General features: G+C 38.2%; 2 protein-coding genes and 1 long non-coding RNA gene across 6 annotated transcripts; 2 read left to right on the plus strand and 1 right to left on the minus strand.

Moving 5' to 3' along the window:
* The first annotated feature begins 5,437 nt into the window (after positions 1–5,437).
* On the plus strand, positions 5,438–26,146 carry ANKRD7 (ankyrin repeat domain 7). Of its 4 annotated transcripts, none has more exons than XM_032305788.1 (7): positions 5,438–5,904; positions 8,420–8,534; positions 8,692–8,865; positions 9,719–9,825; positions 10,632–10,769; positions 12,654–12,763; positions 25,986–26,145. In XM_032305788.1, exons 1-7 carry the CDS (start codon positions 5,669–5,671, stop codon positions 26,054–26,056), a joined length of 951 nt encoding a protein of 316 aa, XP_032161679.1. In that variant the 5' UTR covers positions 5,438–5,668; the 3' UTR covers positions 26,057–26,145. The 4 variants fall into 4 exon arrangements, with proteins under 4 accessions (XP_032161679.1, XP_032161682.1, XP_032161680.1 ...); XM_032305789.1 differs by lacking the exon at positions 25,986–26,145 and adding an exon at positions 14,769–15,134 and having other exon boundaries at positions 5,439–5,904; XM_032305790.1 differs by lacking the exon at positions 25,986–26,145 and adding an exon at positions 14,152–14,533 and having other exon boundaries at positions 5,439–5,904.
* A 6,766-nt stretch (positions 26,147–32,912) lies between these two features.
* On the minus strand, positions 32,913–40,229 carry LSM8 (LSM8 homolog, U6 small nuclear RNA associated). Its single transcript, XM_032305374.1, has 4 exons — positions 40,076–40,229; positions 38,850–38,890; positions 36,182–36,309; positions 32,913–33,655 (listed from the first exon to the last, which is right to left on the minus strand). Exons 1-4 carry the CDS (start codon positions 40,212–40,214, stop codon positions 33,565–33,567), a joined length of 399 nt encoding a protein of 132 aa, XP_032161265.1. The 5' UTR covers positions 40,215–40,229; the 3' UTR covers positions 32,913–33,564.
* A 26-nt stretch (positions 40,230–40,255) lies between these two features.
* Positions 40,256–82,349, plus strand: LOC116569248. The gene is made up of 4 exons (XR_004276931.1): positions 40,256–40,399; positions 42,660–42,740; positions 66,280–66,373; positions 82,211–82,349. It is a non-coding gene; the product is annotated as an uncharacterized LOC116569248 (long non-coding RNA).
* Positions 82,350–144,179: the final 61,830 nt, after the last annotated feature.

Genomic DNA, 144,179 nt, shown 5'->3' on the forward strand with positions numbered 1-144,179 from the left:
CTGGCTAGTGCCAGAAGAAGCTACAGTTTTAGAGAGATAACCAAGGAAATAAATTCAGAAGAATTTATATTGGAACTGAAACACGGGCACTACTGGCTCATTAAGAGTACCTTTGAAAGTTAGAAAAATGTGTCCTTTCTTCCTTTGTCACAGACCTGTGTCAAAGTACGTGGTTTGGCCAATCCCACTTGCTCCCTCTAAGAGGGCAGCCTAAATCTCCACACCTTATGCTGTCATCCTAGTTTGTTTGGGGGAAGAAGGGGGAGATGGAGGTTAAGGACTTCAGTTATAAAGAAGGGTATTCCTCCAAGCTGTCCACATGAGTGAGAAGAGTAGTCTATTTATATGGCTGTCTGGTGGAGGTTTAAATAATCACCTAAAGCTGGATATGTATTAGTTGGTTTTGTTGTTAAACTTTTTTAAAGAAAGATTTCATTCATTCATTCATTCATTCATTCATTCATTTTTATTTGAGAGAGAGCAAGCAGGGGGAGGAAGGGGAGGGGGAGAGAGAATCTTAAGCAGACTCCTTGTTGAGCTCAGAGACCAATGTGGAGCTCCATCTCAACACCCTGAGATCATGACCTGAGCTAAAACCAAGAGTTGGATGCTTAACCTACTGCGCCACCCAGGCACCCTTTTTGCTAAACTTCTCAAAGAAAGAATAAATGTGCTCTATTTTAGATAGTCCCTGGCACACTAAAAAGTAATTCACATTTGGCAACATCCTAAAAGTTTAGATACTGAGGAGGAGAATTTACAACAATAAGTAACAATTACACTCAAATGTCATTGCACTATACCTACAACATACTGTTTTAGAGTATGCATTTCCTCCAGATGGGTAATTAACAAAAAATTAGTTACAAAGTATACAAAGTTCTTTCTCTATTCTATCTATTTTTTAAATTAGATATACCATATCAAAATTCCACCTAACCTTCAGGACCCGATTCAAATCCCAGACTAACCTTGGTTAAGGTTCCACAAACGATATTGGGTGATCCTCTAATTCTCGGGTATTTTGCATATACTTCTATTATGAATATATTTTTATGATAATGGGTAAATTTTTATTGGCATGCTCAGGAAAACTCTACTTATCCTTCAAGCCCAGCCCAAAAGCTCTTTTTTATTTGAAATCACACTCCGTAACCTAATCTAGGTAGATTGATATTCCCTCCCTTTACGCTAATATTAAAGGTAGAGTACACACAGTCTGACCCTCACTAACTTAAATAGTTTAGAAAGATTTGGAGGAGGTGGGGTGGGGGGTGGAGGTTAACTAAACATTTCTGAGTTCATTGAAGGCAGAAGTCATAAGATAACTTTTTCATCTTTGCTACCCTGAAATAATATAGAACTTAGATCAGAGTTTTTAAGCCTGGGAACTATTGACATTTGGGGGCAGGTGAGTACTTTTTGTAGAAGGCTGTCCTGTCCATTGTGGGATATTTAGCAGTATTCTCTTCAGGCTTAACAATCAAAAATCTCTCCAAATTTGGCCAAATATTCCCTGGGGGTAAGATTGCCTCTTGTTGAGAACCACTGATCTAAATCATGTCGTGTGTGAACTTGATGTCAGGAATTGTCAAGTGTTTTCCTGCACCTTCCATCTTTCACACCATGTAGCTCTAGAAAGGAATTCAACAAATGTATTTGAGTAAGTGATTTAAATAAGTTGCAAATAATACTAAAATCTTTCCTCTGAGCCATTAAAAATAGGGTTTACAAGGATGATATCTATTCATGAGAGAGATGATGTGGTATATTGGCTAATGAGGAAAATTTTGGAGTCAAACTGGGTAGATTCAAATCTGTGGTACATGTGTTTATAGCCCACCTCTCAGCTTCCTAGTTCAGTAACCTTGATCAAGTCATTAAACTTTGCTGTACCTCACTGTCTTCATTATAAAATGATGATACAAATAGTACTTACCTCCACAAGACTAAGTGAAGATTACATGATTTAAAACACCTGGAGCAATACATGACAAGTGTTGGGTATTATTACATATGTTTATGTGTACATGTGTCAGTATACTAATATGTCATCTCTATTGTAGAACATGTAAACAGATATAATCATTTTCAAGGCAACATAGGATAATAGGTATAAAGAGGTTCTGATATTTTCTTGCCCCACCCTGTGGATTATTTTGTTTGTATGTCTTGAGTGCTGTGTTTTGCTCTTTGACAATTTCTGCTTTTAGAAGCAGCCTGAAGATAGATTAGGGCTTGGCATTCCTCATGGCCAGGAAGCTGCCTAATGAAGGTTCCTGTGGAGATGGACTAGGGTCTGTGAATTTAGCAAACCCAGTTAGATCTTTTGGGCCAGTTTCACATTAAGTTCTGTGTTTAAACATTAAGTTTCTGTTTAAACATTACATCCTGGTTTTTACCTCTGCTCCATGGAATTAAGGAAGAGTTCTACATCCAAAATTGCACTAACAAGTTTAAAATGTAGAGAGAAACAGAGGTTATTATTCAACTGTTTATCCATTCATTTGACAGACATTTAATGAGCACTTAATGTACCAAACCTTGTTATGGAAGTTAAGAATTAGCCTGGAACAAAGCGTAAAAAAATAACTGCCTTCTCACGACTTATATTATGGTGGCTGGAAGAGCACTTTAGGAGAGGAGAGCAACAGGGTTAGAGGCCATTAGGCAGGAACATGCTTAGTGTGTTGGTGAATGAAAGAAACCACAGTGGTTGGAGCAACGCAAGCTTGAGCAAGAGGAAGTACTTGAGGCCAGAGGATTAAAGGGTGGGATGTGGGGGTGCAGGGTCACAGACTGTATGGGGCCATGGGTCATTTTAAGAAATTTAGCTTTTATTACAAGAGATTTAGGAAATAATTGAAGTATTTTTAGCAGACAATTGATATCATCTGAAGTCACTTTAACTGAATCATTCAGGCTGCTGTGTTCCAGATAAACTGGGACAAGGATGCTGTGCAAGGGCAGAAACATGAAGACCAGTCAGGATTCTCCTATAAGATATTAAAGGAAAATAGTGCAATGAGAAAAATGATGTTGGCCTATGCTACATGGATAGCAGTGGTCAAATTCTGTATGTATTGAAAGTAATGCATTTCAGTTTTGCTAACTAATTAGCTAACTGATACGGCCATTGAAAAAGGGGGAAGTCGGGGATGACACCAAGACTTTTGAACTGAGCAAACTTTCAACCTGACTTTTGAAGAATGGAGTTATCTGTTCTTAATTAAGAAAGACAGGGACAGAGTGGAATGTGAGGAGGTCAATTTAGACATGTTAAGTGTGAGATGCCACTAGAATCTGTAGGCGACTGGATATAGTAGTTTGGAATTCCAGAGAGAGGACCAGATTAGAACTCTCAACTTTGGAGTTTTGAGAGTATATAGATGGCTTAAGGCCATGGACTAAATGATATCACCCAGAGGGGAATATAGATATAGGGTTAAATCAAATGAATTCTGGATGTATTTTGCAGTTAGAGTTAACAGGATTTGCTGGCAATATAAATGTAGATGTGAAAGGTAAGATTCAAGGGTGACTCCAAAGGTTTTGGAGAAAAAAAATGAAGCTATTGATGGACTGATCCTGGGGCTCTCCAATATTGGAGATAAAGAGGAATCAGCAAACCGAGAAGGAATGGTTAGAAAGGAAATAATCAAACCAGGGAAGTGTGATATCTTAGAAGCCAAGTGTAGACAGTGTTTCAAGGAGCAAGCAATGGTCCTTGAAACATGTGTCAGATGCTACTGGATTAATATGAAAACTGAGAAATGACAATGGGACTTCACATGATAGAGGTCATGGGCAATCATACTGAGAGCAGTGTCAATTGAGAGAGATGGGAACAAAATAATGATTGCTAAGACAGTATATCTTAAAAGTTCTTATCACAAGAAAAATGTTTTTGTAACTTTTGTAACAGATGGTAAGTAGACTTAGTGTGGTTATCATTTTGCTGTATATTCGATTATCGAATCACAATGTTGTATATCTGACATTGATATCATGTTATATGTCAATTATTCTTCAATAAAAAATAGGTAATGATAGGAATTGCTTTGAGAACAGAGGAAGAAAAATGATAGAGAGGAGAGAAATGAGACAATGGATGGTTAGAGAGAGATATGATCAGTTTGTTGGTTTGTAGGTTAGACAAATTATAGTGTATGTTTATGTTAATAAGAATTAGTTAACAGAGAGACAAACTTTATAGACACATGAGAAAGCAAAAGATTGCTGAAACAATGTTCATGGATAGGCTATAGCAGATGGGGTCTAGTCCACAAAAGAAGCATTGACCTTCGCTAAAAACATGGATATATCAATATATATTGATATGTCAATAGGAAAAGAAGAGAAGGTAAAATATTTCTGTGGAAAGGATAGGCTAGTGGATAGATGTCCGGGGAGCCTACATAATTTCTTTTCCAACTAATTCTCTTTTCTCAGTGGATCAAGAAACCAAGTCATTAGCCAAGAATGTGTTTGGAGAGAAGATATGAAATGGTCAAGGAAAGTGTGAATGTGGGTGGATCAGGGAACTATCTGAGGATTGCTGGAAAGCATACCAATCTACTTAAGGTGAATTTTCATGAACTAAAAGTGAGGACAGCATGGCTTTGTTCTTTCCTTTAGTCACAGTGGCCCAGGACAGACCATTTTAGATGGGAGTTTTAGATTTAACTAGGACTGAGGTTTAGGCAGAAAGTAAGAAAAAGATTGAGCTCAGACACTGAAGGTATGTGAAAGGGAGTGATGATGATGAACAACCATGGAATTTAATCTAGTTAAGCAGAGAAATTTGGACACAGAGTTGGGTGGTCAAGGTCATTGAAAGCTGGTAGAATTAATGGACTGTAGGTGCAATGAATTGGAAGGCTTTTGGGAATTTTCTGACATGAGAAAGCAAGCTGGAATGTGAGAGGTAGCATTCAAAACTAAATTTGTAATTGAGATTATAGAGGGATCTCAGTTATTGTTAAAGATGTGTTACATCTTGTGAACCATGCTGGGGGGTGAGTGATTACCTATACTGGAGGGCATGATCCCTGGAGAAGATCCACCCCTACCACAAGGAAGGTAATCTTGTTTTCAAGAGTTCAAGTCATTAGGTGTATCCTTGAAGGAGAAGGGGTTATTTGTAAGAAAGTAGGTAGGTTTCTACCAAAAGGCTCTTGATCTACCAGTAAGATTGTATAGCAGTCAGTCAAAGATCTTAACTGAGAATCTGGGTCTGGACGCTTCAGTACTGAGTCCACCCCCCACCCCCACCCCCACACCCACACCCACCCCCACCCCCACCCCCACACCCACACCCACCCCCACCCCCACCCCCACCCCCGTGCGGGGGCTGGGTGCTGCTGCTCTAGGCTCTGGGCGTTGCCAGGCAACTGAGGTGGTGTGTTGCCTCAGGCAAGTGGTTCAATCTGGTTCTTGTCTTTGATCACTTCCTGTCACTGACTCACTTCCGGTCTCTGACTAGCTTGGAATCTGGGGTGAAGACCTGTCCAGAGACGGCTTCAAGCCTGGTTGGAGGTTGGGTGGGGGAAGTGAGAGGGTGAGGGGGTGGGGAGGTAGGGAAGGGCCAGGCCCAAGGGGCAGGTGGGACCTTTGGGAGCTGCAGGGACATCCTGATCCAACAGAAGAACTTGCCTCCTGTGCCGCCATGAAGAAGTTTTTCACTTTCTGGAGACGGAAGGATGAGCCGGTGAGCCCCTCCTCAGACCTGCCCGTAGGCCGGGCCAGGACCGGTACTCGTCACCTCACCCAGCCAGGCTACAACCTTCGAGATAAGGACTTAAAGAAACTTCACAAAGCTGCCTCCGTTGGGGATTTGGAGAAGGTGAAGAAGTACCTTCAGCTGAAGAAACATGATGTGAATATACGGGACAGAGAATACAGGTGACCAGACTGACGTAGGGCAGTGTGGAGAGGAAGCCGGCTCCCCTGGGTCATGGAATCAGGAGCAGGACTTGTCTGGCCTACTTCATCGGTTGTCTCTCCAGGTTTCCCATAGTGGAGACGTCTGACAACCATTGCCAGAAGGTCGCACTCCCAAATGCCAGCTTATTATTTCTTTCTCTTCCCCCTCCCCCCAGTTTGTTATTTCTTAAAGTGCTTACCTGGATATTTGAGGTTATTTTTGTCATCCTTGATTCCCTCCACTCCTCCCATTGCATTAATCTCCACCTGGTACTTCACCCTTTACCCAAACTACTGTTTTTTAATTTGATGTATGTATGGTTGTAAGATTTTGAGACACAGAGACAACAAAACAATGACTTTTTAAATGTGGTTCTTCTATGGTTTATTTATTTATTTTTTCCAAATGCAGAGTATCTTCAAAAATCCCATCACAACCACTTACTGCAAAAATAAAATTAATTTTATATATTAAAAAAAAGAAGTTACACGTTTGGCATTAATAATAGAAAATATGTACTGACTATGGCTATCTTAAAATTTGGGGGGGCAGTTTTCAAGTCATACGGTATGAAAAACATCATTTTTCCTCATAATTGGATAACTGGAAGCTGTCATTATAAAGAAGGTTTATGTCAGTTTGCCAATAGTTTTATGTCCTTCCCTCTGACAAAAACAGAGTTATCTAAATTTATCCAATTTTTATCCTACACCACTCCATTGAATTATATTACAGGGTCATGGGTAACCTTGACATGACTTCATTTAGTGGTTAATTCTCAGTCTTACCTGGCTGGCATCTCAGCGAAATATCTTACTTGCCCTGTCAGTAGTATTTGAAATAGTGTCTTGTCTTTCAGGGCGCTTGGTTTACCTGGCACTTCTACTTCTGTGGGTACTTCCTTCCAGATTCCTTTGCTGATTTCTTTTCCTCTTCCTGTCTGATAAATATATGAGGGCTCAGAACTTGAAATGATTCTGTGTCTTAACCTTCACTTGCCTGATGAAGAGAGATTATCTTTAAATGTTTATATTCTAGTGCCTTCCAATATTTTATCTCTGGCCAGAACGCTCTCCTAAACTCTAGACTCGTTATATAAATACCTACACTTCAACGTGGCTATCTGATAGACTGTGGTCTGCTGGTAAATGTTAATAGCAGGCTCTTAGTTGAGTGTGGGAGTGAAGCAAAGGGAGGAGAAGCCCCAATTTTAAGCTACCAATGTGATGTTATTTGGCTTGAATATTTTCTGAAATTTTAACAATTGGCTCGTGAGAGCCACTTGCTTTATAATCACATCCCTCTGTAGACATCTCAAACATCCCCAAACTCTGCTCCCATTTTTCCTCTTCAGACTTCCATCTCTCTTTCTAGAAATACCAAATTCTTTCAGTTGTTAGAAACCCTAGCGTCATTCTGGACTCCTCTCTTTCTTTCGTATTACCCATCTGACCTTGTTAGCTCCACCTTCAGAACATCGCTAAAATCCAACTATTTCTTGCCATCTTCACAGTTACCGTTCTAGTCAAAATTGCTATCATACCTTAACCAAAATTGCTGCAGTGGCCTCCTAACTAGTTTTCTGTCTTTAAACCTTTTCAGTTTATCCTCAATACAGTAGCCAGAAAGATCCTGTAAAATGTATGTGAAAAGAGTCATTCCTTGCCTTAACAACTTCCACTGGCTTTCCATCGTTTTAAGGGTTAAGGCCAAGATCCTTTCAATGGCTCATTCAGACTTACATGACACGTACCCCTACTCTGTTATCTCGCTGATCTTCTGTTCTACAACCCTCCCTTTCATTCATCTCCAGCTTCCCTGGCCGCCTTAGTGTTCCACAGAAATGCCGGAAATGTACTTAGGGCCTTTGGACCTGCTGTTTCCTTTGCCTGAAGTGCTTTTCCCCCAAATATCCACATGGCTTCCTCTCTCACTCCCTTCCGGGCTTATTTAATTATCACCTTATCAGCGAAGGCTTCCTTGTCTCCCCTTCATACAACAGCAGTTCTTTGTTTGCTGACATTTCCTATCTTCCCTGCCTAATTTTCCTGTTAGCACTTAATACTGTCTGGCATGCTTTCTATTTTATGTTTTTTGTTTACTTCTTCCACTAGCATGTGTGATCCATAAGAGCAGGTATTTCTGTCCCATTTTGTTTGCGGCCCCATCCCCATCATCTAGAACCCTGCCTGGCCATAGTAAATGCTTCCTAGGTATTTGTTGATGACTGCAATGCACACATACATATGTACATATTTTTAACTCATTGTAAACTGTCCTTAACGTGAAACCAGTTAAATATTTGATCTTAAAGGCATTTGCATGGCCTTTTTAATTCAGTAGAAAGCAATTATAATTAATGTGACTTGTATATAAAGATCAATAAGTACATGAAGGAACTATCAACAATATATGATCTGACAAGTTCTTGAGTATCATAACTTCCCAAATTAAGACTTACCTCTAACTCTGTGTTTTGTTATATTGATATAGAACACCTTTGCACCTGGCCTGTGCTAATGGACATTCAAATATTGTATCTCTCTTAATTGAGAAACAGTGCAAAATAAATGTCTGCGATAGGGAAAACCGGTCTCCATTGACTAAGGTGTGTTCATTTTTCCTTTTCAATTGGAATGCATCTGAGTTCTTCTAGTTCACTTTTGTTGGGTTTCATAGTTTAAATCATAGTAGTAAATGTTAATTTAATGTAACACATCCTGAGTAGTAAGTTGGTTACTTGTCTGTTCTTGTTGTATTGACAGGCAGTACAGTGTGCCAAGGAGGATTGTACTACTATTCTTCTAGGCCATGGTGCAGATCCAAATCTGGTGGATTTAGATGGCAATACTGCTCTCCATTATGCTGTCTGTGGCCAAAGTATCTCATTAGTTGAAAAATTGCTTGAATACAAAGCTAATCTTGAAGATCAAAATAAGGTAGTCTATCAAAAATTACTTTATGTTATAGAAAGCAATGGAAGAAGGTATGTATTGGCAGATCATTCATATGTTGAAACCCATGTTATATGAAGTGTGAATTTTCCAAAATGAAACTGGGGGAAAGGAGAAGAAAAATGAGATTATCAAACACTGATAAGGTTTTCCTTTTTAAAAAATCTTGGTTCATTTTGCTTCAAACTATAACACTGACCTCTAAAACAATACTATATTTAACAATGATAACTCTTCAGAGGTGTATATCAAATGAGAAATACCTGATTTCCCTGTAAGTTTATACTGGTTAAAAATCATAAGCCTATTTTTGCCTGTCTTATTTATATACTAATGGATAATGATAATAAGGTTAAATTAGAAAAATCACTTACTGTACTAAAAGTAATCCATCTCTCCTATCGAGATGATGGGTTTCTTGGGTTTTGTTTTTGGTTTTTTTAAGCTTCTTCACACTCAAGTTCACTGATTTTGTCTCTATGACAGCCCCAAATAAGTGTCAGCCTTGGAGGCCTATAGAATCTCAATAACAACAACATTCTGAAATGTGAATTGACAGTTTGTGATACTTACATTAAATGCTAGATGCTCTTCACTTAAATCCCCCAGGCTGCTCTTCCCCACAATTTGGATTAGGCCTAAAGTAAAAACTTGAATTTTATATTTGAATGACGGATTTCCAATTTATTTTCTTAGTCTCTGAAATCATATTTTTTTTAAATCGAAGAGTATATTCAGAGGTTTCTTATTAACGCATTTTCTCTTAAATTGAACTTAAATCTAAAAGGCATATAATGCTTGTATATTTTAAATAATCATTTTGAAATAATTTTTTCAGGATGGGTATACTCCACTATTACTTGCCATTACTGAAAATAATGCAAAAATGGTAGAATATCTTCTGAAGAGAGGGGCAGATGTGAATGCTTCAGATAAGAATCAAAGGTATAATGAATACTAAATAAGACCATACAACTATAGCTACCTAACAAGACAATATATATATGTATGTATGTGTTTATGTATGCGTGTGTATACATTTTGTGATACTTTAAAAGATCTGGCCATATAATTTGGACAAATTACCTAGAGTCCCAGGGTCTGTTTTTCTGTAAAATCAAACTTTTGGGCTAGATCGATAGGTTATTATTATTATTATTATCATTTGTAATTAAGAATCTTACATAGAAACCCAGTCTCTAAATCCTAGATGCTGTAGTTAATTGGGGGTAGATACCCAGAGCTCCAGACATGCCTCTCCCTAGTATTTTGAAACATCTCGAAAACACTAGGATTCCAGGGAGAAAGGATTAAAAAAACCATTGAGCTAGAGCACCTGGGTGGCTCAGTTGGTTAAGTGTCTGCCTTCAGCTCAGGGCATGATCCCAGGTCCTGGGATTAAGCCCCACATCAGGCTCCCTGCTCTCTCTCTCTCTCCCCCTCTGCCTGCCACTCCCCCTGCTTGTGCTTTCTCTCTATATATTACTCTCTGTCAAATGAATACATAAAATCTTAAAAACAACGACAAAAACCTTTGAGCTAGTTGCTTCCCAGAGACTCTTAATTTTAGACTCTGATATAATGTGATTGGTATATCATTTTGAGCAGATCTGCCCCCTTTTTGCGTTCTTGCCCTCTTTCCCTGATAGTCTACTTTTGAACAGTAAATTTGGAAGACTTAACTTTTCAAAAAAAGCACAAGACATGTCTAAGATCCATAAATAACATGTTTATGTATCTCTCTTCTCCAGAACAGCCCTTATGATTGCTCTAAGCGATGAACCAACAGATTTAGTCAGTCTTCTTCTGCAGCAAGAAGTGGACCTGTTTTGCCAAGATATTTATGGATTCACAGCTGAGGAATATGCTTCTTTTAATGGTTTTACTGTGTAAGTGATACTGTATATCTTTTAACAATTGAATGGGATTTGCTCATAAAGAAAGAACCATGAGCCCCCAAAGGGAAAAGCTGGTAAGATACAAAGCGCTGCATAGGGGTAACCATATTATGAATTCTTGCCACAGGGATCCAGGGATCCTTGATTTCATCTGTTTGTAGGGTCCAGTCAGTCTAAGAACTGCGGACAGCCTAAGTCTGTGGATTAACCCCCAGTGGCATGCAAATTTGAAGTATGTCAGCATGGTAATTTCAGGAAATAGTGGTATAGCCAATAATAAAACCTCTGAGTAGTAACATTGGGCAAAAGATGATTCATCTATGAAGCCTTTTTGATTGTTTTTATACATGAGTAACATAAAAATTCAACCTTTGAATATTATTATTCAAAATAATTTTATTTTTTGTTAGCTAACTTTAGTTTGATAAGTTTTCAGAATTCTTAAGCATATTCTCATTAACCCAAAAGTCAAAACTTTTCATGTATAAATACGCATTTCTAACTGTAATAGTCAATGAGAAAGTGAGATGAAATGAACAGAAATTTGTATATATCTAATGAAGTTAAAGGTATTTTCCTTATAAGTTCATTTTAGGGTAAAATTTAAATTATACATAGGTATTTTTCCTAGTTTATTGTTTTCTTGTTCTTCCATCTACTTTATTTACATTTTAGTAATATCTTTTAATCATGAAGTCCATGTGAACATCACAGGAGTGGGAGGAGAGAAAAAAAGAGCAAGAGGAGAGAAGTAATTTTTATATATACATTCAGATGTTTATTTTTAATGTCTAAACTGAACTTTATAAACTCAGGGATTCATAACCCACTAAATTTATAAACCATAATGGAATACAGTATTTTCTTTGCAATACTGGACATATGTACCTTGATTTACCTTAGTTTAAGCAAACCATGTTATAAAAATTTAAAGAGATAAATTACTGATACTATCTATGTTATGAAGGGCTTCTTCATTTTATAAAAAGAATCTGTTTCTTTTAATTAGGGAATTTTCCTTATCATTTAAAAAGTTTGGATATGGGGGCACCAGGGTGATTCAGTTGATTAACCAGCTGACTCTTGATTTCAGCTCAGATCATGATCCTCAGGGTCCTGGAATCAAGTCCCTGTCAGGCTCCACCCTCAGAGGAGAGTCTGCTTGAGATTCTCTCACTCTCCTTCTGCCCCTCCCCCTGCACATTAAGCCCAAGTGTTATGAATTGTGTCCCGTTCTTCCCTCTTCAAAATCACGTGTTAACTCCCCAGCACTTCAGAATTTAGATGATGGTATTTGGAGAGAGGGCTTTGAAAGTGATGTTAAGGTAAAATGACTGTGCAGTAGAGTGGGTCCTAATTGAGTTTGACTGGTATTTTTGTAAGAAAAGGAGATTAGGACATAGAGACACCAATAGTCCTTGTTGCCTAGAGGGGCAACTTTAAGGTGAAGAGTCAGCAAAGCACAGTCATCTGCTAGCCAAGGAGAGAGGCCGGGAACAGATCCTCCCTTTACAGCCCTCAGAGGAAATCAGCCCTTCTGGCACTTTGATCTTGGATTTCCAGCTTCCAGAACTGTGAGAAAATGTCTGTTGTTTGAGCCCCCCCGGTCTGTGGTATTTTATGATGGCAACCCTAGCAACCTAGTATACCAACAATAACCTAAAGCTATTTTTTCTACCTTGCTAATAGTTTATTTGTGATAGCAGGGAAAAAGTACTAGAGAATGGGAGAATGTGAAGTAAAAATGGTATCTGTTAATGGAATTGGCTTGAAAGGAGGCTTGAGGTCAATAAGAAAGGCTTTAGTTAACATCTAAGGTTTTGATCTAATGATTATTATGAATTGATTATTTACAAATCCTTAATTTATGGATAGATATCATCAATTAATTGCCAATTATGGAAGGGAGAATAAAGTTGAACAGATGTCTAATTCTGAAGATACAGCCTTGGGTAATGAATCTGATACAGAAGAACTGAAGGAAGGTAAGAAGATACAAACTAAACAAATAGTTTTAATGGTTTGCTTTTAGTAAGAGACTCAGTTTTCTCAAATAGTATTTAAATTTGAAATAGAAATTTTCTCTAATTTTGAAATGCTAAATATTTTTAAGAACTGTCCTTTGTAATTAAAACATATTGACATTGTGTTGACTGAACATGTAAAGAGATACTGAATGTTTAAGATAATTTTTATCCATAGTCTATTTATAAAAAACAAAATATGACTAGTTATAATAATTACTAGTTATAAAAAACAAAATTTTTAATAAATATAAAGCTATTAGTAAATTTTAATTTTATTCTGAAAATACTTCAGATAAGTACATTTGATCGTTGTTAATATAATATATACTTAATCATTACATAAAACTTAAAATTAGGTAGTAATATCTGTGAATTAAAAATACTGTGCATCTATTATAATAAATTCTGGTGCTTATTTTCAAAAAAACCAAACAGTTATTTAGGTCTTTAAAACAGCATTTTGTTTATTTGTTTTTTGGTGTGTATATGTTACATTGACTTTTTTTAGTTGGATGACACAAAAATTTTTACAGTTATAGTCTGTGAATACACCAGCAAATACACACTCCTCCACTACCCTTCAACTATAATGAAAAAAGAAAAAAAAAAAAAAAAAGACAGGGAGCCTGATGGCAATAGGAGATCATATGACTGTCACAACTATTCACTCTTCCTTCATTCCCTCAAATCTATCATTATCATACTTAGAATAGTGTTTGGTCCTATTGCTTCAAGGTGAGTGAATTTAAGAGAGAATTTACCTGAATTTTCCTTTGTAACTTAATCTTACACACTCAAGAAATTTTGTTGTTTGGACTCTTGTTCTTCATCCTTATATGTTCCTCTCCTACCATCTCTCTCACCATCTCTCTCTCTCTCTCTCTCTAATAATGTTCATGCAACTATAAGAAGTAAAGAACTTCTGTGATTTATACTTCAGTTCTTTAGGGAAATAAAGCAGTAGAAAATTAAAAATATCACTCATATATTTTGCGTATTTCCTGAGGTTAAACAATTAAAACACCTCCATTCCTTTTACCCGTGGCAATATATGTTGCTGTTTTTAATGAAAGGTTAAGCTTTGTGTGTTTTGAACCATATTAGAAATATCAGGTCAAGAAAATTATCCAAACACATTGCAAAAGATGGTGAACATCAAAGGTTGCTTTTCTGTCAGATTCCAAGGGGATAATTTAATTATTCATTTTTTAAAATGACCATTAAGATATAGATATATTGATGCTAAATTCTAATGGTTTTGTAGCTCAGGTATAGAATTTAAGAAATAGACCTGGAGTGAAAATATTTGAACACAAATGAAGACATTACAAATATTTGTTTTCTAGACATATAACCTCATTTCTACAAGTCCTTTGCTGCTGCCTTGCATTAGAAAAGTCTGTTTTGAAAGAGCAATTAAATGAAATGTCACAGCATTTCACTGACTACTCGTTTGAAGAAAAGTTTGTTAATGGAGAGCAATTTTCACCTTAGAAGATGTGAAGAGATTTCAAAAGACAAACATCTATATCATGAGCTATCAGTTGGAAGGATACAGTTTGTGTTCAGTTTATAGTCAGCAGAAGTCTTTTTAGTCAGAATTTTGAATGGGGTATTCGTAAGTGTAAACTTTGAAACATAGTGTGCTAGGCATACATTAGAGCATTTAAATAAAGTAAAAATATTAACATGTCAGCTATAAATAGAGAAAAACATTATAAGTAACCCCATGTAAATGGAAATTCTCTTTTATTTGCAAGTACTTTCATTGACAAAACCATTTTTCTTTTGGAGAAGTACTATAGTAATACAGTTTAAGAAAATTTGGGTATTACAGAAAAGAAAAAAGGAAAGAAGGTATCACTCATAGTCTCATAACCCAAACAAAACATCTGTTAAATTTCTGGCCTGTTTTTGTAACCTTTTAAAATCTGCTTAACTTTTTTTTTTTTTTTCCTCAAAGGGAATTTGCAATTTTGCATTTAAAAACAAAATACAGAGCACATAGTTTTCACTATGCTCTTTGCTATATCTTGAGCACATCCAGGACGATCTAGCTTAAAGATGATTCCCTGGAAGACACTTCCTCTCATTGTATCCTGGAACACTTCCTCCCTTCATAAGGCACATCAGTGAAGACTTGTCTGGCTGCCCTTCCATTCTGTCGCTTACAGTGCTTTGTTATCTACTCCTCCCCCCATTGCCTTTTGAATTGCAAGATGCATAAGAGCTTGAGCTTTTGTTCGTAGTTAAATCCTCATCACTTGCAAAATATCTGGTGATAGTAAATATTCATTTGCCAAATACAGTCATACCTCATTTCATTGCACTTTGGAGATTTCTTTTTTTTTTTTTTCCCACAAGTCGAAGGTTTGTGGTAACTGCATCAGGCAAGTCTGTTAGCACCATTTTTCTCACTGCATTTGCTCACTTCATGTCTCTATGTCACTTTTTGATAATTCTCACAATATTTTTTTTTAAGATTTTATTTATTTATTTGACAGAGAGAAATCACAAGTACACTGAGAGGCAGGCAGAGAGAGAGAGAGAAGGAAGCAGACTCCCTGCTGAGCAGAGAGCCCGATGCGGGACTCGATCCCAGGACCCTGAGATCATGACCCGAGCCGAAGGCAGCGGCTTAACCCACTGAGCCACCCAGGCGCCCCCTCTCACAATATTTTAAACTTTTTCGTTATTATTATATATTATGGTGATGGGATCAGTGATCTTTGATGTTACTATTATAATTGTCTTTTGATGCCATGAACCACACCCATATCAGACAGCAAACTTGATTGATCACTGTTTGTGTTCTGACTACTCCCAATTTGCTGTTCCTTCTCTCTCCCCGTCTCCTCGGGCCTCCTTATTCTCCGAGACCAAAAGTATTGATGTTAAGACAATTAATAACTGTATAACAGACTCTGAAGTAATCAAGTGAAAGGAAGAGTTTCAAGTCTTTCACTTTAAATCAAAAGCTAGAAATGATTATGCTTTGTGAGGAAGGCATGTTAAAAGCTGAGGTAGGCTGCAAGTTAGGCCTCTTATGCCAAATAGTTGGCCAAGTAGTGAATGAAAACGACGAGTTCTTGAAGAAAATTAAAAGTGCTTCTCCAGTGAACATATGAATGATAAGAAGCAAAACAACCTTATTGCTGATGTGGAGACAGTTTTGGTAGTCTGGATAGAAGGTCATCAGGTACAGCATTCCTTTAAATCAAAGCCTAATCCAGAACAAGGCTTTAACTCTCAGATCTAGCTAATGATAATTAATAATAATTAAGATAATTAATGAAGTGGCTACACTAAACAACAGATTTTCAATGTATACAGAACAGCTTTATATTGGAAGAAGATGCCATCTAGTATTTTCATAGCTAAAGAGAAGTCAACGCCTGGCTTCAAAACTTTGAAAGATAGGCTGACTCTCTTATTAAAGGCTAATGCTGGCGACTTTAAAAAGAAACCATTGCTCATTTACTATTCCAAATATTGTAGGGTCTCTAAGAATAATGCAGTATCTACTCTGGCTGTGCATTATACATGGAACAAGGAGGACTAAATGACAGCACATCTTTTTACAGCATGGTTTGCTGAAAAATTTTAAGCCCACTACAGACAAAAAGATTCCTTTCAAGATGTGACTGCTCATTGACAATGCACCTGGTTACCCAAGAGCACCGATGGAAATGTGCAAGGATATCAATGCCTATTTTCGTGCTTATACAACATCCATTCTGCAGCTCATGGCTCAGGGAGTAACTTTGACTTTCAAGTCTTATTATTTAATAAATACATTTTTGTACCATTTTGTAAGGACAGAGCTGTCATAGATAGTGATTTGTCTAATGGATCTGAGCAAAGTAAATTGAAAACCTTCTGGAAAAGATTCACCATTTCAGATGTCATTAAGAACATCTGTGATTCATGGGAAGAGGTCAAAAAATCAACATTAACAGAAGTTTGGAAGAGTTGATTCCAATCCTCGTGGATGGCTTGGAGGAGAAGGGTTAAAGACTTCATTGAAGGAAGTAACTGCAGATGTGGTAGAAATAGAGAACTTGAATAAGAAGTGGGGGCTGAAGATATAACTGAACTGCTAGAATCTCATGAAGTACTTTAATGGGTGAGTAGTTGCTTCTTATGGTTGAGCAAAGAAAATGGACCTTTGAGATGAAATTTACTGCTGGTGAAGATGTTATGAAGATTATTGAGATGATGAAAAAGGATTTAGAATATGATGCAAACTTAGTTGATAAAGCAACAGCAGGTTTTGAGAGGACTGATTATAATTTTGAAAGAAGTTCTACAGTGGGTAAAGTGCTATGAGACAGCATCATGTGCTACAGAGAAATCATTTGCAAAGGGGTCCATTGATGCGGCAAACTTCATTGTTGTCTTCTTTTAAGAAATTGCCATAGCCACCCTGCCCGTCAGCAACCACCACCCTAGTCAGTCAGGAGCCATCAGCATTGAGGCAAGACCCTCTACCAGCAAAAAGATTGTGACTCAATGAAAGCCCAGATGATGGTTAGCATCTTTTTAGCCAGAAGTGTTTAGAATATTTTCTTTATATTACAGTGAAGGAACTGAGGTTATATAGTTAAGAAGCTTGAACATTCTTCCACTTTTAAGTGGCTAGGTAGGACTTTGAGTCTACTGTATCTTTTCCACTCTGTTACCTTTAATTAAGGTATGTACATTATATTTTTTATACAATGCTAATGCACACTTAATAGACTACAGTACAGTGCAAACATAACTTTTATATGCACTGGGAAACCAAAAAGTTCATCTTATTTTATTACCAAGATGAGAGTAAGTAGCCCAGGAACTCAATAGGCAGAGAGCAGCGTTCAGACCGTGAGGATTTTCTGTGTTAACAAGGACACAATAAGCCACTAAAAGCAAGGCAGAAGAGTCTCCACAGGACCTGTGCCTAGTTAAGGTTGGGATCTGCAGAGATAGGTGTTGTAAATCATATGCTGGTGATGTAAATCTTGCTGGATGGTCTGAGAAAACTGGAAATAAAGATAACCCAAATGAGAATAAATAGAAGCTATTCAGAGTTTGCAGCAAGGAGTCAACCATCATCACTTACATATGACAGAGCCTCAAAGGAAAGCAGGAAAGTGGGAAACCTCTATTATTGAAAAAAATGGAAGACTTCATGCTCGAAGTCTGATTGGGGTTGGTTGGCATGAAGAAGCTGGAGATTGGCTAATTAGAAGTGTTGCATCTTATGTGATTGATGTGAAGAGCATATTTGGCTTTCTCTGGTTGGTGTTGAATTGGAAGCAAAAAGAGGGAGGAGTGAAATAGTGGGAAATTGGCAGTGTTCTGAGTTTTAAGCCTTGACAAAATGTAAGTGCTTAATCAAAGAGAGTTTTTATTATGATTGTAAGAAAGACATTTGCCAATTTCTGTATTTCATGTATATATTTACTATTTCCATTGATGCTTTAGTAACAGAGTGGAAAAGATAGATAGTAGACTCAAAGTCCTACCTAATCACTTAAAAGTGGAAGAATGTTCAAGTTTCTTAACTCAAGCTTCTTAACTCTAGTAACAGAGTGGAAAAGATAGATAGTAGACTCAAAGTCCTACCTAATCACTTAAAAGTGGAAGAATGTTCAAGCTTCTTAACTCTAACCTCAGTTCCTTCACTGTAATATAAAGAAGACATACTAATCACTTCCCAAGATTGTTCTCATGAGGCAGATCTTTTCTCCTTTATACTACATTTATACTACTTCAGCATCCTTGGACTCATGTATCTTTGATATAAATTGTATTGATTAGCTACATGATACTCCTTAATTCACTATGTTACTCACACAATCCCTTATTGTAAGGTATTACATTCCCCCCCCCCATTTTTTTCCATCATTAAAGACTGAAAATCTCACCTTGCTATCAGTATTTTCTTCTTTAGAATTATGTCCATTGGAGATAGTTCTACAACTGACATTACTAGTTTACAAAGTATGAAAGTATTTATGTTTCGTAAAATACACTACCAATATTTTTCCAAAGTCTTTCAGTGTTTTAAGATCCATTTGAATCAAAACTTGACTGAAAAAAAGATATGACTATTGAAAAAAGTGGAAGACCAGAAACTATATGTGACCAAAGCCTCTTTCTTATTTGACTATCTCATTACATTTTATAAGAGGAGAAACCCATTAAATAGATTTATATGAAAGATTTATTTTGAATAATAAATTTTAAAATGAATGTCCTTAAGGGGAAACCATTTTGCATGTAATTAAGCTAGGTACAGAAGTAGAGGGTTGATGATGTTAACAGTTCTTTAAAGTTGTATGAGGAGAAATTTCTTTAAATCTTGTCAGTATCACTCTATGATTGAATTCATGGAACTCATTTGGCATTGGGGATAAAGTTTAAAGCTTTCATTGAGTGAGACAGAGCCAGAAGAGTAGAGGAGGAGAGAATGTGAAATGCTTTTTTTTCTTTTCATCTGCACAGAGTAATTCCCTTTCTGCTCATAATTTCCCCTTGGGGACACAAGTTGTCACACTCTGAAACCATGGCAGGGACAGGGGTTGCTGCATGGGCTCCCAGATTAAAATCCCCACCACCTTCCAGATGTGGGAGTAGAGTAAGCTGCAGGAGTGAAGCTTCTGCTACTAGAATAAGTAAGAGACCTATTAAAAAATAAAGTTACAGGGGGCCTAGGGAGTTTTCTGGGTGACAAGGCTTTCCCGGTGTTGCAGCCCCAGGTCGCCAGGGCCCTGGTATTGTGCAAGCCAGCTTGGCCTTAGGCCCTAGTGCCCATCTGGATGCCCTACCCCCCACCCCTAACCACTGAGCTAACTACCACCACATCTGGGGGGAGGACACAGCAGCTCAGGGAATTTCCCTAGACGGGAGAAGGGGGCTGGACCAGCGCCTGCGCACTGCATCTCTGAGGCTAGACCGTGAGCGCCCATCCAGAGCCGCTGCCTTGTTGTTAGACTTAGTTTCAAAGGGTTTTGTTAGTTTCTCTGCCTTCCTTGAAAGTGCCAGGTTATAAGCAATGGAAATTTGATGCCAGGGGTCACCACTGCAAAAACTGCTTCTGTGACCTCGCTCTCCTGGATGGGATCAGGTGGCGAGAAACAGGAAACTTGGATTCGTTCTGGCGATCCTCTACCCACACCCCAGAACGATGAAATAGGTTTTGTTCTTTCTTGGAAAGGAAGGGCAAGTGGCAGTCCAGGTCCTCTTCCAGCCAGAGCAGAGACTGCAGGGATCTGGGTGTGTGTAGCAATGGGCCTGAGTCCCACTAACAAAGCTCAGGAAATCCACAGGGGTGATGCGTGGGGAACATGAGGTAAGTGCCCTATAGTCTTCAGATGGGGAGCCATAGCCTCACGTAAGAGTCATTAAAAAACACAATAGGGACAGTGTGAGGCCTATTGGAGGCCTATGGGGTGCGGTGGGGAAGAGGTAGACACACATTCTGGGAAGGCCTGTGCACTTTTCCTGACTCCCCCTACATGTGCAGCTGGACATTGTCTGCCTTCCCAGTGAGGCATTTTTTTCCCTTTCTAATGCTCCTCAGCAGGTGGGGTATTATAGTGCTTAAAATAATAACTTCAAATAGGATCCAAGACAGTGTGTTTGTCAGTCATTCATAAATCAAAATTTTAACATTGACAGCAACAACAATCTTTTAGCTGGATCTTGATCCTTTCATTGTAGGACATATTACTGACAATTTTAAAGAGGCTTAACTAAGTGTAAATAGTAATAAAAAGTACATAAACAATCATTTCCTTTTTCAGTATACACATTTTAAATGATCAAATATTAGCATATTATAGAAAAGTTTGTAATGAGAGAAAAGAACTCCCATATTGTAGAAATTTCTGAAGTAAAAATACTTTTGATAAGATCAGATTTTTTAAAATATATTTTATATTTTAGAGCACTTTTGTGTTCACAACAAAATCAAGCAGAAGGTACAGAAATTTCCTGTATACCTCTGGCCCAAAACATACATTGCCTCCCACACGGTCAATATAACTCAACAAAACTGTACAATGGTTGCCAAGGATGAACCTACACTGACACCTAATAATCACCCCAAATCTGTAGTTTACATTTACTCTTGGTCTTGTATGTACCATAGCTTTGGACAACTGGATAATGATACTCATCCACATCACACTACCCTACAAAATAGGTCCGTTTCCCTGAAAACCGTCTGTGTTCTCCCATTCATTCCATCCTCCCTCCAATCCTTGAAAACCTCTTTTTACTGACTCCACAATTTTGCCTTTTCCAGAATGACCTCTAGCTGGAATCATATAATATGTAGCCTTTTCACATTGGCTTCTTTCACTTAGCAATGTACATTTACGTTTCCTCCATGTCTTTTCATGGCTTGATAGTGCATTTTTTTAGCACTAAACAATATTTTATTGTCTGGATATACCACAGTATCCATTCACCCACTGAAGGACATCTTGGTTGCTCCCAAGTTTTGGTAATTATGGATAAAGCTGCTCTAAGTGTTCATGCACAGAATTTTTTGTGGACATAAGTTTTCAACTCCTTTACGTAAATACCAAGGAGTGTGATTACCAGATGACATGGTAAGAGTATGTTTAGTTTTGTAAGAAGCTGACAAAATGTCTTCCAAAGTCACTGCACCATTTTGCCTTTCCACTGGCAATGAATGAAGGTTTCTGTTTCTCCACAGCCTTACCAGCATTTGATGAGGTCAGTGTTCTGAGTTTTGGCTATTTTAGTAGGTGTGTAGATCTCTTTGTTGTTTTAATCAACATCCTTTAGGTAGGCAGGTAGGTATAAACTATATGCTTTACTAAGTATTTAAGAAAAACCTTGGAGGGCACCTGGGTGGCTCAGTGGGTTAAGCCGCTGCCTTCGGCTCAGGTTATGATCTCAGGGTCCTGGGATCAAGTCCCGCATTGGGCTCTCTGCTCAGCAGGGAGCCTGCTTCCTCCTCTCTTTCTCTCTGCCTGCCTCTCTGCCTACTTGTAATCTCTCTCTGTCAAATAAATAAATAAAATCTTTAAAAAAAAAAAAAAAAAGCAAGAAAAACCTTGGAGTGGAAAGGTGCTCCACGTTCTTGAACAAAAAGATTCATTTACCTAAAATATGTAAACTTTTATTATTTTAGCAGTTTCCTATAAACCAAATCAAAATATCAAGATTTTAAAAATTAGAATTAATTGTGATGCTATTCTGGTATACTTTTATGATGATATTAAGAAAAGGTTTGAAAAAAGACATTTATAAATTTCCACTAATTATTGTCTTACTGACAGCAGAATAGACAGACAAATGACTGGGCTAGAACAGAAATTTTAGAAACACATCCAAAAATCAATGATAAGCAGTATTTGATCATTATGAAAATTCAAATTAGTAGGACAAAGCTGAATTATTCTTAAGTGCTGGCTCAGATCTCTAGTAGTGAGCCATAGCCGGGCTAGAGCACAGCTCTGTTAGCGCACACTGAAGTGCTCAGGTATTGTTTCCAAAGCATTCCCTCATTTCAGTCAGAACTTTATGTGGAGCCCAGGTCATCATCCAGACCTTCATGCTCGATTCCCTTTTGAGACCTTTGCTGCTCTTGCTAAGAAATCAGGGCTGCGGCAAGTGGGACACTTAGGGTAGAAATTCGAGAATTAGTAATAGGGGCCAGCTAAAGCAATTAGATTCAAATAGTATTCCAAAAAGGTTATCAGTCTCTCTCTCTCTCCATTTTTTTTTTTTTTTTTTTTTTTTTTTGCTCCTAGATGGTCTCTTGAGACCTAAGTCCTTTGTAGCCGCCAGTGTCAGACTATGAAAATTCCTGTCATCCTCCTCTAGAGCAGTGAGGGACTACTTACCTTAGATTCCCACTACTCAAGTCCTAAGTTTGATATAGTAATGAAAACCACCTCCCATGTGACTTCTGTCTGTGCCTCACTTTTATGAGAGGCTGTCATAATTTTCAAGGTTCAATAGGATCCTCTCAATCTAAAGGACTAAGTCTCTTGGAGAAGTTTCCTTCAAACCCATCCATGTATCACAATCTAAGTATAAAAAGTAGTTTCCATCCTCCAAGACAATTGGGGATCAACATGGAGATTGAGCATTATTCGTGAAGATCTGCTGGTTTGGAAAGTGAGTGGATAAAATGGGGATAGTTTACCACATCAGTCTTGACTTGATCTGTTAGCTATCTTCCATTAGCATGATTGGCCGCTATTAACAGAGACCCTAAAGTTTCTTATATGCAACCACAACTTTGTTATCTGATTATTTATAAGATATGTAACTTTAGTTACAAGTGACATAGTAGCTGATTGCAAGTTGTAAAATTACAAACCACAAGCAATAAACCACCTAATAAGTAATATAAGGATTTAAAACATTTTGTGAAAACTGCAGAATTTGGGGACCTTAGCACCTATATAAAACCCCAGACAGTCGGTTTTATTAAGTATCCAGAATAGGACAGTAATAAAGTTAGTGAGCACATTCTTTTGTTGCTGGACTGTCTCACAAAATATTTCTATATGTTATGTCATTAAGTCCCCACAAAACCACTTGGGACTTAGGAAGGTCAGACAAGAGACACATCTTACAGGTGCTGAAGAGAAAGTACTTGACCGACAAAAAATAGCCATGTGTCTAAACTGGGAGGACTAATCTTTAGGACTTCAGGATCTTATCATGTGACCTCTGGTTAATTTAATGAGTTCTACTGCTGTCAATTCAGGACCACTCAGTGATAATTTTTCACTTAAATGCTAGTATGAAGTTAGTGTTGCTCAGAAGTTTGAAGTGTATAGAAGTTACATATAATTTTATACAATTTTATATAACTGGGTTAGCTTCTGTCTGTTCTATTATCAGAAATATGAGTATTATGTAATGTGCTTGGTACATCATCCAAATATTAAAATAGTAATGTTATTTATTACATTTTCTCCTTTATAATAATCACCATCTGATTTCCCAGAAAAAAATAATAATGGAGATCTAAATATTCTTTATTTCAAATATAGTTAAATTTATATTAGTTAAATCTTCTGATAGTGAATTTTCTCTTATTGATTCTGCCAAAGGCATAGAAAGTAGGATAATGGAAGTTTTCATAATAAAAGAGCTATTTAAAAATCAATATGTAAATTTTGTTGTTTTTCTTAAAATTCCACAATTTATGATTATTTAAGATGTTCATTGGGAGATTCTGAAATAATGTCTGAAGAGTAATTTATTTAGTTTCAGAAGTTGACTAAGTTACTAAATCCATAGGGTGCCTCGGTATAAATTAGAAAACAATTAAGTATTATTTGCTTTTATGTAATTATAAATTACATAAGTGGGTTTATTTTTATAACAAATTGTTTCTTGTCATAAATGATAGAAATTTATTTATAATAAAAAGCACCTGTCTATTTAACATGGGATTGTAAGCAAACACAAAGCAATATGAACTTCAGTAAAAAATGTCAAGTTATATTTTTAATTTACTTTTGCAGATCAGTATAGAAGTTAGAAAAGCAATTCCTTATTGAGAATCACAAGTTCTTTTATATGTTGATACATTATCAATCTCTCTATTAACCTTTCTCTTTTGTTAAGTTGAAAAGAATGAGTTGTTCCCATTAGAACAAAATATTTTTCTCCCAATTGTTGGCTAATTGTCAAGGTTTACTGTCTTAATCCTTTCGGGCTATAACAGATTACTATAGATTAGGTGGCTTAAACAAGAAATGTTTATTTCCCATAATTCTGGAGGCTGTAAATCTGAGATTAGGGTGCTAGCATGGTCTGGTTCATGGGGCCTTCTTGATTACTTTCTGTGTTCTTGGATGGCTGAAAGAACTGGTTAGCTAGCAATCTTTGGCCTTTTATGGGGCACTAATACCATTCATGAGGTTTTCTGTGACTTGATTACCTCCTAAAGGCCCTACCTCCAAATACCATTACATTGGAATTATGGTCTCAACATATCAATTTGGGGGGATATAAATATCTAGTGCATAACATTTTCTAATTTTGTTAGAACTAGACATTTTATTACCATCATCCAGATTTGTCTTTGTAGAATAAATATATAAACATCCCATCTCTGGACTTAACTTGAAGTTTTAATAGAAGTGCAAAAATAGGGGCACCTGGGTGGCTCAGTCATTAGACACCTGCCTTGAGCTTAAGTCATGATCCTGAGGTCCTGGCGCTGAGCCTTGCATCTGGCTCCCTCCTCAGAGGGAAGCCTGGTCTCCCTCTCCCACTCCCCCTGCTTGTGTTCCCTCTCTTGCTGTCTCTGTCAAATAAATAAATAAATAAAATATTTTTTTTAAGTGCAAAAATATGTCGCAAAAACAAAACTGCTGCAATGAGATTGAGACCTGAACGGAGATGAAGTCAGACACTTAAATGGACTGAGCCATCCATGTACCCCTAAATGGTTGATCTTAAATTCACTGAGTAGAACCTCCAAGTAGTTCAGAGTAGTTAAGTTCTTAGCATGGGACCTTTTCATTTATTTTTTCAGGAAAGAATAGCCATGTTTGCAGGATTCTATCCACTGGGTACATAAAATTACTAGGACTACATGAGTTTACTGCTGTCTCTCTGAGAATAGAAAGTAAATACACTTGTCTCTTCTGTACTCTTCTCCCCTGGACACTGGAAATCTTTTGCAAGGATCATTGTCTCTTGCCTGGTTTCTAATATGGCAAAGTATAGTGCCTCTAGACCTTATGATGGGTTCTTCATGCTAAACTGAACAGTTGTTAACTATATTCCCTCCTTGAACTAAGAATTAGCTAAGTATGCTATCTCTTTACTGCCCCTAATGGATGAGGTCTAGAAAAATTGTGCTATTTAAATCTGCTGTTCTCCAGTTGTAATACCAGTTCCATTCATGATGCCATTTCTGTTGACTTTATTGGGTTAGGACTATGATAACTATAATTAACTTGTATCAAATTTTTATAAATCACATTCTCCCTTGCATATAATGATTTGTGATGGTGGGGAAAATTTTAATGTATCAGTTGCCCACCAAGAGTGTAATTAATACTCTGGAATATTCTCCAGTTTTGTTCCAAAGGGATAGTTTGTGGCAAAGCATTGAAGAGTATTGTACTCATAATATTATTAAATATTTTCCTATTGCTGATTCAAAATCATTTTTACTTTTTAGTTATGGATGAGAGTTCTGAAGAAGACCCATTAGCAGATAGGATTTTTACAGATTCATTACCTCTTAAATAAGGGAATGAAGAGAAATGGAACTAAGATTTATTCAGTGTTTTACTGTGGACTAGGTAAGACATTATGTGCTTAACATGTGTTCTCTGTATAAAAATCATAATAGCTCTGCAAAGTTGCCATGCTGTCAATTTCTTCTTTTTATTAATTATAAAATTGTGATTTAGAGAACTTGATTAAATTGGCATAAGATCCCACAGTCACTATGTGCTAAACCATAATTTAACTCCAAGTTGGCCAGGCTTTCAGACCACACACACCCCCCCGCCGCCCCCTCCAAGGTAGCTTTGTATCCACAGTATCAAGAGACAGGATCCAGTCAAGATCCTGGATCCTCGATCTTCAAGAAGTCAGATTTAACTGTCTTTGCTTTTTCTGAGGGAAAAAAAACAAAAAAACACTAAATCAAACAAACACAAGCAAAGGCCTAGAGTTTGTCTAATATGTTTGATAGTTAAAATAGTAATTAGTACCTTGTTTTCACCATCAAGGGTTTGAAGGCAAATCTGTTAGTGGCGGTCTCAAGAGTGTAAATTATTTGATTGCCTTCTCTTTTCTCAGATTAAGACCAGCAAAGGAAAAAGATACTTAGGGTGCAATCCCAGAAATGCCAGGTCTAAGTTTCCAATAGTCCTCTCCCAGGAGAGCTACACAGATAGCACCTAACTTTCCCAGGTATAATATTTGATGACATATGCCAACTCTTGCTAACCAGAGAAGCTCACTGCAGAGATAAATCAGCTATTACTCAAGGAATTATTACACATCTTGCTTGTTCTTGCCTTTGTGTCTACCAATGTGGAAAGGTTTCTCAACCATTTATGCAAAGGCTTACTATCCATAAAGACCCAGCACAAATCTGTCAGTTTCCTTGAATTCTCCTCCAGCTCCCCCACATCTCTGCACAAAGAAGCATTTGCAAACTGTGCCATCCGTTGGGCACATTTATATATTGCCTTCAAATATCGCTTTACCACTGGTCATGTCATCTCTCAGCGAAGGTTTTCATATAGTAAATTCTCAGGAAATGAACTGTTATTGATAAATTGTTTACATTTATTATTCATTCTCTAATGTAGAATTTTATTTGCCCTAAACGATCCTTCTAGTCTTTATAGGATACTTCAGTTTTAATACACAAAATAAAATATGCAAGTTCTTATTCATTCTCAATTTTAGACTTTTAGCATATTCCCATTTCCCATTTATCTTTTCACACTAAAGAGATCTAATCTTTATATGACTTCTAACCACTGACTTTGTTTTTCTCTGTACTTTCTCTGCCTCTGGCATTTAAAAAAAGTAGTGCTCAAAACTTCACATCACCTTTTGCACAAGGGAAAGATACTCATTTCCAATAAACTTACAGGTCTGTACAGAATTTTACTAGTATTATTCCATCAAAAAGCTTTCCCAAGGAATGCTCTTAATTACTCTTGAGTACTCTTCCTAGGTAAAAATAGATAACTTACAGTCCTTCAAGTCCTTCATTCAATATTGGGATATAGGTTAGCTATTATCAACATTGAAACATTACTTTGTTCCAGGCAGTGTTCTAAATGTTTATTATCTTAATCTTCATAACAACTCAAGGAGGGTTGTCCCACTTTTATTGGGGCACCCAAGACATGGGAGATTAATTTGCTAAAACTATAAGCTAAGTGTGATTCCCTTCACTGCCATGCTACACTGGCCTCACTTGACTCTTAATTTTAAAATTCCTCAAAACTATAACTTCTGCTTATCTTTAGGATCTCTGGTCCTTTTCTACATAACTACAGTAAGGTTTACTCACGTCAGGCTGAAAGATCTGAACACTTTTTAAAATAAAATTTCAACTTTTCAGATAAAATCTAAAAAAATATAGCTATCATTTTGACTTCTTGAAAATTATTTTTAAAATGTCATATAAGCCATATTGCAGTGCTTTCTGGCAACTTACCAGTTTATGAATTTATTCTTTATAGAGTGCAATTATAATTGTGATTTTCCTGATATAAGTCAAATTAAGTGAAACATAAGATATATTGTGCATATTTTCAGACATCATTTTCCTGCTTGCCAACCCCAAAACACACGCACACACGCACACACACAATTTTTCATACATGACCTAAGTGATGTATCCCCCAGAGATGTGTTCCACCCCTATCTCCAAGCTCCTGAATTCTTTTCCTTTTAACATATTTCAAATATAATAATTCAGTACCATTTGCATTACTTGGTATTTGTAAGGCCAGTATATAGGGAAAAGAAAACAAACCAAAGGTTTACAGAATAATTGAAAATTACCCTAGTGAGGAGAAAGGCTTTATCATATAGTTGAATAAATACTGGGGTAGAAATAATAGTGTGGGATTTGGATCCTAGTTTTAACAATACTTGACCTGTGCCACTTCTGGAAAATAATACATCTATGAGATAAAATGATGTTTAAAAAAGAAACATACAAAAAAAGATGAAAGTAAAAGGTTATAACAAAAAATCAATACAGAAAGTGGATGTTTAAAAAATATAATGTTACACCTAAGATCTGAACAGTGTCTTGCAGAATAGTTCTCAACTCCTCCATTCACCAAATAATGCCACTGGGCAGCAAATGGTATTCTGTTAACAAATGAGAGAAAACTATTGGTAAAAGTCCTCGCTTGCCTTTATCCTTAGTGTTACACAACCTACATAGACTCTCTAATCTTAAAACAGAAAAAAGGTTGGGAAAATGACTAATGCGAATTAGACCCACTTTAAAAACATAGTTTCTAGTCCTTTAAATGAATGCAAGCCCTATAAGGTACATCCTAGAATACTTAAGGACTTTGACAAACTCACTCATAACCTTGGATAGTAAACCTTTTAGTCGAGATGATTTGGTTGAGGTGCTGAGGACGGATACAAGCTACAAAGGACAAAAACTTGTTAGTATCATTCCCTGGTAGATGCACAGTTGCAAGCATGATACCTAGTATACCTTAATGGCTTTACAAATGTCACAGACAATATTCCAGAATACACTTTTTTTGTTTGTAGAAACATAGAAAAGGAAGCAGTGATCACTAGGAGGCAGCATTGATTCACTAAGACCAGCTATGCCCATGTCACAGGTTCCTTCCTAAAAGAGGAATAAACATCACAGCAAAGCATTTGACCAAATTTCACGTCATCTCTGTAAAGAAGATGGAGAAAAAGGACTAAATATCTTGTAATTAAACAAATCTGTAGCTAGTTGAATGGGAACACTACGCTGTTTAATGGATCATTATCAACCTGGGTGGAGAGAGCTCTGCCTCATCAACATTGTTTTTTTCAGTCTTCCATGAAAAGACATTTTTTACCAAATTTGCCAATGACTTAAAAACAGAATACCAGGCACTTGGGTGGCTCAGTCGGTTAAGCGTCTGCCTTCGGCTCAGGTCATGATCCTAGGGTCCTGGGATCAAGCCCCACTTCGGGCTCCCTGCTTAGCAGAGAGCATGCTTCACCCTCTCCCTTTGCCCACGACTGCCTACTTGTGCTCTCTCTGTCAAATAAATAAATAAAATCTTAAAAAAAACAAAAACAAAAAACAAAGCCAGAGTAACAGCCCAAGTTAGAAAAAAAAAGAAAGAAAGAAAGAAAAAATACTAAAGTGTGCAAAAGTAAGTTTATAAAATGTGATATGGAACTATGCAAGTCCAAAATGGAGTGATCCTGTTTTATATGAGTTTTCATTTTTGAACCCCGCAAGAGTATATGATTGCCGTAAGACAAATGTAATCATATTGTATATCTGTTAAATAATGTAAACTTCTTACACATACCTTCCATTTAATCTTAAATCCTCAAAATTGAAATACTCCAGTCTCTTAGGAAGAGATATGGTAGCCAGAGGCACTGTGAAAAACCAAAGTGGCAAGACCCGCATCTGTAACTTTTCCACTTTGGCCTTTGAATACCTAGAATAAACTGTTTACTGTTAAATCTCATAAATCATACCAAATTTTTTAAATGGAGCTTAATTTCATTTGTTACAACACCAAAAATACATATTGTTATCCATGTCTTCAAAGGTAAGGATTCTGAAGCATAACTAGGACTCATCCAAGCATATGACAGGTTTTTTAATGATTCTACTACTTTTCTTACTTAGCTGTTTATTGAGTATTCCTTTTTGCCCCATTCCAGATCTACTGAGCCACATCAGTGAGAGTAGGGCCCAGGAATATTTAAAGCAGCTCAGGTAATTATGAAAATGGCCCACAACAAAAGCTCTGTGAACTCCCTTAGATCATCTAAATATTTCTTTCCATCCAGGTTTGTTTTTGTTTTTGTTTAAGATTTTATTTATTCATTTGACAGAGACAGCGAAAGAGGGAACACAAGCAGAGGGAGTAGGAGAGGGAGACGTGGGTTTCCTGCTGAGCAGAGAGCCAGATTCGAGGCTCAATGCCAGGACCCCAGGATCGTGACCTGAGCCGAAGGCAGACAGACGCCTAATGACTGAGCCACCCAAGCGCCCCTCAGGTTTCTAATAGATATTTGACAGCAGGAATTTGACAATATACTTTCCACTGATAAGTAGTTTATAAAAATACAAAGACCTGGTCAAACTAGAGCCCTTGTAAGGCTCTTAACCCTGCTGAGCCTCAATTTCCCATTATGTAAAATGGTCACTGTTGTAAGCATTGAGCATCATGCCTGGTGCAAGATACGTGCTCAGTAAATGCAACCTACTAAATATTGAAGGTGAAGGCTCGTAATATACTATATTGACAGTGAAGGATCACTTTATAATTCTGTCTACCACCCAAGTAGGTTCACCTGCCCTTGTGAAGGCACGGTTTACCTTCTCATTGACATGGTGAATCCTTTGTTAAATTGTCTGAGAAACATGTTGACACAGATAGCTTATATTTATATTGAATACTACTTAAAAGTTTTTATCATATCTCGGGATAGGTTAAAAATTCTGAATGTTTTATAAAGGCATTAAGCAGGATGTTTAAGTAAAGGAAATATTAATAAAGTTTATCTTTATCTCTTATTCTTCTGGCATCAAGATTTGTAATATTTATGCCAAAACTGTGAACATATAAGCCCATTTGACTTAGCAAAGTGCTTTAGCCTAAAAGCAATGCTTTAAACATTACTTTAGGTAGTATGTTTTCAGTTAAAAAGAAACAAATTAAGTCCTTTCTGCAGTTAATTGCCCTTTACAAAAAAGTTTAGTGAGAATATCTTTCTAGGAAAGATTTATTTCTTTGATTCATTATTAAGCTGGGCTTAGATAGTGCCTGAATCACAGAGCACAGAGGTAATTATAGGTTAAAATTGATTTGAGGCTCTTTATAAATAAGAAAAGTGATTACAGAATAAAACGCTCATTAAAGAACATAAAAAACTTGACACTGCGTATTAATCAAGTCTCCACTCAGAGCGTGGTTCTTTTACAATGCTCATGCAAAAAGAAATCCAATTTGAATTGGTTACAAGCACAGAAAGCCTCCCTGTGCACCCAGGAATAAATAACTGCATAGACCATTTGGTGTGTTTTCATTCATTTTCCCTACCATTACCAACATCCAGTTCATATCTGGGGAGTGATTTTTTGACACCAGCCAGGTAACTGCATCATTGTAAGATTTCAGAAGGCCTTCTTCTGGGGGGGAACTATGGTTTGTCTATTGGTGTGATTTGTTATGCCAAGTATGTTGGCAAAATATCTGATTTGGACTTCATCTGCACTGTCCTAATACATTTCACTTAGCAAATGAATGATCTGTATTGCTTATTTTTGAAAATAGTTTACCCATTTAAAATACCATTATTTACTTATATAGAACATTTGATTTATAGCCCTTCATTAAATTGCCTATCTGCTTTACTCACTGCATTATTTTCATTTGATTATAAAACCTTATACTACAAAAGCCAAATATTTATGACAGCCAGTACGAACTAAACTTTGTCTAACCCTGAGGCAGACCTCAACAACAGAACATCAAACAAGTTATGCTGGGTGACGGTGACTGGTAGCCAGTGAAGAAAACTATCTCAGCAGTTCTCTTCTTACAAGTCTTATTTCTATAAAGATATTTTCCTTTGTGAACCAAGAAACTACCATATCTAATTAGTAGAGTTTTAAGTATTAAAAAAATATGAACAAAATCTACCTCTAAACTCTGAAAGGATCTATTCCAGAAGCTATTTTCAGATTTTATACAAATTAGCCCTTATCTTTTCTTACTGAGGTTGTACTATTTTTAAGCCAAGGGTCAGCAAACTATGGCCTACAGGCCAAATCCTGCCTGTCACCTGTTATTGTAAATGAACTTTATTTGGAACACAGCCATAACTATTCATTTATGTATTATCTATGGCTGTTTGCATACTACAAGAGAGATGAGTAGCTGTGATAGAGACCATATGGCCCTCAAAGCTTAAAATATTTGCTATCTGCATTTTTACAAAAAAGCTTGCCAACCCCTATTGCCAAACATTTTCACTTTAAAAAAAAGAAAAACTCTTTTAAATTTTGCTTGAATTATAAGAATATAAGTATTATTCTAGTTTCTATTCTCCACAAAGTTACACACTTTGGCCCTCAGTGGTTGATGAGAATTTCTCTGGAATACTCTGGATCTCAACACTATTTGTACCATTGTTTCTATGGCTTCTTTAAAAAGTGAACATAGTTCTACAAGGGGTTTTAGAAAAAAGCCTACTTGTAGATGAGGGACATTATCGACTTAATTGACTCACTGAAATAATCAACCAGTTCTACTGACTGTTGCTCTGAGATACCATGTTTACTTCTCTTGAAAACAGGTTTATAGAACCAAGGAGTCAGGGGAAGTTGTTGACAATAAGAGCAAGCACTGCCTCAATATAAAATGTCAAGTTTATTTACTCACATTTATAAACAACAACAAAAAACTCCTTTAATGCTAGAAATTCCCCAATTTTTATGATTAAAAGCCAAGATGGCTTTCAAGACTATGGAATCCATTTTTTTCAGATAATATGCAACTTTGTTAGCTTTTTTCCTCTTCTGAACCAAACACATTTTTACCTACACTTCTAAGGTGCTAGAGAGCAACCAACCACCAGAGTAGTGTGATAAATGGGGATGATTCAGGTTACAAGACTTACCTTTCTGTGACTTTCTTAAAAATAGGGAAACACATGTATCCTGCACTACTGATGGTATTTTCATGCTTGATTTACATAGGATACAAATTTCTCTTGTTAACTAGTTTTCTGTATTAAAATATGAAATATCTGTTCTCAAAGTGAACATTAGATTTTAGTACTATTTAAGAGAAAAATAAAACCAAGCTACTATACATGATTTAGGAAAAAAAAATGTTTTTCAAGGAAATGTAGAAATATTTTAATTTACATATCATATTACAGTTAATCAATATGGTGTCAAAAGTCCACAATTACACATTCATAAAAATTCCATACATCATCCTCAGAATAATCAGCTTCTATACAAAGATTTACAGTTGTCCAATGTATGTAATTCTTCCTCAGTGTGCTACAGAGTTTAGAGGTTCTGCTCGAATATTCCCCAAGTCAAGTGCAGAATCTGTCTCTTCATCAATTTCTCCAATGACTGCACTGTAGTTATTTAAGGAAAGAAAAAAAAAATCAGTTAAAACAATCTCATTTCTAAATAAAACTGAAAGGACACGGTAAAAACTACTTAAGGTGAATGGCAAATACAGTGTCCACGAAGTAGTGAATTGTACATTTAAGTCACAAGTTACTTCAAGAAATAATCTGAAGGCAACATTATTACAGAAGCCACTATTAAAGGACAAAATGCATACAGTGTGATTGGATCATGAGTTTTTAAAGGAAAAAGACACATATCAGATAGGTATGGTATAAACCCCCCCAAATTCCAATCCTATGACTTCCACTCAACAATTCAATCCAGGGACTGTGCTGCAGATGATCACAAAATCACTACTAAATTAGCAAATAAAAGTGTCTATTTGTCTCTACTGGAGTAACTTCAATGAACTAAATCCACATACACTCACACACAAACACAACATCCATTAGTTTCCTTTTCAGGATTTTGCAGTTCATTCAATTTAAATCCAAGACCAAAAAGTACAGTTCTTCACATATAAAGATAACAGTAGCAATGGGTACTCAGATATCATAGCAAATGATTTTTTGATGTGATTGGCTAATGTTAAAGCCAGCAAATCTTTCCTGGATTTAATTCTACCATAACATCTATAACATTAATTTCATTAATACCATTAATACCAAGCCATGGCTCTCCAGCTGGATACCTAAACTGTTACAGCCTCACCACGGAACATGTATAAAACATTATTCCATAATAAACTGGTTGTTTAAATTAGTTTGGCATTAATAAGAGTAAATTCTATAGGCGAATACTTGTAACACAGAATTTTCCCAAGTGTGCTTTAAGCTATAGAAAGCCTCCAGCTCTCTAATAAATGAGAAGTACCTAACTCTGTGAAAATACATTATGTTTTCTCAACATAAAACAAATCAAAGATCTCAATTCCACCTTAAAAAATTTAGTATCATTTAAAATCCTTAGGGAGGACAGAAGAGAACTGGTACATGTTTTTTAAAAAGGGCTCTCCAAAGGAAAAGGGGGAGGCAGCTCTGCACTGTTTACTTATATCCATAGTGCAAATACTCCAGCTGTGGTCAGTTTCAAGCTACCACCAACAAGGTATCAATCAACCAGCTTGCAAAATTCCTGAAAATGTAAAAATCTGCTTCCCTGAACCACTCCAGCATACCACTGAGTCTATAACAAGGTTTAAACTTTTTTAATTGAAGTCCAAAAAAGTTTGCTTTTTAATTTTTTTAAATCAAAGTAGGAGAAAGTTTCTTAAAATCAAATATTAGGGAAAACTCCAATATAAGTAATCACTATTATTCTGGTCAGGGGGACTGGTCCCCACTAAATGCTTTGCCTTTCTCTCATTTTTTTTTTTTTTTTTTTTTTTTTTTTTTTTTTTTTACAGCTCACTTTATAACTTCATACCTAAAATTCACCTCTTTAGACTATCTTATATACTCCCAAATTTTTTATTAAAGATCAAATAATTTATCTATCTAAAGGTGACTTTCTTAAGATAATTTAAATGAATATTCTTTCACTTTCTATATCCTATTTGTCTTCCAAAGCAATGTGAGATGTGCGATAAATCTCCCAGCTACGTTTTAATTCTATACCTAGAAAATGATTCAACAATATTCTAGCCTCTCTAACTATACTAGCCACATGGGACTATTAAAAGTAATTAAATTAAATTCCTTAATCACACCATTTCTCAAGCACTCAATAGCCACAGATGGCTAGTACCCTACCAGTAGACAATGCAGATACACACTTCCATCATGACCACAAGTTCTATTGGACAGTATTACTCTATACTCTTCCAGACTTTTCTTAAATTGCTACCACAAAAATAGGTCTTCTCAAACTGCCATTATCGGTATGTCACAAGTTCACTGATTTTTACAGCATGAACATGGGGCATCTTCAGTGTTCCAATTATACTAAAAACTTAGTAAATAATGGGTAAGTACTTATTGTAAATTCAATGCTTATAAAACATGAATTATTTAAAATTGTTCACACAAAATATTCTGAAGGCATCTTCAAACCCTAGCTTTAGACTCTAGAAATGTATTTATATTGCTCTAAAATTAGGGGTATTTGGGGGCGCCTAGGTGGCTCAGTGAGTTAAGCCTCTGCTTTTGGCTCAGGTCATGATCTCAGGGTTCTGGGAACGAGCACCGCATCAGGCTCTGCTCAGTGGGGAGCCCGCTTTTCCCATTCTCTCTGCCTACTTGTGATCTCTGTCAAATAAATAAAAATAAAATCTTTTAAAAAAATAAAAAATAAAATTAGGGGTATATAAAATTAGAGGTATATAAAAATAAAATTAGGGGTCCAATTTTTAAAAAGCCTCTCTAGTGAAGTATTCGGTGTAAGGGAGGGCCCTTTCTGGACCCTATCTAGGTCCCTTAACTATCAGAAACATGAACCAATCTTAGATAAAAATCTCTTTCCCAGATAGCAAGCAGTCTACATCTGTAGTGTATTTAACCTGCCTTTAAAAATGGACATATTTTACTTACACATTGTCACCTCTTACGATGTATAACCCCAGCACCACTTGCTCTACTCCCTGTGAAGAGCTGAACACTCGTTCATGGCTTTCATCCAAAATCAAATTAATGGTCTGGTCAAACCCTTTCAGTGTTCCCTGTAAAGAAAACATTCAAGAGAAAAAAAGACAAATATTGTGGTTTACCTGAATATGTAAATTCAGTGACACAAAAATTTTAGTTGCCAGGTATACCAACAGAGTACTTATTTTTTATTTTTAATTAATTATCTTAGAAGTACTTCTTACTTCTTTATAACCAACAGTATCCATGGAAACAAACTTACCTCTTGGTTTTCTGAGATGGGGGAAAAAATCACCGTAGTCTGACTAGTGTGTAAGAGTTGTTCAGTTATGAAGGACATCTATGTACCAGTGTAAGGAGGTAGCGTAAAAGCCCACACAGTCCAGGAGATAACACTGGACAAAGACTAAAACAAATGAAACTTAAGGGGAACTATATAAACATATAAAAAGGGAAAGCACATATATAGCCACAGGAACCTAAAGAGTCACTTCACGCTACACCCTAGTTCTAGGCCCTGTGCTAACCACACTGCACACATTATCTCAAATAATTTTTATTCTTTGAGGTACATACTACTTACTCCCACTTCACAGAAGAAAATTGAGGCACAGAGAGGTTAAGTAATCTCTCAAGGTTTCATGAGTAGAAAGGAGTAGAGCTTGGAGTTGAACCACAAAAGGCTAGCTTCAGGCCCAGACCACTGAACTACTATTATACTGTTAGGAATAAAAAGTATAATTTACCATTCTTCAGAGATTCAAATCAGTCCCATAAACATAAACCAACTTCAACTGGTAGTAACAGCTAACACTTAATGAGTACTTACTATCTCCCAGTGTTCTATGGGCCTTGCATTTATTTACTTAATATTCCCAAAATCCAGTAAGGTAGATACAAATATCATGGCAATTATTAGAACCAGAACTTGAAGGAAATATTCAGAGAAAGTTTTATGGAAGAATCTTGGTTTTGAATAAAGGAAGATACGGGTCTAGCACAACATAGTAGCTCAGATGCTATTTAAGTTTCTGAAGAAATATCAACGTATTAATTTTGGTTAATTCTCTGAAGCTCATTATTAAACTGTTTCATGTTTTGAAAATCAAAATATGTAAAATCAGAGTACAATAATGACAAAATGATAACCTAAAATTTGGAAGAGAAACAAAATACAGGGTATTCACTAATTAGAGTTTTTAACATACCCAGATATAGCCTCTTGACATCATTTTATACGTAACTATTGTATCAACTGAGCCATGTGTCAATAAAATACAGAAATACTGAATTGAACTTCAGTACTCAAAATCCTCTTTTAAAATAATTTTCTTTCCTATGTAAAATTAAATTCTCAAAGTTTTTTATCAATCCTGTTAAAAATAGGAAAATTTTAAGTTTGAGATTTTCACAAAATACAAAACGATTTGCAAATATATGTTAATAGTAATAGAGGTCTTTAAGTGTTAAGATGGGATAAAAATATTTCAAACTGTCCTTATTTGACAAAATACCCTAAGGTGCCTAAAAAGAAAAGACTGTTCTCTTGATTAAGAAGGAAGCAAGGCGACACCTTTAGCTTTGGAGTCAAGTGGAATTTAAAACCCAGTTTGGTTCTGCCACTTATTATCTAAGTGACTCTGGGAAAGTGATTCACTTTCTTCTGAGCCTGGTTCCTAACCTCGAATTCAGGGATAATTCTTCACAGAGTTACTGAAGATTAAATGATATAATACATGTAAAGTTCCTGGTACATGATACACATTTAAACAAATGGCTAAGTCTAACACTCTGATAATAGCCATTATGGACCCACTGAGAAAAATGACAAAAATTAAAAAGAGCAAAAGAAACAAAAACAACTGCAGATGGAAAAACAAGAGATTAAAATATATGAATTACACACAGAAAATAAAGTTTAACAGCTTTAAAATTGTTTTTGAAAGCAAGCAATGTATGAGTTATAAGTGAAGAAATAAGTAAGTAGCCAAAAATCATGAAATAAATTCCTCAGGTCAGGAACAGATCAAGGAAAGAATCCAAGAATTTTCTAGAATTAAAAGGGGGGCGGTCTGTGATACAAGGACAAATGAGATGAAATAAAAGAGTCAATCATCACAATTTGTCCTACAGAAAACAGAGGTCCTACAACCTATAGATACTGAATATATATTAACACCATACAAGCCCCAAATGTTCATTATTCTACATATGTAGTATCTATCATGAAGTTTCTAAGATGCAGACACAAAATTTCAAAAAAACTATAATTCACGCAGTGAATGCCAGAGCACTGAATGGGGAAGGAAATAAAAAACTGAAGAGGAAGATAAATATAAAATACAAGCAAATGTCTGAAGACTAGACTAGAAGCTCTCTGAGGACAGAATCTATTATCCATCCTGGCTCCTAGAAGCTTTCTATGTAAATTACACCAACATCTATCAGTGAAGAAAATATGGATCAGCAGCTATTTATCAAAAAGAGAGCTGAATCATAACAAAACTGCAATGCAGGTGTACTGCAAGGCCTAGGCATTAGAGATCAGAAGTTTTACATAAAAATTTACAACCAATAAGCTTACAAGGAGAGAATGAATATGCTTATTACTTACCACAATCATTCTTCCATCAGAAGTTATAACTGCAACAGTTCCTGATAACTGAATTAAGGAAAGCATTCTCAGGGAATGAAAATGAAAACCTGGGATCTCCTGAGGAAATGGTTTTGAATTACTAGGAAAAAGGTGACAGAATTAAGACACAACTACTTAACACAGCACTACATTTACAACGTATCTTTAAGTTTTTAACTTCCTCAAAATTTGTAGTAACTACACAATTAAAACAGGGAAAAACAGAAAAAGAAAATCCCTTTGTTAAAAATCTGTTGTTTTCCAGTCTCAAAACAGCGGAGATGTCTGGTACGTTCACTGGGGAAATACTTCCCATAGGGCTTGGAGCAAGACATTTACCACTTTCCCAGACCTGTTCCTTTATCTCTAAAAGGAAAACTGAAATTAGTGCCCAATTCATCAATACTGAATGCTTTCAAAGTGCTGAGACACTTTCTTCCAGGACCTGGCCTCTGGAATTCAAAAAAGAAGCTATAGTCCATGTCAAAGGTGCCAATATGCTTGCACAATTACGCATCTAGTATTTCACTTTTGTTCCAAATTCATACATGAGAGCAATGTAGTGTTTCTGTCCTGAGATTTTAAAATGGTTAATACTTCTATAGGGTACATTAAGACTCCACAGGGGGTTTTACAAGCGGTTTGCTCTTCATGAGTATCAACTACAACAGCAAGCATTAATTTCATTCTATCAACAAAGAAGTTGAGACTTCACATGGTAAAGGGGCGGAAGTTCAACTTGTGCACCATCTTTAAAGTTTTTGGTATCTTCCAACAAAAAGCCAAGCCTATGAATAAAACAAATTCTTGGATTGCAAGACCCTCCTCGCCGCTAGGACGACTGTTGATCTTATTCCCAAACGTGAACGTATAGGCCCTAGGGTAGTACAGAGAAATAGCTGATTTCTATAGGGAAAGGGGAAAGTTCGTAATAATCACATTGTTCTGTTTTGTTTTGTTTTAGGTTAAAATTAAAAGGCGCCTTGGGCCCCCAGGAGCGGCGGGCTCCAGCCCCGGGAGCGGGACTGGCGGGTCCCATACTCTTAAGCCCCTCATCCGCACCCAGCCCAGGCCCCGCAGTGGCCGGGCATCCCCACCGCCCGCCGACCCCGGCTCCCGGTCTCTCCAGCACCAGCCCTCTCCAGTGCGGACGCGGGCTTCGCCACGGCCTCGGCTGTAGCCCGCGGCAGCCGGCCGGAGGATACGGTTGATGTAGTTCTCCAAGGCGGACGTCATGATGCTCTGCCCGGCAGCTCTGAACAACACAGGAACACTAGCGCCAACTGCAGCTAGAAAGGCCCGCCAGGAACCGGCAGCGGCTCCCGCCCACTGGCGGCAGCACATATCGCGAGAGTTACAGCGTCGCAGCGAGCCAGTGAGAGATGGAGAGAAACCGGCCAACCACACTTGAGAGGCCAAGCGCTGGCGAGTGAATGCGCGTGCGTAGTGTGTTTCCGCTGTTTTTCCGGTCTGCGATCTCAGCCGCCCCGAGTGACAAAAGCGAGCAGGAGGCGGAAGGAAGGAGGAAGGTGCTGGAAGGTGGGAGAGCGAGTTTTCTAGTGGAGTGAAAGACAGTGTGGTAGAAGTTACTGGCGGAAAAGGTTGAGAGAAGACAGGGAAGGCGGGAGAAAACGAAACAAAGTGCTTTCATCACAAGTAGAGAACTGTTCTCATAGGAAATGTGGGTGTAGGGAAGTGGGGTATGATCCTGGGTTTTCTGCGGTACGGGCCGAAAATTCTACAAACTCAGTGGGCCAGCCCAAAGTTATGCTCATTGCAACGATATGGTATACATCTCTGGAGAGCACGACAGTAAAAAGCACGTTCGCATATTCTGCATTTGCCTCAAAAAAAAAAATAACAAAAAACAAACAAAAAAAAAAACAAAAAAACAAAAAACAAACAAAAAAAAACACCTGCCTCCCTTTTACCACGCGGCAAAGTCTCTCTGTCCTCAGGAGGAAATTAGTAAATAAAAGGTCTGCTGCAGCGCCTGGGAAAGGACTGATGGAGGAAGAGGCGTCCCGATAAGTCCCAGACTGGGTTTTAGACTTGGCTCTGCTAATGCATTATGTGAGTGCCCTTGCACAAGTCACAGCAACTTACCTGGGCCTCTGTTTCCTTTTGTCCTGTCACAGGTATTATTTTGGGTATTACCATATATTACTAGAAAACATCACTCTCATTTTACTGTAACTTAACAATTGAAGTCAGGAAAAGATCTATATATAAAATAGCAACGAGAGCTATTCTTTTTACAAAAACTCTTTATGGTTTTAGTTAGGCTTGTGATTTTTTAACTGAAGAATTGTGGGTTTGAAATAACTTGCAGTGTGAGTAGTTTCCTTCTGAAAAGTAAAGCTTCTGTTTTCATTACAGCATACCCACAAAATTACCTACAGATCACTCCCAAATGGTTATTAATATTTTACATACTGAAAGTTACTCTGACCTGTTTGAAACCACATATAGTTAGGAATTAGGGATTATTTTTAGGTGGGAAAACGAAAGTATCTTTCATAAATGAAAAAAGATACTGTGTGATTTGCAAATGTTACACATTGAAATAAAAGAAAAGGTACTAATTAGTGATAAATGAGGTATCATTAGAAGTTTTTTTAAAAAAAAGTAATGTGCGGGGCGCCTGGGTGGCTCAGTGGGTTAAGCCGCTGCCTTCGGCTCAGGTCATGATCTCAGGGTCCTGGGATCGAGTCCCACATTGGGCTATCTGCTCAGCAGGGAGCCTGCTTTCTCCTCTCTCTCTGCCTGCCTCTCTGCCTACTTGTGATCTCTGTCTGTCAAATAAATAAATAAAATCTTTAAAAAAAAAAAAAAGTAATGTGCTATGTTTTTAAAATGAATAATAGTCCATGTCGTTTTTCACTGCTGGAGTGCTTATGTCTCAAAATGTTTATTAACATTATTTAGGAACTTACAGAATTAATTTTAGTATAGGTACATCACAAGTTTATGACCTTGTGTAGTTGCCATTAAATTAATATACGAGATAAATAGCTGATGTCTAGTGTTTATGGAGCATCACAAAAATCTTGTTGGTTTGAAATTTTTTTTCCACAAGCCTAACAGTGCTATATTTTCTGTAGTCCCTAAGGATCACAGAGGCTGAGAGAAAGCCTATGGATAAAGAAAAGTCTAGTTAGTAAGACAAAAAAAAATGAGTTACATCCAGATGACCTTGGGAATACATGGGCATAGAGAGTTCAACACCTCATAAAGGTAAATTAAGTTCGAACAGAGGAAAAGGATATATATATATAAACATCTGAAAACTAAAAAACTAAAGCATACAGTGAGACCTTTAGTTTTAGTCAAAACCTCTCAAAGTGCTACTCATTTAAATGATACCCTATTGCTGTTAAAAAGAGTCAACCAAAGAATGCTGGAGTAGAGACTCATTTTTATCCCATTAGTTCTGAATCTAAACTTTAAGCAGAAAAGTAAATTTTGCTTTCATATTTAGTTCATTTAAGACTAGTCGAATAGTGTATATATCTGTAGCCCAGTCTTGAGCCTCACCCTATTAATAATCCAATTGCCTGTATCTAGAACAACAGTCAAGATTTATCAAGAAAAGGACAGAAAAGAGATAGAAAGGAGAATCTGTAGATGTGACATTCCTGGGAGTTACTTTCTGTTGGTAGAAACCAGCGTATATAAAATGGGTCTCCAGATGTACTGCTCAGAAGTATCTTAATGATTGTCCTGAAAAGTAAGACATAACTCATCTCCCTTTGTATTCTGTTTTCTTTCATTAACCTGAAATATCAGACTCCTACTAGGATCTGGAGAAACTGAATTTGCACTTTCCTGTGAATGGCCCATGGAAAATACTACTTTTAACTTAATATGGTATGAAATTTTATTTACTTTTATTTTTTATTGATTTACATTCCTGTGAGTTCCAGAAATTTCAAGTGCCATCCAGTTAGCAATATTGAATAGATCTTTCTAGGGTTTTCCAAAGCACAAAAGGACATAAATCATGATCTCTCCTTACAAGGAAATTCCTGAGTAAGTACAAAACTTTAATTATAAACATGAAATAATTAGTACATGGAAAAACAATAACTATTCCAAGTTATAAAGAAAGATAATTGATATGGAAATATTGACTCATTTAACACTGTAAATTACAAAGTGTTTCTCATATTTCTTTTTTTGTCTTTTAAGGTATTAAGATAGTCATTTTAAACTCCATTTGTTAAGGGATGGAAAAAAAAGAATCAAATACAACCAACTTGTTAACTGAGAGAAGCATGATTAAGAACACTGACTCAAGGACTAGCCTAGAGGTTTGGATTTTTCTAGATTTGGATACCGTGCAACCTTGAGTGGATTACTTAATCTTCTTGCCTCAGGTGTGGGGGGATTGTGGAGTCCACTGCATACTATACATTCAGCTGTTGTTTCTTGATAGCACAAGACAAAGTGCTGGGAAAAATTAAATATGAGCCAACCCGCCTTCCATGTTATTCTGACATTACTCCCCTATTTAATAATCACATGAGCTGATTTATATTATACAAAACAGTGCTGTAGCACGACAGACTGATAATATTCCACTGAGAATCTGGGCTTTAAATATGGTTAATCTGCCCCTGTTTACTTCTCTCCTCCTGTGGCTCATCCTGTCTTTTAGCACCAGGGGGTTTTTTTGGGCAGGCACGACTTAAGGCTTTGACTGTGCCCTAAGAGGATACTTGAATTCATACAGAGTGGGGTGGCTTTAATTAAAAAGCAGTTAAAGAGGAGGACTAATCCAGATGGAGCACTTGGAACTGAGCCTTTCTATATATATATATATGTATGTATCAATTGCCATCTATGTATTATCACTATCACAAAGCAAGTTAAGAAACATTATTTTAAGCTGAACATTTACTTGAATTTTGTTATTTTTGCTAGCATCTACAGCTTAGTATGTTTAGTGTCTTGGGTTGCAGTACAGGTAAAATTACATTGTCCTTTTCATTGTGATTTTGGGCATGACAAATTTGGAAAATAATATTGAAGAATGAAATTACTTTGACTTAACTTGCTAGAATCTTTCATCTGAACCCATTCTTGCCTTTGTGTGTAGATTTTTTTTAAAGATCAGAAGGAACTGATATCCAAGAATATATTCAAAGGCTGTCTGCATTTTTGTGATATCAGTACCACTGGGAAGACTAAGAAAAGCAAATAGGATATTGTGTTAGGCAGAGTGATCCCCACCCCAACCCAAAGTATGTCCACATCCTAATTTCTGGAACCTGTGATAACGTTACCTTGTATGACAAAAGAGTCTTCAGATGTGATTAAGGTTGAAGACCTTGAGATGGGGTAGATGTCCTGGACTATCCAGATGGTCCCACTCTATGCATCTGAGTCCTTAAAAGTGAAAGAATGAGAAAGAGGAGTGGCTCTGAGAGATGTGTGTGAGAAGGACTAGTTCCACTGTTCATGGTTTTGAAGTTGGGAGAAAGGGGCCCATGATCCAAGGAATGTGGTCATCTTTAGCTAGGAACAGCTCTTAGTTAACAGCCAGTAGGAAAACAGGGACCTTCATCCCACAAAGGCTAGAAACTCAAATCTGCTTCTAGACCAAGTGGAAAGGAAATACATTCTCCAGAGCCTCCAGAAAGGAACACATTCTGCCAACACCTTGATTTTAATCCAGTCTGCTCCATACCAGACTTCTGACCCTATAGAGCTGTGAGATAATAGTTTTGTTGTTTCAGCCATGAAGTTTTTGGTAATTGTTATATCAGCAATAGAAACTAATGGAGGTAGTCAATGTCTTAATTTATTATCTTCCCAGATTTTAACTAAGGAAGTCATTTGGAAAATCAACTGTACTGTATCTTAGAGATCTTGAGCATATTTGATTTTGGAGCACTTATAACCAACTATGAACTGTTGTTAGCATCCAAGCATTCTCTGGGAAATTCAATTAGGATTTTACAACTATCAAACCTGATGGGATTTTTCTTTTTTTTTTTTTAATTAACATATAATGTATATTTGTTTCAGGGGTACAGGTGTGTTATTCATCAGTGCCCACCATAGCACATACAGTTCACAGTGCTCGCCATAGCACATACCCTCCCCAATGTCCATCACCAGCCACCCCCTGCCTGCCACCCCTATCCACTTCAACAACCCTCAGTTTGTTTCCTGAGATTAAGAGTCTCCCTATATTGTTTAGTCTTGTTTCATTTTCCCTCCCTTCCCCTCTGACCCTCTGTCTTATTTATCAAATTCCACATATCAGTGAGATCATATGATAATTTTCTTTCTCTGATTGACTTATTTCACTTAGCATAATACTCTCTAGTTCCACCCACATCATTGCAATGGTAAGATTTCATTTTTTGATTGCTGCATAATATTCCATTGTATGTATGTATGTATGTATATATATATATGTATGTGTGTGTGTATATATGTGCATATATATATATATATATATATATATATATATATCACATCTTCTTTATCCATTCTTCTGTTGATGGACATCTAGGCTCTTTCCTTAATTTGGCTATTGTGGATATTGCTGCTATAGACATTGGGGTGCTGGTGCCCCTTTGGATCAGTACATTTGTATCTTCAGGGTGAATACCTAGTAGTTCAATTGCTGGGTCATAGGGTAGCTCTATTTTCAACTTTTTGAGGAACCTCCATACTGTTTTCCATACTGGCCGCACCAGCTTGCATTCCCACCAACAGTGTAGGAGGATTCCTCTTTCTCTGCATCCTCACCAACATCTGTTGTTTCCTGACTTGTTAATTTTAGCCATTCTGACTGGTGTGAGGTGGTCTCTCACTGAGGTTTTGACTTGTATTTCCCCAAGGCCAAGTGATGTTGAGTACTTTTTCATGTGTCTGTTGGCCATTGGGATGTCTTCTTTGCAGAAATGTCTATTCATATCTTCCGCCCATTTCTTGATTGGATTATTTGTTCTTTGGGTGTTGAGTTTTATAGATTTTGGATACTAGCCCTTTATCTGTTACGTCATTTGCAAATGTCTTCTCCCATTCTGTTGGTTATCTTTTGGTTTCATTGACTATTTCCTTTGCTGTGCAAAAGCTTTTGATCTTGATGAAGTCCCAGTAGTTCATTTTAGCCCTTGCCTTTGGCAATGTTTCTAGGAAGAAGTTGCTGCGACTGAGGTAAAAGAGGTTAGTGCCTGTGTTCTCCTCAAGGATTTTGATGGATTCCTGTCTTACATTGAGGTCTTTCATCCATTTTGATTCTATTTTGGGGTGTGGTGTAAGGAAATGGTCCAGTTTCATTCTTATTCATGGTGCTGTCCAGTTTTCCTAATACAATTTGTTAAAGAGACTTTTTTCCATGGACATTCTTTCTTGCTTTGTCAAAGATTAGTTAACCATAGAGTTGAGGGTCTATTTCTGGGCTCTCTATTCTGTTCCATTGATCTATGTGTCTGTTTTTGTGCCAGTACCATACTGTCTTGATGATTACAGGTTTGTAATAGAACTTGAAGTCTGGAATTGTGATGCCACCAAGCATTGGTTGTCTTTGTCAACATTCCGCTGGCTATTCAGGGTCTTTTCTGGTTCTATATAAATTTTAGGATTATTTGTTCCATTCCTTTGAAAAAAGTTGCTGGTATTTTGATAGGGATTGCATTAAATGTGTAGATTGCTCTAGGTAGCATAGGCATTTTCACAATATTTGTTCTTCCAATCCATGAGCATGGAATGTTTTCCATTTCTTTGTGTCTTGCTCAATTTCCTTTATGAGTATTCTATAAAAGTATAGAATACTTCTATGAGTATTCTGTAGTTTTCTGAGTACAGATTCTTTGCCTCTTTGGTTAGATTTATTCCTAAGTATCGTATGGTTTTGGGTGCAGTTGTAAATGGGATCGACTTCTTAATTTCTCTTTCTTATGCCTTGTTGGTGTATAGAAATGCAACTGATTTCTGTGCATTGGTTTTATATCCTGACACTTTACTGAATTCCTGTATGAGTTCTAACAGTTTTGGGGTGGACTCTTTTGGGTTCTTCACATAAAATATCATATCATCTGGAAAGAAAGAGAGTTTGACTTCTTTCTTTTTGTTGTCTGATTGCCGAGGCTAGGACTTCTAGTACTATGTTGAATAGCAGTGGTGATATTGGACATCCCTGCCATGTTCCCGACCTTAGGGGAAAAGCTCTCAGTTTTTCCCCATTGAGAATGATAGTCACTGTGGATTTTTTATAGATGGCTTTGATGATATTGAGGTATGTACCCTCTATCTTTACACTGTGAAGAGTTTTGATCAAGAAAGGATGCTTTGTCAAATGCTTTTCTTGCATCTATTGAGAGTATCAAATGTTTCTTGTTCTTTCTTTTATTAACGTATTATATCACATTGATTGATTAGTGATGTTGAACCAGCCTTGCAGCCCAGGAATCAACCCCACTTGGTTGTGGTGAATAATCCTTTTAATGTACTGTTAGATCCTATTGGCTAGTATTTTGGTGACAATTTTTGCATCCGTGTTCATGAGGGCTATTGGTCTGTAATTCTCCTTTTTGATGGGGTCTTTGTCTGGTTTGGGGATCAAGGTAATGCTGGTCTCATAAAATGAGTTTGGAAGAGTACTATTTTTTGGAACAGTTTCGGGAAAGTAGGTATTAATTACTTAAATGTTTGGTAGAATTCCCCTGGGAAGTCATCTGGCCTTGGGCTCTTGTTTCTGGGGAGATTTTTTATTACTGCTTCAGTTTCCTTACTGGTTATGGGTCTGTTCAGGTTTTCTATTTCTTCCTGGTTCAGTTTTGGTAGTTTATATGTCTCTAGAAATGCATCCATTTCTTCCAGATTGTCTAATTTGCTGGCATATTGGTCCTTATAATATGTTCTTATAATTGTATTTCTTTGGTGTTGGGTTGATCTCTCTTCTTTCATTCATGATTATATTAGTTTGGGTCCTTTCTCTTTTCTTTTTGGTAAGTCTGGACAGGGGTTTATCGATCTTACTAATTCTTTTAAAGAACCAGCCCCTAGTTTCATTGATCTCTTTACTGTTCTTTTGATTTCATTGATTTCTGCTCTGATTTTTATTATTCCTCTTCTCCTGCTGGGTTTAGCTGTTCTTTCTCCAACTCCTGTAGATGTCAGGTCAGGTTGTGTATTTGAGACCTTTCTTGTTTCTTGAGAAAGGTTAGAATTGCTATGTACTTTCCTCTTAGGACTAACTTTGCTGTGTCCCAAAGATTTTGAACAGTTATGTTTTCATTTTCATTTGTTTCCATGAATTTTTAAAAACTTCAATTTCCTAGTTGACCCATTCATTCTGTAATAGGATGCTCTTTAGGGGCGCCTGGATGGCTCAGTGGGTTAAAGCCTCTGCCCTTGGCTCAGGTCATGATCCCAGGGTCCTGGGATCGAGCCCCACATTGGGCTCTCTGCTCCAGGGAGCCTGCCTCCCCACCCTCTCTGCCTACTTGTGATCTTTGTCAAGTAAATAAATAAAATCTTGGGGGAAAAAAAAAAAGATGCTCTTTAGCCTCCATTTATTGACTTCTCACCAACTTTCCTCTTGTGACTGAGTTTTAGTTTCAAAGCATGGTGGTCCAAAAATATGCAGGGAATGATCCCAATCTTTTGGTACTGGTTGAGACCTGATTTGTGACCCAGGATGTAATCTATTCTGGAGAATGTTTCATGTGCACTAGAGAAGAATGTGTATTCTGTTGCTTTGGGATGGAATGTTCTGAATATATCTGTGAAGTCCATCTGGTCCAGATTTTATGCAAATAAAAGCCTTTATTTCCATGTTGATATTTTGCTTAGATGATCTATCCATTTCAATGAGAGGGGTGTTAAAGTCCCTACTATTATTGTATTATTGTCAGTGTGTTTCTTTGATTTTGTTATTAATTGCTTTATATAATTGGCTGCTCCCATATTAGGGTATAGATATTTAAAATTGCTAGATCTTCTTGTTGAATAGACCCTTTAGGTATGATACAGTGTCCTTCCTCATCTCTTATTTTAGTCTTTGGTTTAAAGTCTAATTTGTCTGATATAAAGATTGCCTCCCCAGGTTTCTTTGGATGGCCATTAGCATGGTAAATGGTTTTCCACCCCCCCTCATTTTATATCTAGAGTTCTCATTGGGTCTAAAATGAGTCTCTTGCAGACAGCATATTGATGGGTCTTGTTTTTTTATCCAATCTGATATTCTTTGTCTTTTGATTGGGGCATTTAGGCCATTTACATTCAAGGTAGCTATTGAAAGATACGAATATGGTGCCATTTTATTGCCTGTAAGGTGACTGTTACTGTATATTGTCTCTGTTCCTTTCTGGTCTATGTTACTTTTAGGCTCTCTCTTTGCTTAGAGGACCCCTTTCAATATTTCCTGTAGAGCTGGTTTGATGTTCACAAGTTCTTTTAGTTTTTGTTTGTCCTGGAAACTTTTTATCTCTCCTTCTATTTTCAATGACAGCCTAGCTGGGTATAGTATTCTTGACTGCATATTTTTCTTGTTTTAGCGCTCTGAATATATCATGCCAGTTCTTTCTGGCCTGCCAGGTCTCTATGGATAAGTCTGTTGCCAAACTAATGTTTCTGCCATTGTAGGTTATAGACCTCTTGTCCTGAACTGTGTTCAGGATTTTCTCTTTGTCTCTGAGACTTGTAGGTTTTACTATTAGATAACAGGATGTTGACCAATTTTTTATTGATTCTGAGGGAGGTTCTCTGTGCCTCCTAAATTTAGAAGCCTGTTTCCTTCCCCAAATTAGGGAAGTTCTCTGCTGTAATTTGCTCCAGTATACTTTCTGACTCTCTTTCTTTCTTTCTTCTTTTCTGGGATCCCAATTATTCTAATATTGTTTCATCTTATGCTATCACTTATCTCTTGAATATCCCCTCATTATCTAGAAGTTGTTTGTCTGTCTTTTTCTCAGCTTCTTTATTCACCATCATTTGGTCTTCTATATCATTAATTCTCCTTCTGCCTCATTCATCTCAGGAGTTGGAGCCTCCATTTTGATTCTACCTCATTAATAGCCTTTTTTATTTTGACTTGGTTAGATTCTAGTTCTTTTATTTCTCCAGAAAGGGATTCTCTAGTATCTTCTATGCTTTTTTCAAGCCCAGCTAGTATCTTTATATTCATCATTCTGAACTCTAGTTCCAACATCTTACTAATGTCCATATTGATTAGGTTCCTGGCAGTTGGTACTGCCTCTTGTTCTTTTTTTTGAGGTGAGTTTCTCCATTTTGTCATTTTGTCTGGAGAATAGATGAATGAGAGAACAAAATGCTAAAAGGGTAACGAGAACCCCAGTAAAATATACAGTAAACAAATCAGAAGAGCTAAAACCAGGGGGAAAGGAAATATATATATATATATATATATATAATCAGGCTGGTGAATAGAAGAGCCACACACTAGATTTTGGGTGTATTTTCATGAGTTAAAAGAAAACTGCCTCCCAAAATTTTAAGGAAAGAAAAATCTATATATACAAAAATTAGGGTAAATATGATGAAAGGAAGGAATATGATTGTAAAGATGAAAATATAAAAAGATTTTTAAAAAGGAACTGGTAAGATAAGAAGTTGGTTGGAAAAAAAAGGAGAGAATGTGATCAGGCAGGAGACTAGAACAAACCCATATACTAGATTTAAGGTATATTTTAGTCTGTTAGAAGAAACTGCCTCTCAGAATCTTAAAGAAACACACACACACACACACACACACACACACACACACACATATTTGTGTGTGTGTGTATATATAGATATTTATACACACACACACAATAAGGGTAAATACAATGAAGGGATAGAATATGACTGTAAAATGAAAATTTAAAAGATCTTAAAAAGAATTGATAAGCTAAGATGTTGGTTGAAAAAGGAAAGAAGAAAAAAATAGAAAAATAAAAAATAAAGAAAATTTTAAAAATTAACTTTGAGTGACTAAAGAATCATGGGGGAGAAGCCATGAATTTTATGTGCTGTATTCCTCTAGTGCTGGAGTTTTGCAGTTCTCATCGATCAGTAATCTTGGACTTTCTTGATGATCTTCTGGGGCAGGGACCTGTTTCAGTGATTCTCAAATGTCTTTGCCTGAGGCGTAACTGCACCACCCTTGCCAGGCACCAGGCTGAGTAATCTTCTCATTTTTGCTCTCAGTAGCTTTTGTTCCCTGAAAGCCTTCTATACAGCTTTGGAGGACAAGAATGAAAATGGTGGCCTCCCAATCTCTGGCCCTGGAAGAGCTGAGAACTCCAGCCCTGGAGGAGCTAAGAGCTCCACTCCTCAGTGCGCCCTTAAAGAAAAGCAGTGAGTCACTCCTGTATCCCTGGTCTCTGGCCACACGCTATGCTCACCCAGACTGTAACCCAGCATTTCTGTCCCTGACACATGACCCCGTTTGGAGTTTCCAAGCCCAGCAGATTCCTGCAGCACACTCCCCTGCCACTCCTCCCAGAGGAAGGGGTAAGGGGGCATCTCCCCAGATCTGCCACTTGTGGGGTCCCTGCTCAAAGAGAAGTGGCCCAACTGTGTCTCAGATCACAGTTTATGGCAACCCCAATGTGAAAGCCCACTCCTCAGCTCCATCTTTGCAGCTGGCTTCCCTGATCCAGTATTTGGGAGCTCTGCCACACTCAGGCACCCCCAGTCCTTCTGTGACTCCAAGGATTGAGAGCACACCACCCCAAGGGTTCCAGCCCCACGCTTAGCCACTGGAGCGACGTCCCTTAGCAGAGTGGGCTTCTAAAAGTTCTGATTTTGCACTCCGCTGCTCTATCAGTTGCTGGTAGCCAGCTGACAGAGGCTCCCTACCTCCAGGGTCTATCTTCCCATATATTGCCTCCGATTCACTTCTCCACACGTCCTCCCTTCCAGAAAGTGGTCACTTTTCTGTTGATAGAATTGCTGGTATTCTTTTCTTTGATCTCCTGTTGAGTGTGTATGTGTTCAGAATGGTTGGATATTGATCTAGCTGAATTCCTGGGACCAGAAGAAATTTAGGTCTCCTGTTTCTCCACCATCTTGCTCCCATGTGTGTGTTTCTGACTTAAACTGTCTTTATCATAAGGTCAGGGAGTGGTACATGTTCAACCTTTACTGAATCCTAAGTGTTCTTTATCAAGCACTCAGTATTCTCAGCCTTCATCTCTCCTGTGACCATGGTCTGTGGTTCTAGTGTTTTTGAGATTTGTTTTGGCCAAAGTCATTTTGTTAGTAAATCACAGAGCTGGTTTTTAAACCTAGCCAGTCAAGCTCCACTTAGGAGCTCTAGGTATAATACCACCTTAATGGTATTATAATAGTATAATACCACTTAGTATAATACCACCATAATGGCCATTTTGACCAGCTTTGAGATATGATTACTCCATTTTTCTGAATTTAATAGTTTGTACCATGAATAACAAAAAACAAACCAAAAAATCAGATTAGATTTCAGAAGTATGTGTATTGTTTCTTCCCTTTCTTCCTTCCTTCCTTCCTGTTGTTGACATTTCAGTCCAGAATGGCAGAAACATTTTCCAAGTCATTACCCCATGTGATAATAGCTCATGTCATGAGATTTTTTCATGCATAAAAAATAATAGAAAATGAAGAATCATTTGCCTTCTAACATGTGCATTAGAAATTAAAACCACAGACATAATGCAGTGGATTAAATGAAGTCATCAGCAGAAAATTTTTTGGAAACAGAAAATGGTAATTTTTTTTTTTTTTTTTTTTTTTTTTTTTTTTTTTTTGTCTTAACATCAGAAACTCTGGAGATAGAGCTCAGTATATCAGGTGCTTTTTCTCTTGGTCTTTCTTTAAGAAAGAGAGCACCAGTCTTTGCTTATAACTATGTCAGACTCTGAATTGGGACCTACAGAGAGTGCAGTCTTTTATGGTCATACCAGTTGCAGCAAGAGCAAGTTCATAAAGGAACCATACTACTGATGCTACCGGTAACCTTAGCTTCAGTCTATTTAGTTTGGCAGTGGGATCCACAGGATCCTCACTGACCCAGCTTTGCTGTGTGTTTAGGACATGCTGCATGGCTATGTAAACTTCAGAATCTTATTCTCCAGCCTGTCTCACAATTTTGGAGCTATTGAAAATCTTTTAATAATCTTTTCCTGGTTAAATCAGCTCAAGTGGATTTCTGGTTTCAAACTGACAACTGTTGAGAATTTCTGACTGTAGAAATGTTCTAGCAGTGAGCTACAGTGATCTTCAGACATTTTTTGCTTATTTCTTCTACATTTTTAAAAAATTATTATTTTAGTGATCTCTACACCCAGCCTGGGACTTGAAACCATGACCCTAAGTTCAAGAGTCCCATACTCCATCGACTGAGCCAGACTGGTGCCCATCTTCTACATTTTTTTAAACTAAAAAATAATTTTAACCTTTTTATACAAGCTTACTCTGTAACTCTAAATTTTTATATCATAAGTTTATTAATTACAAAGAATGTTATTTCTGCCACATAGTATTTTGTGTATGTGCTTTAAATATGTATTCATTAAAACCTTGGCACTGCAGATTTGACTTGTAGGTTTATGGCAAAGCCCATTATCAGACCCATGAGCTTTTTTTTTTCAATTTCAGTGAATAAGTTACCATGAATTCAGTGAGAACTGAATGTCCCTGCACATCCTTTCTGGGTGTGTTGTGGAAATAAGGTCCTAGTCACTCTACTTGGGCCTATTTTATGTCCCTTTTAACTCAATTTCTAGATACATAGGTGCATTAATAACCATTTTCCAGTTCTCTCAAAACTATTTCATTGTGCTCTAGTGACTTTTATTTGTTGATATGTGCATTTCTGTGTTTGACAGCTTTTTCTGGAGCCCTATGTAGTGGTAGGTTGGAAATGCTAGGTACTTAGTGCTGCCAGGGAGCAGTCTTCAGTCAGTGACTGACAAGGTGGGTTTATAAATACCTCAGCCCCTTTATCAAGGTGAGATAATTCAGTTGGGATCTCTTCAGTCATTCAGTACAGTAGCTGCATTAAGAGTGCAACTTTCATGGACTGCCTTTCTTTCCTTGTGACACTTCTCTACCCCCTTACTGGTTTTCCCTAAATAAACTATTTGTGCTTGAATTCTTTCCTTAGGATCTGCATCTGGAAGAACCTGAACTGAGATCATAAATACTTCTTCCTTTCAAAGGAATCTCGATCTTTCTTGAGTTTGAGGATAGCTGTAGCCTAACCACAGCCCTTGTCATCATCCAATTTCACCTGATCTCATGATGCAAAGGACAAGATGGGGCTTCTAGGCAGGCCTCTTGAAATATTCCTAAGTAAACAATCACCACTGTCACCAGAGTTGTTCTGAAGTGGGATGTTTACTCAAAAATGAAATACCTGTGTATGGTACCTTAACTAGGTTGCTGCACTGAAACTTCAGTAAGGCTCAGTGATGTAGCAAGAAATGAGTGCGGGAATTGCTCAATTATCTGACTATGGCATAGGAAAACTTTATGATGTTAGAATAGACTCTTGACTTTGGATGTTCCTTAATCAAACCTGAAATGGTATAAAAGGCAAATGAGCCCACAGTTGAGCACTGCTCTGACCTGCCGATTCCTTCCTCTGGAAGTGTGAGATCCCCAGGCTCTGGATGTATCATGGTTGGCACAGTGACTAATCTATATCCTAACATCATGTATATCCTTTGCTCCATTTGCTTACTGGTTCATAGGCAAAGTGAATGTTCCACTGAGTGGATCTGAGTGGCCAGTCTGACCTATCCCAGACTGTGGTCTGGCCAGAGGTAGGTGCTACCAGTAGACCTGTGCATCTCCCAAACATTGGGCTCTTCAGGGAAACATTTGGCAAATCTGAGCTCACCTTCTTTCTCAATACCACAGCGAAGTAGTTATGACATTCAGAATCTTGAGCCAAACTCACAGATTGGTGATTTGGTGGTGGAAATGAAGGTTTGAACCACCCATGTCTCTTTCCTGGAGTAATGGGATATGGGATGTAGAGTTTACAAAGGCTTCTCCAGTTTTCCTCAAATCATACTGGGAGACTCAGTTAGTTAGGTGTTTGTCTCTGGATTTTGGCTCAGGTCATGATCTCAGGGTAATTAGATCAAGCCTCGCATCCAGCTCTGCACTCAGTATGAAGTCTGCTTGTCCTTCTCCCTCTGCTCCTTTCCCTGCTTATGCACTTGCTCTCTCTCAAATAAATAAATAAATAAAATCTTTTTAAAAAATAAAATAAATATAAAAATAAAATCATATAAATATATATATATATTTATATAAAAATAAAAATCATACTAACATGGTGACAGTGCACTCCATCTTTCTGTGAGACTGACCTTGTTATAATCCCTCTCTGAGTCCTGGGATTTCTGTTTAGTGGACTATCTTAGGACAGAAGGAATATCTTCTCCAGAAGGACAACTTGAAGAAAGCATTTCTGTGTAATGTGTTCCCAAGAGGAATTGGTAAAGAAGCAAGGGAAGTAGGAGAAGAGAGGGGAGGAAACCCAAGCCAGGTTCGTTTGCAGGCTAGTTTTCACCCAAGGTAGTTTCAGTTGCACCCCACTGGGAAATGATAGTGTGTGTTATGACACTGTGCAGTTTTGTCTTTGTTGGGGGCAAGGGACTTGGGCTTCTACTACTCCCTGCCAGTCCTTAGGAAGGGTTGCCTGGAGTGGGGACAGCAGACCTCCAGCTTAGTGGAAGTGAAGGCAAAACCCAACCAACTCACAGGTAGGCAGTATTCTGGAAAAGAGTGCAGGTCCTTGCCTCTGGATGTAAGCACAAGTGAAGCCAGGAGAGAGGTGCCCAGAAACCATGAAGGCAGTCCCAAGGGACCAGGGGATCTGAGTGGCACACCAAGAGTGTCCACTTTAGTAGGCGATTTAACTTTTTTGTCCATTTAAGTTTTGGGACTATTTGAAGTGGGAAAATGTTAGGACCAGAAGATAATTACAATTTGCTAAAAGAGATTTTAAAAATGTTTCCACTTCTTAACAAGGTTTACAGCCCCCAAACACATTCATTGGTGATCAAGGCAATCTTCTGGTACATGGACAGAGATTATAATAAAAAAGGATTTGTAGAGAGAATGATGCACTATATAGAATACATTTTTGTGACATCCTTACATCTGTGACGTCTGAAACATCTGTTGGCACAGTTTATCATTGGACTGCTCTTTAAAATACATGTGTTCCAGGTTTGCTCAGAAGTTTTCATAGCTTGAGGGCACAGAGGAAATCATAACAGTAATAACACAGATTTCTCTACCTCATACCTAATCTGTCTCATGCAGGATTTCCATCTCCCATTCAGAGTCTTCCTGGTCATTCTGGGAGTCCAGTAGGGTGTTTTGCAGTAACTCACAAAGAGTCTTTTATTTTATTCTAGATTTTTTTTACTGATCATGGAGTCTTGAGAATTTTCTTTGGGGTAACCCTTTCTACCAGTGACTCATGGCTGTAGTGACAAGATGAATGTCTATGGAAGATTGGGGGAAAAGAGGCTTTTCTCCCAAAACTTCTAGAGCTTCGGACTGTCAAGGGTGCCAAAATGAGAGTCTGTTCTTAGTATCTTTCCTGAGCTAATACTGTAATGTATTCAGATCGTAAGGGCCTCTGTAGCATAGCTTGTTACTGAAGGAGGGCTGCATGTGTTCCTGAGTCTCAGATAATCTTTGGGAAAACAAGTCTTTCTTGCTTCTGTCAGTACCGGCCTCCATGCTCCCAGACTTTAGACATTACTTTGAGGAGGGGTGAAGAAAAAGATTGTCTTCATCCTCTTTTTTCCCATCCCATATGAATGAACTTTTGCAAATAGATGACTACAAACACTTGAGAAATTCTCAGTCTGACCTGAATACAACTTTATCTTCAATGTGTCTTTTCCTGATACCCCTCCAAAGAATCATACACACACACACTCCAGATACATAATTTCTGTAAACATAATTTTGTAGTGGGATTTAATTTGTCCTGTTCACTTCTTTAAAAATCTTTAATGAACGTTTGACATACAAAAAGAAAAAAAGTTATATGATACAGAGTAACAAATGAATAAGACAGTTTTCTTAAGACATTTACAATTCTTCTGGCAGATACAGACGAATTCATAGATGTATACATACATACAAACAAACAAGGATTAATGGTTTTGGTTACAGAGCCCACTTCAGATCACACAAATACTTTATTTTTTTTCTATTTTTTATAAACATATAATGTATTTTTATCCCCAGGGGTACAGGTCTGTGAATCGCCAGGTTTACACACTTCACAGCACTCACCTTAGCACATACCCTCCCCAGTGTCCATAACCCCACCCCCCTCTCCCAACCCCCCTCCCCCCAGCAACCCTCAGTTTGTTTTGTGATATTATGAGTCCCTTATGGTTTGTCTCCCTCCCAATCCCATCTTGTTTCATTTATTCTTCTCCTACCCCCTTAACCCCCCATGTTGCATCTCCACTTCCTCATATCAGGGAGATCATATGATAGTTGTCTTTCTCCACTTGACTTATTTTGCTAAGCATGATACCCTCTAGTTCCATCCACGTCGTCGCAAATGGCAAGATTTCATTTCTTTTGATGGCTGCATAGTATTCCATTGAGATCACACAAATACTTGACTTTGAACTAAACCAGATCTCAGACCTCCTTGAGCACAATACTTCCTCCAGTGTTCCAAATTACCTGCCTACATTGGCTGAGAGTCTTTGAGTTGCAAATAATGGAAAATGTGAACCAAAGTGGATTAAGCAAAAAAAAGAAAAAGGTAAGGTATTTATAGATTCATGTAAATGAATTGTCCACAGACTCTTCTAATTTCAGGCTTTCAGGGAGTCTTGATTCATAGGTTCATGATGCTGTCAAGACCTCAACTCCATTTTGATTCCTATAGCTCTGTCTTCATCAGGTGCTGGACTCATTTTTAGGCTAGAGCCCCTCATGGTAGCATTAATGGGCCTCACATTGTTCAGGTCAAGTCCCTAAAGCTCTCACAGAAGAACAAGGGAATGTCATAGACTCCTTAAGTAACATTTCATTGGTCAGAATGTGATCCATGTCCATTCCTGAACCAATCAGCATGGTCACGTGCAAGATACTCTGCTGGACTTACCTTGGGGGTGGGACTTAGGCTCAAACCACATGGCTGAGTTGTGCTGGAATAGGTGAGTTTTGTGATAGAAAATGTTTGGACAAAAAAGAAAATGAATCCTGAGGAAGCAGCCAGCAAATACCTACTTTTCCCTAAGAGATATTTGAAACTAGTGTAACAAAACTCCAAAGCTGTAAGTATTTCATAAATGCAGTTAATACTGAGTTGAATCATGTTTCCTTTATATAATACCTGTAGTATCTAAAATGTTATTAAAATGTCTATTTTTTTTCCTTTCGCATTTGTTTGAGGTTTTTAATGTAACCATGAATCTAAGTTAGGAAATAAAGATTTAAATAAATATGGCATTTTGCAATTGCTGTCCTTCATGAGAAGTACTAAAAATTTTACAGCTCAGTATATATTTATCTTTACTAGGGACTCATGGTCACAAAATTTCTGGACAGGGAGTATAACCTGGGGCCACTGCTAACTCAAGACAGAGAAATTTTTCTGAGACTTTTCCTCCTATGTTGTCTGTACCTAATCAGCTCCCCTGTACCTTTTCTAACGATTTATTTATTAGAGAGAGAGAGAGAAAGAGTGAATGAGAGAGAGATTGAGCACATAAACCAGGGGGAGAGGCAGCAGAGGGGGAAAAGCAGGCTCCCCGCTGAGCAGGGAGCCCAGTGCAGAGCTTCTGGGATCATGACCTGAGCGGAAGGCAGAGGCTTAACCAACTGAGCCACTCAGGTGCCCGTCCCCTGTACATTTTCAAACAGCCTCTAAAAATACACTCTCTGCACCTTTCCCAGCAAACCCTGTAATTCCTTATTCTGTTTTCCTTAATAATTGCTTTCAGTCATTTCTCCCTGTCTTACGGTGTTATGCACACATTGAATAGAATGCTGTGCAAAATAAACATTTTGTTGTAGGTCCAAAAGAACTATACCTTTTTGTCTGAGAAAATATTTTAAAACTTAACCACCTACACAGCAATAAATCATTTAAAGATAACCCTTTAATGCACCATTAGAACTCTTCTAGAATTTCCTGAAAGACCTGGCAGATCATTTCCATGGAAATTGGTCTCATTTTAGAGATACTATCCTAAGGAACATTCCATATTGTTAAAAAAAAAAAATTCAACTGAGTAGGTTTGGAGATCTAATTGGCGTTGATCGATGATTGATGAATCAGGCAGCATCCCATCTGGGAAATAGAGGAGAGCTCTGAGTTGCACAAAATGGAAAGTTTTTATAGGCAGGAGGGTGAGACAATAAAGTCAGATGAGTGTATTGTTTCAGGTAAAAATTACCTTCCCATGCGGGAAGGCAAGGGGGTCTTATCAGACAGATTACCTCACTGGTGCTGACCGGGAAATACCAGATTGCTTTAAAATTCCACTCCTGGAACAAACGGAAGCTGCAGTTAGGTTAGATATTAAGTTGCTGGGGCTTAGTAAGTGACTCCATTTGGGACCTATTTTTTTCTTTTTAACCATATAAACAACTCATATTTTCCACAATTTTTTAAAAAGTTTTTTAAAAATATTGAACTAGCATTCACATCAGGGTCTGATGAATCAGAGCAGTGCTGACATTCTGACATTCTGCGTAGGCTGAATTAGACCTTACATAAGGTACAAAACAGTGTGTCGTATTTTAGGAACTGTGATAGTCAGTGGTGGTGTATATAGATGTACAGTATTAGTGAAACATTATTAAAACATTATTTTTATTATTCTAACCTGGGTTGCTAATTAATGGTAGTAACATAAAATTTCATGCACAAATAAATTTAGGTAACAATGGGAGTTTATTTGAAGTAAAACTAAAGAGTGAAATTATATGTCATTTTATGTATATATATATACTGAGATGTCCTCATTTGGAGTAACAGTTGTGAACGTGGTATAGGAATGACTGAAATTCAGGGAATGTTGACTTTGCCCTTCAATGTGTGCTAATGGACTTGTAAATAAAAATGAAATGTTATCTTCTATATGGAGGTGATTCTAGATTCCTGAAAGAACTCTGAAAGTTATACAGTAACAAGTATAGTGCATTTAGTGCAAAGAAAAGCAGAATCCACTTACAGAGATTATTATTTATCCTTACATCTGTGTAAGCTGAATTTTCCTTGGCAGAAAGGTATTAACAGCGTAAGGAATGGCTATGTACCTTAGGAGAAGGATGTTTAGAAATAAAGGTGCAGAGAAAGGAAATTTGCAAGAGCAGCCCTCACCTAGAAAAAGGATGTTCTGGTAGGCTGGTTTAAGAAATCACTTGACAGGGACGCCTGGGTGGCTCAGTTGGTTAAGCGGCTGCCTTCAGCTCAGTTCATGATCCCAGCGTCCTGGGATCGAGTCCCACATCGGGCTCCTTGCTCGGCAGGGAGCCTGCTTCTCCCTCTGCCTCTGCCTGCCTCTCTGTCTGCCTGTGCTTGCTCGCTCTCTCTCCCTCTATCACTGGCAAATAAATAAATAAAAAATCTTAAAAAAAAAAAAAAAAAAAAAAAGAAATCACTTGACAGGGGTGCCTGGATGGCTCAGTGGGTTAAGCCTCTGCCTTCGGCTCAGGTCATGATCTCAGGGTCCTGGGATCGAGCCCTGCATCCAGGGAGACTGCTTCCCCCTCTCTCTCTCTGCCTGCCTCTCTGCCTCCTTGTGAGCTATCAAATAAATAAATAAAATCTTTTTTAAAAAAAAGAAAGAAAGAAATCTCTTGACAAAAATATTGCTGTTGTCACATGGAAGCCAGATTTCATTACACATTCCAGTAATGTAAGTTCATGTTCTGCTTCTTTGTTTCCCAAACACCCCTGTGATAATTGGGCTCAGTGGTCAGACTGCTCTATCTAGACTGGTTGGCAATTAACACTCCTTATAAATAAGTGGCTCAAACTGCAGTCTGTGATGAGCTTTGTTGGTGTGGATCACCTTCTTGAGGAGCTAATTATATTCACATGGATGAGATTGTTTCTAAATCTGAAAGGCTGAAGGCCAGATCCTGGACTGGGTGATTGCATGAACATACGTGCCTGCTTTGTGGGGATCTGGGTGAACTGCGCATCCAAAAAATCCTGATGTCTCCAGGCTCACCTTTTCTTAACTTTTTCATCTATACTGTTCATGTTACTGTGATTTGAACCAAGTTCTTAATGTTATTTTATGTCATATTAACATGGGAGATAGTTTGCAGATATCCTCTTAAGGAAAAAAGTTATTAATTTATGTCTTTTATTTTTGAAAATGTAAGGACTCAGTGTTTTGCAAGAAATGTTGAGTTATTTGAGTTTCCACCTGCCTGAAATTGAAGCATCAGACACATTAAATATTTCTCATTCGAACTGTTGTCTATCTTTCTCTTTTCTTCATTGCCAGCTTTTTTGAATGAGCCATTTGCTCTCACTGCCTCCACTTCTTTGGTGCCAAGTCTCCCCTCCACCCCCTACCATCTGGCTCCCACCTCCATTATTCTGCTGAAACTCTGTTAGGTTTCTGACTGATAATAGAGCTTCTTAATCCTCATTTCACTTGACTAATCTGCAGAGTTGAATGGCCTGTTTTATGCCATTCTTTTGAAAGCATACCTCCTTCCTTTTCTGATACCCAAGACCTACGGTCTCCTCTTAATTTTTCTCCTGACGGTGCATACCCCTTTCTCTCTGGTGTATTTTACTGCAAGCTTTTTTGAAAAATAAATCTAGTGTGGCAAATGAATCTCATCTTCTATTCTCTCCCTGCAGTGCAGTCTATTCTCCTATTCTGAAATTGCATATTGTCATTGATATACTCTTCTGTATTTGTGTATGCACATACAGTGTATGTTATTTTATGTTGTAAAATTTCACATATTCAGAATCATGGCATCCTTTGTAGCTTGCTTTTACTGAACGTTATTTGAGAATTACCTATTTTGATATATCTAGATTGAGTTAATTGATTTTAATTTCTCTGTAATCATTTGTTTATAAATGACAGTTTTAACTACCCTTTAAATATAGACTTTAAAAAAAATAAATACAGACTTTTTAAATTAAGACTTGATTGTTTAGAGCCGTTTTAGGTTCACAGCAAAATTGAGAGGAATGTACAGAGATTTCTCATCTCTATACTGCCTACCCACACACTTGCATAACCTCCCTCATTATCAATATCCCCACCAGAGTTGGCATTTGTTACAATTGATGAACCTATATTGACACATCACAATCACCCAAACTCCATAGTTTACACTACAGTTCACTTTTGGTGTTATAAGTACCATGAATTTGGGCAGATGTATGCTGACGTGTATCTACCATACAGTATCATGTAGAATAGTTTCACTGCCCTAAAAATCCTTTGTGTTCTGCCTATTCATTCCTTCCTCCCCACAAACCCCTGGCAACCACTGACTTTTTTATTGCCTCCATAGTTTTGTCTTTGCCAGAAAGTTACAGTTGGAATCATATAGTATGTAGCCTTTTTAGACTGGCTTCTTTCACTCAGTAATATGCATTTAAGTTTCCTCCATGTCTTTGTTGTTTTAATAGTTCATTCTGATTTAGTGCTGAATAGTATTCCATTTTCTGGGTGTACCACACTTTGTTTATCCATTCACCTACTGAAGGGCATATTGCTTCCAGGTTTTGGCAGTTATGAATAAAGCTGCTATAAACATCTGTGTGCCAATTTTTGTGTGGGTCTGTTTTCAACTCCTGAATACAAACTTTTAAGAGACTTTGTTGTTATTATTTTATATTCTTTTAAGTGATTTCATCTATTCCCATCCCACGAGCTACCAGTTACAGACCAGTGACCTCCACAACTCCATTTGCCTTAGAGATCAAGTTGGGGATAATTTCAGCAATCTCCATGTATGTATTTTTTGTAGGTATTGAGCTTGTTTAAATTGCCCATTGTTATTACTCATGGAAACTTTCATTTCTTCTCACCCCTTATTACTACCGTTGCAAACACTACTACTATCCCAGTCACGAAAGTAGAAAACTTGGGATCACTTTTTATAACCTATTTCTGTCTTCTTATTTTCCTCCTAATTGTTTATCTAATCCTGATTCTATACACACAATGTCTGTTTTTTTCTTTTTTCTATGTCGACTTCCATTGGGTTAGACCAAGCCTTTATCATTCTTACTGAACTAACACAATTTCCTTCCTAAATATTTGCCATGCACCTAGTTTTCCCCCATTACTGTTTATCCTTCATCATGCTGCCATAGTTATCTTTCTAAAAAAGAGCAGATAAATTGTCTAGAAAGGGATAGTAAATATTTTAGGCTTTGTGGATTATGTGGTCTCTGTGGCAACTATCCAACCCTGCTGTTATAATATGCTAGTCATTAGACAAGAATACATAAATGACTAGGTATGGCTGTGTTCCAATGACACTTTGCTTATAATAATAGTAAGCTAGATTTGGCCTAGGGCTATAGTTTGCTGACCCCTGTCCTACAACATAACTTGGATCATGTATCTTCCCATTTTCTGCAGAAAATGCCTTTCCATTTTCTACAGAACGTGATGTTCACCATCCTTCTAAATCTGGCATTACTAACATCACTTAGGGTCAATTGCCTCAAGCTCTGAAGTTTCCATCTGTAGTCTCATATGTTCCTTGATATCTCCTGACTTGATGGTGATGGGAAAGATGGTTTTGTGGTAGGTGAGCTTGGGGATTTGGTTATGAAAGGATGAAAATGCTTCCATCTGATAGTTCCATAGTCTCAGTAAATGGTGGGCAAGGATACCTGCTGAGAGTCAAAGGTGGAAGAGGGGGAGTAGAAAATCAAAGAAAGAGGATCCTGATCAATATGATCATTCTGGGGAGCAGAAACGTAAAATTATTAGAAAACTGTAGCAAGATTTCTGGGTTATACCAAGATTCAAACTGTGGCCTGAGATGATGACTTTAAAGTGAAACTAGTTATGAGATTACCTAATCTGTGATCGGTAACACTCCTGCGTGAACAAGGAGAAAGTCTGAAGTCAGAGGAGTTCGTACATGGATTGGGGTTTTTGTAGGATGAGCTCAGTTGGGGGAGAGAAGGAACTGAGAGTTGAAAGTATTTGCAAAGGGGCAACCTGTTGATGATAACGGAATCTGTGCCAAACAGGATGAGAAATGATGACAGGAGGGGACTGCCTGATGGGTAATGAGAAAGTGGGAGGATGAGAGGATCTGATGTCCACAACATTGAAGAACTGTGTGCTTGTATGCAAGTCCCTACAACATTGAAGAACTGTGTGCTTGTATGCAAGTCCCTACAACACTGAAGAACTGTGTGCTTGTATGCAAGTCCCTACAACATTGAAGAACTGTGTGCTTGTATGCAAGTCCCTACAACATTGAAGAACTGTGTGCTTGTATGCAAGTCCCTACAACATTGAAGAACTGTGTGCTTGTATGCAAGTCCCTACAACATTGAAGAACTGTGTGCTTGTATGCAAGTCCCTACAACATTGTGCTTGTACGCAAGTCCCTACAACATTGAAACTGTGTGCTTGTATGCAAGTCCTTGTGCCTCTGGAATACATAGGGAGCTACCATAGTTAAATGTTTCAATAGGATTTTTTTTTAAAGGTTTGCATTTTTTAAAAGATGTAAATTGTCAGGGGTGTGACCAGAAAATGGATAAATGAAGTGAGAAAGAAAAAGTGTCGATGGAATATAGAAATCAAGAAACTGAGAAACTGGGGCTTTTTGGTGGGTTGTCCACTTAGTTATTGAAGTCACCCAGGATAAAGAAAGGAAACGCGAATGGAATAGTGCCAGGAACAGAAGGCCAGTGAAAGCAGAGGTAGGCCGAAGAGGTTGGGAAGAGCATGTAAGAAGGTGTGGGAAACAGTGGTCTATCCAAATGACATTAGCATCGAAAGAATAGTGATTTTTGTGGGAGGGTGGGGTGAGATAATTTGGAAGCAGAAAGGGGGAGCAAGGAGTTCACCTATCTCAGTCAACTCAATATGATCAACTCCTGCCCCTCATGTTTGTTCCGGGCCCAGGCAGGTTTCCAGTAAGTTTAGGAGGTGAAGGGAACAATTATCTGAAGAACAAGAAATCGCTTATTCATTCTGGGGCCACGGGAGACATTCATAGGGTTTGTTTGGGAAGAGAGGGAAGTGGAGAGGATATACAGCTTATGAATTAAGAATTTGTGAGAAAAAGAACGACTTGGGCTGGGACTCCTGCAAATTACTGAAGCATGATGGCATCATTTCCAAGAGACTCACCTTGGAATCCTCTTGGTGATGCGTTGGCCTCAGGCTTAGTGGCTATTCCTTCAGTAACTTTGAAAGTTCTAGATTCATCTGCTACAATGAGCTCAGTCAACTTGGGTGAGGCTCTAAACCTCTAAAAACCTTGGCTTTTCCATCTACGCTGTGAGGAATTGGTCTAAATAATCTCTTGAACTTCAGACATTTTAAATATCTGAGAGTAAAGAAATAGGATCATGCCACACTTGAGTTTGCAGTATTAGAAATAAATATTTATCTTGCAAATCAGTGATGTATCAAGAGTTAATATTAGAAAGAAAGATATCTGAGAATTTATTTATGTGCCTCATTTGGCTTCAGAGCACGTTAATGATTTCTACAAAACGTCAACGGAATACGTCTACAAATACATCACGGAACAATCCAGCATATTTTAGAGGTATTTGGTAACGCCTTCCTGCTAAAGCAAATATACTCTGTTAGCTCACAAATATGAAATAGTAATAGATTTATGATATCTCGAATGCTAAGTAGTACAGTTGAAACTGATTTGCCAACCCCTATCCTCTTTTTTTTTTTTTTTAAACAGTCTATTTATTTATTTGACAGGCAGAGATCACAAACAAGCAGGCAGAGAGGCAGGCAGAGAGGGGGGTGGGGTGGGGAAGCAGGCTCCCTGCTGAGCAGAGAGCCAGGTGTGGGGCTCGAATGTGGGGCTCAATCCTGGGACCCTGAGATCATGACCTGAGCCAAAGGCAGATGCTTTAACCCACTGAGCCACCCAGGTGCCCCAAACCTTATCCTCTTTATCCTTATTCCCTTCCCCACTCAGTTTATATCATTAGTTAACTATATTATTATTATAACAGTAGGGTAATGCATGAATGAGATACTTGAAAGTATACAATCATAATTGGTAAAGGGAATGAGTTAGTGAGGAGGTTCATTCAATCAAGAATGAAAATGCTTCACCAGTGTTTAATATTTCGACTAATTTCCTACTAACCTGCTTAGTTGAATTGATCAATTAGTTCAGTTAACCCTGTTACCACACTAATAGCCTACTTCTTAAAAACTTTATTTTACTCCAGATTATGAATCAGCTTTGGGTCCAATCAGATGACGGATCTTATCAACTGAGGAGTTTGTCCTGATACCTCGATTTTAGCTGAGTTTTGTGTCCAGGTAGGTGTTTTGTTAAATGGCTAAGACTCCCTTCAAAGAGATAGATCTCAAAGAGAAAAAAACCAGCAAAGTTTGAGCTCTGTTGGAAAAGGACATTGGATAAAATCAAAGTGGGGGGGTAATGTGGACATTATGTATTCCTTATTTGCAAATGATGCTATATATTGGAGCTAAAACCGTATACATGTGAATTAATTTCACTCACTTACAGGCAAAATGTTAGAAAAATTGGAATGTTTCATTAGTTGGAAAATATATATGTGTAAAAGTGGTGTAGAGATTTCTTTATCTTATGATATTGAATGGAATTTAAATGTTCGTATTTGAGATATTTGGTTTATTTCATACTAGGTATTGCAATTACAATTTGGGTAATTGGCCACTAGATGGCAGGACTGTAATATGCATGTGGGTCAGAAGACACTATAAAGGGGCATTCTGTAGGTATAATTTTAAAAGCCAACACTTGGAATTCCTTGCAATATAGTTTCAATGCACAAGTTAAGCAAATACTTACATGTTGGGATTTTTGTAAATGCTGGAGACACAAAACTTAATGTTATATGACCTATGTCACCAAAGAGATGATAGTTGGAGATAGGTGTGAGGTCTTCTTGTTTTTTAAAGCACCAGTGTGGTAAACACTGTTATTACAGATTTTTTATTTCAAACTGTAATGGGAACTTGGAACTATTAAAATTAATTCTGCCTGTGATGATGATGTTGAGACAAGCAAGAAGTTCTTGGAAAGTTACAGAGAATGTAAAAGTCTGAGGAGGAGCTTGTCTTCTAAAAAACATAATCTAAAACAAAAAGTACAAAAATAACATCTTTTACTGTTAAGGATAAAGTGACAATGTAAAATCTGAAATAAGATTAAAATATGAACCTAATTCTTTTTTTTTTTTTTTTTTAAGATTTTATTTATTTGTCAGAGAGAAAGGGCACAAGCTGGGGGAGCTGCAGGCAGAGTGAGAAGCAGCTGAGCAAGGAGCCCCATGTAGGACTGTATCCCAAGACTCTGGGGTCATGACCTGCGCCAAAAGCAGACACTTACCCGACTGAACCATCCAGTGACTAGTTCCTATGTAATCTTCACTTCTACTCCAGTGGTTCACAACCAATGACAATTTTGCCTCCCATGGCACATTTGGCAATGTCTGGAGACATTTAAAAAAACAAACAAACATTTTGTTTTTAACTAATCTCTATACCCAGTGTGCAGCTTGAACTCACAACCCCAAGGTCAAGAATCATACCCTTTACCAACTGAGCCAGCTAGATACCCCATCTGGAGACATTTTTGGTTGTCACAGTTGGGGGGAGGGTGCTGCTGGCATCAAGTATGTGAAGTTCAGGGATGCTGCTCAACAGCCTAGTATGAACAGGACAGGCTGCCACAAGAAAAAATCATCTGGCCCGAAATGCCAACAGCACCGAGGTATTGTAAGTATAGGTAAGTGAATCTAGATGTTTAAAATTGGACAAGAGAACACAGGTAAAATTCAGCATTTTGGAACTTGAAAACTGTAATTTTTGTCCCAAGTTCAGGAGCAGATAACATCTGGTGTTTGGGAGAAAGAAAGTCTGGAAACAGCACTTTTAAAGATATCTGGGCAAGTGAACTCAATGGCATTTGAATATGTACAGTTGGAGCTAGGACAACACAAGCTTGGTTTTGCCTTGGCTAATAAGGGTTAGAGGGTGGAGTGGTCAGAGTCAGAACTGTGGAACATGCAGATCAGGGTTTGGATCTCAGCTTTGGCATTTATTAGCTGCATGATGACTCATTTTACTTCCTAAGTTTCTATTCCTTTAAAATGGGGAGACTTGTTGAGAGGATTAGAAATGTGTATTAAATACCTAGGACATAAAAGGTACTGCGTAAATGGTGTTTAACATGACTGAGGTATTGTTAAGAGTCCAGTTATATCTCCCCTTGCACAGTTGTCTTTGCCCCTTTTGGAAAATTAGTCAGAATACAACTGTATGTCATAACATTGAAAATAGAAAAACATATGAATTGTGGGATGGGGAGAGGAAAAGTAAATGACAAAACACAAAACTTTTGCAAGACATCACTGCAAGAAGTATTGAAAGCTGAGTCAGAATCTCTAAGCTTTCTGAACAGTATTGTTATCTGTCAGGGAGAAAATAGCTAAACTTTCCATGAGGAGGCCGAGGGGGTCTGGGGGTGGGGGTGGGGGAAGATGATGCTGTGATTAGCCAAACACAGCCTGGCTAAATCCAACTGTGCTGTTCCTTCACCGACATAGCTGAAGGGAATGAAGCTCACAACCGAGCTGAGCTGACTGTTCTCACTTGCTGTCACTACCACAGTTCCAAAGTAGGTGACATTGCCGTACAGTGATACTGTGTATCTCCAGTCCATACTCTCCTTGTTGATTACTTCATGCTTTCTGAACTTCAGACCTCCAAGGCCTTTACCTTCTTACCATAATCACTCTTGGCTAATGATCTCGGTTCCTATTTCACTGGCAGAATAGAAGCCTTCATAGGAGAACTTTCATGGACTCTCACACTTCATCTACTCGCCTCATGCTCCTGTTTCCATTCACTCTACCTTCTTTCTCCATTACTAAGCATGCACTTGAACCATCTGTACTCTTAGCTAAGGCCAACCTCTCACTGATATACTACATTCCATCCCTTTTCACCACTAAAGGCATGATTCCAGTAATTCTCACCCATTCTCTTGGATCATAACTATCCCCAATCTTTTGGATCATTCCTATCACCATACCAACTGCTGTTATTTCTCCCATTGTTATTATTATTTTAGCTGTGCCACCTTCATTTTGCTTCTTTTGTATAAAACAAAACTTTTTAGAATCCTCTATATTGACCAGCTGACTTTCTCTGCTTCCAGTTACTCTTGAACTCAGTCCATTAGGCTTTCAGCATCACCGCTCCACAAAAACTCTGCTTTTCACCAGGGCAATTTGTATTGGTAAATTCAATAACCAACTCTCATGCCTCATCTTCCCCGAACTATTAGCAGCATTTGATATGGTCAGTTACGTTTTCCTCCTTAAAGCATTTTCTTGGTTTTCTAGCTACCACACCTTGCTGGCTTACTTTCTGCTTTGTTCCTTCTCAGTCTCTTGCTTTCCCTCTACATGCTCCCTCTCCCAACCTCTGTATCTTGGAATGCCCTGTAGTTAGTCCTGAGAACTCTTCCTTTTCTATCTATATTCAGTCTCTTCATAATTTTATCCAGTGTCATGGCTTTAAATACCATATGCTGATGATTCCCATATTGATATCTCTGGCTTAAACCTCTATCCTGAATTACAGGTTGCCTAAACTTCCTAAACCTCTTTAGTTCTATCTCAAAATTAATGTGTCTAACACTGCACCCTATATATAAACTCCCAAACTTCTTCATTTCAGTGAATGGAAATGTAATTCTTCATTTGCTGAGGCCCAAACTCTGGAGTGATGCTTCCTACCCCGTCTTTTGTATTAAAAACATCTCACATCTAAAGTGTCAGTAAATTCCATTGTCTGACTCTGTTTTTAGTTATATCCCAAATCTGTCTTATCAATCCATTTCTCAAATGGCATCTTCTCCGTGATGCTGCCGTTTGATCACTCAATCTAAAATTTAACACGTATTTTTTAACATTTTCTCGGTACTCCTTTCCTGATTTAGTTTTTCTCCTTAACACTTAACACTCTCTAGATACCATGTATTTCTATTCTGTGATTTCTTCTGCTCTTTGTCAATCTTCCATCTCCAAGAGAACAGGGATTTTTGACCATTTTGGCCATTATTAGAATAGCAGTGCGTAGAACAGGGCTTGCCATACAGCAGAGATGTTTACTGAATTTTAAATGACTCTTTTGTTGCGTGAACATCAAATGAATCTGGTAACCTTGTAACCAATCACAATGGGAAGAAAGATTAGAATAGACATGAAAATTTCTCACACAATAATACTCAGCAATGTAATTTGGCAAAAAATATCAAAAAACATTTCCTCTCAGAATCACTAAAATTACTTGAACTCCTTCAGAGCCATAACTAATGGTCAGAGATATGATAAGTGTTGCCACATGGCTTGGGGAAGAATAGGCAAAACTAGGAAAATTCGGTTCTCCTATGAATATATCTGGAAAACAAAGCTATCCTTCTTAGGGACTTTGACAACCCTATTTGTTTTAAGGTTTCTTGACTGGTATCTTAATTGATTGCTGTGACTAAAATAAGTAACCCAAAATGTTAGGATATAAAATAATTTGTTTTATGGCTTATAATTCCACGGCTTCCCTGGGTAATTCTTCCCAACATGGTATCGTCCACGGTCACTGGGACAGCATTAGTCATCTGAAGGCTTGACCAGGAGCTCAGCCAGACCTTTCAGCCAGATTTCAGTTCTTTCCACATGGTCCTTACACTGAGCTTGAAGTTACTGTGACTGGGTTCCAAAAGCAAGCATTTTAAGTAGGGAGCAGAAGCTGCTGGGTCATTTAAGGGTTAGACCCAGAACAGGCGTAGTATCAGTTCTGTTTTATTCTATTAGAGTCATAAGCCCAGCCTAGAGACTGTGGAAGGGCGATTGCGCAAGAAGTGTGGTTCATTAACTATCTGCTACATTGGGTACTTTAATTAGACACCTCTGGAACACTGAAATGCATTCCTTAAGCCTACATCTGGTTTCAGCTGAAGCCAAACTATACTTCTGTACAAGTTCAGACTGACTTTGTACTTCCTACTTCAAGTGAGAGCCAGATTTTTCAGCTTCTGCCCCAAATCCTTCTCTGATACCAGAGAACCTGAAAATACAGGTGACTTACCTTCTAGGACAACCTTATATCAGTGGGAGATGGAAACTCTGGCCTCTTGTCCCTTGGGAAGATAATTCTTGGTAACATCATGTCTATATCAGGACCCTCAATATGTTCTGATGAATTGAGCTTCTTTTGCCCATTGTGAGAACTTTGGTTATGGACACTTAACTTTGGATTTTTCTACTTTCTGAACTCACTTTCCTTGGCCCCTCATTTCTATGTCCCAGGATCTCCTCCCAAATAAACTACCTGCATTCAAGATCTTTCTGACTCTTCTTTTTGGGGGGAAAAAACTTAGACATTTTATCTAATGAGAAAAATCCTTTCATGTTTCATTTAAAGAACAAAGTTGGGAAAATGGTTGAACCTGTGTCTATAAATTCCAGTCTTTCCATTTCAGTAAAAGGGTTTATAGTCTAAGGGCTGAAAATGTGTTTCAGTGTATAAAGCTAATTGAAGTTTAGTCCTTTGTTAAATGGAAACCAACTGGAGAAGATGACTCATTCTGTCTTGGCCATTCCTGCAAAGAAGTTGGATGGCTCCAGATTTAGAAACAGTGCATTTAAATGTGCATGCAACTTTTCTTTTTTCAAGATAAATTAAACTTTACTGGAAAGATAATACTGTCCCCTTAGGAAAGGTTGATTGTTGTAAAACTTTCCTGTCTTAGGAAAAGAAAATATTCAGTCCAAAACTTTTAAGTATGGTGTATAAGCTAAGAGCTGACACCTTAATTCAGTGGACAATTCAGTTCAACTGAAAGAAATTTTTATGCAAATTTTGGAAGAGTTTCAATATAAATGTGTATGTGTTTACACTAGTTGAATTGATATTTGAAGATACTTATTTGAAGTAATGTACTTAAGGTATATTTCTTTTATAATTTATTTGTATATCATCTTCAAAAAATGATCTGTAGCTACTTAAAATAATTCTTGAATGTGACCAGGTAGAAGATACTGGAATTAAAAGAAGAAAGTGTAACAGCATGGGACACAGAGCAGGTATCTATCCAAATATATGTTCTTCTATGCAGGCCTTGTCATCTCTACTCCACTTGGAATGAATATAGAAAAATACCTGCAGAAGGCTGAAGTTCTCCCCAAAATACAATTTGGATCTTTTCTAGTATACAGATGAACATAAAATGGAATTCAAGAGTTCTGCTCTGTGTAGCATGGCAACGATTGATTTAGCTTGAAAACAATGTAAAGCAGTTATAGTCAGGTACTTGCTCCAGCTGAAAACCCACAAAAACAGAATTCTTGAAAATTCTCCTTTTAGCACCTATAGAATACTTGACCCTGAAGAGCTATTCCCTCACACTTCTTCCAAGATGCTCTATTTGTTCAATGTTCAGCAAGATAACTGAGATAACTTGTTGTATTGGCCTGTTGTTTAAAACTGGTTAAAAGTTCTGGGGACATCTTCCAAAAATAACTATTTTCACATTTAAAAAGTTGGTCAGTAACACTCTCTTCTGGCAATAATGAGCTTGCAGAACCTGTTGTTTGTTCAAGCTACTCACGATTTGAGTTAATAATATAACCACATCATTAGTCTGTAAAACATTGTTCATCTTTCTGTTCTCTATGGGACTATGTCCAACTCATCTGAAAGCAGCATCTGATCGTTAAGAATCAAGTTATAAAGAGTGGTGGGGATAATAACTTTGCTTTACCCTTGTGGAAAATTTCAACTCTTCTATCAGAAATCTATTTTTGATAAATTTAAAGATTATTTTAGGTTGCTGTTCTAGTTGGAGAATAGCTTGAATTCATTTTGGTGTTACATGATTAAAAAAAAAAATTAGTATGGCTTACAAGCTGTCAATTCTCTGGGCAGCCAGCCCCAGGATGACATTCACAAACCCACAGGCCTTTCCAAAATTCCAGTTTATCTAGGTTGAACCCACAATTTCCCCTTGATGACAGCCCAAGAATGTTGATGTTAGCTCTTTTTTGTTTTTTCCTTTTATCCACTCAGCCCTGCCTCCCACCCCCCAAAACTGTCATTCCAACTCTAGAACTTTGCTTTTTGCTCCAGGTTATACCACTGTAGTAACAATGCCTTTAGCCAAACCACTTAACCTTTCCATGTCTCATTCCTCAGCTGAAAGCACCTACCTTATGGGGTTATGGTGATTAAATGAGTTCATACACATACTGTAGAGCAGGAAAAATTATTTTTTTTTCTTCTACCCTCTTAGTCCTTCTGTAAAGTGGCTGATAAAAAAATAAACTTGAAAACAGTTTCTTAGCATGTACATTGCATACATACAGAGCCCTCAGAGATGAGGAACTCAAAGGAGTGGTTAAAATTTGGGGTCTATATACTAACTTAGGGGAGATGATGGAAGAGAACACATATGAAAGAGCAAATGGCTTTTTGGAAAGATAAATGGGTCCTTAGAGGCATATATGGGAGATATGATATTTTGTGACAGTGTGTATCTGGATGTGGTGCCGACTTCTTGTCTCCAGAAGCTATTAGAGTAGCTCCTGGGAGGAGATTTATGACAACTGAGTTCTTTTGGGAGGCCCTGCTTTGAGGCAGATAAGGGATTTCAAGAACTCAAATGCCTTCAGCTCAAAATAATCCTGTCAAAGTGGCATATTTTGGGGATGGCATATCCTGATCCCCTTCAGTGTATAAGACCATGTAATACTCTTAGAACATTCCTGACAAATAGCAAACACTCTCTGAATGCATGGTGCTGTTATGTGATGATTGCTGTGATGGAATTCTGTTTGGGCATCCGTAAGTGAAGGTTTGGGTTGAGCTTTGCTTGTACCAGAGCCCGTGTCCACCGAGTTAAAGGTGAGGAAGATCTAAGGGCACCTGGGTGGCTCCGTCAGTTAAGCATCTGACTCTTGGACTCTTGGTTTCAGCCCAGGTCATGATCTGAGGGATCATGGGATCAAGCCCTGAGTCAGGCTCTGTGCTAAGCGGGGAGTCGGCTAGAGATTCTCTCTCTTTCCATCTCCCTCTGCACCACCTCCCCCCCTCCAACTGCCTGCTCACACACACTATCTCTCTAAAATAAATAAGACTAAAAAAAAATTTTTTTTTTTTTTTAATAAGAAAAAGGTGAGAAGGATCTAATCCCTCACTTCTCTTTCTCCTTCTCTCAAGATTCTGAACCAGTTGAGAGCAAACAAGATACTAGTGCTGCCTGGCACAGAGATGGTTTGGCTGGAAGCCGACCTCCGAGCCCCTGGGCAGTTTGTACAGTAGGCGCTTGAGGGAGCACAGGCGGCAATGAGCCAAGAACTGTGCAAGGTCCAGGTGCCCCTCTGAGAGTGCAGATGTTTCCTTTACATTTTAAAAATTAAAGCCGAAAGTGCTCTGGCTGCCACTATAGAGGCTAGGCTCTCTCTTTCCAGCCGACAATTATAATTCTCCTCTCCATTGGCAAAGGAAAAGCTGGGTTTGAACCGATTTGACTTTGTTAACCTGACACTACTCCTGTATTTACTAGTTGGGTATGAGCTAAATCACATTACAGAAACCCGTGTGGCAGAACTGTCCAGCAAAGTTGTGACTTCTGTTTCCTCTTTCCCTTTAAGGTTAAATCTGAATGTCAGGTCCTTAGTCCTGCTGGTATACGGCAAGTGGATGCAGGCCTCGGCCCCTGCCTGTGGGGTCCTACCCACCTGCCAGCAATGGGAGGGTATGGACTTGCACACAGGATCAGCTACACCAGGGCTTCGTGGAATTCATTAAGTTACGACACACACAAACGGAGCAAACCCTATGTCTAGAGTTTTCACTCTGCTGGGTTTTTTGTTGTTGTTGTTCGTGCATTTTTAATATCCTATGTGACACTCTCTGAGTTTGCTGACCCCCAGGCCTGGAGCTAATGCACCATATGAAACCATGTAAAGCTCCTCAGCATAGAGCAACCATTAAATCAATGTCAGTTATTACTGTTATTGCCCCCGATCAATAGAGAAATGCGGCTTACTGGATACTGGTTTCTCCCAGGTCTACCCCATCAGTTCAGTCATTCCTTGTATGAGAAGTTGCTAGTAGTTGCGATTTGCTAAGAATGGAAGAATTTTTTCCTTGGCATTTCTGAGAAGGCAGAAATGTTTGTCAAAGTCTCCAACACTTTGCTTAGAGAAAGGAAATGTTGATGGAAGTTCCTACATTTTGAGCCAAGGCAGAAACACACAGTGCGGATAATGAAGTTTCTATTTATAACATAGATTTGTACAGATTTCTCCACTGGAAGAACACAGGCAGTTGGACTACAGATCCCACATGTGTCCAAATATATTTTGTGTGACTTAGCTAGTCTCAAGGCTTCCCCGGGCCTGCAAACACAAGCAGATGGTCCTGGCAGGGGTGACACCACAGCCTGTTTTCTAAAAGCTTCCTCTAGAGGCTTCCTTTGGGGGAGGGAATGTGCACACTCAGAGGGGTGACCATGATTGTGCATCTGGTTTGTCTAGACTGGCCAGTATTCTTCTGTTGCATTAGCATCTCGAGTGGTTTGGCATTTGTCACTCTCAAAAATGTTCCAGTTTAGGTGATAAATTATATGCTTACTTCAACATGAAGACACATCATATTTTCAGCTTGCCAAGGAATAAGTTCTAAAATCATAGAAGAAGATTTCTTTGCGAATGCATTAGACAATTTTGCAATAGAAGCCATAAAACTGATAGCGGTAAGAATGATGGCTCTGTCTGTATCTCTGAGAAATAGCTTGGGAATTAGAAGATCGAAAAGACCAAACACAGAGAAATTAGTAATGAAAAATCAAGAAGCCTAGCAGACAGTTAATATGAACAGCCCCCAACATTTTGTAGACCTTAGTCTTGGGGTCCCAACCAGCCAAAATGCAGAGGAGGATTCTTGGAGAGTGCAGCTTATGCTCCAGGACCACCACCACTCTCTGGTGGTGCTGCGTAGCTCTTGGCTCATCAGCTGCTTGTGGAACAGTACACTCTACCTCCAGCCGGTTAAGCCCAACTGAGTCCAGATATGGAGTGAGTCTGCAGGATTTCTGACTGACCATTAATCCCCACTGGATTGGGTTCACTAGTGAGATGGCTAGAAGGTGGGTTAGATCCCTCCATCTGAAGATAGCTAAGTCCCCTCCACTTTCTGAAACTTTTCAGTATGTTCCAAATGGCAGGGTGTGCGAGGTAGGGAGAAGACTGGAAGGTTGGTTTTGGGTAAGAATTCTCTCAATGGGAAAATCTTGGCAGTGGAAGACACAAAGCTGTCAGGCATTTGGGGGCAGAAAGGGGAATTGTCATTACCAGAGTTACCAATGTGGCTTAGATCCAAATTTGATAAAAGTATCCTTTGAAGGATTCTAGTTTTCACAGGATAGTATCCTGTACTTTCTAGGGACCAAGAAAAAAGCCTGGAAAAGTCCAGCCCAACCATTTCCCTATACTTTGATAATTTGGGGGAGTGAAGGGGTTGGGGACAGGATAATAGAGGTAGAGGGGAGGCAAAGATCATAATCAGAAAGTGTGAGGAAAGATACAAAATATGAAAATATCATATAACATGTACTAATGCCATATATTGTTAGTAGACACACAGATAAAAGAATTATACAAGCACACACACAGGTTGTATCCACCCAGTATAAGAAAACAGTGATCCTGGGGAAAAAAGGAGGGGACAGAGATGGGCCACTGCAGGGCTTTTAGTTATCTTTGTCAGTATTCTTCTCCAAATTATATTGGAAGTGAATACTTTGAAAGCAGTGACAGGACTCTGATTTCTACATTCCTGGATTCTTACGGGTCCTCTGAGAGCTCCATTACTCTTGACTTCCCACAGGGGTCAAGCCAGAACTGCATATTCTTGGGTATGAGGTTCACCTTGCTCTACCTTCCTGGCATGCTATTGCCAACATTTGCCTAAAACCCAATTATTATACATTTTTGGTTACCATGGATTCTGATTCACATATTTTCTCTCTCTCTCTCTCTTTTTTTTTTTTTTTTTAGATTTTATTTATTTATTTGACAGACAGAGATCACAAGTAGGCAGAGAGGCAGGCAGAGAGAGAGAGGAAGGGAGGCAGGCTCCCTGCTGAGCAGAGAGTCTGATGCAGGCCTTGATCCCAGGACCCTGGGATCATGACCTGAACCGAAGGCAGAGGCTTTAACCCTCTGAGCCACCCAGGTGCCCCATATTTTCTCTTAAGGAGAATGGTGTAATATATATACATTTTGTGAGATTTTTTAACAAGTAAACTTTTTGGCCAATCAGTGACCCATATGCTGGGGGGTGGGGGGACGTGGGGGTGGGGGTAATGGCCCTGGGAAGAGTTTATACTGTGCAGGAAGTAGAATGAATTGGAGAAAATCCAATAAAGCAGTGGGTGCATTGCAAAATGGGCTAGGATGCATGGGAAGGGTTTTTCCTAGTTCTAATAAGGACTCTGTCCCCTATTCATACTTTTCCAGACCAGTGATTCTCAAAATGTTGTCACCAGTTCACAACATCAGCATTACCTGGACCCCAAACTAGACCCGCTAAATCCAAAACTATGGGGCTGGTGCCAGCAATCTGTGTTGTACAAGCCCTCTAGGTGATTCAAAGACATGCTAAAGTTTGGTAGCCATTTCTCTGGACTCACTTCTTATTGCCCACAATGAAGACAGGCCTTTAAAAATCACCATCACACAGGGTGCCTGGGTAGCCTAATGGGTTAAAGCCTCTGCCTTCAGCTCAGGTCATGATCCCAGGGTCCTGGGATCGAGCCCCGAATCGGGCTCTCTGCTTAGCAGTGAGCCTGCTGCCTGCCTCTCTGCCTACCTGTGATCTCTGTCTGTCAAATAAATAAATAAAATCTTAAAAATAAAAAAATCACTGTCACTGTTGATTTGAATCAAAGAGAAGAAATGAGAGAACAGAGAGAGTCAACAAAACCCAAGTGAAGGACAGGCCTAAGCTAGTAATTGAAGTAAACTATGAGAGAGCGCTAACAGTAATGTAGACAAAATTAAACATAACGATTTAAAATTATAGAAAAACCTAAAATCAAGAAAAAGATCTAAGATAATGCTAAAATTAAAATGCAATAAAATAAGCTAAAAATTAAAACTAGAAGACGGGGAAAATGAGTGAAACTTTCAATAAAAATAACATGTATCCTCCATACCACGCTCTCTTCTAAGAAAGATGACTTTTCTAACTCATGTAATTCTCTCAATAACCCATCAGACAGAACCATTACTATTTCCGTTTTTATCAAGGGAAAGCAGGCACAGAAAGAATAGGTACTTTGCCCAGAGTCATACAGCTTGTTAGGTAAAATGAAGAGCAAAAATATAGCTAGGAGAGTGATAAAAAACATACCTACTAAGAGAGGTCCGTTAAAAATAAAAATAAAGCTCATGAGGTTAATGAGATTAAAGTGAAAGGTCAAGGGGAGCCTGGGTGGCTCAGTCAATTAAGTGTCTGACTCTTGATTTCAGCTCAGGTCATGATCTCAGGGTCCTAGGATTGAGTCTCACATCCCACTCTGTGCTCAGCATGAAGTCTGTTTGTCCCTCTCCCTCTGTTCCTCCCCTGGCACGCTCGCTCGCTCTCTTTCTCTCTCTCTCTCATAAATAACTAAATAAAGTCCTTAAAAAAATCATAAAAAGTCGAGAAGTAGAAGAGGAAAAGTATACTTGTGGAAGCAAAGAAGAACAAGGTCTGTAATGGAGTGTGGAGGTGGATGTGCTGTCCTAGCATCAGGGCGGGGGCTGAAGAAGAATGTGGAGAGTCTGGCACACCCCCATGGCTCCCCTATCATTTGACTTCCCCTTCAGGACTTTTCAGCTCTCCACTGAAGCTGGAAGCAGATCTTCTCTGACCAACAAATATCCTTTCAGTACAAATACCTTACCTGTTATTGTGCTGGGGCCTCATTTGGTTCTTTTTTTTTTAACGAAAGTGGAAACCTTTGCTTTGTCCTGGCTAATTGGGAGTTAATTTGCTTTGTCTCCGTTGAAGATTCTTGTTTTGTTTTGTCTGAATCTTGGGTATGATGGCAACAGTGCTTCTGAAGACACAAAATTTCCACTCACCAATCAGCAGAGAGAAGAACCTGAATGAAGCTCATTGAAATAACTACTAAGAGTACCTGAGTTTCAGGATGATTAGAATAGTTTTTTTCTGTTTTAAGTTTTGTTAAGTGTGTTTCTCCCTGCTCATTTCTTATTCTGACTCTTCGGTGAAGAGGAACTGTAACGACGGTCCACGAACAAGGACAGACTATTAGGGCAGCTCACATCCCAGCAAGCCACCTGTCTTGGAGGTGAAGAGAGAAGAAAGAGGGTGCATCCACATGTGTTCTGGCTGGTAGACCTAGGATGAACTGCCTAAAGGGACAGCTAACAGGAAGTGGTTGGCTTGAAAGGCAGTGGGGAGTTTCAGGGTTTGCTCTCCTCTAGGAGAAGACCAAAGAGGAGTGGATTCCTTCCTCAGCACAGATGATCAAAGCTGTGTGAAACACAAAGTCAAAACTGCGATTGGGGTCAGCTGTCACTATGGAGTCGAAAACTGATACTCGTACTACTTTAGAAAAGAAAGAAAGTTTAGAATTAATGTTCTCTTGAACTAAAATGGAAAAAAGAAATATTGGGAATAATAAAACTGAAAGGGAAAGATGAATTGTGTGATATTAAATGATTTAGAGTACATACATTTTAGTTAATGAATAATACTTTGATTAGGTAATATATATATAAAGTATGAAGAATTTTCAACTACCAACAAATATACTGTTAAGATGAATTTTCCCTCCCACTCCTATTCTCTGGTTCTCTGGGTTTTTCCATTCAGGAGGCAATGAAATATATATTGTCAAATTTTGCTCAAAGATTTTTTAAAAAATACATTTTAAAGTTTATTTATTTAGCAATCTCTACCCCCAATGTGGAGCTCAAACTCATGAACCCGAAATCAAGAGTCATTTGCCCTTCTGACTGAGCTAGCCAAGTGCCCTGTATTCAAAGATTTTTAAATGTTTTGAGTTGATCAATTATTTTACATTTAATTTTCTTTTCAGAGAGGGGTACATTATGGATTGCCTTATGACAAATTTCCTGGTCACTTAGCCTCTACTTTACTTGACAGTTGCCAAAAACCAACCTCTCCTCTGCATTAGCACTGAAGAACCAATATTTCCTCTGAAATAGAATTTTTTAAATCTTGGGATGAACATATAGGTAGACTCTGGGATGTCTTTTGCTGTTAAATACAGCTTGACAAAGGGATTTTTAATAAAATATATTAAAGGATGCCATAAGATCAGCCTTAAAAAAAGTGAGAGTGGGAGTAATAATGGTGACTGTTATTTGTCTAGTATCTACTGTGTGTGGAGTCTTTCAGTGTATTACTTCTGATTTTGAAGCTGGTAAATTCACAGAAACTCTGAAAGGTAAACATTATCATGCCTGTTTTAAGATTAACTTACCAAAGCTCTATCGTGGTTAATAGCCAAAATTTAAACTCAGGCATTTCCAGTTCCAGTTTCTCTTTTACCATATTCTCATATTGGTGCATGGTACTTCTTAAAAGGGGATGGCATGTGAAACTGCTAAGATCAAAAAGAAAGGAGGAAAGAAAAGCGATCAATGTAGGAAAACATCTAAGGAGAAACTATGACCTTCAAAGAAGGCCAGGCTATTCAAAAAGTCTGGGCTTTTTTTAAAAAGAACTATTCCATGATTTATATAGCATCACAAACTAATATTTCCCCTTTTACTAGAGTCGTTTCCTCTAGTATTTATGAGGATTATGTTGTCATAGTAGATCTCCTTTGGGAGGAGGACTTTTTTTTTCTCTCTCCTTACTGAATGTTTGTACTGTTGTATCTGCAATTTCCAGTGTTGGTTCACCTGGACCTGGATACTCTGTAACTAATTCCTGGACAATTAAGCTGAAGGGTAACAATATTAGATGCAAGATCTCCACACTGGCCCTAAGCTTTATGGTTACTGTTGGGGCATCTGTGAGAGAATATTCTAATGGTTTGCCATGAAAAAGACTATAATAGTTACCCATTGTTGCATTTTAGTTACCCTAAAATGTAATGGCTTAAAGCAGCATTCAATATGGTACAGTTCCTGTGGGTAGGGAATCCAGGTGCCTCTGGTTCAGGGTCTTTCAGAGGTTTGCAGTTGAGGGGTTGCCTGGAGCTGTAGTCCTCTCCAGGCTTGACTGTGGGAAGATCTCCTTGCACACTCATTCATGTGGCTGCTGGTTGGAGACATCAGTTCTCTGCCACACGAGGCTCTTCGTCGGGAACCTCACAGCATGGCAGCTGATTCCCTAAGAACAAGCAAGCAAGAGAACAAGAAAGGGTGCTTAACCTAGAATGTACCGTTTTTTTGTAATTCAGTCTTGGGAATTACATGCCATCCCATATGTTGTGTTCTCTTTGGTTCTATTCCTTATAGACAGGTCAATAAATCCACCCTATAGTCAAGGGGAGGGGATGACACAAGAACAGATTAGCAGTCAGGATACAGGGATCCTTGGAGGTTGTATCCAAGGGTGCCCACGAAAAAGACACTATACTCTCATTGCCTGCTCCTTTAGAACCTGTTTACTACTTTGTTCCTCTTTTTAAACTGTATATTCTATTAAAAAAAAAAACAAGGGCTATGTCTCTTTTGTTTACTAACAAATGAGTGATACCTAATATATAGTCAATGAATGTTTAATAAATGAGTAGGCTAAAGGATAAATTTTAGAAGTGGTTATGGTTATAATTCTGATACAAGTTAATGTCTGTCAGATTTTTACTTAACTCACTAATTAATGAGAGAACAAGGAAGATATTATAAACCACTCAAATGAAAATTCAGAGTACCAACTATTTACTGTCAGATAAGGAACGCCGAGATGAGTTTTATGAATGGGTGCAAACTAGCCAAAGCAGTATTTACAGGACAATAATCAGTGACATTCACTGGACACAATTTGCATTTCTATGGCTAGAAATTGTTCTGATTACTAATAGTTTTCTATAATTAACTTCTGTCTCTACAGTGTTATAAGATGGTTGAAGGCAAAGGCAGAGATTACCTGTATTGATGAACTGGACAGTGTGCTCACTAAGTTTCGAAATCTTCCAGAACTTTTTCTTGCAAATGAATGCTACAGATGGAGAAAATGCACCTCAAGGAAAGTCCAGGTAAGAGGATAGTCTTAGCTCTTTTCTCTTCAAATTCATATAAGCAGTTAGGATACTTAATCAGGACTTAAAATTCATTTTAAACATGTTAGAATATCATAGATGACTCTGCTCACGTTCACAATGTTATTATTCCTTTATACACAGCTCTTGACCTTGTGGGATGGAAAGTATCTCTGGCAACAGAGAGCAAAACCAAACTATTTCAGTTCTTCAGGGATTGATGGGGTCCTGTGGTAGATTCTAGGGTCTGTGAGATCCAGGGTTCTGTCAACAAATGCCAAACATAGGTGGACCAGCTACATAAAAATCTTGGTGGGGAGTATGTGACTGTCAGGGGGTTATGTTTTTGTCAAAAATTTTTACTCATGGGCTCTATCCTCAACCTACTAAATGTAAATGTATTAAAGTGAGGCCTAAATAATCTTAAGGTACTCCTCATATCATTCTGTGTGACTGATTTTATTATGCACTAGTCTAGATCACTTCTCATTGAAGTCATTCATGGTTCTGTGGCTCTGACCAAAATGCATCTAAAGAGTTTACAGAGGCTTTGAGTCTACCAGGGATAAATTACAGACGGCTTTCTCTTTGAGTTTTTCCAGATGAATATGGGAATAAAGATCCTTGAGAATGCATATTATGCTATCAACTTAGCTGTAAAATCGTTACAGGAAAAAAAAGGAAACAAAATAACAAGAGGTGCAACCACAGATCTCTTGCTATATCCTCAAATCATACACACGGCTATTATAGAATTAACTAATTTTCGTAGCCTCACTAAAAAGCCTTTTGATAGTATCCATCTGTGAAAGTTTCAACAGATATTTGCAGAATGTCCTCCTAGGTCCTACTGGAATAAGAGAACGACAATTATTTACATTTTTTTCTACCATGCAGATATTGCTGAATCATTTCAGTATACTCAAAATGCTACAGCTATTTGAAATTCAAATGAACATTTTCCATCTGTAGTCTTCATTAACATTGTAATGGTATGATTTCAGATGTTTCTGTTGATGAATATTAGTTTTCTTGAGCTTTATACGCACTAGTTTTAATTTTGTAGTCCATAAAGTTTAAAGGGTAATCTGATTTAGATCATATATATGTGTGTGTGTGTGTGTGTGTATATATATATATATATATATATGATCATATATATATGATCTATATGATATATGATCTCTCTATATAGATCATACATATATTATATCTATATATATTAGATCATATATATGGTCTATATATATTAGATCATATATATATATCATATATATGTATATATACATATATATGTATGTATGTATATAATTGTATATATATTATATTTACTGTATGTAAATCATAGAGTGAGAACAGACTTTAGAATTATTAATTCCAATATCCTTATCAGAAAGGGGAATGGTTATGGACTGAACTGTGTCCCTGCAAATTCATATGTCAAAATCTAATTCCCAGTACCTCAGAATGTGACTGTGTTTGGAGACAAAATCTTCAAATAGGTAATTAAATTAAAGTGAAGTCATTAGGGTAATTCCATATGAAATGTGTCCTGATGAGAGGAAGTTTGGACACAGGCATTGTCTTAGTCTGTCTGGGCTGTTATAACAAATTATCATAGACTGGGTGGCTTATAAACAACAGAAATTTATTTCTCATGGTTCTGGAGGCTGGGAAGTCCAAGATCAGTGAACCAGCAGATTTGGTATCTGGTGAGGATCAGCTTCCTGGTTCACAGACTGCTATCTTTTTTTTTTTTTTTTTTAAGATTTTATTTATTTGACAGAGAGAGGGAGAGATCGCAAGTAGGCAGAGAGGCAGGCAGACAGAGAGGAGGAAGCAGGCTCCCCGCGGAGCAGAGACCCCGATGTAGGGATTGATCCCAGGACTCTGGGATCATGACCCTAGCCGAAGGCAGAGGCTTTAACCCACTGAGCCACCCAGGTGTCCCCACAGACTGCTATCTTTTTGCCGTGTTCTCATTGGCGAAAGGGGCAAAGGCTCTCTGTGGTCTCTTGTATAAGGTCACAAATTCCATTCATGAGGGCAATACCCTCATCAACTAATCACCTCCCTAAATACCCTCAACCTAAACCATCACATTGAGGATTAGGATTTCAACATATGAATTTTGGGGGGGACACAAACATTTATCTACAACAGGCATGTACAGAGGGAAGATGATGTGAAGACACAGGGAGAAGATGGCCATCTGCAAGGGAAGGAGAAAGGACTCAGAGGTGACTAACTCTGCTGATGACCTCAATGTGGGACTTTTATCCTTCAAAACTGTGAGAGAATAAATTGCTCTTGTTTAAGCAACAGCACTTTGTTATTGCAACTGTAAGAAAATAACATGGGAACCAAACTGCCCCAGGCTAAAGAACCAGTTAGCTGTAGGACTGAGACTGAAGTGTCCAAGTCTTCTGCCTCTCAGTTTGGTATGTTTTCCTTTTTGTTGTAATGCTATTAATACATGAAAAATTAATTATTAAAAGGCTTTAGTTATGCAAAATCATAGGACCATAACAGAGTAGTTTGAAGATTGTTGTTGTTCTTCATTAACTTTCAACATTAGATGGTCTTAATATATGTTGGATATCAGCGTGGGATGCACATTAAGTGTAACACACGTAATGCCCTGAAATCCTAGACTAAGGATTGTACCATTTCACATATACAGAGCCTATTAAAAAGGAAGAACTTTGACACTTGCTGTTATAATAATCTCATCTTGGCCTCACTTCTGCTTACCTTCTTACGTGCTGTGTGTAGTGTCTGCAGTCCCACAACTTTCTATGTAATTTGAATCCAGCTTCATGCTACCATTGCAGATAGCTTTTTAGCCTGTAGTTCTAGCTGAGAACTTAAGATCTGGTGCTCAGAGGTTTAAACACAATCTTCAGGATTCTTTGACAGAGCAGGAATTTTTCTTGACAACCTTAGAATTTTGTTCTTTCCATACTTCATCTCTAATTTGCCTACCAACTTAAAGTAAGGACCCTAAGGTAATTATTGAATTCAGTTTTATAAAGTCATTAGGATCTTCCTCGATCATGAATAAAAATCACATGGAGAATGTGTGTTGTTAAAGTAAAACCACAAGTCCTGCAGCACAAGTGTTAGGTCAAGTGGCCAGATAAAACACAGGATGCCCCGTGCAATGTTTGGGACATACTTACACTAAAAATTTATTCATTGTTTTACTGAAGTTGGAATTTAATCTAGTGTTCTGTATTTTATTTGGTAAACCTGACAACCCTAAGTTTTATGTGATTTAATAATAGATTAAATACCAGGATTTCACCATGTAATGAAGGACCCCAGAACTTTCTCTTCCTAAGCTATGCAGAGAAGGTTGTGTTAAGCACATTTGATGCTTAGTTTCTCAAAACGGAGACCCACTTATTGGAGAAGAAGTGATATAAATAAGAAATAGATTATTGATTAACATCTTATAAAAACTACCAAACTAACTTATTTATAAAGGAAGACCAAGTTATTGCTTATTGCACTAAAGGAGGTCACAATATTGGCTGTGCTTTGGAAGTGTCTCAGGAAGGGAAGGTGAAAGGCAGGGTCTTTGTAAGGGTTGGGGAATCTTGTGTAAGACAGGTCTTTCAATGTGGTAGGAGGGCTGATTAGTATTGGGCAAAGTTTATGAAATAATAGTTTAAGATTGATGGACCCAACAATGAAGGGGTTTAAATTTAGCCTTGAAGAAGTAACAACCTTTGATGAGACTGATGAATGATCTATTAACTCTGATGAGAGCAAGTTTAGTGGTTGATTATTTGTATAAATGGATTTTTAGAAAGTTCTTATAATAAATAATAAACAACAAATAACAAAAGCAACAATAACAGTATTGAGACAGTGAATTCAAAGTTGATTTGGAATTTCATCTTCTGGAACAAGAATTTTGTGAACACAGAGTGCTCTGTAGTAAAGTCATCTTTATGTAGTCAGAAAGCTGCATAGCCATAAATCATTGGTTCTCTAAGTGTGGTCCAAGGAGCACTGGGATGCTGAGATCCTTTGAGAAGGTCGACAGAGTTGTCTCTTTTCCAGCTGCATGTCTGTATGAGGCCACATGTTCTTGATAAATTTCAACCAAGACAGCATAGTCCAAGGACTGAACCAGATGAGGACCTCTCTTCTATTAAGCCAGACATTAGGGATTTGCAAAAATGTTGAGCACTGCTGTTTTTCTTGCATTTTTTGGTTGTGATTGTCAAGAACTCTAAAGGGTCTGAGGTTTTACTCTACTTGCAAGTTAAGAGATTAGCTTACCACAGTTTAATGGAAGGCTGGCTGAAGACATGAAGGTCCTATGTCAGAATTTAAAGACTTTATTATTCACAGCAAAACCATAACCAGGGTGTCAGTATATTTACATCAGTTTCCCCCAGTGAGGACAAGTCCCACAGGGGCAACACAGCCAGGCCTGGATGGATGCCTGGACCCAGAGTGGTTGCATAACAAGAGAAGCAGACCGAGCATGGGGGACCTACCATTCATAGCTGGCAGTAAGCAAGCTTGCTTGCTGTCCTGGAGGGAGACCCTGCTATCCTGCAAGGCTACTTACTGCCTATACAACCATGAGGAAACATAAGTAAAGAGCCGTCAGAGCATTGCCTTCTTGACACACATAGCAAGTTGTCTTGAAGCATGAGACATTTACAAAGGCATGTTGTTCAGCAGTAATTTTTCATAAAGATATTTATGTTACCATATACATGTATTGCTTTTAAATGATATATAAACTTTTCTCCATTTTAATTTATAATTGGTAAATAACAACAGTTATAAGCCCTGTAAAGCTTGATATTTGGGATCCTCAGTAACATTTTTTAAGAACATGGAGATGTTGGTGCCTGGGTGGCTCAATTGGTTAAGCGATGGCCTTCGGTTCAGGTCATGATCCAGGAATCCCAGGATCGAGTCCTGCCTCAGGCTTCCTGCTCAGCAGGGAGTCTCTTTCTCCCTTTAACACTCCTGGTCTTATGCTCTCTCAATCTGTCTCTCAAATAAATAAATAAAATCTTTAAAAAAAATGAATATGAAGATATCCTGAGACCCAAAGTTTGAAAATTCTATTGCGGATAGTTTTATTTCTTACCATTATAATCCTCTTAGTTCCTTCATCTTAGTCCTAGAGATCATTTCTTTATTGCTGCCAAGGAATACAAATGGGTTTTTGTACTGCTTGAGATGAAGCTTATTTATTTATTTATTTATTTATTTATTTATTTTAAGATTTTCTTTATTTATTTGACAGAGATCACAAGTAGGCAGAGAGGCAGGCAGAGAGAGAGAGGAGGAAGCAGGCTCCCCACTGAGCAGAGAGCCCAATGCAGGGCTCGATCCCAGGACCCTGAAATCATGACCCGAGCCGAAGGCAGAGGCTTAACCCACTGAGCCACCCAGGCACCCTGAGAAGAAGCTTTTTTAAATGTTTCCTTGATACCTCAGCTCTGCTGGTCCCCATTGCGCTGTTTGTTCCAGAGAGATTTTCCATCAAAGGCCCTGCTAGCTGGATTTTGCAGGGGGCTTTCGGCTTTTTATCCCTCACTACTTGGTGTGAGGATGGGAAGAGTCAGGTCTGAACTTTGGCAGAGTGACATATGCCATTAGTTAATTTTTCAGGTCTCTTTTATTAGAAATCCTCTGAACAGTTTTTATTTGTTTGTTTTTCCTTTGGATTTTTCTTTGTTCTTCATGTTTATTTAGGAAATCTTCCTTTCTCTCAATTTTGTCTGACAGGAATCTTTGGACATTTTTTTGTTATGTATATTTATCCCTTATGTATTTATATAGAATGTGTGAGATACATATATCACAGGACTCCCTGGCCAGGTTTGTATTTTTGATAGCACAGGTCCACTCAGTTGTTTCGCTCCTTTCTTGTTTGCATTTTCCCAGGACAAGACATCCCAAGGTTTTGTTACAAAATAGCCACTTAATGATGCCTTAGCACTTCTAGAAAATGGTAACATTAAAATTTGGACAGCAATATATGAAGTTTACTTTCTAACTTACACATGTCTATACTTATTTCTTTAGTAATGAGCAGGTATTATCTTTTTCAAGCAAAAAAATACACTTAATTAGAGAAATGGAAAGGAGGTTTTTAAAAAATATAATAATTAGTTGGCAGCATAGACTTTGAATGCCTTCATTTCAAATTCAAATGGATTAGATTGCAGTTTCCTTAAGTTCAGAAATTATGTCTTATTCATCTTGCCATCCTGAACACCTAAAAAAGTGTCTGAGCATACCATGGGTGCTTGATAAGTGCTTATTAAAGAGATGAATAATAACAAAAAATTTTCCAGTGCTAGTTTTGCAAAGTCATAAAACATCCTTATGGAGGTATCTTCTTACTAGGTCATTTGAACTTCACTATTCAGACTTCCAAATTCCTGAACAAAATTCTGAGACTGAATTCATACAAAATTCCATAACTGAATATATCCAAACTATTCAGCTGAACCGTCTAAAACTTCTTTTTCTGTAGAATGGTCAAATAATAGCTCTTCCTTGTGATTTATCCTAAATGATTCTTAGTCAGTGTTAATTTATTTTGTTGTATATGATTTAATAGAGGAAAATAGGGCAAAGAAAACAGGTAGCTGATCCCTTAAATGAAACAGCCTCATTGTGCTTCTGTATTGCTGTAAAAGGGTTAGATTCGGGCTGGGGAGAAGGTACTAGGTGAGGACACTGTGACACACAGTAATGATTTTGGCTTCTGCTTGGAGCAAAACATGAAGTTGATGGGAGATTGGGAGCCGAAGAATGATAACATTTATCTTACATTGAATAGGTTCTGTCCGGCTTCTGTGTGTGGAGTTGTGGGGCAGTGTGGAAGCAGAGTGACTTTTTGCAGTAAGCTGCACAAAAGATGACATCAGCTTGGCGAATGAAGTAGCAGTGGAGTGGGAAGAAGTGGTAGGACTGTGGATCTATTTTGAAGGTGCTGCTGGCAGTATTTGCCTACAGATTGGACATGGGTGTGGGAAAGAGAAGAGTCAAGATTGACTCTGAGGATTTTGGCCTGAGTTACTGGAAGAACCTTACAGACCGATTAAATAATGATGAACGTCTCAGCGGAAAAATAGGTTACAATATAATTGAACTTAAACAAAAAGTGATTTTTTTAAGGCAGTTTATTTTTAGCAGACATTTTATTGAAGATAAGTGTATAAACCCTAAGTGTATAGCTGGATGCATTTTCACATAGTGAACAAAGCACATCCACAGAACCAGATCACAAAACAGAACATCACTTGCACGCAAGGAAACACAAACCCCCGACCTGAGGTAATTATTCTTAAAATTAACTCTGTATTTAACTCTGTTAAACCTCTTCTGCATAGCAAATGATGTCAAGCAACAAACCACAGAGTAAGAGGTATCTTCAGAAATTAGGAGAGGAGGAGTTTAAGAAACCTGCCCACAATCGTGTGATGGGAATTAGTCATCCACTTGATCTCATGAAATTCATACTGAAAAGCTCTTTCCTAATAATACAACATGAGACAGACACAAAGTAAAAATAGATACATTTTCTGCATAGATGTCAAAATTAGGAAGTTCACCAAAAAGTTGTTAAGGAAAAAAAAAAGCCCTGAGACAAAAAAGAAACTTTGAAAAACTGAAGTTGGCTATACTAAGGTCCAATGATCTGTACTTTTAAAGTAAAACTTTCCTTATCTGGAAAGCTTGGTGAAAGCAAGGATCAAAGTAAGAGGATTTAGAAAATGCTGAGTCTGAAAACTGGACTTAGAACACAGAAACTAAGTTACAGTTTTTCTCAGAAGTTACATATGAAGAAATCTATGAGCCAAAATGAGTGTGTGAGGGACTGGAAGTGGAAGGGGCAGGAAAACTAAGAAATGAATTTAAGTTTCCAGGTGACTGTTTCAGCCTCCTCCCCTTTCTACCTCCAAATACCTTGGAATTAAAAATCTTACATTAGAAAAGGAAGAGGCTGTGATATTGGAAATAATATAGGAAATTGCTTATTGCTGATTGGAAAAAGACCCTGTGAAGACTTCATGATGACAACACAGGAATACATTCATGCAAATATAATTTTTTTTTCTTCTTAGACAATATGAAAGGAAAAACAATCATTTTGGAACTCCAAGAAATGACCAGAATTTGTCCAAAGCCAATTAAGGACCTTTTGGAGATTAGCAGAAAGCAGCAGAGCAAGCCTTAAATTGTAACCAAAGAAAGACTCCATCAATATATATTGATCCCTATTCTGCCCAGAGACACTATACTACTTATTAATATACCTAACTTTCTTTGAGTTATCTTTCTTAATTTTACAGGCTGGGTTTCATTATTTTGCATCTGAGGTCATGTCTTTTGAAGTCACTTAACAGGCATGACCGTTTGATGCCTAAAACCAGAAAACAGAGACATGAGTTGTATCATACCATGAGTTGTATCATACATATATAATACCCTAAATTATCTAGATAATTTATCTCTAAAAGGCCAACTTAAAAAGATACTCATACTTAGCATCCTCCCAAAGAGGTTCTTGAAATTAGATCTCCATCTAAACAAATGGTAATCATCATGCTTTTATGAATTACCCAAATGAGACTCATTATGTAAAGTGTTTTATAATCAGAAAATCTTTCAACATTTCTAACTCTTTCAGTTTATTTTGCCTATTTATTCTAAGTGATGATTGTGTCTACACACTTGTGTATCATCTTAATATAAAGACACCATGGCCATCAGAAAGTTTAGTCATATTCCAGTGATGTCTGTAAATCTTTCAGTTGTGTTCATGGAGCTGTCCACTCTTCCTATTTTATTAATATTCTAATCTTCTTCACAAGTACTTATAGATACATCTTCTTTCCAATACCAGCCTGAATAGCCTGCATGTTCTTGATGGCAAGAGCAGTATGGATTTTGTTTACCACTATATTCCAGTTTGCAACCATACAAAGTTGGGCATAAAGTTGGTACCTCATCAATATTTGTTGAAAGAATAAGTGAAAGAATATCAAACTTGTGGAGGCCGCCATGCACTGGTGAGAAACCAACCGTAATAATACCCTGAAGTTTGTCTTTATTTTTCTTCACTCTTCTGGCATTGATACCATCCACCCACAGCATTCTGTCAGGAAGCCTATCAGAAGACTGGGAAACATGGAAGTTTAAATCACCCTAGCTGTGTTTGCCATGTGCACTTATGCCAAGCCTGGTGATACACCTGGCTCCGCCTCAAATATCCATGTGTTACTGCAGACACATAATGATATGAGTGGGATTGCGTGTGAACATGCTCTTGAAATTTTTGAAATAAGAAATATTTTAGTGCAACCACATTCACTCATCCTTCACTTGATTTCACATCCCTGTCTCTGAAATGCTATTTTGTAGTCACATAATTTTTACCAAAACTAAAGGAAGTGAAAGGCATGGATAGTACCCTGTTTTCCTTGGAACCATCTCTATCAGTTGTCCAAAAGTCTGTTGAAAAAAGAAAAAAACAGAATCTTATGATGAATATTTCTAAGGTTGTTTTGATTCCTCCTACCTCCCCTACCACAATTAGTCAGCAAAAAAGGAAAGAATGTCAATATTTGTTAAGTGTCCCCATGTGACAGACACCTATGTAAGATCTAATTTAACTTTGCAACAATGCTAGCATGTAGGTCTTACTTACCTAATTTGCATATGAGACTACTAGAAATGGAAGTTAACTGCCCAAGGGCACATAGCTAATTGAACATCAGAAGTAGGATGTGAATCTGCCTGTTTTATTCTAAAATCTTTGCAATATCCTCAACATCTCAGTGCAATAAGTGTGTAGTGGAATTCACAGAATTCTGATAGAGATCTCAAATTCATTTAAGCATCTTTTTTTTCCTCACCTGTATTTTCATTGCTCTGCTATTGGCAGATTTTTTTAATGGGGAGAGCAGGTAATGTGGAGACTCCACTATGGGAAATTTTTAAAAAAGTAATAACATGTAATTAACAACTGTACATGAGTTTAAGTATCTGTTTTGCCTTTTCAGTTTCCCAGCTTATTTAGTTCTAAAAGAGAATTATTGAAATAAACTTTTCAGTGTGTAAGAACATTCACTCAAGAAAAAGGTTCCTTGCTCTTAAAAATATTTTTGTTGGAGCAACGTAGAAAGGTACCACAGAAGCCTATTTGAACAAATTACTTGAATCAGCAGCTCTGTACAGACACAGCCTGAAAGATTCATGAATTCAGGTATACATTTTAAAAGGAGACCTAATATTTTAGGGTTCCAGCCCTGTTTGGAGGCATACCTTAAATAAACACTTATTGTACTCTACTGTTTTCTGACTATGACTAGATTCTTAGAATGTTGAAACAATGAACTTACCTTTGCATAGGACACATGCATAATCTTTCCCAGGAGTTATTTGGGCCTAAGGATTAGATAGAATTTCATTGTCTATTATTTCCATGAAGTTCAGGTTTTTTTAAAAAGCAAACCTTTTTATTTTATTTTATTTCTTTTCAGTGTTCCAGCATTCATTGTTTATGCACCACACCCAGTGCTCCATGCAATACATGCCCTCCTTGATACCCACCACGAGGCTCATACAACTCCTCATTCCCCTCCCCTCCAAAACCCTCAGTTTGTTTCTCAGAGTCCACAGTCTCTCTTGATTTGTCTCCACCTCCGATTTCCCCCAATTCACTTCTCCTCTCCAACTCCCAATGTCCTCCGTATTATTCCTTATGCTCCACAGGTAATTGAAACCATATGATAATTGACTCTCTGCTTGACTTATTTCACTCAGCATAATCTCCTTCAGTCCTGTCCATGTTGATAAAGAAGTTGGGTATTCATCCTTTCTGGTGGAGGCATAGTATTCCATTGTATATGTGGACCATATTTTCTTTATCCATTCATCTGTTGAAGGGCATCTTGATTCTTTCCACAGTTTGGCGACTGTGGCCATTGCTATTATGAACATTGGGGTACAGATGGCCCTTTTTTTTTTTACTACATCTGCATCTTTGGGGTAAATACCCAGTAGTACAATTGCAGAGTCATAGGGAAGCTCTATTCTTAGTTTCTGGAGGAATCTCCACACTGTTTTCCAAAGTGGCTGCACCAACTTGCATTCCTATCAACAGCATAAGAGGGTTCCCCTTTCTCCACATCCTCTCCAACACTTGTCTTTTCCTGTCCTGTTAATTTTGGCCATTCTAACTGGTGTAAGGTGGTATCTCAGTGTGGTTTTGATTTGAATCTCCCTAATGGCTAATGATGATGAACAATTTTTTTATGTGTCTGTTAGCCATTTGTATGTCTTCTTTGGAGAAGTATGTGTTCATGTTTTCTGCCCATTTTTTGATGCGATTATCTGTTTTGTGTGCGTTGAGTTTGAGGAGTTCTTTACAGATCTTGGATATCAGCCCTTTGTCTCTAGTGTCATTTGTGAATATCTTCTCCCATTCCGTGGGTTGCCTCTTTGTTTTGTTGATAGTTTCCTTTGCTATGTAGGAGCTTTTGATATTGATGAAGTCCCAAAAGTTCATTTCCGCTTTTGTTTCCTTTGTCATTGGAGACATATCTTGAAAGCAGTTGCTGTGGCCGATGTCAAAGATGTTACTGCCTATGTTCTCCTGTAGGATTTTTCTTTTTTTTTTTAAGATTTTATTTATTTATTTGACAGACAGAGATCACAAGTAGGCAGAGAGGCAGGCAGAGAGAGAGAGAGAGAGAGAGAGGAGAAAGCAGGCTCCCTGCAGAGCAGAGAGCCTGATGTGGGGCTCTATCCCATGGCCCTGGGATCATGACTGAGCCGAAGGGCAGAGACTTTAACCCACTGAGCCACCCAGGCACCCCTTTCCTCTAGAATGTTGATAGATTCCTGCCTCACATTGAGGACTTTTATCCATTTCAAGTTTATCTTTGTGTATGGTATAAGAGAATGGTCGAGTTTTATTCTTCTACACATGGCTGTTCAATTTTCCCAGCACCATTTACTGAAGAGACTTTCCTTTTTCCACTGTATATTTTATCCTGCTTTGTTGAGATTATTTGACCATAGAGTTGAGGGTCCATATCTAGGCTCTCTACTCTGTTCCACTGGTCTGTGTGTCTGTTTTTGTGCTGGTACCATTCTGTCTTGGTGATCACAGCTTTGTAGTAAAGCTTGGAATTAGGCAACATGATGCCCCCAGTTTTGTTTTTCTTTTTCAACATTTCTTTAGCAATCTGGGGTCTCTTCTGGTTCCATACAAATTTTAGGATTGTTTGTTCCAGCTCTTTGAAAAATCCCGGTGGAATTTTGATCAGGATGGCATTGAAAGTATAGATTGCTCTAGGCAGTATAGACATTTTAACAATGTTTATTCTTACGATCCATGAGCATAGAATGGTCTTCCATCTTTTTGTGTCTTCTTCAGTTTCTTTCATGAGTGTTCTGTAGTTCCTTGAGCACAGATCCTTTACCTCTTTGCTTAGGTTTATTCCCAGGGATCTTATGGTTCTTGGTGCTGTAGTAAATGGAATTGATTTTCTAATTTCCCTTTCGATATTTTCAATGTTAGTGTATAAGAAAGCCACTGATTTCTGTACATTGATTTTGTATCCTACCGCATTACTGAATTGCTGCATGAGTTCTAGTAGTTTGGGGGTGGAGTCTTTTGGGTTTTCCATATAAAGTATCATGTCATCTGCAAAGAGAGAGAGAGTTTGCCAATTTGAATACCTTTTATTTCTTTTTGTTGTCTGATTGTTGTTGCAAGGACTTCTAGTACTATGTTAAATAAGAGTGGTGAGAGTGGGCATCCTTGTCGTGTTCCTGTTCCAAAAGGAAGGCTGTCAGCTTTTCCCCATTGAGAATGATATTCACTGTGGATTTTTCATAGATAGATTTTATGAAGTTGGGGAATGTTCCCTCTTTCCCTATGCTTTGAATCATTTTCATCAGGAACAGATGCTGTATCTTGTCAAATGCTTTTTCTGCATCAAGAGAGGACCATGTGGTTCTTCTCTCTTCTTTTATTGATTTGTTCTATCACATTGATTGATAGGAGGAGGAATGCCCAACAGAGGAAAAATTCAGAGACTGTGCCCTTTCTATGAGAGCTATTGGACATGGACATAAACAGTAGGTTGGAAAGGGAATTCAGGGTAACAATTACCCAGGCAATGGCTAAGTTGGAGAAAACCAATCTTTCTAGAAAGACCCCCAAGACACCTGATTGTGAAATTGATGAATCATAATTTTAGACAGAAGATCTTGAGAGCAGCTAGGGGGGAGGAGATTCCTTACGTACAGAGGAAGGTCCATAATAATAATAATAAGAAGAATGTTAGACCTGTCCACAGTAACCTGGCAAGGCAGAAAGGGCTGGCAAGACATATTCAGGGCACTAAATGAAAAGAACATGCAGCCAAGAATACTTTATCCAGCAAGACTAACATTCAAAATGGATGGAGAAATAAAGAGCTTCCAAGACTGGCAAGGTTTAAAAGAATATGTGACCACCAAGCTAGGAGTATAAGAAATATTAAGGAGAGGTTCTATAAAAGAAGAAAGAACCCAAGAGTGTCATAGAACAAAAATTTACAGAGACAATCTGTAGAAACAAGGACTTCACAGGCAACATGATGTCAATAAAAACGTATCTTTCAATAATCACTCTTAACATGAATGGCCCAAATGCTCCCCTAAAATGGCACAGGGTTGCAGATCAGATAAAACAACAGGACACATCCATATGTTATCTACAACAGACCCATTTTGAACCTAAGGATACATCCAGACTGAAAGTGAAGGGATGGAGAAACATCTTTCATGCCAGTGGGGCTCAAAAGAAGGTTGGAGTAGTGATTCTCATATCAGATAAATTAGATTTTGAACTAAAGACTGTAGTCAGAGATAAAGAAGGACACTACATCATTCTTAAAGGGTCTACCCACCAATAAGACCTAACAATTGTAAATATTTATGCCCCCAGTATTGGAGCAGCCAACTACATAAGACAACTGTTAATTGAGATAAAGAGTCATATTGATATGAATACATTAATAGTAGGGGATCTTAACATGCTAATCTAAGTAATAGATCATCCAAGCAGAAAATCAATAAAGAAACAAGGGCATTAAATGACACATTGGACCAGATGGACCTAATAGATATATACAGAATATTCATTCTTCTCAAGTGCATATGGAACTTTCTCCAGAATAGACCACATACTGGGTCACATATCAGGGCTCAACTGATACCAAAAGATTGAGATTATTCCCTGCATATTCTCAGACCACTATGCTTTGAAACTAGAACTCAACCATAAAAAAAAAAAAGCTTGGAAGGAACTCAAACACTTGGAAGCTAAAGACCACACCTTGCTTAAGAATATTTGGATCAACCAGGAAATCAAAGAAGAACTTAAACAATTCATGGAAGCCAATGAGAATGAAGACACTTCAGTCCAAAACCTATGGGATACAGCAAAGGCGGTCCTAAGGGGGAAATACATAGCCATCCAAGCTTCCCTCAAAAAAAATTTGAAAAATCCAGAATATACCAGATCTGTTTACACCTTAAAGAACTGGAGAATGAACAACAAATTAAGCCTGCCCCACACACAAGAAGGGAAATAATCAAGATTAGAGCAGAGATCAATGAGATAGAAACTAGAGATACAGTAGAACGTATCAATGAAACTAGAAGCTGGTTTTTTTTTTTAAAGAATCAGTAAGACTGATAAACAATTGGCCAAACTAATCCAAAAGAAAAGAGAGAGGACCCAAATTAATAAAATTATGAATGAGAAGGGAGAGATCACGACTAACACCAAGGAAAGAGAAACAATCATCAGAAATTATTATCAACAGTTATATGCCAATAAGTTAAGCAACCCAGGCAAAATGGATGCATTCCTGGAAACCTATAAACTTCCAAAACTGAATCAGGAAGAAACTGACAACCTGAATAGACCAATATCTAGTAACAAGATTGAAGCAGTGATCAAAAACCTCCCATAAAACAAGAGCCCAGGACCTGATGGATTCCCTGGAGAATTCTACCAAACATTCAAAGAAGAAATATTACCTATTCTCCTGAAGCTGTTTCAAAAAATAGAAACAGAAGGAAAACTTTCAGACTCTTTTTATGAAGCCAACATTACCCTGATCCCCAAACCAGGCAAAGACCCCACCAAAAAGGAGTATTTCAGACCAATATCCCTGAGGAATATGGATGCTAAGATTCTCAACAAGAATCCTAGCTAATAGGATCCAACAGTACATTAAAAAGATTATCCACCATGACCAGGTGGGATTTATCCATGGGATGCAAGGGTGGTTCAACATTTGCAAATCCATCAATGTGATGGGGGGTGGGGGGAAACCTTTTTAAAACCTTGCATAACTTGGTTCTGTAAGACGATCTTTGCTTCTAAGGGCTTCCTGGAGGAGGCAGGGAAGGAAGAAAATAGTGGCATTTTGGTAGATAGGAACATTTTATTAAAAATCAGTTCTAACAGAGATGAATCACAGCTGGGGAAAGATATATGCACGGATATGTGTTTAATCTATATCCTCAAATGCAAGAATTTGAAGCCTTTGTAAATGTATAGATACATACATAAATAAATACATACACAGATATATAATTATACATTTATTTACATTTATTTATTTATGTATTTATTTACATATATGTATAAAACTGATGAGCTTTTATTTGGTTTATTTGCAGAAAATAATAGTCCTCAAAAAAAGCACTGAAAGTGAGTTATAGCCATCTTAGCTCTTCAAAGGATGTTTTAACCCCCCTATCATCAAACATTTACAGTGAAATATATTTTGATTCAGTGTTTTCTTCTACACAAGCACAATAAAGAGAACATATTTTTTCTTCCAATAATTGAAATGTGGTATTAAAAATAATTCCTATTTGTATTCTCATCTTGCAGTATTTTTGACAAATTGTATTTGTTTATAAGCTCTATATTATATGACATTCATTGGCCATAGAAACCATTTTCTAGATATGTCTCTTCAAGTAAGAGAAATAAAAGCAAAATTAAACTATTGGTACAACAGCAAAGTAAAAAGCTTTTGCACAACTAAGGAAACTGTCAGCAAAACAAAAAGGCAGTCTACTGAATGGGAAAAGATAATTGCAAAAAATGTAGGATCCTATACAACTCAACACCTTAAAACCCCAAATCATCTGATTAAAAATGAGCAGAGGATCTGAATAGACATTTTTCCAAAGAAGACATACAGATGGTCAGCAGACACATGAAAAGATACTCAGCATCACTAATCATCAGGGAAATGAAAAGCAAACCACAATGAGGTTTGCTTTTTCTAACACCTTACATGTGTTAGAAAGGCTAATATAAAAAAAAAAAAAAAGATAAATGTTGTTGGGATATGGTGGAAAAGGAACCCTTGTGGACCGTTGTTGGCAATGTAAACTGATGTAACCACTCTAGAAAACAGTATGGAAGTTCCTCAAGGAATTAAAAATAGAGCTACCATATGATCCAGTAATTCCACTACTGGGTATTTACCCAAAGAAAACAAAAACACAAATTTGCAAAGATATATGCATCCCTATGTTCATTGCAGCATTATTTACAATAGCCAAGATATGGAAGCAACCCAAGTGTCCACTGACAAATGAATGGATAAAGAAGATATATATATAAAGATGTATTGATATGTATCACACATATATTAGACAGCCATAAAAAAGAATGAAATCTTGCCATTTGCAACAACATGGATAGACCTACAGGGTATTCTGCTAAGTGAGATAAGTCAGAGAAAGACAAATCCCATATGACTTCACTCATATTTGGAATTTAAGAAATAGAACAAACAAAGAAAAAGGATACCAACCAAAAAATAGCAAACTGGTGGTTACCAGAAGGGAGTTATGTGGAGGAATGGGTGAAATAGATAAAGAAGATCAAAAGTATATTTATCTTGGTGAACACTGAGTAATATACAGAATTGTTGAATTATTATTTTGTACTGAAATTAGTACAGTACTGTATATTATATTTCTTTTTTTTTTAAGATTTTATTTATTTATTCGACAGAGAGAGATCACAAGTAGGCAGAAAGGCAGGCAGAGAGAAAGGAGGAAGCAGGCTCCCCGCTGAACAGAGAGCCCGATGCGGGACTCGATCCCAGGACCCTGAGATCATGACCTGAGCCGAAGGCAGCGGCTTAACCCACTGAGCCACCCAGGCGCCCGTATATTATATTTCAATAACATTTTTTAATTTTAAAAATTCATGTCTCTTTCCCACCTTGTAGTATTTTTACTCATTGCGGAGACTCAGTATATGTTTGTGTAGTTGAGCTGTGATCTTGTATTTTGCCACAGTTGTGCATAAATTTCAATCTTTTCTGCTCTTCAATCTTTCTGCTCAGATCCACTAAGTCTAAGTGTTTAGAATTAACTTTGTGTATTGCATGAATTATCTTTATCATATATAGGTATTTATTTTAAATATATTGAATTTGGAAACTTCAAAACACTCATAGTTTTGTGGGCTTTTGTTTTGTTTTGTTTTTTGTTTTTTGGGTTTTTTTCTTTTTATCTTCTGGAAAGGGTAAAGGAAAGAACATCCTCTTTTATTGTATGCCTGCTACTGCTGTTCCAGGTAACTTGCATAAGTATTATCATAGAGTCATAATGTCATTCATATGCCAGTAGCCAGTGCTAATATTATCAGTCCCTATTAAAATGAGGAGAACTTGCTTTATCTTATTCATTTCAGTGGATCATGGATTGCAGACCAGACTTCCAAATAGTTACTAGTTATTTTGTTAATTTCATACTTGAGAATCATGGATTTTTAGAGCAGAATTCAAATAACAATCTATGACTTGAATTTTCTTTGTACAGTTTCATTAGGTATTTATTCAGCAGAAGATTATATTCCTTGCCACAAGGGGTAACTCAGTACCTCCCACCTGTGAACCACTATGGGTCTAAGAAAATTCTTTCTAATAAAGAACAGGAATTTTCCCCTTCTAAAATCCATCCACTCGTTCTTAATTAATTTGGGGGGGCCATGCAGAAGCAGTCCAACAATTATGCTAGCATATTAGTTTCCTAAGTAGGAGGTAGGGTTTCTGTAACAAAGTACCACAAACCACAAACTGGATTGCTTCTAACAGTAGATATTTGTTCTCTTCTATTTCTGCCTTATTAGCTGGGCCACTCTCTCACTGAAGATTCTGGGAGAAAATCTGTTGCATACCCTTCTCTTAGCTTCTGGTGTTGCCAGCAACTTTTGGCATTTTTTAACTTATAGATGCATCACTTCCTTTTTTTGCCTCCATCATTACACAATATTTCTCTGTGAATCTATGCCTGTGTTTCCTCTTCTTATAAGGACACCATTCATATTGGATTAGAGCTCATCCTACTGATACCACCTGAATAATAATATCTACAAAGACCCTATTTCTAAGTAATACCATGTTCAGAGATACCATGGGTTAGGACTTCTACATATCTTTTAGGAGACCTAATTCAACTCATAACACTGAGCATCTACTCTGTTCCAGGGTTTGAATTAGTAACTGAAGAACATAAAGGGGGAAGGAAAAGATGAAATAAAAAGATGAAATGAGGGCACCTGGGTGGCTCAGTGGGTTAAGCCTCTGCCTTCGGCTCAGGTCATGATCTCAGGGTCCTGGGATCCAGTCCCGCATCGGGCTCTCTGCTCAGCAGGGAGCCTGCTTCCTCCTCTCTCTCTCTCTCTCCTGCCTCTTTGCCTACTTGTGATCTCTCTCTGTCAAATAAATAAATAAAATCCTAAAAAAAAAAAAAAAAGATGAAATGACTGCACTCTGAAGGATCTCAGTCTAGTTGGAAAAAGGTACATAAAATTAGTACATGTTCAGGGACGCCTGGCTGGCTCAGTCAGAGGGGCATACAACTCTTGATCTTGGGGTCCTGAGTTCGAGCCCCACATTGGGCATAGAGATTACTTAAATAAATAAGTAAACTTAAAAAAAGAAGAATTAGTACATGTCTAAAATGGGTGAGAACAGAAACGCTGAGAACAGAAGCCATCCGCCCTGATTAGGCAAGAGCAAGGCTTCATGGAGGAGGTTACTTCTTGTTTTTTTCCATTAATTTTCTGCTTGATTATAAAACAAAATTCATATTCAGTACAGATCATTGGAAAATAGGAAAAGCATAAAACAAATAAAAATCTTAAACTCTCCCTCAAGGATAAAGTCGTTACTATTTTAGTGAACATTTTCCAGTATTTTCTCTGTACATGTATAAAAACTTTTATACAAAAATGAAATTGGTATAATATTTGCTATAATGTTCTATAAACAATTTTTTCTGTTTAATAGGATGTCAAATTTTTTTTCACTTCATAAGATATTCTAGAATATTTTTTGAGTTATATAATAGTCCATTTTGTAAATGGATTACAACTTCTTTAAACTGTTTACAGAACCATAAATATATCTTAAAATCTCTTATTCTTAAACTGATGATGTGATTTTCATCACATAAGAAAAATCTCCCATACCCTCCAGGTAAAAAGCATCTCCAGGGGTGCCTGGGTGGCTCAGTGGGTTAAAGCCTCTGCCTTTGGCTCAGGTCATGATCCCAGGGTCCTGGGATTGAGCCCCACATCAGGGTCTCTGCTGGCAGGGAGGCTGCTTCCTCCTCTCTCTCTGCCTACTTGTGATCTCTGTCAAATAAATAAATAAATAAAATCTTTAAAAAAATTTTACATTCTCACCATCAGAGAGGAAACCTGTTTCTCCATGTCATCATCAACATTCTGCATTTTAAAAGTAGGCCACTTGATGGGTGAATATGTATATCTTGATTTAATTTTCATGTCCTTGGTTTTTTGTGAGGAAAATTTATATATTTATTGACTGTTTCTACTTTGCTTTTGTGAATTTTCCTAAACATAAGCTTCATGAAGGTGAATACTATATCTCTCATTTTACTACTGTATTCAGTTCTCAGTACAGTAATGGATATATAGTTGTTACTTTGTAAAAATTTATTGAAGGCATTCAGGTATTAATTTTTTCTCACATTTTTATCAATGTATTTTTATTTTTCTTACTAGTGAGTGCTCTATAGAGTCTAAATATATTCAACTTCCCATTTATATCAGGAATATTTTCCCCTTGTTTGCCCTTTAATTTTTGTTAATTAAAATTGTTCCCATTTCTGTGTAGCAAATCAAGTAATATTTTCCTCATAGCATTGTGTCTTTGGTGCTTGCTAAATAAGGCTTTCTGCATGCCAAGATTACGTAACTAACTATTCATCAGTAGTTATAAGAAGTGATTCAGGAAGTAATGGTCAACCCCTATTTTCTCTGAAACTCTTAATCAGTGTTGTTGTAGGATTGTTTCCAAAGTCTTTTGAAATTCCAAATATCATTATATAAAAATGATATTGGAAAATTATAGCAACAACAGTAATTTTGAAGCTAAGAATTACTGTTAAGCAATTAATATGTTACTTTAAAAGAATCACAACCCTAGTATTTATTATCATCATCATTTCTGCTTTACAGCTAAGGAAACTGAGGATAAGAGAAGTAAATAAAACTCATTTATATCTGAGTTGGTTTCTGAAACAGTGCTTTTTGGTTTTATATCAAAACATACTGCTTTAATTATTTTAGCTGTACCGCATGCACATCGAGTTAAAGAATGGACCAGCCTTCCTAAATAGAGGTGTCTGCTTCATGTATTCTCCATATACAATTTAGCCTCGCCCCTCATTTCTCATGTTTTTGTTCAATACTGCCTTTCTAGTTGGAATAGTGGCTTAAGAACTCTGAGGGATACAGTCAAAGCTGGTTTTGAGTATTGTCGAGACTTCAACAAAAGAGATCCTTGGAGGCATGTTTCCATGGGAAACATCATGAATCTCCTGTACCTAACTTCTTGTGATATCAGCTACCTTAAAGGAGGAAAGTGGTGAGTTATTTTTGGTGTCTTTTCTCTACCTGGACCTACTTGTCCTATATCTAGCAGACACTCTTACATACTTTAGCTTGCGTAAGGTATTTCTGTTGTTATATTTTTTCATCTTTTCAATAAGGGTACGGGTATAGAATAGGAAGTTAGATGTTTATTTAGAAATCCGTAAGGATCTTTAAAGGGTGAGTGAATGTCCTTTTAGAGGCATAAGACATTCCAGGTAGGAAAATTATTTATAGAAAGTGTAGAAGTAAGAAAGAAGCTGTCTAGAACTGGTGTGGTTGCAAATAGGAAGACACAAAGTAGGAAAGGTGGTTTGGAATCAGATTATGCAGGATTTTATATGCCAAACTGAGATACATGGGTTTTGTTCTTTTAAGAAACCAGGAGCCGTCAGAATATTCTCTCTACAAATGACAGTCCTTCCAAAACATGAAATTGCTTGCATATTTCCCTTGAGATTGTTTTCTGCAAACTAATAAACTAATACACCCAGTTTCTTTTCTCCTCAGATAGCATAGTTTGATTTTATCATTTTTTTCTAGCTCTCCTGTGAACATACTTCAGTTTATCTGTGGCAGTTACTAAGTATACTTTACAATGTTTCCTTTTGCATTTTTAAAATGCTGCTTTCACGTGTATAGTATCTTGAAAACACCGGCCTTATCGCTTTCCTCTTTTTTATTCGTTCCTACCACCACACACATAATACCTCCCAACAAATGCCAAATACTGGAGTCATCTTATTAACTGAGTAGAGACTTGATTATTTGGGGGTGAATAAAGTGATTAATTGTTAGTGTCAACAATCAATTTGTATTTGGTACTAATGCTGCAGACCTCTTGTTCTCTCTCTCTCTCTCCAACAGTGTATCAGCATGTCTGTTTTTTTATTTCATGTCCAAAATGAAGCCCAAAGATCAAAAGTAGGAGACAGCCAGCTCTCAATCAGGGGCCTGTTAATTAGATAATAACTTCTAAGATTTCCCCAATTTTTTTAATCTGAATGCAAACGAATAATTTATTTGGAAACTTTTCATATCTTATGTTATGGTTTTCTTAAAGCTGGTTTGCTGGTTTTATAAAAGAGCTGAAACATTGCCATACTTCCATTAAACTAAAAATAGAAAAAAAAAAAAAGTAGAGTAAGTGTTTCCCACTTGTTATGACCCTTAAGTTTCTCCAGCCATGCAGAGTATCTTTAATGGCATTATCGTTAGCTTGGAATGCTGTGTAACAGCCTTTGCACATGTACCAACTTAAATAGGAAAAAACAATGGCTAACCGTGATACAAAAAAAAGGTGGGGTAATAGCATACACACCCTGAACAGTTCAAGCAAATTTCCTGGAAGTTTGCCAATGGAAATTTGGAACACTGTCTAGATGTCTAAGACTACCATTCCTATTCTGAGATAAAATTTACCATATTAGATACTATTAAAGTGATCTTGTACTAAAATACATGAATCAAGAAGAATGTGAAGTTTTTAAAAAAGAATCCCTGTATGACCAAGTAGTAGGGAAAAACATACCATGGGAATATTTGAGTCTTCCATAGCAAAAGATGGCTCCTTGATATTTAATGTCATCTGTAACTGTGAATAAGGGATAGTATGTGAGTATTTGGGAGTGGGGATGTGTCTTTTGGCAAATACCTCAATATGCTGCCCTACCATGTTCGGTGGACAGCATCATTTCTGATGATGAATTTGTTAAGCAAGCAAATGGTTATGTCAGAAAGAATGATAAGAAACCCATCAAAATATACCTAAACTTGATGAAATCTAAGGTTTTTTTTTAATTTTTTTTAAAGATTTTTATTTATTTATTGAGAGAGAGGTAGTGAGAGAGAGCATGAGTGAGGAGAAATCAAAGGGAGAAGCAGACTCCCCATGGAGCTGGGAGCCCGATGCGGGACTCAATCCCAGGACTCTGGGATCATGACCTGAGCCGAAGGCAGTTGTCCAACCAACTGAGCCACCCAGGCGTCCCGATGGAATCTAAGTTTTAACAAGGACATACATAACTGTTTGTGATTATAATTGGATACTAAAATGGAAGTATTTAATGAAAGCCTTAGCTTTGGCTGAAATCTTCCTTACAAAAATATGCAGAGTACTCCCATTTTTTTTTAAATGAGGTGTGAGAGTAGCAGGAAAGATTTCAAAGGACTGTCAAAGCAGGTGGTCAAAAGCTAGGTTTGTGTAGGTCTTTACCCATGTTGAAGGTGTAAAAGGGCAGGCATGGAGATTAGAAGAGAATTTATGGGGAGAACGATCAGAAAACTCTGAGCACTCTCCCCTCCCTCTTAATTATGCTCAGGAAAATAGGCATCAAAGTAACCACTCAGAAAGCTTGGCACATGTCCCTTGCTACTTGGAAGGCTTAGTGAACGCAGTCTCGGGCCAGACAAATTAAAGGGTAGGAAGCTGACTGTGGCTGGCTGGCTGCCCTGATGGTGGAATTGAGAGAAAGCAATACATTGGTACAGTCTGTTCTTCCAGGATTTATTACGGGCAAAGAGTGTGTGATAGTTTCTCACAGACCAGGTGAAGGAAAGGAGAGAGAACACAGAGCATGTAGGGTAGTTTTGCCCTTTCTCCAACAAGAGGCTCTCAGAAGAGAGAAGCTGGAGGCCTTCTGTGGATGTTGGGGACGAAGGTGGGCAATCACCCAGAGGTAATGCTTTGCACTATACAACAGGAACTTTGGAGAAGTGTTCCCCAGCAATGGCCTTCTCTCCAAAGATTAAACTTAAAAAGCATTTCCAAAAAGAACAAGAGTTTTAAACACCTGTCAAGCCTGGAGAATGTCTTCTCCAGTTGTTTGTGACGGTATGTGATGAATAAAATCTTTCCTGCTACTTCATCTCCCTAAAGCCCTCCAACTTCACCTTGGGAGAAGTCAGAAACCATGGATCACTGAGCTGAAGGAAGAGAGGTAGAAGCATAAGACAGAAACAGAAATAAAGCTGCTGTTCCTTTGAACAAATTTGACTTGAGAGGAGAAGATTCGGTATAAATATAGTTAGAAGTTTTTACAACTACATGGGACTGGTCATTTTAATATTAGAACTGTAATTTAGGGGATTAACCTGACCAGAGGTTACTCTGAGGGTGACCAAACAGTCAACAGTACCTTCCCTAAAGTGCATCTTTTAAAGTGAGGGAAGAACCAAGCCTGCAGAATGAGTTTGAATGGGCAGCAGTTGCCTGGTTGCACACTTGAGTCATTCTTGTTCAGTGTTTGTGATTAGCTATCTACCTTTCCCCAAAACCTAGGTTTTGGTTCCAGATGGGAGGTTCCAGATGGGAGACCAGTTGGCTCCCGTTGTTAACTTCATTCTAGGCCCAAGGGGAAAAAAAGGATCCTTCATCCCAACATATTTCAGTAGTTGAGGATCCATTTACTTCTTTGCTGGCCCCTCTAACCTTATACCTTGAAGTTTGTTTTAACGGTCAGCATTTTGCCTCCTTCCTTGTCACAAAGCCTCCATATTGTTTTCTAACTCTGAGTTCAGTTTTCAGTGTGCATCTGACATCATCCAGCTGTTCTTTCGTGGCCTGAGCTCCAGTGCCCTGCTTGGAGTCCCACCACACATTGCCAGTCTACCTGCCAGCCCTCCTTGGTCCCAGACCCCCTCAGGCTGTGCAGAGTTGCCTACTGGGACCTCCTACTCACTCATTCACAGATCTCCCTGATGCGAAGTTCCTGCCCAGAGTTTTCCCTGCTTCTGGGTTTTTGCTTCATATTATTGGTGAAACAGACTCTTTTGCCTATGTTGAGCCTCTGATACTCCTTTCTTGCTACTGAGAAAACCCCCAGTTGCTGTCCCGTGTAAAGGGGCCTACCTCATCTCCTGGCCCAAGAACCCCTTATAGATCAGGCCTGGGTCCCTTCAGTCTTCTTAGACTTTGGAGAGCATATTCCTCAACTGAGAAATATTTATTTAGTGAATCCTCTAATCTGAGTGTTTTGATGTTTTGAAGTTTTGAACATATCCTTGAGTATGTGAGGAAGATCCATTTGTACAATTCTTAATTCTTAATTTACTTTAAAAAATCCATTTCTTTATTAATTGCTGTTACATTTTTCTATGCCTTTCTCACCCAAACTGCCTGAATGACAGTTCTAGCAGGGAGAGGCCTTTTTTGTAATCCCATGCTAATTTACCAGGCTACCAGGAAAGCTTCTTCCAAGTCCAGGGGTACATCAGACAGCAATGCCACCTTGTAGAACAGGTTTATCAAGATATCTAGGTTTTATTGTGCACTTTGATTTATGGGAACCCGTATTCATGATTTATTACCTACGCCAACTTGATCAGCAGGAAAAGCAACATTGAGGATGTTGTCAAGAAGGTAGGCTTGGATTTACACATTTATATAAACCAAACGCTCTTTCTTTGCTCTCTCTTTCTGCTCCACCTAGATTTCCCTTCAGTACCTCCCTTGTGGCAGCTGAGTGGTAAAGTCTACCCTAGAATCATAACCCATATCCCTGATTATGATGTCATTTTAATTAAAAATGTAGTAGAAGATAAATTCTTTTTTTTAAAAAATAAAACATTTTATCCTTTTAAAAATAGCTATGATTTCATTTAATCCTTTCAATTTACATTCAAAATAAAAGCAAGGACAAGGACCAATAGTGCCATTTGACAAGGGTATGGGTTGAGGGATTTGATCGAAAAGTTAAGGGATTTGAACAAACTTAAATAGTTTAAATTTAAATAGTGAAGTTGGGTAAGCCCCTGCTCTCCAAACTCCCAGCCCAGCATCCTTTCCCCAGACCTTATCCTTATTAGTTCTATTCTTTTTTTTAAATTGACATTTAAGGTTTTATTAGTTTCAAATGTACAACCTAGTAATTTCATATTCATATATATGGCAAAATGATCACTAAGATCATAAGTCTGGTTAGCATTCTTCACCATATATAGTTAATTTTTTTCTTGTGATCTTTTAATATCTAGAAAGTTATTAATTCTAAAGATTAGGTCTGGTTGCAAGTGATAGGAAAACCAATATATTGTGGTTTAAACAAGTCAGCATCGGAGGGGCACCTGAGTGGTGTGGTCAGTGAAGTGTCTGACTCTTGGTTTCAGCTCAGGTCATGATTTAGGGTCATGAGACTGAGCCCCACATTGGTCTCCATGCTCAATGTGGAGTCTACTTGAGATTCGTTCTCCCTCTCCTTCTGCCCCTCCTGTTCGTGCTCTCTCTCAAACAAATAAATAAATCTTTTAAAAAAAAAAAAAAAAGACAGGAAAACAAGACTGAATTTGATCATTTCTTTGCTATCCTCAACACCTGGGTTTTCAAGACGACTGCCCAAGTTCCAGTGATGATGTCCACAGTCTAACTAACCATAATGATAAGGAAGATTAGGGACAGAACATATTTTTCCCCTTTAAGGACATTTTCTAGAAATCCATACAGGTTATCTTTGCTAAATTCCGTTGGCCAGAATTTAATGACATGTCCCTAGTCAGCTTCAAGGGAAGCTGGGAAGTATAACCTTTATTCTAGATGGTCACATGCTTTGATAAATTTGTAGGTTCTATTGCCGGAGAAGATATTGAGGTGACAACTAGCAGTGCTGACCACAACTTTGCATTTTATTGGCAGAGGTCTGTTTTCCTTAGATTACCTTTTTATTTATATCTACTTGTTTCTGAAATACTGTGAGATTTTTAGATCTTTTATTTTATACCTATGAACCGAGTACCCATAAATGTCAGTAATGGTAGAATTATTTTAAAATTTTATCTTCACTCTAATTAATCTTTAATATGACATCTTGCCTGGGTTTTAATTAAGAGGATACTGAATAAACATTTTCTTTGATTTGTTTATCATACAAATAATGGTATTAAATAAATACTCAGATACATTGATTAATAAAATATATTATGCCATCACTTGGATCAGTCCCTTCTCCTTACTCATTTGGACTCTTATTAATCAACCATCTCAAACTCTTCCTCTTAAATCTATTGAAAATATCACTGCTGACATAATTTCCCTGGAGTGCAGCTATGATAATGTCACTTCTCTGTGTAAACATCTTAATGAGTTCCCATTTTCTATAGAATAAATCTGAAGTTTTAACCTGGAATTTACCACTTCCCAAAATTCAAACCTTAATCTTCAGGTTTGCCTTTCATTGTAGCATTTGTGATATCCATCCTTAGTAGAAATATTGCCTATATCCTATAAGTGTCTGATATTTTACTCCTTTCTAACTTTCCTCCTGAAGTTTTGGGGGAAGTACCTCCCCATATGTCCCCTACACTTCTCCTCTCCACATATCTTTTTCTTCTACATATTTTATCATTGTTCAGGGATAATGAAATAGTCCTGGCCTAACACTGATATTTTTCTTAAATGTATTACTATGGGTTGAGTTTTAAGGAATTTATGCATCTCTTACTCTCTTATCACATCATACATTGATTAAATAAACTTTTTAAAAATTTTAATTCACCCCAGGGCACTTTGTAAATAAAATATATACATTAAGTATATATTGAATGAATGAATAACATAATGTTTGACTTTGTCTACAAGTTAGGGCTCCTTGGAAACACCTCATAATAAATGAAGAAACATAATTGGGCTCTAATTTTTTACTTCTAGTTTAAATCTTGTACCAAACAATAGAAAGTGAATGTCATTACTACTTGATACCAAATGAATAATTCACAAGTTAATTCAGAATCAGTCTAATGTCTTTTGCAAGAAAAAACAAGAGCAACAAAAACACATTACAAATCCCATGTATTTTCTTCTCATAAATAGTGTATCTTTATTAGTCATGACATTCCTTTAGCACAGAAGTTTAAATTTACAGACAAATATTTTCCCAACAGTTTTTTAAAAAGAAAAAGAGTGGCTACTATAAGTTTGGACCATTTTGATTAACATCAAATTTGGGCGGCATTCAGAATAAGTAATTGATAACTTGTGAGTACTTAGAATAATAGAATGTGGTGTCCGTCAGAAGCCATAAATTACAAGTTGCAACAAATTAGATTTGCTGCTTCTTTTGATAGGGATATCATAGTGGAAAATCAGGAAAACATTACATTTAGATGTTCCATTATGTGTATCTTTTGTTTCTGGGACAGCTTTGTGATTCGCCTTTGGCAGCACCTTCTACACCTTTTATCTGATTAAACAGTCTACAGATTTAGAACCGTAGCATTTTCACTCTTTTTATCCTCACCAAAGTGTGGTCCCTATACCTTTATTCTTAGAAGACATCCAAAGTTTGTTTCAACACCAACATTCTATCGCTTTTGTTTTGTACAGGTCTATCAATTTTGTTTTATTTTGTATAATTTTGTACAATCATGGCTAGAGGAGGATGTCCTGAATGTATAACATTGATATTTATTTATTTGTAATTTTTTCTTAAATAATAGTAGTCATTTTAATTGTATAATAATGTTGGAACAGAGGAAAGGTAATTGCAGTCTTAGCTTGTTAAATATTTTAAACAGAGCATGAATATCTATTAATAGCATCTACTCATGTAAATATTTAATTGAATTTTCCTAAATGGATTCCTCAGAGAATCACAAAGCAACCTCTGCTACATTATTTGAGATAATAGTCAGATTCATAATGCCAGAAAGGACCCAGGATTTAATCCTAAACTTCTCTGACTCAACGACTTAGTTCTATATCCTTCTTCCAGTCCTTAGAGTTAGAAAGTGCAAGTTAGATATTACTATTGATCAGATCCTTTTTTGTGCAATTCACATAACTTTAATCCAATCAGTAAAGAGAAGGAAAAATCTCTAGAAAACTCAGAATTATTTTTGATATTTGAGAAATGATGGCTCAATATCATTCGAGTCCGTAGATGCACACAGAAGAACTAGTTTCCAAAGCAACAGTAACCAAGTTGCCCTTATAAATTCAACAATCTGAATTATTTATTTCTTAGGGATTTTTCAGTAGGGATAATAAAAACAAGTACACAGTACTACCCCATATTTAGAGCAGCTGTCATTTAAAGGGAAAATCTTGTTGCATTTTTTTAAAAATTGGTATTTCGAACTGCCACAATTTACCTCCTTTTAGTGGTATGGAAAAATGTGTAAGAAGAGAAATGAACATTGAGCTTTTTATGTCTTAATACAGGTTAAGTAGGCGCATTGTTCTTAACAGAGATACAGAGCTAATGGATAATATTCAAGCGCCGTTCTCTCAGCAAGACTCTAGCTATTTGAGTAGAGAGGTATCTCTCACTCTATGAAATAAGGTCATTATCCTATTCTTTTTCACTGGTGAGTGAGTAGTGATTCAGTAAGTAATAGATAGGAGAGAGAGAGAGAGGTGATTCTGCCAGCTGGAGTCAAAAAGACCCAAATCTCATATGCATGTAAGCATAATAATGTAGCCATCCAACATCACTGTGGAAGGAGATTTCCTCTGTCACCCATAAGGCCTCTTAGAATGCTCACTGGGCATATCTTTTATTTTCTTCACACTTGCACTTTAAACCTGCTTTCTCCATAAGCAAAGGTGAATGTTCGTGTTGAGTATTCAGCATTTCCTATATTAGCACCCTTTAGGCATAAAATCTTAGTCTTCAAAAAATCTTAGTCTTGTGGCACCTGAGTGGCTCTGTTTAAGCATCTGCCATCCGCTTAGGTCATGATCCCAGGGTCCTGGGATGGAGCCAGGCCTAGGGCTCCCTGATGAGCAGGGAGCCTGCTTCTCCCTCTCCCTCTCCCTCTGCCCCTCCCCCTGCTCATGCTGTTTTGCACGCTCTCTCTTTCAAATAAGTAAATAAAATCTTTTTTTTCAAGGTTAAGTCTAATAGTTTACCTTCCCCTGCTTCTCCAACTCTTAACACAAAATAGTAATAGCATGGAGGGCATTTAGCTCAATTTTCTGACATGGACATAGAGCATGATGCCATGTTTTCTTAGGTTTCTAAGGCTCTTCCTCAGCTGGTATTTTATGGTTCCTGATGGATACCACATTCTATTCTAAGTACACAGAAGTTGTCAGTTCAGTTATCTGTTCTGAATGCTGCCCAAATTTGATGTTAATCAAATTGGCTCAAACTTACAGTACCCACTTTTTTCTTCTTTGACTTAAAAAAAGCATTGATGGATACATAGCAGAGCTGCTCAGTAACATCTCCTTTATATTGTCTTTAAGAATGTAGCTGAGTTGAACAAAATAAAAATTATATCTGTTCTGGACCCATTTATTAGAAACATGGGCAAATTATTAGAAGTGATTCCAAAATTTTATAATTATTTTTTTTTACTACATTAAAGATGTAAAACACTTGCTTCTATGTGAAATAGAACATTGATATTCATTTATGGAGGTTTGAACTACTTTTCTTTCCCTCAGGTGGCACTCACTGTATAATTCATTTTCTAAAATATATTTACTGGCATTAGCAATTACCTAATCACTTTGTGACCATTTGGGTATCAGTTTTCCCAATCTGATGAGGAATAATTGCTCTTAAAATAGAGTCTGATAGCCCCATTCCACTGAAATTATATGATTTTGACAATTAAAAGATAGTAAGTAGGCTGCTAATTTACTACTGAACAATCTGCAGAAGTAAAGAGCTTCCTAATTTTCAGAGGCTTATAGGTTCTTGTTTTTCAGTAAATTTCAGGGGCTTAGTAGATGCCAAGGCACATGTCACCAACTCAAAGTTTCTGAGTTTGGGGGTGCCTGGGTGGCTCAGTGAGTTGAGCCTTTGCCTTTGGCTCACGTCATGGTCTCTGGGTCCTGGGATCGAGCCCTGCATGGAGCCCTGCATCGGGCTCTCTGCTCAGTGGGGAGCCTGCTTCCCCCTCTCCCTCTGCCTGCCTTGCTGCCTACTTGTGATCTCTCTCTGTCAAATAAATAAATAAAATCTTTTAAAAATTTTTTAAAAATAAAAGTTTCTGAGTTGGGGAGAGAATAAAGAGTCATATAATGGCAAATATAACCCTTATGAATAATTCATGGAAATATGAGGTACCCAGAAGTAAATGAAGGCCTTGCTTATTTGCTTTTATTTTTATTTATTTTCTATTTTAAAATTTTACTGAATAATAGTTAACATACAATATTGTATTAGTTTCAGATGTACAACATAGTTACTCAATATTTATATATGTTGAAAAATGGTCACCACAATAAGTCTAGGAAAGTCCTCTTTATTCACTTGAGCTCCAAACTTCCTCACTTTTCTGTCCAACTCAAATTCTGCCAGTTTGGTGAGTTTATAGTTAACTCATTCATACATTTGAAGAGTCTTACTGTATATCAGGAACTGTGATAGACACAGGCAATGGGGAGACCCAAATGCCCTAAGATTTGCAAAGAAGTAAAATGTTAAGATCAACAGATCTTAAAAAAAAAAAAAAAAAAAATCAACAGATCTTTGGGGGGGCGGGGGTAGAAAAATGAGGTAAGCAGAAAAGTTTGATTTAGGAAGGAACATTTGAGCTGGGGAGAAAGAAAGAGGGAGGAAGGATATTCCAGCCCAGTGATGAAACCTAGTGCTATGCACGAAGATGATATGGTTGGGAGTACACCATATGTATGGTTGCTTGGCAGGTTTGCCCGCATAGAGAGAGAGAGAGAATATGAAGTTAGAGCGCTGTTCTGTAGAGGAAGACTGAGCAAGCCAGATTGAATTTTGGATTTCTCCTGTCGGCCCCATGGAGACCCTGCACTTTTTAGCACTGAGGACTAAAGTGATCAAATTTATACCTTTGAACAAAAAGATAGACTGAAAAGAGGAGAAAATGGATGAAAAGAGACCAGTAATCAATCTACTTATTTTTGTTTCTTATTTGGTGTAATGTATAGGCCCAGTGAAAGTTTGAGGAAAGAATAAATATCCACTGGCAGATTTAATCTATCAATGTAGAACTCAGAAGCAAAATGGGAGTATATAGGGGTGGCCTGAAGTATCGTTTGGGTGAGGTGCATAGAAAGAGGAAGAAAACAGGATAGGGTTCAAGAAAACACCAATGTTTTTAGGAGCAGGTAAAAGATAAGAAACCAACAAAATGCCTAGTGAAATGGGAAAAAGCACGGAGAATGTAGTGTCCATGATCCTAATGGAAGTAAATTTAAAGAAGGAAAGAAAGAATAAGTAAAATAAAATGGTGCCCCAAAGTGAATGTTGGTTTTCCTTTGAAGACCATTGCTGGCCATAATGACAGCAGCTTCATCAGAGTGACAGCAAAAGGAACCATCCTGTGGGGAAGAGGAAAGGAAGAGACGATGAGGGTAGTTATGGAGGGAAGAGAAAGATGGGATTTGCAGCTGAAGTGGAAGACCGTGTTAAGCCTTCTTTAGTATAGGTAGAGCTGAACTTTTTTTTTTTTTTTTTTAACAACTACAGACAATAGAGAACTGAAAAAAGGAAGAGACAGAGAACACTGATGGATAAAATTCTGGAGAAGGCTCCAAGCAGTGGGATACCACTGAATTGGCTGAAAGCTGTTTTGGTGAGAAGAACTTAAGAGCTTAAAAAATACTTAAAATGGAGGAGCGGCAGGGATTGAGCTGGTAATTTATTCATACATCTGCTATCAAGAAGTTGATCTAATTGAATCCCTAATTCTGGTAAGAAGGGATAGCTTCATTTAAAAGCATAATTTTTCTTATTAATTATTCATATATTCATAGTTTGTTTTGTTTTGTTTTGTTTTTAACCTGAAAGTTCCTGTCAGGTCAGTAAGGTACTAAAAATGGAGCAAAATCATGACTTTGAGGCCTCTTTTTCTGGAGCCTGTGTCTAGTAGTTGGAGTGGTTAATGGAGGGAAGGAGGTGCTTCTTTCTGCTTTCTGCTGTGTCTCCCGTCACTCCAGGGAGGTCCGGATGGGAGGTGGGAGGGGGATAGGGACTGAGATCAGTCTGGATTCTGCTGGTACGTGCACTAAGGATTTATTTTCGCTGTTTTGGATGGGTGGTCTATCTGTTGAGAAAGTGATGCAAGAATCCTTTATCTATCATAGCAGATCATCAAAAGCCCCTTTTTAAAAGTTCAGTTGGAATAAGAAAATATGAAGTTGTAAAACCTATAATATAGAAGTTCTTAGTTGCCAGTACAAAGTGATGACACCCTAGAAACCCTGTTTGCAACTGGAAGCTGGATTCAGTGACAGGAATGTCATAAATGATCAATATTTTTAAAGCTACATATTAGAGAGTAATAAATTAATTTCAATGTGACATCATTTAAAAATGGATTTGTGTTAAAAATACGTAGTTTTTCTATAGGTAAGAGTCTATTGCTTGATTTGTCTCTTTTTTTTTTGACCTCTGCTCATTTGTTTCTTGAATTCCACATATGTGGGGAGATAGGTTAAAAAGGTGATGGAAATTGAGGAGGGCACTTGTTATGATGAGCACTGGGTGTTGTATGGAATTGCTGAATCGCCATATTGTCCACCTGAAACTAATATAACACTGTATGTTAACTATACTGGAATTGAAATAAAAATGATTAGAAAAGTAAAAAATATACTTTTTATAATACAACTTTCAACTCTGAGAAATATTTGGTGTTTGAAATATTTTGTGAACTGCTTTTCAGTCTGAAAAGAAAATTATTTTTCTTGATTATAAAAATAATACAAACTCTAAATATTAAAATAAGTAAACACATAAAGAAGAAAGTTTTTAAAAATCCATATAAAATACCACCACCTAGACATAAATACTATACACGTATTTAAGAAAACATCTCAGATATAGCTCTGTAGGGACACCTGGCTGGCTTAGTCAGAAGAGTGTGTGACTCGGGGTGCCCTGGGTGACTCAGTTTGTTAAGTGTCCGGCTCTTGTTTTCAGCTCAGGCTCAGGTCATGATCTCAGGGTCGTGGGATTGAGCCCCATGTGGGGTTCTGCACTCACTGGGGAGTCTACTAGAGATTCTCTCTCTCCCCCTTTGTCTCTTCCCCTGGTTGCACACATCTCTCTCTCTCTAAAATAAGTAAATATTTTTTTTAAAAGAGCACGTGACTCTTGATTTTGGAGTCATGAGTTTGAGCCCCATGTTGGGTGTAGAGATTACTTAAATAAAACTTTAAAAACATAGATATTGCTCTATAAAAGCACCAATACACATACACTGGTCATAATTTTACTAAATAATTCTTTAATTTTGGATAATGCCATAAAACCTTTCAGAATTTAATTTCCAGGGGTTGGAGACTATGGTTTCTAAACATCTTGATGTGCTCTGGCCTTCACAGCAACATAGATGAACGGATATATTCAGCATGAAAGGCTATTTTATGTTGGTTCACATTAGTAACAGTTTTCAATTAGAAAGAGACCAATTCAACAGAAGTTCTTTTGCATCTGTAAGGGATATTTTGCTGCTTTTCTCTTATAAATCTTGATGATGCCTTTCTTCTCCTACTAGCTGCGATTTTCCTCCATAAAATGAGGGAAAGGCACAGCATTCAATGATGGTATTTTTTCCCACCCAGGGATGTATAAGTCACTAAGAAAATATCTCATTCCATTAGACTGAGAGGTCTTAGTTACAACTTAAAGACCTGCTGTGAGGATACTCACAATGAAAAAGGGAATTTTTCTTTTTATACTGAAGAGATCATAGGAGACATGGTCATGACCAGTTCACCTGGGATTTATTCTCTGACAAAAGGAAGAACCCAAAGAAAGCATCTGACAAAGGGGAACCCCCTCATAAATTCCTAAAGAGAACCTAGAGCACACGTGCCAGCATCCTCCTTGCTACAGGGTTTCAAGAAGAGCTAACCTATTTGGGTGAGAGTTTAAAAGGGGAAAGAAAAATCATGAAAAGAGAGAGCACAGGGAGAAATTAATAGAGTCAGAAAGAGAAAATTGAAGCCGATGGCGGACGTGGTGAGTCAGCATCTCCAATGCCTATAAGGAAGGCCTGCAATGCCTTCCTTTCTCTGGCAGAGTGGCCGAGACCCTTGCTCCAGGTTCTGCCCTCTCAGACAATCACTCTCCCACTTGGGACCTCATGATTTATTCCAACTATTCTTGTGCTGACGCTGTTTTGATTTGCTGACTGGTCTTGGATTCTTCTCTTTCTTTTGTCCTTTCTTCTGCCTAGCAAGGAAAGCAAGATTACAGTTCCTACTAGTGAGTATGTGGATGAAGATACCTGAAGAAGATGAGACATCCTACATGGCCAGAGGAGTGGGCTGTGTCCATCTCATTTCCTTTCAGAAGTCTCCCAATATCCACCATCAGCCCAATGAGCAGCAGGCAGTCCCTCTTACCCCCACTAGAAAACAAGGTAACCAGGAAGGCAGAGAGCAAAGATAGTGCAAAAATTAGACCTTGGTTGCAAACTTAGGATGGAACTTCTATCACAGGTTTTAGCATTTGGTATCTCATGCTCTGTCAATATTTACCCATCTGTAATATTTACTATTTTATATTTATTTTTTAAAAGATTTTATTTATTTATTTATTTATTTATTTATTTGGCAGAGATCTCAGGTGTGTGGAGAGGCAGGCAGAGAGCCAGGCAAGAGAGAGGAGGAAGCAGGCTTCCTACTGAGCAGAGAGCCCGATGCGGGCCTCAATCCCAGGACCCTGGGATTGTGACCTGAGCAGAAGGCAGAGGCTTTAACCCACTGAGCCACCAAGGCGCCCCTATTTACTGTTTTCTAAAAGAGACTGTTGAAAGGGTTTTTTTTTTTTTTTTTTGAATAGCCAGTCTTTATATTATAGTTTCAGTTAAATGGCACCTTTGGAGTGATTTTTCTTTTTATTTTTAAAGATCTCTTTATTATTTAAGGGGGGGGGGAGAGAGAGAAAGAGCATGTGGAGGGGGGTGAGGAGGGCCAGAGGGAAAGAGAGAGAGAAAGAGAGAGAGAATCTCCAGCAGACTCCATGTTGAGTGCATAGCCTGTCGGGAGGGGGATTTCCCAACCCTGAGATCTCTACCAGAGCTGAAGTAAAGAGCTGGATCCTTAGCCAACTGAGCCACCCAGGCACCCCATGAAGTGGTTTTTCTATGTGAATTCCAACCACATTAAGACAACAAAAAAAGTACTTTCTTTTCATTTTCTCATTTATGGAAAAAAATAATCTTTTTACTTTTCTGTAGAAACTAAAATAAAAATTTAACCTGTTAGAACTTTTGCAGAATAACTATATTATGTTTTGAGCTTTACTGCAGGTTTCATAGTCTCTGAGGAAACACAGGAATAATCTTATATTCTGCGATTGATTATTTCTTAATTTAAGGGATGATTAAACTTACTTTAGTCTACAACCTTTGCCATTCTCCTCTTTTTCCCATACACAGACACAAAATTTTTTCCTACATAAAATGTTACAAGGTAATATTTTCCTTAAGTGACTGAAAGTGAATGGTACAGTATTAGCTGTTGTTTATGCTAGTTGCAGAACACACTGTTATTTTACTTTTACAAAGCTTTTCTAAAAATTTGAAGTATTTCAGAAGAATTTCTACTGAAATGTTTTCTTTATTTGGTGTAATTTCCAACGTTCTTATAAAGTTTCCAAAAATTTATAAGAATAGTACAAGGAATTCCTATATACCCTTTGTTCATAATCACAAACATTAACATTTTATCACACTACCTTTGTAATTCATTCTTTCTACATATACATGTTATTTTCTCCCCCCACCAACCATTTGAGAGTAGTACTTCAAGGTTATTTATTTATTTATTTATTTAGACAGAGAGACAGAGAGAGAGAGAGAGCGAGCATAAGCAGGGGGAGCGGCAGAGGGAGAGGGAGAAGCATAGGGAGCCCGATGCAGGGCTCGACTCCAGAAGCCTGGGTTCAAGACCTGAGCGGAAGGCAGACATTTATCTGACTGAGCCCCAAGGTCATTTCTTACATAACAGGAGTACAATGATCAATATCATAAAATTAATATAGTATTAGCATTGTATTGATACAATACTAGTTGCTAATCAACAGACTGTATTCAAATTTTTCCAACTATCTCAGTAATGTCCTTCGTAGGGAAAGCACTCAGGTCTGGCACTTGAGTGCAGTTAACAGTGAAGTGTCCCCAGTCTGCTTTGATTTGAAAGCATTTTTGTCCTTCCTTGCCTGTCCTGACCGGGGCATTTTTGATGCGTACAGGTCCGCTGTACAATGTTCTTAAACTGAAGTTCTCAAAATTTTTGTTTTAAGATTTTAGAGAAGAATTCTTTCCTGTTTCTCAGACTAACTTCAGGCTGCATCTAGGGGCATCTGCGTGGCTCAGTTAAAGCGTCTGCCTTCAGCTCAGGGGATGATGCTAGGGTGCTGGGGTCAAGCCCTGTGTCAGTCTCCCTGCTCAGCAGGGAGTCTGCTTCTCCTTCTCCCTCTGCCCTTCCCCCCTGCTCATGCTGACTCTCTCTCACTCTCTCTCAAATAAAGGAAAAAATTAAAAAAAAAAAAAAAACGGCATCTGATATTGCACTCATTTCCCCTACATGAGACCTCATTATCTGTATCCTATTTCTGCCAAAAGCGGTCATCATTTCCCAGTTTTTCAATCCAGAAACCCAGGCATTGCCCTCCTCCTGACCCAGCTTCCCTGACCGAGATGACATCTTATAAAGACATCATGGTCCTTCTCCCCTCTTCTCCTCCCAGCACTACCCCTGCGTTCAGGTCCCCCTGCCTTCTCACTTCCAGTAGCCTCCAGCTGGTCTCCATTCTGTAGGCCTTTCCAGATCTTCCCTCCTTTGGAGTCCCTTTTTCTAGAGCTCTCAAAGCTGTTCTTTACATCTAAAACATAAATCAGTGTTTCCCTATTACTAAAGATACTTCAAGGATTATACAGAGCTTGTGGGATAAATTGCAAAGGCCTTTTTAGTGTACCCAGAGCCTGCCTTGCTGGCTGTTAAGTCCCAGCCCTCCCTCTCTACCTCCCAAGCTGCAGCCATACTGAACTACTTGGAAATTCCCAAAAAAAAAAAAACCTGTTGGTTTTTTGCCTCGGAGCCTTCCCATATACCACTCCATTAGCTTGAAATCTGTTCCTCCCTCCCACTCATACATTCTTCTTTACTCAACTGATGGCTCATCTTCTAGTAAAACTCAGCTCAGGTAGCACCTCTCCCGCCCTGTCCCTTCTACTTCCCTCCTCCATCTCCCCACCTCCAGCAGGGAGGTTTCGCTCTTTTTTTAACCACGAACTCTGAAAAGCAAAAACCTTTACAACAATTCTAACAACTGGAGAACACTTTCTCATAAACTAAGCCATTTCTGGACCAGACTAGTAGTCCAGAAGCAGAACTCAGCGTGCCACCCAGAGGAGCAGAAAGCACTCATTTATTTTATTCTCCCTGGTTTGGTCCTGCTGTCGTTAGCGTCAACGCCCCTGCTCTGAGATATTTACTTGTGTGACTGGTTCTGTGAAGTTTCTTATGATGTCCTTATTCCCTTTATAGTTTTCAAATGGAGGCTTTTCCTCCTGGGAATGGACTCCTGGCTGTCTTTTAAAAATCACATCAATGCTAATTATATATATAAATCACGGAAATTGGCATTGTAAGAATAGTGAATGGTAGCAAGCTTACCACAGTAAAGGTTAATTAGCCAGGGAAAAAATTCCATGTGCAATTGTCAATGTGTTCTATAAAGTACAATGTTTGGTACAACCAGTTTAAGGGCTTCTGGTGAGGCTTTCTCTGCCCCAGGTCATTTTGTGCCCAGCAGACTGCATGGAACTCAGTCAATATTTGTGAAATAAATAGTGGCTTTGTCGAGCCTAGGATATAATCAGGCCTATTAATAAATGGAGAAACTATTATTCAAGTTATCCACTCCGAAGAAAAGCATTTAGTACTGGATGTATTAAAGCTAATTGGATCTGCTTTCACCCAGGCTTCTGAGACTGTGGTCAGAGCCTTGCACTGAACCATGTTATTTTCTAGAAACTTACACCAGCCTATGGTTAGTGTCTGATTTCCACTCCTGCTAACCAGTGATTTTCAAATCTGCCGTCACATAAAAATCATCTGAAATGCTTTGAAAAAATAATGAGGCCTGGGACCCACCTCCAGAGGTTTGGATTTAACAATCCCAACACTGGTATGTTTAGAAATTGGGCATTTGAATATAAAGCGCCAGTTTGGGAACCATTGCTGGATGAGAATCTATTTTATTTCTGTCTAGTGTTTGGACAAATTTTCTTTTTAATTTCACTTTTGTGTATGTTTGCTTTTTTCAGAATTTGCATGGGACTACAATACTAGTTATAACTTGCATAATCACCTTTATATGAATATAAATATTACTATATTTAGCATATGGTTTCTTCAGAGAACAACATAAAGCACTGAAAGGATTTGACATTTAGTCATTTGAATTCCCACAAAGGATTCCTGGAACAACATCTATATAACTGAGGACACTGACGTTATCGATGCATAAATAAAGACATGTCCTAAACAGCAACGTTGTAAGTGATGATATGGTAACTACTACTGGCATTTTCGTTAGTTCCAGGAAAAGTAAAATAGGTAGGAAGGAACTCTAGTAGCTAAGAATCTGAGTGGATAGAAGGTCTTAAACTAATGAACGATTGTTGAGTCATCTAATTCTTTATGTGGCAACATGGCCAGTCTTTCAGGAAATAAAGATGGCTTTCAGTGAGACAATAAGTGAAAACCGTTAATCATTATTTTAAGCCCTCATCTTGCATAGCAATTGCAAAGATTATTAAGAAACTAGCTGTTGTACTAATGTAAGTTTAGATGTCGTTTCAAAACTTGAAATCAGAAAACACATTATTTTTCTTAAGTGTTGCTTTTCCACATTATGGTTGCTTTTTTGTTTCTAATATGATAGTCTAGGGATGCCTGGACCCAGTCAGTTGAGCATCCAACTCTTTCTTTCGGCTCATAATCTCAGGTCATAATCTCAGGGTCCTGAGGTCAAGCCCTGCGTCAGGCACTGCACTAGGTGAGGAGCCTTCTAGAGAGTCTCTGTCTCTCTCTGCCCCTTCCCCCTCAAAGAAAAATGATAGTCTAAATTCAGTCTTTTTTATTGGATGTGTGAAAAGATTAAAGAAAGGCTGAACAAATTGAATTATAGCTATCTAGATTTTTTAACATTCCAGTATAAGTAACGTGCACTGTTATATTAGTTTCAGGTGTACAATATATTGAATCAACTGTTGCGTACATTATTCAGTGCTTGTCACGGTAAGTGTTCTCTTACTCTCCATTACCCATTTCACCCACCCACCCCCACCTCCCCTCTGGCAACCATCAATTTGTTTTCTAAGAGTCCATCTCTTTTTTCCTTTATTTGTTTTGTTTCTTAAATTCTACATAAGTGAAATCATATGGTATTTGTCTTTCTCTGACTGTTTCACTTAGCATAATACCTTCTAGATGTTGTTGCAAATGAGAAGCCGATTTTAGAAGTTCTGGGAGTTAAGCCCCACTGATTGTAAAATCTCATGATGTTAAGTCCCTCTGGTTTTCAAAGGCAAATGTTATGGGGATTCGTCTTACCAACATGGGTCCCCTGTGCCTGGGATGCCCCATGTGGGGTCTGCTCTTCTCCCTTCTCTGGCCCTCCCTCTCCCGGACAATCTTGCAGGTCAGCTTGGTTACAGACGACTTCTCCATTCTTCCTGTGGTTTCTGATGTGGCCTCGTCTCTATGTGTAGTTGTGGAAAGTCTGTTCTTCCGGTTTTCAGGTCATTTTCTGGATTATTTGCACTGATGTTAGTGTTACCTAGGTGTATGTGGGACAAAGTAAGTGTAGGATCTTCCTACTCCACCATCTTCCCCCTAGTTAACTAGATTTTTAAACTTTGATACCAGATCAATATATTATAAAGTAAATTTAGGGTTATGAAGATGTTTTTAAAGTGAATGTCACAGGGAGAAGTGTGGGTGAGAGAGCTCAAAATAATTTCTAATGGATCAAATTCAGGTCCTTTGTTCTAAAACATTAATTTAAAAAAAACTGTTTTGGATATCAACTAATTCATACAGAATATTATTAACATTTAAGTGTAAATGAGTTAACAGTGCCTGGGTGGCTCAGTTGATTAAGCATCTTCCATCAGCTCACGTCATGATCTCAGGGTCCTGGGATCCAGTCCCACATCAGGCTCCCTGTTCAGCAGGGAGTCTCATTCTCCCTCTGCCCCTCACCCCACTCTTGTGCTCTCTCTCACTCTCTCTCTAACTAAAAGAAAAGTGTAAATGAGTAGAAACATGTGTACTTTGTTTTCCTAAAAATACAATTTTTAGAAGACTGGTAAAAGTACAGAAAGAAGAGAACAAAAGAGCGACAGGACTGCAAGGGTCACCTGTCCACACACAGACACTGGCCCTGATTCTGCCTCTCAGATGGGCCGAAGATTCTTAGTGAATGTTCTAGTGGAAGGACTGTTTATATATATATTATCTCCAGCAAAAAAGTAAAGTACTAGTCCGCTTGATCAGTGGTTGTGATACATGTGCTATAGTGGTTAAGTTAGTGGTTGAGGTTTCAGTTAGTTACCTAAAGTCAACCTCAGCCTAAAAACAGTTGATCCTCCTCCTGACTCATCAGCAGGAGGTCAGTAGTAGCTTAACACGCCACAGTGCCTACATCATCCAGCTCGCTTCCTGTCATCACATCAACATTTTGTTGTCTCATATCATAACAAGAAGGGTGAGTACAGGACAGTAAGATATTTTGAACAAGGGAGACCACATTCACATGACTTTTATTACAGTATATTATTATATAATTGTTTTATCTTACTGTTATCATTAATCTCTTGCTGTGCCTAATTTATAAATTAAACTTTGTCATAATTATGGATATATGGGAAGAAAGAGTACATACAGAGTTCAGTACTATCTACACTTTCATGCATCCACTGGAGGTCTTAGAAGTATCTTCCATGGATGGGGGTGGGGGAACTATCGTATTTACAAAAACAACATGAATGTCTCAAATGTGTCCTAGCTCACATTGGAATATAATGACGGCAAACACAGTAATAGAGCTGCCTCAGAAGTTATGACCCATTTGACAATATGCTTGCTTGTCACCCAGTTAGCTCATGGGAACTTCCTTGCTTGTCACCTAATAATCTTTCCTCCTTGGCTCTGACCTTATGATTGGGAAGTATCAGAGACAATCCAGTACCAGGACTTCAATTTTTTTTATTATCATTAACATATAATATATTATTTGTTTCAGGGGTGCAGGTCTGTGAATCATCAGTCATACAGAATTCACAGCACTCGCCAGAGCACATACCCTCCCCAGTGTCCATCACTCAGCCACCCCATCCCTCGCATACCCTTCCCCTCCAGCAACCCTCAGTTTGTTGCCTGAGACCAAGAGTCTCTTAGGGTTTGTCTCCCTCTCTGGTTTCATCTTGTTTCATTTTTCCCTCAAGTCAATCAGAGAGGGACAATTATCATATGTACTCACTGATTTGAGGAATTTGAGAAACAAAACAGAGGACTTCAATTTTTTCTAAATCAATACTCATTTATGAGAAGATGTGCTATTTCTGCATCCCTACTTGCTTGTATTCCAATATCCTCTTTACAGTAATCTATAAAACAGTGACAATTATAATACAGGGAGCAGGAGGATTGTACTTAACTTACCAACAGCTCTAGGAACTTTATGTCATGTAGATATAACGAGCCAAATTGAAAACTATAAGCCAAGTGTCAGTTGACATTCACAATGAAAAAAAATCATAATGCCTTTAGGCATATGTGACTTCTTTCTTTCTTTTTTTCTTTATTATCATTATTATTATTATTATTATTATTATTTTTTTTTTTTTTTAGAGAGGGGAAGGGAGGGGCAGAGGAAGAGAGAGAATCTTAAACGGGCTCTATACCCAGTGTGGAGCCAGACATGGTGCTCAGTCTCACTGCCCTGAGATCATGACTTGAGCAGAAAGCAGGAGTCACAGGCTTAACCAACTGAACCAACCAGGCCACACCTGTGACTTTTCTTTTTTTTTTCTTTCTTTTTTTTTTTTTTAAATGTGACTTTTCTTTTAACAGCAGCATAGTCCCACTTAGGTGTCTCTGCAATATTTCTGTTGTCTGACTGCACAGGAGATTATCATGACCCCTACTGAGAGTTTGTGCTGTAGAGTACCACAGTTTTCTTCATCCATAATCAGGGACATCTGATTGTTTGAAACCAGAGGTAGTATAAGTTAATGGGTTTCGAGAGCACCATAGGAGATGTCTTGGAGGACTTCTTTGAAGTGTTCTGTCTTCATAGGGATTAAATATTGAGACATGACTTGAATACTGATTTAGGAGATTTTGGATAGAAATTGGAAAGGAAAAAAAAAAAAAAGAGTCAGTGTCCATCAGCCAGTATGTTTATTCATCCATATTAGGTATGATAGAATGGTGAAGGCTGTCAACTCCATTAAATGGTCTCATTTGCTGGAGGGATGTAGGTATAGTTGTGACAGCTCAAATGAAGGTGATCTTGTTGAAATTTCTACACAGTTGTAGGCAAAGCAGACTTGTTGCCATTCAAAGCAAAGGAGACTGAGAAGACCATTGCAGCGGGGGTAGGTACAAACGCTCACAAAAGAGAAAGGAATACTCCATTTTCTATCCCTAGCATCTATAAAATGGGACAGGTTGCATTTTGATCAAGAGTTTGAAAAATCTAATTACTTCAAAATATGACATTTGGGGAGGTGGGAGGGTTGAGGACAAAGGTTTAAACCTAAGATTTTTGTAGCAGATTTTACGTTTTGGAAAAGTAGAAAAGGACTCGCGCCAGCTACTTCCTCAGCCATCCACATTCATCACTGTAAAATATAGCCTCACTAGCACAGATGGAAAGAATAGCTCAGCTTTTCACAAAACTTTAAAGTGCTCCTGTGTGGTTTTGTTTTGTTTTGTTTTTAAAGATTTTATTTATTTATTTGACAGAGATCACAAATAGGCAGAGAGGCAGGCAGAGAGAGAGGAGGAAGCAGGCTCCCCGCTGAGCAGAGAGCCTGATGCGGGGCTCGCCCTATGCGGGGCTCGCCCTATGCGGGGCTCAATCCCAGGACCCTGGGATCATGACCTGAGCAGAAGGCAGAGGCTGTAACCCACTGAGCCACCCAGGCGCCCCATCCTATGTGTTTTATTTTGAGTATTATAGGATCTTAATCTGTTCGGTGGGATGCAGTGGGTACTATTGTATTACAAAAACTATAAAGAAATAAACAGAAGACCACCACCTGGAAGACTGCCATAGTCTTCTCACCCCTCTGATTAAGAAAAGAAATAGAACGGCTTCATTAAAAAGGGTGCAGTCTTCATCTTAGCCTTTTTCAATATTGATGACCTATGTTTTTCAAGTACTCTAACTACCCCCTGACGAAGCGCCCTGCAACACTGAATTTAGGTGTGATAAAAATTTGGTCACACTGTGATCAGTGATTGACCAACCCTAACCAGACCTCTCATTTCATTAATGTAGCAAATTGTTGTCCCTACAATTTATGTATCTGGAGGTGTTGGACCTCTCTTAGAGTGTGTGATGGGCTTTTACCATGTGGGGAAACTGTTTCAAAAGCTATCACTAAGTCTTGGGATCCTCCATATTCTCCATGTTCCTCAAGTATACTTGGAAAGGAAGAAATTATCTTAGGCGATATCAGATTTATAGACATTATGATTCAGAAGGAAGAAAGCTAATGATAGTTCTGTGAAACCAAACTTGACTTTATCTGACGACCTTGCTTCCCCAGATGAGGGGAAGGGAGGAAAGGACTGGCAGGACAAGGGGTGGGTGTGAGAACCTTAATTTTTCTAATCAAAGATAATTTTCCTCTTGAAAGTTTGTCTCTTTCAGATTAACTCATCTTGTTGGGGATGATAGTCAGTCTTTCACAGCTTCTCTCTCCTTCCTCCTTTGCTTGTAACCACAAGGCATGTGGGCTACAGGGTACTTTTGAAACCTTGTGACCACAAAGGGATAGTTATCTGGTCCGCATGCTGCACTGGGGTGTTCTGTGATGGCTCTGGGTGTTTCCTTCTCTGCGGTCTCTATGATATTCTAAAGCAGTGGGTTCCATCTGTATTGGGGCAAGTTAGTGGCTATTGCTACTGATGTCAGTGTTTCCTGCCACAGCCTCTGGTAGTGACATCTACATGCCTCATCCATCTGAAGAACCCACAAATCTGTGTGCTCTCGACAGTTTTACTAGATCTCCCAGTGAGGGGACGGGAGTACTTCTGGACCTTTCCTTGGCTTGCACAAATCCTAGGGAACCAGGAGCCAATGCTCACTTGAGACCTCTCTTGACCTAAACACAGATAATTGCTGTTTCACCCCATGTCAATCGACAGAGATCACTTTGGTGCCAGTGGGAAGAAAAGTGTAAGTCCTGTTTGCATTCAGATGTCTCTACTTCTTCCCTTCATCCTCTCGCAGTTCCCACTCAGGATTTCCACCTTAGAAGAGGAGAGAAGGCCAAAATACTATACAGGCACTACACCCACTTCCTTTCTGTCCCCTCTCCTCATTCTCCAGGCTACCAGCAGGGCACAACAGGAAATTGCCTCTAAAAAGATCATAATGTACATCCTTTCTCCCCCATAGTTTGTAGCAAATCTCTGTGCTTTGTGGTTCCAGACCTTTAAAAGGAAGGTTTAGGAATTTAGAAAATCCTTTCTTTCTCAGTTGCAAGGCTGTTGTTATAGGAAGCCCTGTACTTTCATGACTTTCTGTACCCAACTTTTAAAAGTTTATTTTGAGACCTAAAGCTGGTTCTGCTTATGTTCTGAAGGAATGGTCGCTTCATCCTTGTTGGGTAAAGGGTTGGACAATAACATTAAAATAAGATTATCATAAGTAAAGATTGTATCAGGTGATATTTCAAAGTATTATCCTATTTTGAAATTATTAACACCTTGCAATTATTCCCAGATATAGTTACATTCTTTTTCAGGGACAAGCGTGATAGACAAGTTATAAGAAATAAAGTAGTATTCAGTGACAGAGTAAAATCATGCTATGAAACAAGTTTAAAGACTAATAGACTTTCTGCATTTTAATTCATATGGGCCTAGGGGAGGGGCCTAGGAAATAGTTTGTATTAATGTGTTGGCAGGCATCACATAACAAGTTATGATGTTAAATTTATATGTTGACCAAGTTAGTTTACTGACATACCTCTGCTCCCCTTGACCCCTCTCTGAGATGCAGACATCTGGATTTGGTGACAGACAGCTGAGAGCAGTAGAATTGAGTTACTCAACAGGAAGAATTCTGATTAGTGAGCTTCAAGGAAGGACCAATTTCCAGACAACCATCTGTGCCATCACTAGAACCTAAAAGTTCCCATTTATTATCAATGTCAAGTTGAGGGTGGAAGGAGAAATTTACTCTGAAGCAACAAAAACCATTTTAATCTCTCCTTTCAAGAGGTAAGCACGTCTAAGCAGCAACTTGACTTGCTTTAGAAGGATTAAGAATATATTTATATTGTCTATGTTCTCTGGTTGCTTCACAGGGAAGATTTTGTCTTTATAATAAGATTGAGAGTCTTTAAGGGGAGTGTCCATACAATACATATATGGTGTATCTCTGAGAACGTGCAGCCAATGTCAGCTGTGTTCTAAATAAACTGGCATATATACTCAGTTAGTAGATTGATATTCCGTAACTTCATGGCAGATACAGATACATTGTTTAAATCTTTTGATGGTATATAGAATTTGGGATTTCCCTTGAGCTTTGCAAGTGGATGGGCATTCAATAAGAAGGGAAAAGGCAGTCATATTCAGTGGGAAGTCTAGCGAGGGTGAATAGAGAGCATTATAAGAGGGTGAGCACATCCCTTTGACTAAAATGAAGACAGGGAATAGATGCAGAAGCCAAATGTTGGGGTGTTCAAAAGCAAGCAACAGAAGTAGTGAAGTGACACGTTGGAAGCAGGTTGGGTCTGTATTTTCCGTGTTTCCGCCTACATGGAAAATGAGCTGTGGCCTAATGGTACAGAAGAAACAGGATGCTTTCCGGCTTTAGTAGCAGCTCTTTTCAGATCATTAAAGAAGACTCCAGAGTGTATCATAAGTAATTCTAATTGTTTTTTTCTGCTTATCCTGTGTTCTCTCCACTTCCTCATGATGGACCCCAACATAGCTGCATGTATCCTGCATTGTTGCCATGATATCACCTCTCTTTTCTGATGAAGAAAAGGCACCCGAGTCATAGTCCAGTCTCCTGATTTTGATGTGCCACTGATGCATTTAACTCCTCCCATTTCCTTTACTAAGGGGAGACTCCTCCCATCATATGCCACACTCTATTACTTGGTCCATGAGGCAGCAAGCTATTCCTCTTCAGGGCCTTGCCAAAAATTATCACAGCCCATTGCCCCCTTGGCTCCTACTATGTGATGTAGAGGGAGAGGAGAAAGCTAAAAAACAATCTGGATATGGGCACCTGGGTGGCTGAGTTGGTTAAGTGTCTAACTCTTGATCTCAGCTCAGGTCTTGATCTCAGGGTCATGAATTCAAGCCCTGTGTTGGGCTCCATGCTGGGTGTGGAGCCTACTTAAAAATAAAATAAAATAAAATCTGGAGACACGCACACACACACACACACACACACACACACACACACACACACACTAAGCTGTTGTATTAGCTATCTACTGCTGCATAATAAATTATCCCAAAACTCAACAGCTTAAAACTATAAGCATTTATTATTTAATGGTTCCTGTCAGTCAGGAGTCAAGGCATGACATAGCTGGGTCCTTTGGCCCAGGGTTCCTCCTCAGGCTGCAATAAAGGTGTTGGCAAGGACTGTGGTGTCATATCAAGGCTCATCTGGAGGAGGTTCTACTTCCAAGCTCACTCACATAACTATTGGCAAGATTTCGGTCTCTTCCTGAGACACCAGTTCTTTATCACATTTGCCTGTCATGGGGCAGCTCACAACATGGCAGCTGGCTTCTCTCAGAGCATGTGAGGGACAGAGTGAGTGAGAACCAGTAAGATGAGTCATAGTTTTTTTTTTTTTTGGTCAATGAATCTCTGAAGCAACATCTCATCATTTTACTATATTCATGTGTTAGGAACAAGTCAGCTGGTCCAGCCCACATTCAAGGGGAGAGAATTATACAAGAGCATGAATACCAGAAAGGAAAGATCATCGGGGCCATTTTAAAAGCTGCCTACCACAACTGTGGAGAATTTCCCTACTTTTCTGGTGACCATACCCTTTTAAAATCTTGAGTTCCTTATGCAATTACCAAGCAAATGCAGACAAATCTGACTTTGGATAGGCTCTCACCCTCAGACTCCTGTTTTACATTTTCTTCAGAAAAGAAATCTGGCAGCAATATAGAAGACGGATTAAAGACTTGTGGTTGGGAAAGTAAACCAAGAAACTATCGTAACAGTACTGATGAAAATAGTAAAAAGTCCAAACCAGGATGGTGGTAGGGAGCTTCCGGGGAGTATATAGATCCAGAAAAGGCGGAAAAGTAAGAATCAAAAACACCTGCTTCCAAACTGAATACAGAAAGTAGAAAGAAAGGAACAACAATGATTTAGATTCCCTGTGGATCCAGGGTATGACTGGCATTTATGAAAAATGGGAAAACTCAGGAAGAAGTCCAGGTTTGGGGAAAAACGGTTAAATGTGATATGCTAAATTTGATGTGGGTTTTGTTTTTGTTTTTGTTTTTGTTTTTTGACTGAACTAAGTGTCTTTATCAGGGAAAGCCAGGATTACAACCGACTTAAGAGTTGGCCTTGGGGTCCTTCTTCTTGCCAAAGGTAGGCATGACATTGACAAAGTTGAACTGCATCCACCACCTGGCTCAGCCTGCCTTCTTCTTTTTCTGCTGTTTGGCCACCTTGGGAGTCTGCACTCCGACTTGGCCAGCATGAGCCAGAAAACCATGGACTTTCCTCCAAGCATGCGACCCGCTATCTCTAGGGTGGTCAGAGCTTCCACTCCACGCTGACCCAGGGTGTCCTCAGCCTCGAGGGGCGTGCCTGCCAGGAGCACCTCTTGATCTTCTGGAGCAATCTTCTCCAGTGAGGCTACATGAGCCTTGGTCAGGGGGACATGGCTGGTCACCTCGAGGGTGTGCAGTTCCTGGGCATGGATAGAGTTGCACGTCAGTGGCTGAACTGGGGCAACCACAGCTGCTACCTTGAAGATGAAATTGGGAAAGAGCTAAATTTGAAGTTTTGTGAATGAGCAGATATAACTTGCTTAATTTTGTGCCTGTCAGTCTCAGACATGTGAAGACATAGAAAAGAGCGCCTTGGCTTACAAAATGCAAAACATTCAGACAGCAGGGGAGAGTGAGGAAGCCAGGGACAGAGGTCAAGACAGGAGGTAGAGATTTATTTGCCATCAATATAAGCACTTTGAGAGAAGATAGAGTCAGAGGAAGGCTCTGAGTGGGAAGGTAGAAGAAAAAAAAGCCCTCCAATAAAACCCTACATTTGAAGTCTTCCCTGAGAGCCAGTTAGCCTCTGTGCTACAGCATGGCAGAGCCGCAGGCCAGAGCGCTTCTCCACTCAGTCAGACCCTTGCCTCATGAGTGGCCTGTGATCATGACAGCCTTGACATCAATGCCATCAGCTATGCGACCGCGGCATCTGCCACAGGGAAACAAAAGGAGATGAAGAGAAGTAGAAATGCTTTATCTGAAAGAAAATCCACCGAAAGCTTGTGGTCATTACAACAAAACAAAATAGAAAAGAACGACCCTTGAAATTAAAAAACAAATCAGCAAACAAAAATGAACCCAATCAACCAAATAAACAATGAAGAGACTCTGAAAGTTGTCGTTTTATTTTGTTTTTTCAATTTCTCAGAATTATCCTACAAAAGACAGGGTTGTTCAAAGAAGTCTGTGGAAGACACCTAGATGCCAAATGCTGCTTAACTCCTCCCTCTTTATCATCATGTCATTATTTTCTCTCCTCATTTTCCTGCTTGTGTCCTCACTCCTCCTCTCTCCGACCCTGCGCCAGCGCCGGCAGACTGCTCCCACCCTCCAGTCTCTAATTCTAATTTTTTAAAAGATTTTATTTAATTATTCATAAGAGACAGAGAGAGAGGCAGAGGGAGAAGCAGGCTGCCCACGGAACAGGGAGCCCGATGTGGGACTCAATCCCAGGACCGTGGTGGGATCATGACCTGAGCCGAAGGTAGAGGCTTAACCAACCGGAGCCAACCACGTGCCCTCTAATTCTAATTTTTTAAAGTTAAAAAATATGGAACTTTATTGTAGGACACTTGGATAGTGTGGCTAAATGGAATGGAAAGGCCTGCAGTTCATTTTGAGAATCATCTATAATGTGAATTTTTAAATTGCTACAAGCAAGATTTTATTCACCATGATGCTTTCTTTTGTTTTCTTGTTTTCTTCTTTTTCATTTTCAGTTTTGACAAAGGATTTTTCAGTGTCTTAAGGATTTCAAATATTGAGGGTTTGATCTCGCCTCATGACAAGCAGCTTGGTGTTTTTACTGCCTGACTGTACTACTTCCAGAAGGATCTTGATAACCAGCTTGATGGTCAGATTGTCCATTTCTTTTTTAAAAAAAGATTATTTGGGGCGCCTGGGTGGTTCAGTGGGTTAAGGCTCTGCCTTCGGCTCCGGTCATGATGCCAGGGTCCTGGGATGGAGCCCCACATTGGGCTCTCTGCTTGGCAGGGAGTCTGCTCCCTCCGACTCCTGCCTGCCTCTCTGTCAACTTGTGATCTCTGTCTGTCAAATAAATAGATAAAACCTTTAAGAAAAATTATTTGTTCATTTTAGAGAGGGGTGGGGGTGAATGGAGGGAGAAGCAGAGAGAGAGAAAGAGAGAATCTTGAGTAGACTCCCTACTGAGTGCAGAGCCCATTGTAGAGTATGACCCCACAACCCCAAGATTACTACCCACACAGAACCAAGGGTCGGACACTCAACTGACTGAGGCACCCAGGCAACCCCAGATTGTCCATTTCAATGGCATTGTCAATATCTGTTTCTCCAGAAATTCACACAGTGACTTTGACACCTGGCCTATGGCATTGGCCTTCCAGGAGTGATTTGTTCCTGCAGGCCCAGTCTCCTGAGGGGTAGGAATGTAAGGGTGAAGGCAGGTTGGGTTGTGGAGGGAGGGTAAGGTGGGTGAGAGGTAGCTCCTGAAGAAGGAGCTAAAGCTTAGACTCCTTTAGCAAGGAGGCCCATGGGGTCAAGACTCCTGACCTGGTCCTGACAGCCAGCATGGAGAAAGTTTATAGGTTTTCTCTTCTCTCTGAACTCACCTATAGCAGAGTCTAACAAAGGGCAAATAAAATATTTTCTGGAAAACTATAAATATTAATAAAAGCTATTGTAGAATTCATATTGTAGGATGCTATAAAAGGAGAATACTTCACTTCCAATTTCTCCTATAAATAAGGATTGTTAGTTTAAGGAATGTTCTTTGGAAAGCTTTTCTTTTCTTAAATTTAAGTCTATGGAATATGGAAATGACTGAAAGTATTAACATAAAACTTGATGATGGATATTTTGTAGGAAATAATTCAAAATGTCAAAAGAATTTTTAGCACAGAGTTTTTAGTATAGCAAAAATGTGTTACAGAAATGTGTAAAAATGAAGCCATGGATCCATAAATCGTGGTGTATACATACAATGAAATCTTGTGCAGCTACTAAAAGAACTTCTTTCCAAGTTTTCAATGATATATGGAGTTGCCTAAGTAGAAAAGAAACACAATATACCTTAAAAGTAAGGTTAAAAAAAAATGTGATCAATCTACATGTATTGATATGGAACCATCTTCAAGACAGATGAGGTAGCAAGTAGAATTTTCCATTGGCACAAGATTTGTTTTACAAAAATACAGTTGACCCTTGAACAGCACAGGATTGACCTGCATGGGTCCATTGATACCTACATTTTTTTTCAATAAATACAGTACAGTAAATGCATTTTCTTTCTTATGATTTTAATAGCATTTTCTTTTCTCTAGCATATTTTAGTATAAAAATACAGTATATAATACATATAAAATACAAAATACATGTTCACTGACTGTTTATGTTATCTCTAAGGCTTCTGGTCAACAATGGGCTACTTACAAAGTTTTGGGGGAGTTATGTGTCCCTAACCCTGGTATTGTTCAAGGACGCAATCTATAATTTTATTTATCCTTAATTGCTGTAGTATCTGACTCTTATTTCCTATTATCCCTAATGGAAGAAGACATCATTTTGTCATTTCTTTTTTTTTTTTTTAAGATTTTATTTATTTGTCATAGAAAGAGAAGCGAGAGCAAGCACAGGCAGACAGAGTGGAAGGCAGAGTCAGAGGGAGAAGCAGGCTCCCTGCGGAGCAAGGAGCCCGATGTGGGACTCGATCCCAGGACGCTGGGATCACTACCCGAGCCGAAGGCAGCTGCCCAACCAACTGAGCCACCCAGGCGTCCCTAAGTAGACTGTCAAATGCAGCAATATCTCAGTCAAGCAAATCAAGATATGGGATGCTAGAAATTTTCCATGGTTTCTCCTGAAAACCCAGATGTCTTCACCACTGTGCTTGCCACAGGGCCCCTGTGCATTACTTTATGCACTGAACTCTTGGTTCCAAACCTCACTGTGCATTCTACTTACTGATTGGTAAATAAGCTACATGCCTGCCATGGTTTCAAGACAATGTTAGAAATGTAACTTACTGTTTTGTTTTATTTTCCAGCTTCTCTGGTATATAATGGAACCCATACAAGGTTAGAACTATTTGGTAATGGATCCGTAAGTGACTACAGCACCAGTCCCATTAAGATGATGAGATTGGTCTTCAGCTTGAGGTTGCTAACCATGTACCAGCCCCATGGTACCTAATAATTGATTTTAACAACGCAATTTGATTATTCAACTTGATTATTCAGTTTGATTGAGAAAGAATGACTTTAGTGGTTAAGTTTCCCTTTCCAATTATGCCAGATTTACCCCTGTGGAATTGCAGAAATCTCTCAGAATGATAACATTTGTCAAATGAGACAGTACAGTCATTTAGCAATCATTCACAGTATCCACGGAGTACCACGTGCAAGATAATCAAGTAGAAATTGATCATGTCTCATATTTGCACAGTACTTAGATTTTGTAGAACACACCAAACCTTTTCTTACCCGATCCTAAAAATAGGTTTGTGAAGTGAGCTTGGAAGAGATCCCCATTTTATAGATGAAGAAACAGAGGCCAGATTTGAATCTTTTGCCCTAAGTCAAACCAGTAGTAAATGGTAAAGTTGGGACTAGGACTTAGCTGATTATATTTGAGTACTGTCTCCAGCATTCCTCTCTGTCATAATTTCTATTGACTTCAAGAAGAGGCTTTGGTAGGGAAGCTGGAGAAAACCTGAGGAATGGGAAGGAGACACCTCTGGGATGGGGAGGACAAAGGAGGGCACTTTCTAAAAGGAGAGGCTAGTACAGCTGAGGCTCCTTCTTTTACCAACTTCCCAACATGGGCCAGCCCTCCATGAGTAGGTACATTTCCAGCTCAGATTCTATACCTTCTTCTATCCCTCCTACCCTTTTTTTCTGTGTCCCCGGCCACAAAAGACCCTGACCAATAGAAAAAAAGTTACAAATTATGAGATCCCACTTGTCAAGGAACACTATAAAAATCTGTGGTGCATTAGCCTTGGGAAGAGAGTTTTCCTTCATTTTCAGAATAACACTGTGAACCTCCCCCTCTGATCTGCAAACACAGCAGTCTCTTTAAGACCAGAGATTTCTTTGGCGTATGTTGAAAGGACAACAAAGACTAGAAAAATGAGCCCACTGATTCTGAGCAAAATCACAGCCTGAAAGTCACAGCCTCCTTGCTAGTATTTTGTATTCTTAATGTTTGCTGTGGTGTTTGGGAATAATTCACTAAGACTTTCTAAGATTTACATAAAAACAATAGGCTTTCTGAAATCACAGGTGAGGAGTGGTGGGAGGAAGGAGGTGATGAGAGCAAGGCTGTCCATGTAACACAGTGTAAGCCAAAAGAAAAAAGCAACGCACCTCTTCTGCCTAGTTTTCTAGAGCAGCCCAACACCCAGTGTCAGCCAAGGAAAAAAAACAAAGGGGTGAAAACAAAGAGACACCCATGTCTTTTACAGGAGAAAAGAGAGAAGGTAAAAATTCTGCTAAATAATTTTAAGAATATCCTGTCAGCCTGAAGAGGGAGAAGCTCTCTGTGTACAAATCATTGGGCTTATCTTCACTGAGCATGCTTGGCAGACGGTGGTTCTTCCCATGTGTCTCTCTTGGGAAAATGTTTGCACATTGGTGGTTGCCAAGCTTCATCAGCACATTGTGGTAGGTAAGCCAAAGTTGTGGGTTTAGTAGGTTGCTTGTTTCTGTATTCATTTACACTTGGCTTTGTTCTAAAAATGCTTTGAGGTGGCGGTGTCCAATAGGTCATTGTGCTTTGTGCATCAATCATATTTAGTTAGTTATTAAAAGCACAAGTGATCCTTTCAAAGGATGTCTGTGTGAATAGAGGAATACAGATTTATTATTATAACTAGACAAATAAACCATAATGCTTTTTGATTAAACTAACAGTAGGCCTGCAGCCATTTCAGCTATAGATGAGGGTAGGACAATTTTAGTTGAAAATGATCAACAGTGTATTTGCTCCAGAGGATCTTGAAGGCCCATTGAGGCTGACCTACTCCACTGCCATACTCCTGGCAAACCCAAGAAGGGCACTCTTGTGATCCTCAGCCTCAGAGAGCTTTGGCCCAAACCAGTGCCTCTTTTACCAGAAAAACTATAGCAGAGAGGCACTAGGATGTGTCACTAGAGACTGAACAAGATGTTTATGTAATTACTGATAATTTCACTCAATCCAATTTTAATCTCAAACCAATTTGAGTTCTCTCCAAGGCTCAAGAACAAAATATTTATTATGGTAGAGTGGCAAACGGCTACAAGAGAAGCCTCAGTCTTTAGAGAGATGAGTTTGACAGTACTGCAGTCACTTTCTAGCTAGTTCTATGGCCAGTACTATGGCCGTCAACTGGGTGGGTTATATACAACAGAATTTTATTTCTCACAGTTCTGAAGGCTGGGAACGCTAAGATCACAGTTCTGGCAGATCTGGTGTCCTGATTCATAGGCACTGTGTCCTCACATGGCAGAAGGAGAGAGGGAGCTCTCTGAAGTCTTTTTCATAAGGGCACTTAATCCCATAAACGAGGGTTCCATGCTCATGACTTGATCATCCCACAGTGACCTCACTTCTCAATGCTGTCACATTAGGGAGAAGGATTTAACATATGAACATATGTTGGGGGGATACAGACATTTAGCCTATAGCACAAGATGATTAAATAGCCTTCCTTCAAGGAGCTTGTATGAGTCTGGGCTCTCCGGAGAAACAGAGCAAATAGGATATGGAAATATAGACCTATTATTTTTTTTTAATTTCTATCAGATGTTATTTTTTAAAAAACGAATACAGGTTTTGAAGTCTGGGGTAAATATCTTTAGTTTTGGTAACATACAGCAAGTGGTACTAAGTACACAGTAATTATTAGGTAACTAACATGAAACCACAGAACTGTAACTTTGCCACAACCACATGCACGTGGCCTTTCTGGTTGAGCACATTAAAAAAAAAAAAAAAACAACTGGATGCCCACACCAAAACTATGCCAAGGAAATCTGTTAAGGAGTAAAGTTCTGAAGTGATGACTCACTAGAGTGCCTAGATATAGAATAGATTTATATTTAGAGAGATTTTCTGTAAGAAATTGGTATAGATATAGAGATTTACTCTAGATATAGAGAGGTTTAACAGAAGAAATCTGAGAAGAAAGCAGAGAAGTATAAGACCTGAAGTCATCAGCAAGCTGGAGACCCAGGAGATCCAGTGAGATAATGTCCAGTGTGAAGCTGAGGCAAGAAGCAGGGGAAGACCAATGGCCCAGCTCAAAGACAGTCAGGTGGAGAGAAAGGACTCTTTCTTATTCAGCCCTTTATTCTGTTCAGGCCTTCAAGGGATTGGATGAGGCCCACCTTCACTGGGGAAGGTGATCTGCTTCACTTTGTCTACCACTTCAAATATTAATCTCATCCAGAAACACCCTCACAGACATATCAGAAATAATGTTTAACCAAGTACCTGGACCCACCCTATGGCCCACTCATGTTGACACATAAAAGTAAGCATTAGAGCTTGCAGACTGATATGAAAGAAAGATATGTAAGTAAGTACTACAGTGGAATAAGGAAAGCGCAGAATTGGAAGAACATGCAAAGAGCTGTGAGAGTCCTGAGAAGGGGGACGCTCCTCAGTCTGGGGTGATTGGGCCAGCTTTCTAGACCTTAGAGTACTTGAACTGAGGTCTGTAGTTTGGGGAGTAGTTTTCTACATTTCCAGGAAAATGGAAGGGGCACAGGACTCTAGGCCATTACTCACCCATTTAAGCTACTAACATGCTAGTCCAAGTGATCGGTGTGTTCCCTACGCTCTCCTGTGAGCATTCTGCCTGTCCTCCTGGCTTTGATTTTTGTAACTCTGCCATCAGTTCTCCTTATAGGAGCCAATGGGGAGGCCTTGAATCTGTAAGTCAGCCCATACTACACCCTGTTGTTAATTCTCCAGTAATTTGCCATGGCATTTTGTAGAAAATTCAAAGTCCTAACACTATAGTGCCCCATATAATATGATCCCCATTACCTTTCCCACCTAATTTCCTGTGACTTCCCTTCTTTGTTGCTGGTTTCAGCTACACAGAGACATTTCATGAGTCTGATGACCTGCTTTGACTTCAGGGTATTCGTTTCTACCCGGAACACTTCGGCACATCATCATATGGCTCTGTCTCTTACTGCATCCTGGCCTTGGCTCAAAGTCAGCAACCTTCAATGGCAAAACATTTCTGTTGTCAATTTATCCTGCTTTTTTTAGTTGGTTGGTTAGTTTTGTTGTCGTTGTTTTGCACATATCTGGAAACCTTCCTGGACCAGACGATGCTTGAGTTGGATATTGAAGGATGAAAGAGCAGGTAAGAAAGGGGGAGAAGAGAATCCCAGGCCAAAGGACTGGCAGGTTCAAAGGCTCAGCATCAAGAAATAGAATGTCACCTTGGAGAAAGGTAGGTGGTTTCTCTGGAGTAAAAGGTGTGGTGTGGGTGAATAGGAGAAAGGAAGCTAGGGAGGAAGACAGGGCTGTCTGTGGTTACATGAATAATGGTACCCACTGGCCCTGCTGCTCTTGCCCACATTTGCCAGCAGCCCAGGCTTTGTCCTTCGTTCAGAGGAGCCAGTCTCAGATTTCATGTTTTATAGTGGCATGTCTCAACCTTTTTCTCATATTGTCACTCCATCCAAGGAGTCTATTTAAATATTTTTTTCTATACGACTCCCTGTGAAACTTTAATACCACACATATGCTGTATATCTGTTTATCTGCTGTATATGCCTATCTGTGCTTTATACATAAAAATAGGATTTTCTCCTCCTGAGAGCCAGTTTTCACTTCTGTTGAGAATGTATGTTTTATAATTTTCACTGACAACATGGTTTTGTCTCTCTCTTGTCTCCTATCTCTATCTCTCAGACATATTGTTTCCAGGGAGCATCTGAATCCCATAGAATACCATATATGTGACAGTAATTGAGCCATCATTGCATAGTAGTAACTAAACTCACACAAAATGAGTGCTTTTTCTTTCCTCCCTTATTAATTCTTCCCCATCCCTCATCTATAGATTCTACATCCATGCTTCTAAGTGGGCATTGGAGACTGAAACATTCCAAGAAATGTCATATGTCTGATTCTTAGAGTTCTGCCTTCAGGGTTAACTCATTTATTCAGATGCTACTTATCCTCTAGTCACTCCTCTGTTTCCTTCCCAGCCCCACCAGGGAAGCCAGCTGAAGGCACATGCACAGAGCATGGGAGGAAAGCAAAAAGGCCTCTGAACAACTTGCTTGAAATACTACTCTGCAGCAAAGCTTGTTCATTTTTAAAAAAAATCAGTGTTTCCAAGTGTTGAATGTAAATATTGAATTGCTAAACTGTGCCCTTGAAACTAAAATTACACCGTATGTTAACATTGGAATTTCAATAAAAGCTGAAAAGACAAAAAAATACAAACAAACCTAAATAAAAGGAAAGATATGCCATGTTTATTAAAAAATCAGCATTTTATACAATATGTATATTTAATATATACAATTCTATTAAGATTTATAATCTAGCTTCTAATCTCATGATTGATTTGAGGTAGCAAAATAAAAGGAGAAGACAAGGGCTGGTGATAACAAGGAAAATACAGAAAAGCAGTGCAAATCCCGTTTACTAATATGAAAGCACATCAGTCTAGGGCCAGTTAGCACAGGGGCAAGTGATCCCTGGATTTTACTGGTGTTTATAAAGTTGTTCCTAAATAATCACATGACCTTTTATTTAGGAAAACAGGATACAAATCCTATTTTCCAAAGTTTCCAACTAAGATCAGTAGAATAAAGTTCTTAGCTTAGAATAATAAAGCTTCATCTAATTGGAAAATTTAGCTACCCATAAAGACTTATTTCCATGAGGATCCTGGATAGCATCTGGTTTTAATAATTGCAGGAGCTTCACATGTAAACAGATACGTGGTGTTCAAAGGTTCCATGAGACAAAATTTAGCCTTTGCTCATTTTGAGTAATGACGTATGGGATGAGCAAATCTGAGATGAAAAAATTAAAAGGTTATTGGTTTACATGTCCAGAATTTAAAAAATATGATCCCGCATCGTAAGTCTCTTTGACACTGGTCAGCACATGCTGTGATGAAAGCTGAACTAATTCCCTTGATGGGGATGATGGAAACTAAATGTGTACAGAGATTTACTTATACCAGCATAGGTAAGTAAACAAGTTACTGAGTGATGAAGCAGTGTTGCGTAGCTAGCAGAATTGTGTTCACCTTTAACACTTTATCAAGAAGAGTGTTGCCAGCAAAGATAATAAGCCATTAGGATAAACTCACTTTCACCTAATCTAATACCTGGGCTTCACTGAAGGGAAAAGAAAGCAATGCTTTTCTGATATCCACAGTATGATGATCTGCACAAAGGGTTCTGGGATCAAGAATCAAACAAGATCAGTTTGTTGAATACGGCCGGGTGACATGGATAGGGGTGGGGTGTCTACACACGCTGAGTCCCCAGATTATCATTTGTAACTAGTACATCTGTTCTACTGTACATCTCTTCTACCTGTATTCTCAACGGAAAGATGACCATCAATTTAGTCACAAAGGTGGGCACTTTTCTCTCCCTTCTTTTCCTTTTCTTTCCTATCCAATCACCCAACCTGTCTCAATGAACTTTTCTCAGGACGGATGGAGTCAGGCAATATGAAAGTGATTAAGTTAGCTGCTCACAAAGAAACAGAATGAGAGATGTAAAAATAAAACTGAAAGCAAAGCTTTAAAAAAAAAAAAAACCACTTTCTTTTTTCTTTTTTTTTAATTATGCACCCCATTTCATGGCAGCATTATTTACAACAGCTGAGATATGAAAACAATGTAACATAACATAACATAAGGTCATAAGGTGAAAGCCATGTGGGAGTGTCAGAGTCTCAAGGGAGAGTAATTGTGGGTGAAGAAAAGGAAACTGATCCGAAGGGAAAAGGCAGGGCACCAGTGGTTCTTTTCACCTACTTGCTTCCCTCCCCAGCCTCTGCAGCCAATTGAGGCGTCCTCCAGGCTATTTTCCAAACAGGAGGCTCAGGAGGCTCTCAAGAGCTCCTCTGTTTGGAGGATAGTCAAAGAAACTTGAAGGAGAGGGTATAAAAACCTTGAGTTAATACAACCAAGTTGTATTAACAAGATGGAACCTCTCATTTATTAAACAATTTGCACTGTTTCCTTTATTTCTGTTTAACTGTGACAGCTTTAAAAATAAAAGCCTAGTCTTAAAATATTTTTCAGTCTTGGAGAGACATTCTTGGGTAGACAATCCTTGAATTCCAAGCAGTGATTTTTTTTTTTTCCCCAAGCAGTGAATTTTAAGAGGTAATTAATTTCAAGGATTAATATTTTGAAAATGCAGAACTGGTGGCCATTATGTTCAACTTTCTTAAAACTCTGTTCTCCCTGATTTACACAATTAATTTCTGGTTCTTTCCTAGTTCCCTGACTATTCCTACCAGCTATAGGTATCACTTTATCCTTGTCAGAACCCACAGCAGTGCATTCCCCATGATGGTAGCCTTGGCAACTCTTCCCCTTCTCGCTCTAAATACTCTTCTCTCAGGGATGTAGCCTCATTTCATGGATTGAACTATTATCCATAATCTGTAAGAATTCTATATTTTGAAAAAAGAATTCTATATGAAAAGAAAAAATGTTTTCTAAGGAATAGTCCTTACACTAACAGTCCCCAGTTGTAAGAGAAACTGGAAATGAAATAGCCCTCTATATGGTATTCTATGATAAGGAAATTCTATAGCAGTTCTATTTATATTTACATTTTCCCAGAAAGCATTTTACTTACCCTTTGTTTGACTGTCCTGTAACTGAGCTCAGAGAGAACAGAGGACCTGTAAACTCTCCATCATGATGAATAACCTGACAACATCCAGTAAACAAAAGTTACTCTTAGAGATGCACGGTAGCACAATGACATGACATTGCCATTTTGGTCTTTAGGTAGGTAAAAATCTTATTTTTAAGGTTCAGAATTCATCGAATTTTTTTTCATCGTTGAACCTAAAGGTTTAACACACTTAAAATGCTGAAAGTTAAACAACTTTTTCAAAATATGTAAAAATATTAATGTACATAAATAGAAACTCAGTGGATAACCCAGGAGGGCCTATGGCCAAGATGGTGTTTTGGTGCCTGGGTTTTGGTAATTCATGGAATGGGACCCTCTAAGATCTTCCCACCTTCTGTTCCCCGGGTGATCTCTGTTGAAACTGGGCCTGTTTGTCTTTCAGGTACCGGGAGCCCTGCATCAGAGTTGAGGAAGATAAGACTCACACCTGGCTGGCTGCCAGGACCAGGTAGGGGTTCCTGTCGCCATCAGGCTCCGGGGACTCAGAACTGGAACTGTAGCCCTTGCTTTTGGATCTGCCTCTCACCAACCCTGCCCTCCAAGTGAGGTCTAACCTCCCTCGTGCGCCCTGCCTGCCACGCATGTTACTGATGCGGGAATCAGATTGGAGGTGGAAAGAGGAGGGAGGACAGAAGGTGAGGGGACAAGAAGGAAAACCAAGTGAGAAGGGTAAGGAGGGCGGAGAGAGGGGGCAGGGGGAGGAGTTGGGAAAAACCTGCTTCCAGAAATCCGTAGCCTTCAAATGAGCTCCTTTGAGAAATTTGTTTGAGAACTTTGAGGATGATTTTTTTAAACCACCTTTGGGTTTCTCATCTGATTGATTGGTTCGTTTGGATTGTTGTGTGTTGGTTGGTTTGTTTTCTTTGATTTTTTTAATTGCAAGGGTTGTTTTATTTTGTTTTGCTGCCAGACTTCAGAAAGCATTCCCTGATGTGCTAGGGGATGAAAAGTCCTCACCGAGGCTCCACCACTGCTTGTGCTTACCCTGATCCCAGCACTATGGCTTTGTTTGTTGTTTGTCTGGTTTGCCATGTCTCTTGTTAATTTAAACCACCCAGAGGGCAAGGACAGGTCTCTTTTGTTTTAACAGCATACATTCACCAGAAAATAATCTTTTCTACATGTAGAATCCTACACATGGAAATTCTCAAGACACAGTATGTCAAGAGTGAGAGGAAGGTACAAAATACATGTTCACTGTCTTTTCTGACAATTCTTGTGTACATGTGGGTATAATTGTGGCTCAATAAAAGA

Source organism: Mustela erminea, chromosome 11, assembly GCF_009829155.1.
Source record: "Mustela erminea isolate mMusErm1 chromosome 11, mMusErm1.Pri, whole genome shotgun sequence".
Taxonomy (NCBI): Eukaryota; Metazoa; Chordata; class Mammalia; order Carnivora; family Mustelidae; genus Mustela; species Mustela erminea.

What these genes read in the sequence shown, in the direction of transcription:
- ANKRD7 (XM_032305788.1), top strand. Translation starts at nt 5,669, where the DNA reads ATGAAGAAGTTTTTCACTTTCTGGAGACGGAAGGATGAGCCGGTGAGC. An exon ending in GCTTCAGATAAGAATCAAAG is followed by an intron (nt 9,826 to 10,631) that starts GTATAATGAATA and finishes TCTCTTCTCCAG; the next exon opens with AACAGCCCTTATGATTGCTC. An exon ending in TACAGAAGAACTGAAGGAAG is followed by an intron (nt 12,764 to 25,985) that starts GTAAGAAGATAC and finishes TTTACTTTTTAG; the next exon opens with TTATGGATGAGAGTTCTGAA.
- LSM8 (XM_032305374.1), bottom strand. Translation starts at nt 40,214, where the DNA reads ATGTGCTGCCGCCAGTGGGCGGGAGCCGCTGCCGGTTCCTGGCGGGCC. An exon ending in CTGATGGAAGAATGATTGTG is followed by an intron (nt 36,310 to 38,849) that starts GTAAGTAATAAG and finishes TTTTCTTTACAG; the next exon opens with GGAACACTGAAAGGGTTTGA. An exon ending in ATCGTAAGAGGTGACAATGT is followed by an intron (nt 33,656 to 36,181) that starts GTAAGTAAAATA and finishes AAATAACTACAG; the next exon opens with TGCAGTCATTGGAGAAATTG.